Genomic DNA, 144,179 nt, shown 5'->3' with positions numbered 1-144,179 from the left:
AGAGACCAGCAGGCTTTCAGAATAATTTGGGGACAGGACAGCACCAGGAAGAACAGGACACGACTAATTTCTCTCCCATCAGTTGGGGGTCCGGTGATATGCACTTTTCAAAGAGTAAGCAGAGTGATTCATGTACAAAATGTGTCTTCTATATTCCTACAAATATTTAATAGCCTACCGATATTAGATTGATAATATCTAAAAGCTATTTTTTCAACGATCAGTGTTTAACTTTCACCTAAACACGCTGTAAGCACACGTGTGGTAAGGTTTTAGTGGAATAATACAATCTGGACTACCTGAATCAGTATAATCAGTCAAAAATTAGTGGGAATTAAAAATACAAAGTGCTTGGCTCCCTTTGGATGTCTTTAGATGGTAGGACCAGAGGTACTGGACACTGAAATAATATGGGTTTGAGAAGTGGGTTTGCTGAGGTCAGACAGTTTGAAACATCCAACAGGCAACAGCAACCTCTTAACAAAAAATGGTCAGCGTGCAAATTATTTATGTTGCAGCATATTTGCACATTTCTGATTTTCACTAGGCTGTCTTTATAATGGATCAGAGACCGGAGAGACTCTTATGCTCGCCCACAGCTGCAGGGTCAACAACGCACTGCCGACAACAAAGCAGGGAAGGGAAAACAAGCGCCGAGTCCCCAGGTGAGAAAATGAATCAGGCTTTAGAGACATGGGATTGGTGGAACCAGAGACAAGCAGGGAAATATGGGGACATGATTAACAGTTAAGCTCCGGGAAGGGAAAAAGACCTCCGCTCAAGTGGGTTTAAAGAAGAGTAAATGGAGTCTGTGCTCTCCAAAGGTATATCTGTGAGGAAATGCAAAATCCGTTAAGCAGCTGTTTCAGACGGTGTTAACTCCACAGTCTTTAAGGGTGCTGGACCTTTATTTCACAGTTCTAAAGTAACCGCTTTTAGCACATACTTTTCTGATAATTGTTTTAAAATAGAGTTGTTATTTTTCACCCGGTTTTTGTTATGTACATTTCACACATACATTTTTAACAAGATGATTTAGGAGCTGAGTTTTATCATCAGTGAAGTATATTTAATCTGAAATGAAAGTTTATACATTTAAAGCAATTTTCACACATGCACAAAAGAAATGTGGAAATGTTAAGTCTGGACCTTCTTTTTTAAATGTATTTGTCGTCCCCCTGTTTTTATTAAGAGAGAAAATATATTTTAAAAAATAAAGCAGAATCATGTATTCAGTTCTAAAAGCACTTGGAAGGATCTTGGAGAGACATAGCAAATGTTCTTAAATTGAATGCTGGTACAAGCTCGCTCCGATTCTCGAAAACAACCTCATGACAGAATAAATGATAGATTTCAGGTTAGTTTTGTGATTTGTTGCCCTACAAAACCATAAATCTATTTGTGGGATACAGTTTTGTGCTTTGTATATATCAAAATCCCCTTTGCATAAAAATATGAAATAAAAATGTGCTGCATATACGACCCTGTCTCCCTGCTTTATTGACTGCAACGCGTTTATGGATCACTCGAGCACCTGGACTGGAATTAAAAGGCACAAAAACACAAAATAGTTTGCAATGCCTTCAGAAGCCTTTTAGGAATCGTCTGCTACCTCACCGTAATGCATTAAAAACATCACACCATCTTCCAGATTACTACATTATGAATAAGTAGTACATTTTCAGCAAAGGCTGCCGTCATCCATTATTCAAACCACTCCTGATAAAATGTTACCAAATATTATAAAAAATGGGAACTCTGTTCAGGTTCGCAACATAAAAAAAGCACCTTTTAAGGAATTTCTTTCATCTTAGCAGAACACTATGAGTTTCCTAACACTGCAAGCTGTTCCTGGAAAAAGCGAGAGCAATATTTTCTAGTAATGAAAAACAGATATCCATGGAACCAATTGAAATTAAATGTGTTAACTGTCAACGTTTTTAGAGACATCGCTGCTTCCTATTCCGATCCTTTCCGAGGGGTACTCTGCGTATGGAGAAAGTTAAGTCAAATATTCCTGTCTGTAGGTGCAATGTCTGCTCCAGATTACAGAGAGAAAGAGCATGTTATTTTTGCCATCTGAGAGAACATAGGTCAGGGAGACAGTAGGTCATACCTTGACAGCGCTGGAAAAAAATGCACTCTGAAAACATGACGCTCCTTATAAAATGCTTTCTCTGACATTTGAGAGAGTGCGCCCTCCTGACTAGGACTAGCCTTTACTGCTCTGACATTTTGCCAGGGACTTAAATATATCCACAAAATAGACTAAAATGAGATTCACAAATATCACTATTATAGTCTTTTTTTTTTTTTTTTTGCTTCTGCTGCTGCAGGGTAATATATATTAAATAAAGAATAAAGTCTCTCATTCCATCTGGAAACATGAAGGCTTACTAGGAAACACTGAAGCCAAGCAATTGTTTTATGATTTATTTATTTATGTGTTTGTATTCTATTTAAAACTATTGCAAAGACTTTGTTTTCAGTTTATTTACCAGCTTTTTTATACATTATAACCAGAAGCCTTTTCTTTATTAAAGCAAAAAGAAGGCTATTAATAGTAGATGAGTTAAACAGTTTTTTCCTCCATAGTGTGAGAAAGGCTTTTTACTAATGAGTAGACAAAAATACATTCGATTTGATAATTGGTGCCCGTTTTAGGTCAAGTGTTTAGTGCAATAGTTGAAGCAAACTCAAAAAATGTGTAATTAATTTAATTGCATTGCTGTTGGAATGGCAAACTCCATAGATGGTGTGTTTTTGGTTCCTTCGGTAAATCCAAATTGCCTGCGAAAACACTCCTCTGTGTAACGATTTTCTCATTGGGTATCTATCTTTCTTTCTCACCTCTCTCTTTATATGTGTATTACAAAAAGTAATAGATAGCAGCCGAGGTCATTATATAAATACGAACTACTCAAGAGGTCAGGGCAAGTTAAAATGCATGAGGAAAGCTTTATGCACTTCTCCTGGGTTCTTCATAACGCTACGCTTTCTTGTTTATCAAGAGTTCTGGGTTTTAGGGCTTATGCTATCACTGTGCATTTACCTGTCAAGCTGGGCAATGTGTTTATACGCAGATGAAATAAAAGGACTTTAACGGCGCTGTGGGATGTGGATCCTCAAGGCATTCGGCAGGAAAGGAGACTTGTATCTGATGTCTTTCAGAGAGCATGTTTACCAATAAAAGGGAGAGCCTTCCTTTTGAGAAGCATAACTTGACCTTTTCAATATTCCACCCCAGATGGCATCACAAGTCCCTAAACAGCTTTCAAGAAAAGGTTTCGCAGGTCAGCACAGGTGCCAGAAAGTAAAGGTCAGGATCGGCTTTCAGAGCTGTCAGCTTTGTAGGGGGGTCTGTTAAACAAAATTTATGTTATTGTCTCACTTTGGAGCGGTGATTTAATTGCTATCCGCCTTTGTTGTGTCGAAACCGAACAACGTGTTGTTTCTTCAACTCTTCTCATACTCTAAAGGAAAGATGTAGATTAGCGTATAGGGTGGGAGACACTTGCGAGGCACATTTGTTGCCTCATTTCTTAGAAACAGATCAAGACAGAACCTACATCTTATTTGGCAGCCTGACTATTTAACCAAACATTTACTGGTGTTTCATCCTGAATTTTCATGATTTTAAATAAGATGTAGGAACTACTGTTAACCCAAATAATGCTAAGACACAATTCAGTCATTTTCCGTGGGATACACGTTTGAATCTCGCCAAGCAGAGAACATTCACTGCAGTCCATCATGTTGGGAGTTTTGTTTTTATTAATCTCAGTATCTAAGAAAGGCCCCAGTGATTCAACAAAAGGTAGAGCATATGGTAAAGGAAAATTGTGTGCGATGTTTTATGCAATCAGAACTAGTTCCAAAGAGCCACCCTCCATGAAAAGAAATCTATTAATTTCAAATCAAAAGTAAGACAATCGATGGTGCTGGCCCGAAAGATGTGTAAACAGAGGAGGGAGTCTTCTCGCGATGATGCTCGGAGCCTTGAGGCCAGGTCATCCAATGACATTGAAACGGGGGAAATCAAAACCTCATCCAGCCAATTGTCCTATTGATCTCTGGCACGTTGCTGCGGCCTGAAGGTCCTGTCATCACCCCAGTCTGACATCTCTTAGAGATACGGATCACGAGCTTTCCTTGCGGGGGTTGTGTACGCTGCAAATCCGACAGACGAACCTCCCGGCCAGAGACTCCCAGCACCGCAGACAAATGCCATGCCACTGCTGACATACTGACAGACTGGAGTGCGTTTTCCAAGACACTCACATCAAGGTGGTTTAGAGAGAACCCCCCTTGAAATGGTTAACAAAACTGTTTGCTGCATTTTGATACGATAGGAGAAAATCTACTTTATTTTTACTTTATCAAGTTATTTTCGTCATAGCAATGTTGACGCAAGACCAAGCAACCCCTGCGGTGCTCGGCCATGGAGACTCATAGTCACAGCTGCCCAACGCGACTGAAAACTTTGTTCCTTTCTACAACTTGCCAGAAGGAGCTGCGGCACCTTTAAGATACCTGTCACTCAGTGAAACTTCAAGCGGGTTGAAAAGAGGTTTGTTAAAGTCAAGTGCTCTCTCAGCGGGCCGGGGCTGGATCACGGCGTACATGAAATGGAATTCCATTACTGTGTTAAATCACATTTTACCTTTGGTATCTAGGAGGGTCTGCTGAAAAAAACATCAAAGTACTCTACATCAGCTCTTCATCTCTAAGACAGGAGCTTGCCTTCAACACCGCCTCACTCTCGCTCTCCGTCTAAGGCAGCCGAAAGAGCGTTGCGTAGGGCATCCTGGAAAATCCTCCGACGCCACAAAGATGAAACGCTCACTAATCTAAATAGCGGAAGAAAATCATCAATTAAAAAAACTCCAGTACACCCTGAAATTAATTTGAACCCGTGTTTTCAGAGAATGGAGAGATTGGTACATCACCTGAGGCGATTCTACAACATGTCTAACGCAACGTGCATTCATTCTCTCTACAAACATGTATTTTACCTCATTAACTCAAATCTATGTAACATTAATTAATAATAATACTAATGTATGTTGAAATTATTTCTACTCTGTGATTCACACATTATTACTGAATTCCTTAACTAGAATTCCTAATCAGCATTCCCTTAATTGTTGCGATCGTACAGAACAGGGGTCTCCACAGGCAAGCACAACAAACTTATATATATCTAAAGATTGAGATGTGCTATATGAATACATCTAGATTACGTTACTTTAAATGTGACGGACTTGTGCTTTGCTTCATCACCATTTTACCCCAAAAATGTGAACACACCTGCCTATACAAGAGTCACACACCATTTTAACCTAATATCCGCCAATATAGGGGGCAGGTGTCTGGGTGGGTTTGATTATGATGCCCGTGACAACAGTGAATGTGAGTGAGTGAGTGAGTGACATACCCTTTACTGCTAACACCCAGACTTATGGGTCCACAGTGGGCCAAGGAGCCCGTAACCCCGAAATTCTCAAACTGTGATCCATGGACCGCTGGTGGTCTTCATGTACTGCTCAGGTGGTCTCCAGAAAGGTTACACAATTATAGGAAGAGAGCAGCAGCATGTTGCAGTTTAATTAAGGTAGGAATGGTCTTACGGTTACATTTAGGATGTTTTGAATAACTAATATAGATGAATGTGGCACTGCAATTACTGAATCAGAATAGTATTGCATTTAGACCTCCAATTTGGACCAGTTAACTAAGATGGGTGTAGACTGGGATTGGGTGTAGCTTCAGCTGTAGGAAGGTAAGCGTGTGGGTATTGTTAATAGTCATTTGAGGTGTTATGAATGGACAGTTTGACTGTTCTGTGCCTGATAATCTCCCTTCAGATTGAGGTGCTCCATTAATAGAGATGTTAATGAGCTACTGCCCTAACCAGATCTATTTTACCCAACCCAATCAGTTGGGCCACAAGCACCTTGGGGCAAAACTGCAAAGATAGATCCCTGTTTAATGTATCTGCTACGAAGGCACTCGCTTCATGAACAGAGGCTAAGTGATAAAGAAGTTGTCAGGAAAATGTTGAGACTTAATATTTGTCTCCATTGTTGATATGGAAACAGCTCTTGTTTTCAATTGTGAAGCAATTCAAGACACCTTCCTTCTGGATTCAGAATTACAAGGACCAGCAGCATCCATTCTTCATTACTGAATGGCACACAATTTGACAAAGCTATATTCAAATAAAAGTCACTCAGGGAGCGCCTTCCAATGAATCAGATACAAGGCATTGCTGGAACAAAAACAATTTACAGTAAGCAGCAAATGTAATGAGAGCGCAAATCCGATTCGATTCGTCTTACGCTGGAAAACAACAACCAAAACTAAATCCAAACTACTGCACTAAACTCCTAAAAAGATACATAATTGGAAAAAGAACAAAAGAAGAGGAAAGTATGAGCTTAAGTTAAAATGCAACAGATGGCAATAAATGAATCATTAAAGCTGGACATGAAGGGCAGAAAGGAAATTCAATTGATCTCAATTATTTCTTCCTACAAAGCTCCACTGTCAGCCCAAATCAATTGTTCCCTTAGGCAAGACTTATTTTCACTGAAAGACAATGATGTAATTTTTTCTTCTTCCATTCCTCAAATAAATATTACAAACCACTTTGGGGTATCAAGGCAGTCACTTCTCACAGCTTCTTAACTCGTTGTACTCCTGTGAGATAAGCACTCACCTCGAGATGCGTTACCGGGGTGTAAGGGCGTGTTTCGATTCATCGGCAAAGCAGCAGCATCAAAAGGAAATTTGTGCTAAGCCATCTGAGGGGCTCGTTTGATAGAGGCTTCCCACTGAAGCAGTATTTTAAAACAACAAATCAATTCCACACACACACACACACACACACACACACACACACACACACACACACACACACACACACACACACACACACACACACACACACACACACACACACACACACACACATACACTCACACACGCAAGCATACGTGTCTTCGTGTGAATAACCTTTGTCAAAGCCCGGAAAGTAATTGTTCTTAAACCACTGGAGTTAGCGCTCAAGCAAATCATTACATCAATTAAGTGAGGGTTTCACAGCCCTGATCCTAGTGGTCTACTTAACACAACTGGCTTAATTGGACCATTTTAATGTTTCTATGTAAATAAAGGTTTTTATTTAATGACCTATAAAACTCACTGGATTTACTCCTCCAGAACCATCCCAAATTAAGACATCAATTCAGTAACCCAAGAGCTCAGATGAAGCCATTAAACTCCGGCGTCTCAAGTAGCAGGATTGTGAAACCCTCCCACACTAAATCCACAAAAGTCTTTGGATTTACCTTGTGACATTAAAATCGCACCCTTAAAAACCATCCATCAAGCCGGGAACATAAAAGACATTGCCCACGATGTACATGAGACCGGCGCGCTGGTAAAACACAGTGTCACCATTTTGCTTCTGGTTTGCTACTTGGATGTCACTAAACCGATTGTCACCCGGCATTAACACAACATCAATCTGCATTTCATTTAGGATGATCCCAGATTGTCACCACCGATCAAGTGCCACCAGCTAAAACATCTGAGCTCATTAGCCTAATCAGTGTTGACCGTCAAAAATGTAAATATAGCTGCATAATTGCCAGCACAAATACATGTTGATATTAGTAGATTGGAACAGGCACGGTTCAGTCGACTCCCAGCCAGGAAGTGGGGTAAGTGTACAGTGTACTTCAGCGGCAGGATTGGCAAGGAACACTCCCAGAGTTCGCATTACTTAAATCATGCTGGATCATCAAGTTCTGATGGCATGACTGATGGTGACAGTGACACTGTTCACGTACAAGTATAATAGTTAACAGCAAAAGGCTACAGAGGGGCAGCTCTGTGACATGTTTAAATCACCTTGTTATCAGGAATTCTGTCAGGGAAAACAAAGTTGCTAATATAGCTCTGAACCTTGAGAGGCTGAAGGGCTTGTGTGTCCCACCTGAGCTCCTAGTTATTTAAGTCTTTAGACAGTTCAGATACGAGCCTTCTGATAAGAGAATGGCTCTCTATGACTAGTGCTTATTAATAATATAAAGCAAAAAGGAAGTGTATTAAAGATATGTGTTGAAAAGCATTTTAAACTACCGACAACTTGTTGCATTATTCAAAAGTGTATATGGGAAAACATTGTGTCTGGACTAATATTCCAAGTTTTGCACATTGTTACCATCACACATACAGGACCAATAATTATATAATAATTTCTATCTGTGCTCTTAGCATCTCAATTAAATCCAGCCCCACCCCTATCACATGTTCTAGTCACTTCTCTTGGTAGTGGCTCTCTGTGCTCCAGGGATGTCTTGGCTCTACCCAAATGCAAAAGCCTTCATTGTGTCTGTAATTTGGGATTGGTGGGTAGGTTGCAGTTTTGATTTAATCCCAGCCCTGGGCTACCTGATTTGCCCTTGCAGTTCACCTATTAGCTTCAGCCATTCTAATTGTTTAATTAAACTAATTAAACCTTCATACAGGCCCTAAAGAACTTAATTATGTCATTATACCTACTAGAGCTGAAGTGAAATGGCCCTTCAGGAATTCAGTTTGGCACTCCAGGCTAGTTAGAGTTATCGAAGGCACTTTATTTTTAAGACAGTTATTAAGCATGAATTACTCATTAATTGGAATTAAATGGCTCCAGGAAGAAATGCGCTATTAGAAATGCATTGAACATGAATTCCTAAGCAGAACTGAATTACTCACTGTGCCTATGAAAGAAATAGGTTTATTATGTAAAACAAACGTTGAACATGTTTGCCAGGGTAATAGGATATTGCTGGGACTGTAGACTTCACATGTTCATGGATTTAAATTATGACATTTAAATGCAATGCCCTCATTAGACATATCAGATTAACACATAGCAGAGAAATGAAACAAGACTCATAATACATTGTATTAAGACCTGAAGGCCACTGTCTAAAATCCATTGGAGGCACGGAAAAACTCTGAAGTATGTCTAAAATAATGTCTTCTATCAATAAAACTTCTTTAGGTTCGAGTATATACAAGATGCCTCACTTCCCTAAACTGGATCATGCCATTATGCAATCAGAGTCTTAATTCTTAGACAGCTTTACCTCTCTAAATAACATTCAATAATGATTGAACGCTTGGCATTAACTGGGGACTGTATGTCACTTAATGTGATGTAATGGCTTAAATCTAGGGCTTCCACAATCTCCCCAAACGGTTCTGCTACTATTTAAGTATTCAGCAGATGTGTATTAAGCATCACATCTATATTTAAAACTGAGAAAGGTTTCAATAATAAAATTGATTTTATTTTGCACAAGAAAGGTAAAAATCAACGAATGTCTCTCTTTACTGCAGACTGTAAAATCTGCATGCAAATGAGTGTGTCTTCGTAACTGGTGGATCCTTATTAACATGAAAACAATCACATCTAGGGGATTTTAGTAATGTTGCAGTTAGCATGTATTTCTTTTTTTCCATTAAACTTCGATCAGTCACTCTTTGTACCACACCCTTCACACAGCACCAGATTGACAACCTGGGAAGTGAAACCCCAAATGAGAATTTGAAGTAAGCGGATTCTGCCATGAGGCACAATGCCCAACATAATCTCCTGGTTTGTTATGCTAGTTACAGAGTCACATTGGATTTAGTCCAGTATATAAACGGACTATATTTATATAGTCCCCAGTATATACATTTTGTAGTAAATAAAAAATGTAGATTGTAAAGCTGGAAATTATCTCTTTGGTAGGAGTTTTAGTCTCTTTCATCCCTGCTCTTCCCCCACTCTCCTAACTGTATTCTGTATATCTGCAAGCTAGCATTTCATCTGCTGTCATCCAGGCTACTGGAACTGAAACACCGCCTTTGTTTTTCCCCAAACCTCTTCCACCTTCAAGGTTAGATTAGCTACATCTCATCAATTAAACTCTTAAGACTGTGTGGTTCAAGCGATACATATTCCTCCGCACTGAAGCGCAGAGCAAAAAACAAGCCAACAGGCTCACCTCCAGCTCGTTTAACCAATTTCTTGCATTTGCATCCTCATACAAATACGAGTAGGCAAGGGGTTACTCTCATCCTCCAGCACCCCGCTAACGGTTAAATTAAAATCCGGTTTCCCACCCAACTGTAAAGAATAGTGATGTTCGGTGAGTCTGGAGTGGCGATGAGGTCTGGGCAGTAGTGTGGTGCTGATGCAGTGTGTTGCTCTCTCCATACATCAGCCAGACTGCCAGCAACAGATTATTCCCCGGAGAAATGGCTTTCCAATTGGAAACAGCAGCAGCGCAGTCCCCACACAGCGCACGTACAGTATGGAAACCGATTGGAAAGCGTACTCTGAGAAATGACTTGCTCAGCAACCATCTCTCGCCCGCGTAAATGAAAAGAGTACCACCACATCTCTCGGAAAATTCAGAATACGGGCACAAGCCAGATTTCTCCAGAAGGCGGAAGGCTGGCTTGTACTGAGACATAAAAGGAGATTTCGAAAGGAACTCCCAGAGAAACAGGCTCCCAAATATATTTAAAAAAAATCAATATAGCTCTTAAATGACCCCTTACAAGACAGAGGTAATAAAAGGGGAAACAAAAAGCCAGTACTTCAGGTGCAACAACAATATGGGATAATTGTGTTTGTGTGTATATACACGCACACACACACACATAAAACCCAGTGAACACAATTATAATTTCCTTTTCTCCTGGAATGAATCATTTTATCAAGTTTGAAAACAGGTGGGAACACATGACACTAATTTGCAGAACACAATTATTATTGTAAGCCGCAAAGGGGTGACTAAGAGCAAAATAATTATAAGGAATATTAATATCTCAAAAGAAAGAGAAAGGCATTGACAGGTGTGGAGAGGAATAATACACTTCCATTACCCCCCCTCCTCGACTCCAAACCACATGGTCTCTGAAAGCAGCTGCCGCTAAGCGCTGAGGTGGGCAGAGGAACGACTGCTGCGAAAGCCTGTGTGCTAGCAGAGATAATTTCATACTTTTTATGTATACAGTACACACATCTACACACACATGGTGAAATACTCTACCTGGACTCAATGAACTCTGCAGGGGAGTAGAAATATACTGCAGACTACTCAGTCATCCATGTAAAATTATTGTAAATAAACTTCTCCATGATCGCCTGTCCGTCATTTCCTGATGTGAACTCTGTAGGCATCCTGTTATTTATTTATTTATTTATTTATTTATTTATATTCTTCTTTAGATCGCAGCACTGCTCTGAAGAGTCTGGCTGTCTTTCGGACTCCAAAGAAAAGCTAGAGAGATGTCAACACGACATGTGGCAACGACATGGGAAATGAATGAGAGTTTGCGATTTTTCATTCAGCTTTACTCATAATCTTGTGTGGTTGTTATTTGATGCTGTTGATGTTCTTTAAGTGTGTTGCAAGTCCATTGTTTGTGTAAGACCTTCAGACGGCTAGAATTGTGCCTTTCAATACCCAGTAAAAAAAATCTATTGTTGTATAAGAAAATAAGTAGATATTGGCTGGTTTAAAACCAGAAGAAAAGTCCCAAAACTGCACAGCTTCAACAGATATCCGATCACATATTCTGGTCACACTATTTCATTTCTGGAAAAGGCGCACCCAAAAACCATCCCAGCAATGAACCGATCGGCCCACTAATACCCTACTTGCCCAAGTACTCCAGAGAGCAACAGTACACAAACCGCCACAACACACACAAAAAAAACTAAAGGCAGTAAAAGAGCTGCGTTCGATTGTGTTCAGAGGCGCCAGAAAAGCTCATTCCGGCGCCTCGTGAAGCCGAGACGGGGCCCGCGCCACGCTCTGCTTCTTTAATCACCCGATCGATCTCGCTGTTGACAAAGGCTCTTCAGCGTCTCCTCCCCATCACATCTTTACCTGCGATCTCTCAGTGTCTCTCCCTTGATAAGACTCAGAATTGAGACCGTTTAATCTACTGCGGGGGCCCGGATTCAATTTCTGTCCTACTCGCTCGCTCTGTTCCTCCGCTGTTAAAAGGGCAAACAGTCCTCGCTTCACAAAAAAAAAAAACCTTTGCATCCACAAGACCAAATCGCTCCCCCTACCCCCACCCTCCTCTCTCTCCTCTCGCTCAGCCCTGGAATGGAGCTTTCTACTTCCATACTGACATGTCTAGAAATGAACCAGATTAGGACTCCAACTTCACTGAATCAATTTGGTGTGATGGACCGATTGCTTTTAAGACTTCAGGCCCCCAGTCCTTGTCTAAACGGTCAACCAGGCAGCCTGCCTTCCCACCCACTGTCTTTTATGTATGTATGTATTTTTATACCATTGACCACGTGATATCGTGTGACAAACTTTTTTTTTCTGCTCTTACAAATAATATAGTTCTGAAGACAAAGGCAAACTTGGAAGAATACAGATCCTTGTTACTTATGTGAGCAGCTTTGACATATAATACAGATGTGACACAACACCATGCATAAAACAGAGCAGACACAAATAATAACGCACCAATAAGTGTTTACATGGTCTTGTGCACCTTTCAGCACCAGAGGCAGATATGAGGCTATTGTCATGATAAAAAGGCACAATTCTGGTTCTCGTTTCAATATCGTAGGGCTCTGGATATTGATATGCATTCGTTTTCCCTTCACTAAACACAGAAAGGTCATCAGGTGTATACTTACGAGTTGTATACTTATTAGTAATCTTTATACAATGTTTTTCATATGTGATTAAGCTATTCACTGTTTTCCACCCTGTGTGTTTGGTCTTCTTTAAAACATGTTCTAAGTACAGAAGCTTGGTTCTCAAAAAAAATAAATAATAACACTTAGATGTGAGAGGAGAGATTCATCGATTTCATTTTTGAGATCACATGCTGAATACAGTTTCGAGCAAAGCAAGGCACTTTGAAGAACCTTCCTTCTGGAGTATTATGTCCTACGCGAGCCTCTATAATTGCAGATAGCATCTCCAAATGAGAAAGAAAAAGGCAACGCTAATGGAATCCGAGGTTCAGTGTCTGATGTGCTCCGGCTTGAAGACGTTACAGGCATTAGCATGAGACACATCCCTAATCACTTTGTCACGCTGGCGGCTTACTCGTGCCGATTGGTCACGCGATGGCGCCGAGTCGAGGAGATCAAGGCTTGCTTTCTCTGCCCGGTTTAAAGCCTCCTTTACTCGGTGTGCACGTCTGAGCCCGTCACCACAATTGGAAACCCTCAAAAAATTACACACACTCAACATTTGCACGGAGGAGATTAGGTATTTATTAGCCTACAGCCAGTACCTCGTGTGTGGGCATAGCACCATTAAACCGGATGTGCTGTTCTTAATCTGACTTCAGATACCCAAGGGGTGGAAGAAAACAGATCAAACTTTTGTGGGGTTGTTACATAAAAACAAATAAATACTGTGTATGATATTCACAGCAGTGCAGATCAACAGGTTGCCCAACCATCAGTTGATTATAGCGAGGACAAACTGATTGTGCCAAACTGCACTGTCTTCTGGACAACAGACAACAAAATGTCCACAGCACATGTTCCCACACTAGAACCCTGACCCTAACTGTCTGGAGCTTCCAACAGTCCTCGCTTGTGCTGAATAAACTCTAGACCAACATTATCTGACTCTATGTGTCTGTCAGTGTCAGTATAATTCCACAGGGCCGAACAGCGCGGCTCAACAAGTCTTCTGTTGTCGCCGACATCTTCCCTGTTTATTCCCCAGCTCGCTCATTTAAATTCTGAATTATTAAGCAGGGCCCTCCCTACGGTGCGAGCGGCGATCAGTGAGATAGTCTCCCCGAAGGCTCCGCAGAAGAGAGACGAGAAAAGGAGGGAACGAAAAAAAAACAGTCATTTGAGAGATTGCTCCCTGCACAGGGCTTTGCTCTAAACCTAATTAACAGAATTAAACCCAGAGGTGGATACAGTACGTACAGTGTGAAGTCTTTTTTTAAAGACAGACGCCCAAAGCGCTTGTGTCACTGAAGGACGACGCCAGGCTGTAACCTAATTCTCTTTCATCCCAGAATCATATGGAATAGATGTTTAGATTCTTCTTCTCGCTCTTTTTCTTGTGCTGCATCCTAATCAGTTCGTTGCAGCACTATTTATATACGGTAGGAGGAGACTAACAATTATTTAACTAAGAAAAAAGGTTTCCGTGCTTCGCCTGTCTCCTTCGCTGTGCTGCGGTTGTTTACCATATGGTCTATCAAAGGAATAGATTATATAGATAGAACGATGGTTGAATGATTCTCTCTCTCTCTCTTTCAAAAGAGGGCAAAGATGACAACAACAACTGTTACCACTTGCAAGAAAATATGTCGATTGCACAATCAAATTAATTTGCATTGAAGTCAAATCGGGTCTGAATAACTGAATACAGTTAGAGAATGCTCCCTGGACATTTATATAAGGAAAACTGAAATGCGTTGGCATGTGTGTACATACACAAACACGCACACACACACACACAGTGTAGTCAAAAGTATTCTCACTATTTAAAAGAACCCAAAATCACGTTTACAAAGGGCTAGGGATGAGGGTTTAGATTAATGTCTTCAGAAATTGGTATCTTAGGGGCGCAACCTTGCCATGACGAATCAGGGAGTGGAGTAAAACTGTATACCAGGCATTTAATGTACAGATCATAATTAAAGTGGATGTGATTGATGCGGAGACTCACTCGGCACCTGTCTCCTTACTTGACCTCACTCCTGGATGATTTGCTTCCACATTGACCTCTTTTTTCGTTCTTTTTTAATTAACACACCATGAGGCTCAAGCAATCTAATCTTTCTGATATTAAATCTGACTCAACCCTCTTGTTCTAACAAACGTATGTTTACTTGTTTGTTTAAATTTCTTTAAAATAAATTGGATGACTTTCTTTTCTCTAGTCTAGCCAACATTCAGGGTTGAATCTGCTCATAAAAACAGAGAGAAGAGGCTGGTCTCCCAGGTTTGCTCCGGTGAGGTAAACTAATTATGCCGAGGGATGCGGGGCCCGATGTGATTATCTCGCTGTGAACATCCTTCCGTCCTGCCAGCTTCTTGCGAATCCATTACAGGCCATTTAAATATGTATGGGCCGAATTGAAATATTGATACTGTTTTCTTAATATAAGAGAAATTAATGTATGCCTATCAATATTTCAGTCCCTGGAAGGAACGCAGAGAGCTGCCGGATTCGCCTGCTCTGCAAAGAAAGCGAAGACGACGGGGATCTGCGGCTCGTGTGGAATAGATTATAGGTTATAAAGAGGCATGTTTAACGCCAGGCCTGGGCCGCTCCTGTGTGCGATGCAAAAAAGTGGAACAATAGCCAAAGCGGACAAATGCTGCCAACACGACACTATCAGAACGACACCTGGGCCCACGGGGAGTCTGTTCATCTTGTAATCAGAAATCTATATTTTATTTCATACTGGAACATTACAATCCTTGCTGTGGTTTGATGTGAGATTTGCTTTGATTCGTTATTTCAGTTGCAAGCTTAAATCAAAGGCTGTACCAGTCCACAGGCCTTTTCTGATGAGATTTGGTGATGCTACTATCCTTCATAAATAGCAATAGCAAAAGCAAAACTAAAAGTCAATGCTCATGCCTCTATATATCAGTTGCCCTTTACTCGTTATACCTTCATAAGGCTTAATTTAAACAACGACAAAGCATAGTTGTAAACACTACCATCTTCTCTGCTCAAATTAAACTCCCCCTACAAGGGAGGCGAACATTGAACTTAGATGATGAACCCAACACAGGAAACAAAGCAGCGGTAAAATATTGCCCTAGCTGCACATCTCATTCAAATTTGTAAATAATTTAAAACAAATAAAAAAAACAATCTGTCTTCGAACAGATTTGAATTGTTGTGAAATTTGTCAGCAGGTCTAATTCCACTACCTGAGTGTAGATGCAACATCTGCAATTGAGCACACAGTTCATGTTTCCATTACTCAGGTCCTGTCTGGAGTGGCTTTACCTCAAGCCTGTGAAACCAGAATGGACTGCAAATCCCAGAGTCAACTAATGACCCAGTGGGTCTAACTGGCACACTGGATTGTTATCTTTCAAGTCGGAATCACTCTATCATTGGCCGCTGCGCTCGTCACTCAGAACAGGTCCCTTCCCACAGGTTCGTCCTCTTTTGCCAGGAGCTGGGAGTCCCACCCGACCTTGCAACCCTTGGGCAGTGCTTCCGGGGTTGCATTCGCAAACCTATCATTTTCATTACATAAACAAATCTCATGAAGTCTTAGACCCCAGTAATTTCAGTAATTCTGCAGAATATTATGTCAGCATTAATATAATCATATAGCTGACCATGTAATTCCCTCTTTTGTTAATGTGCAATGAATTTCATAATGCAACTAATCAAAATGACGAATGAAAATAGCCTTTGCAATGAAATTAATCATTTTCTATGGACAGGTGTATAATTGTATACAGACCTTAATTATAACATAGTGCTTGTGGTAAACATTTGAATTACAGGCGGGTGACAAATTAAAGGAAAAACCTGAATAAATGAGTGGATAAATGCACAATATAATTAATCAGTTAACATCCTATCATGCTCTGTGGTATGTATACAAATGCTGAGCAGGCCCAGCTGACCTCGATTTTGGATCAATATGGCAAGAGGAAAGGGATCTAAGTGACTGGGAAAGAGAGGTCATTATTGGGGCACGAATGGCAGGAGCTTCAGTCACACAGACCCTCAACTGGCTCGTGTTCTGGACAAGTGGGTGAGTACATGTGTGGTGACACCAAGAGAACAGTACAGGCCTGACTGCTGGACCCTACAGTGAGGGGGTCCGGAGCCTCTGTTATGCTGTGGGTGGCAGCTTCCTGTTATGGTTTGGGTCCACTTGTTCCCTTAGAGGGAAGGGTCACTGCAAATCATTACAGTTATTCTGAGTGATCATCTTTATCCTATGGTGACACATTTCTCTCCTGATAGGAGTGGTCTCTTCCAGGATGACAATGCCCCCATCCACAGGGCACGAGGGGCACTGAATGGTGTGATGAGTATGAAAATGACGTGAATCATATGCTATGGCCTTCGTAGTCACCAGATCTCAACCCAGTTGAACACCTATGGGAGATTCTGGACCGACGTGTTAGACAGCGCTCTCCACCACCATCATCAAAACCCCAAATGAGGGAATATCATTTGGAAGAATAGTGTTCATCCCTCCAGTAGAGTCCAGAGACTCGTAGAATCTGTGCCAAGAGCATTGAAGCTGTTCTCGCGGCTCGTGGTGCCCAACGCCTTACTGAGACACTTTATGTTGGTTTTTCCTTTAATTTGTCACCCGTCTGTATCTAAATACAGAAATACACTCAAACTTCTAGACAAAATGTCGGGATTCCTCAAAAATTCTACCGAGACCCTGTTAAGAGTGGAAAAAGTCGTAAACCGTATGCTTTTAAAATGAATGAATGAATGAAATCCATTTTACTTCATTCGTTCACACAGAACGATCATCCTTTATAGTCACTGCAGTTCCAAAGAAGGATAACAGAACAACTGAACCACTGAACTAATGATCTAAAGATGTGCAGATAACCCGGTGCTGATTTCCATCCCCCACTCATTCAGCTCATCCGCTATCAGAAGAGAGACGTGTCATTGATTGACTACACACACCGACAAAGGCACGGAAACGCAAGATACAAAACGCTACATTGATATGCATACACAGTGTGTAGACGTGCCCTCCACAGGTCAACAACGAGGAATCGCATTGTTTCATAAAGGTTTTACAATTAATCATGTATTGTATGTGGACGCGCTTTTCCTCACTCAAATGATGCTTAATCTTCGCCACGAACACACGCAGAGCCGGGAAAAAAAAATTAATGCAATGCCTTCTCTTCAATCACTTCAATTCCACTGATTTGGCTCCGAACACCTTAAGTCACTGTGTGGCGTCTTCTGACAAAAAGGTAAAACACATTATGGAAAATAATGAGGATCTCGGTTGTCATTCAAATTTAATGCACAAGTGACATTTGCTCATTTAAAAGTACAAGTGTAAGGATGAAATGGCATGAAAATGACTCCCATTTGAACAAATTATCAAGCAATCAATAAAATAAATACTGTAGTGGCTTCTATTCACAGGCACGATCCAAGCATTGTGTTAAACATTTCTCTCTCCCTGTCCGTCTGTGTGTGTGTGTGTACATGTACAGAATTAGCAAGATTGAGATCTTTAATCCTCAATATTCAGTAACACACAACTCAACATCCTGCACAGAAAATGTGATATTAAATATAATAAATAACACACACACACATTTCTACATACATATATACACTTTTTCCCCCTTCTAAAGATCCTCTAAGGAGTGTCGTGGCATCTTATTAAACTGCAAGAAACAACAATCGAATCATGTCTTTAATTCCCTAACTCTATAGAATTTTTCTATTGGTGGCCACAGAGCAAAACACTATATCACCAAGAAGTCCAAAGCCAATTATATTTCAATCCACTGACCCGTGGTGAGCTCAATTTAACCTCGTCTTCGCTGTCAATTATTACTCGGCATCCTCAAGTCTTCAGTCTCGGGAACGGCCTGTCAGCGGGGTCGCTTTGAGTTTCCAAGCCCTGTGAAGCGGGCTCCCCGGGTCTCGTCCCTCGTGCCGGTCTCTGGAGCATTCCCTTTACAACCCAAACCCTGGTCGCAAGTTACACAGAAAAGCCATTATGGTATATTGTAGCTGCACAGAGGAAAAACGGCTTGGAAAAGGTTTAAGTACAGGTTGTGAATAGAGAATAGGAGAGGCGGGGAAGGGGGCAACCTCAAATACTCTATGGTATCAGCTGAGCGTCTGACTATTTATTAATAAATCTGATATCGTTCTCCAGAAAGACACATAGGATGTGAAAACAAATGAGGAAATGGAGATGTAAGTCATGGATATTCTAGTTTTCCAATTAAGCAGCCACTTGAATGTTTAATTGACTATAGCATGTAGCACAATGACAACAGCCAAAACCCCTTTTCCCCCCCAGGAGCACTTTGGAAATAAATATATATATATTGGAAATCAATATATGTATACACACATGGGCCATCAGGGTTCATCAGAAAAGCAAACGACCGTGCCAGTCCTTTCTCTGGAAATGCCCCTGGGAGCTGTTGAATGCCTCTGACCCATACCATAAGTAAACCTTAAATCACATCCTGAAAGGCTTTAGCCCCCATCATGTCCCTGCAGTGAGGAAGCTGCCGATTTCAACCGGAATCACCGATAAATGATGCCGGTGCAAAAAGCCCTGGAATGGTTTCTGGATGCCCCCTCAAGCAGGAATTACTTTTTGCCTTTCTTTCTCCAGCTGCACCGGGAGATGACACACCCAACCGCTAACTTGTCAGAAACCTGGATGTGTGGAGTCGCCTCTTATCGTGATTAAGGACCAGCACCATGTCCCACTGGAGCACTTGCCTCCAGCCTCCCCGCTCCCAGAAGAGAGTGATCATCTCAAGAACATTGGGGAAGATGTTGTAAGCAATCCAGAACTGTTCCCTAGAGTCCTTCCTCTTGGTCTGACTGGAGACCTAACAAAGCATTGAACACGGAGCTAAGCATTTGGATGTATTTCCTTAAAAACGCAAGATTATTGCATATTTGATGTTACACAAAAGTAGATCACACAGACGACGTGTTACTACACAATTCATATTAAAAACAATTACACAATCTGAATGTGAGAGCTTATGGGTGTTTTTGTTGGCTTCCAAATATTCTATATTGCTCGATGCTTCTCCACATTTAATTTAGTTCCCAGCCCTGGTCCTGGAGGACCTCCTACCCTGCTGGTTTTTGTTCCAACCGAGCTCTCAATTACTTCATTGTACCTTAATTGAAGTAATAATTTCCTTAAACTGTAGGGGTTTTAAGTGAATTATAAAATTGTATAAGGACATTATCTTATTAAGGAACTAAGTTTGTATCAGTTACACAACTTTAAAAGGCATGTAAGCAAAGTATTACTTCAATTAAGTGTTCAATTATGTAATTGAGAGCTCAGATGGAAGACAAACCAGCAGGGTAAGGGGGTCCATAAGGACCAGGGATGAGAAACACTAATCTAGAGTGTGGCTTGGGTCAGATGTTTGGTTTTGCAATATTATTAATAAACCAGATTAGGGAGGTAGGACTAAGAACTCTTATTTTTCAGTGGCAAAGACACAGTAACTTGCCCATCTTTGTGCAAAGATTCAGCCTGTTACAACAGAGAATAGTGAATTATCAATTCCATTCAAATTCCCCCCATTTTTCTTTTTTATCAACTTCAGGTTATTTTTTTGAAAGGCAGAATATAATCTATTCGACCAGACAAAAAAAAAAAAAATGAGGTTTAGGATCCAAGAACTCAGCAATAAATTCAAGATCCATTGTCCTGCTTTTAAAAACACAAGTGGAGTCAGTTCTGCTTGAAGGGGTACGGAGAGCCGGGTCTGACCCTGAGAGACGCACTGGCTCAAGAAAGGCTGCAGCGAGAATAATCACGTCTTAGAGCCTAAGCCTCACGTCCTGCTTTAGCTAGTCTGAACTAAGTAATAATTTCTCTTTACTCCTCTGGGAGAAGAAAAGCAGCAGTTTTCCATTTTAGATTGAAAACGGCTGCGTCTGCAGGACTGCACACTGCATTCACACTATGAACAATTAATGTTCGGGCAGAGCAAACTGCAAGAGAACTTGTTCTATTTGGAGAGATTCATTTTGCTCCGGCAGTTATAGATTATGTAATGCGTCCCATAGTACTGCATTTCCCTTTCTTAATATCCCTGATATTAAGTTTCCTGTCTCACCAAATCGCATGTGATTGCTATCATGCTTTGGCAAATTATCCATCTTCTTTTCGCTGATATATTGCTTTTCGTACCAGCTGCACCTACGATTCTTTTAATTTCCTCGGCGTTGATTTAATTTCCATACCTTAAATTGCATTTCCTTGAGGAACAGACAACATTGTTCCAAACAAGAAAACAGGAGTGGAGGAAAGGTAACGTCAAATAAACCAGAACGAATACCCAGGAGAGGCATTGACTGGAAAGCAATTTGGAAACTGAAATATAGCAATCAATGCTCAGAAAATATTACATATAATTAACGTAACATTAAAAAAAAACTGAAGAGGGTAAAACTCTTTGGCTCTGGTGGAATAAATCTGTAGCACCGAGAGGAGGTACAAAAACAGTTCTCCCGAAACAGCTGAACAAACAAAATCAAAACTAGCTGAAAGTCTGAAGCTTCACTGACAATATAACACTTTCTGTTTCCCTTTACCTACAGTTCTTTCTTTTCCCTCAGTTCTGCAATGATCACATTAATAATAGTTGTTTTAACATTCGGTTATATTTTTAAAGTATGTATACACTAACAACTGCTTAACTGACTACTCAGAGTTTTATAGTTACTTACAAGGTGTGAATTTTCACTAAAGATCCTTCTTGGGCCAACAATGAAAGTCTTGAAAACTGACAATTCATAATTTTCAAGCTACAGTTTGCCCTAAAACCAGCCTTTCATTACTGCGGTCTGCACAGTTCAGCTTCTGTGGCGACGGGGTCTCTTATTTCTAAAGGCTGAGGAGTTGGAAAACCTTCACATTTGACTGATTCTGCACCAGATCTCTGACCTCTAAAGCAGAGAGCCAGCACTAGCCTAGGATGCCTGGACAACAGAGAGGGGTGGAAAAAATCAGTCTCTGTATTTGCCTCTCTTCAATTAAAGTATTTTCCAGTGTGCATGCGCTTGGGAGACAATCCCGCACGCTCATTTGGACAGGCGGTGTCCATTTCTAGTTTGCATCCATCAGAAAGACGGAGCTGAGAAGAGAGAGAGAGAGAGAGAGAGAGAGAGAGAGAGAGAGAGAGAGAGAGAGAGAGAGAGAGAAGTTTGCATGTACCAAGAAGTGAATGACTATAAATGAACCAAGTGTTAATGAGCTGTCGACTTCCCTTGATTACTAATGCCTCATTTGTACCGGCATCATCCATCTCAGTTTTTAATTTTCAGAGCTGCACATCCCCATCAACTCTCAGCAAGAACCAAGCTCCTGTCTTTGGTGCTGCATTGTGCTTGCACTTCATTTCCAGGCTTGTCTTGGGGTCCATGCCAAACCCAAAATGCTTTTCTTTGAAGCAGTCAAATCACTTTGAGGAACATTCACGAACTTCACGGGCCTTCGCTGGGTCCTGCTCTTTGTACAGCATTCCTTCTGCATGTGCCTTAGCTAAATTAATATCTTTTGCCTTTGTCAGTGAGAAATAAATGATGAATGGTCTTGGCAGGGTGTCAAAGGAGAACCGCAACTGCGCGACTTGTGAGAGCTCAACTTCTTTTCCTGTGTAACCACACTTTTCATCAGAAAGGCCCTGGCATTCTTCCACATGCATAATTCACCGAGTACACCTGTTTATTGTTTGCACCCAGCTTGTATCTGGCATGCTATGATTATTCATTACAATAGGTTTCCATCCACAATGACAGTATTTATTATGATAAAGAGCAAGCGCAATCTACCCTGTATGTTTTGTGTGCGGCTGATCGGTAATGCCAAAAGTTATTCAGCGCTGCAGATGCGATACAGGAATTCATTTACACATTCAGTCATGCATTGGCCGACTTTCAAGCATTGTCATTCTCCGCCCGAGACATTCACCAGTACCCACGTCGGCATTTGTTTTTGATGGGAAAGCCAGACTCTTAAACTTGTTATAACCGCCCAGACTAGCAGTTGCAGCTTAAACAACCAAAACATTTCAAAGCCATCCCAAGGTAAGCGCAGCTTGGGGAAGGAAAGCCAGAAGTCAGGAAGAGGCGATATGCCGCAGTACTCGCTGAAATATTTTAATCTGGCTACCCAAGCATTAAGTCTTGGAACTGGGCAAGTATGAATACAATGTGCGACTGATGCAGAATGATTTTTGTTCTTGGTCACTGTAATGCCAATAGATAGTATAACATTTGAACAAATAACCCTAACCCTAATCTAAAAAGAATAACAGCACCTAAATGTGTCAAATTTGGAGAATTACACTTATGAGACCATTTGCACTGTAAGTTAATCTATTTGGTCAAGGGAAGCAGAGGAATGCAAAATTAATATTTGTCAGTGTCTGAAAAGCTAAATAAATAGTTGGTTGCCTGAAAGCAGTGGGATGTTTTTCATGAGTGAAAACGGAGGTGTAGTGAGTGGCAGGTAAAAATGCCACGCAGGGCGAGCACGTGTGTTTCTTTCGGCGGCATAATCAAGAACTGATATTTATGCCAATTTACAGGGCCCCGGCAACTCATCAGGAGTGACAGCGCATTGCGGAGCCCCGGCTTTAATGGGTGAGCTGCCACCGCCGTCAGATCATTGGCATAGATAATGTGAACTGAAGCTAGTCATTCCCCGGCTTCGTGGGTAGTAATGCCGACATCTTCACCGCATCGGAGGGGAGACTGGGAGAGATTACGGAATAATTCATTTTAGATTTGCCATTACAGGTCCGCGTCACTTTCAGAGGTGATAATATAGTCCCAGGACTGCAATAGAGCCATCTCCAAATAAAGGAGGAGGTGGGGGGGGCAAAAGGAAGATAGATTCCGATCATTAAAGGTTTCACCGAGCTATCCATTTCTCTTAAGCTGCGCGGTTTCATGGGAAACCAGCCGTGATGCTCCTGACCTGCCCAAATATCCTACTCTGTAACGATCAGCGCGTTTGGCGACAGCTCGGTTGTTGAATCATTACCGCTGTGACAGCCGGCAACACAGTCATTAGCAGAGGGGGCAGGATTGAAGATGGCATGGGATGTGTGGCAAAGCCGGTTCCTGTTTATCGTCTCCGCCTCGTCCCCCGCTTCCGACGTCGGGTTGGCCTAGATTAGAAGCCGTTCCCCGGGTCTGAAATGTGAGGTTATTAGGTCAGCACACAACTAATCATGAGAAGACCCTTTGAGCACAGGCCTATGCGGTCTTATCTCCGTTTTCTTTTTTGTCAGCAAGGCAGAGGAAGCGGGATTAACCAAACGATTCCATAAGCAGAATTTAAGCGGAGGGGGTTTGAAGGTTCCCTTTGTGTCACTTGTGGTTCGCTCTGGCTCAACCGGTGCTTAAGTCTCTGCACCGCATGGAGAGAGCGGCTCATGTAGCTGGAAATAAAGTACGATCTAAAAATATACCGGTACGGATCGTTTTATCATTTATCATTATCGTTTTATCGTTTTATCGGCTTCCGTGGTTAGTGTTGCTTGATGAAACTTTTTTTTGCTGTTCTTTAAGAAACAAGTTATATTTGTTCGTCTCTCATTTATTATTGAATAGAACAAAATGTGTATTAAACTGCCAAAATGCTATCCACAGAGAAATGTCCTTTCAGCTCAGTGACAGATACAGAATAAAATGCATACAATTCACTTTGTAAATGTTTTCTTCCTTGACAGAAATCTAGGATACAAATGGTGGACTTCTATGTGCAGGACTGATTATTGGCACTACTTTACACACAGAGTTGTGGGTGATTGGATCACACTTCCATGCCAGGATGTTGAATCTGATATTTCACTGACCAATTTGAGGGCACAACTCTGCCCAACACAAAGCATTATTTAAAACCAACCTGGAAAGTGGTTCAAGCCCCCACACCTGCCCTCCAATAAAGGAAAGACAGAAAACAATGATCTAATAATTAAATCATTCAATTAAGAGTCCAATTAATACACCTAACGAATAAAACAGCTCAAAGTTACACAAACACGGGGGGGCTACTTAAGATTTAACTGAGGCGCCCAGGTTTCAAATCCCACACGTGGTGACCAGCAGAAGCGGCAAAAAACTAAAAAAATTAAATAAAACAGCAAATAACTCTGCTGGCAGGGAACGTGGATTGTGGGGAGAAATGAAAGTCAAGCTGGGATTTTAAATTCATGAGTCTGGATTGAGAGGTGTAGGGCAAGCATATGTTATAATAAATAAATAAATAAAAACCAAAATAAATTAATAAAATCCATTCCGGTCTGTAGCAGGGCCTGCAGAGCTCCTGGGGGAGAGCCCGTTTGTTGTGCATTCGGCAGAAAGTGACGGGTGCGCAACTCCGACTGGTGAATCCTAACAATCGTATCAACGGGGGCTTACTCTTGACAGATCAACACTGGTGAGAGACACAGACACACAATCTCCCCCAAACAGACACTATTAGCATCTAACCCGCGCCCGTTTAACTCTGGATAAACACATCAGCATGTTTATCGCTCTGCTTAGGCGAACAATACCTCTTCTCACCGTCATCAATCGCAGACACACACTGTTGTGTTTTGACAGAAAAATAGCTCCACTTTGTACTCCAGCTATTAAGTAATTGAGCATATTTCTTTTTCCCCCCGAATCTCATTACTGTGAGTGAAGATTGCAGGTTTCGATTTTCCACTGTCTCCCTGCATTATGCATTCAAGCCGATACTCGAAGCACAATAGTTACAAATTTGTTTTTTTATCACTCTGTAATACTTCCCATTCACACTGAGATATTAAAATATAATCGTCTTAGGTGCCGTGAATGTATAATCAATATTAACATATTTTACTGCTCTGTTTCTATTGAATAATTGATGTCCCACACACTCTTGCTGAGAATGGAATAAGATGTAGAGGTATTAAAATAACTTCTCTGAGATAAAAGAAAATTGATTAAAAAAGGGATCACTAAAATTAAAGAGGAGAAGAAGGCCCCTGAGGGACACGCTTAGCATATAAATGAATGGGAAAAGAGAAACTTCAACAAAAGTTATGGGCTCATTTATTTAACTTCATACTTTGGATTTAGTAAGCAATATTTATTGAAATAATTACACCTCTAATCACTGGCATCTCGCTGTAGCTCTGTGTCTACCAACACATTTTAAACAACCCAAGGTCATTAAAACGGTGTAACTTATTTATGATTTTTAATTAATGAAACAATGATCAAAGCGATCGCACAATGCACACCATGTTTCAAACTGCAAGATGGCAATTAGACTGTTACCTCCAGTGCCACCATCATAAGCAAAGAGCCCCATTCCCGGGCCAGACCGAATAACATGGCTGTGCTCTGCACAAACGTTACAGACAAACGGTCGGCTTCAACCCGGGTTTACCGCCTTTCGGAGCGCCACCCGTTAGTGAACAGCTAACTTGTTGAGTGAGACCCATTCTACAAAGGGAAACATATCAATGATTCAGCCCATTTCCCTTCAATCTGGCATGTGATCCTGCCTGCCGACCTCCCGCCGTCATTAGCTAAATGGGGCACAAGTTCTATAAAACGAGGGGACAACGTGCGAGTGTCAACCGTCAACCCCCGTCTCTGCACATTAAAATCTGGGTTAATCGGTTTGTCGGCCTTCTGTATCGTTTTTAGTTTGGCCGCTGTCAGACACGGACGTGCCACTTCTTGTTCTCCAAAGTGAAGTGCGCACCCATTGTTTCTGAAAGGAGCAGAGATGAGCTCTCCCTCAGATAACACTTCATGCACATAACGGCATTGTGGCGGAGAAAAACACTGCATTCTGGGTAAATCAACAGGTAAACACAAATAATAAAAGTAGCAAACACAGAACATACAAGCCAATCATAATTTGAGTGACACACATTTAGTAACACCACATCTGTCTGACAACGCCTGAACACGCGTTTAATTTAATTTCAGAATCACATGACTGAAGAGTTAATTGAACAATCAAACCACAAACAGACAACTGGATATGTTGCTCGTGTGTCTGAGGCACTGGGCGATATCACCTGCACACATACAACCCAGAGCACCACTGAGAAATCTTTCCACCAGAAGAACAGCTCTCCATTCATCCTCCCGTCTCTCCTTCAGAGCTGCGCCGTCGTTAATAAATGACATTAATTACAACCATTAGGGCATCTTCTCATTTGCCGTGAGTGCCGAGAACAAACAAAACAGGATCGGGGGATCACGGAGGAGGGGGCGGGTCTCCGATGCACAGACGGCGCTGCCTTCCCAGTGACTGATGTCCGTCCTAATTGTTTTCTTTTATTATCCCGGTGCTCTTGAAAGTGCGGTGACATTGAGGCTAGGACTTATCTGTGTGAGGGAAGCTGAAGAAAAGCTGAGTGTCACCATCTCCACACCCCCCCCCCACCTCCCATCATATTCATTCTGGTTCACTTGCTGACAACTGTGACACCTCGTTGTGTTCCCTTAAACAGCATGCCGACCTAGTGAGCCCTAATTTGATTGCTTTCTAATGAAATTGTCCTCAAAAGCCCACCTTTACAGACAGACGTGCTTCAGCTGTCAACCTTGCAAAGTAAGGGCTCCCCGGTTCTTTTTTTGGCTCCGGCCAGCCTCCTCATATTGTGGCACATTTTGTACGTGACTAGAACCGCCGGGCACTTTCAGTTTTCCCTCGGAGATGGGCAGACATTGCGGGCAGAGGAAGGAGGAAATTGCAATGCAAAGTAGTCCTGTTCATGCGTTACTGGCTGTATAATGGATCAGTGGAATATGAGTGTAGAAAAGCCAACCGATAATGAGCCTGTGATTTATGTTTGACACAGTGGGAACTCATAGGAACAGGTTGTGTATCGCACATCCTTTCACAGTTATTGACTATACTTATTTATTATTCTGTATTTGTAATACATTTTTTAAAAGTTGGGGAGTATTTCTAATGCTTTTGTATAGCCACAAATCTGGGACATGCCTACAACTCCGGACTGAGACCAGGAAAGGAGAAGACAACACACACTAATCTTAAAATATGCCATGGCACACTCATCTTTAATTCGGTAAGGAACTTACATTAGGAATTTAAGTTAAATACAAACAAGGAGTTTATTCTTATTTATTTGTTTAATTTCTTTTGTGTGTGACTTTCTCTGTGGCATGCCAGTACATAAGAATATAAAGTTCACAAACGAGAGGAGGCCATTCGCCCCATCGTGCTCGTTTGGTGTCCATTAATAACTGAGTGACCCAAGGATCCTATCTAGTCTATTTTTAAATGTTCCCAAACTTTCAGCTTCTACCACATTGCTGGGGAGTTTGTTCAGATTGTGACGCCTCTCTGTGTGAAGAAGTGTCTCCTGTTTTCTGTCTTGAATGCCTTGAAGCCCAATTTCCATTTGTGTCCTGGGTGCGTGTGTCCCTGCAGATCTGGAAAAGCTCCTCTGGTTTGATGTGGTCGATGCCCTTCATGATTTTGAAGACTTGAATCAAGTCCCCACGTAGTCTCCTCTGTTCCAGGGTGAAAAGGTTCAGGTCCTCAGTCTCTCAGTAGGACATTCCCTTCAGACCTGGAATAAGTCTGGTTGCTCTCCTCTGAACTGCCTCTAGAGCAGCGATATCTTTCTTGAAGTGTGGAGCCCAGAACTGTCCACAGTATCCAGATGAGCTCTAACTAGTGCATTGTACAGTCTGAACATCACTGCCCTTGTTCTCAATTCTACACTTTTGACAATATACCCCAGCATTGTGTTTGCCTTTTTTATTGCTTCCCCACATTGCTTGGACGGAGAAAGTGAGGAGTCCATGTAGACTCCTAGGTCTTTCTCATGCGTTACTTCATCTAGTTCTATTCCTCCCATAGTGTCATTATTGTGGACATTTTTGTTACCTGCATGTAATACCTTGCACTTGTCCACATTGAATTTCATCTGCCAGGTGTCGGCCCACAACTGAATATTATCTAATTCCCTTTGAATAACCTGTGCTGCTGAGATTGTATCTGCTGAGCCACCTATTTTAGTATCATCTGCAAATTTGACAAGTTTGCTAACTATCCCAGAGTCCAGATCATTAATATAGATTAGAAAAAGCACAGGCCCTAGTACTGATCCCTGTGGAACTCCACTAACAACCTCACTCCAGTTAGAAGCAACTCCTCTAATCGACACCCTCTGTTTCCTATACATCATCCAGTTCATAATCCATCTACTTACATTACCCTGAATGCCTACAGCTTCCAATTTGAGGATCAGTCTTTGGTGTGGAACCTTATCAAAAGCTTTTTGAAAATCTAAGTATATCATATCATATGCTTTCACATGATCTACAGTTGCAGTTGCATGTTAAAAAAACTCCAATAAATTAGTAAGACATGATCTTCCTCGTCTAAACCCATGTTGACTACCTCCAAGAATATGGTTTTCATTAAGATGCTCCTCTATTTTCTGTCTAATCATTTTTTCCAACATTTTACAGGTGATGCAGGTGAGACTGATTGGTCTGTAATTTCCTGGCTCAGTTTTGTCCCCTTTCTTGTGGATTGGTATGACATTTGCTGTCTTCCAGTCAGTGGGCACATCCCCTGTTCTAAGTGTCATTTGGAATATTTGAGTTAGTGACCTATGAATAATTTCCCTAATTTCTTTAAGTACTGTTGGAAATATACTTTATACATGCCTGAATAAACACCAACATGCCCTAGCCATCAGTTTATTTTCATACTTTGACCCCCTGACATTATCAGGCCAACATTATCTTTCTTCATAGCACCCAAAAAGGTGGCCAATCAATAGTTTATATCTGTACTTAAGTGTCGCGCTCTCGGAAAGCACGATCAGGTTTCAGTCGGAAAGTCCGCAATCAATTCGTTTTTTCGTTAATTCTTTTAGACGCTGTTTGAAAACATGTTGTGGTCGTAAGCAACCACAGGGCCAAAATGGCAGATCATGTTGCATTCTCAAACAGGGTCAGAACTTGTGGCTTTTAAATACAAGGTCATTTTCCACAATGGAATCAAAAAACAAATACAAAATAACAATAAATTAGATCTAATAATTGAGGATGCAGCTAGTTTACAGAATCCCAAGAACAGCAAAGCAAGACACAGGATGTAGCCGGCCTGAGATTACAGTTCACCACTAGCATTTAGGAGGAAGGCTGTTGCTCTGTCAGCAGTATAAGGTATTTGACCTTCAGAGAGCTTTCCGGCACTAATACATATTATCAGCGCATTTGAAGAAGACGCATTAGTTCAAGTTCTCTGTCGCTGTGAACGCACCGGGTGACAGATGGTCAGAGGGGGAAACCGACACTAAACGCTGCACTAATAGTTATATATGGGTACCATCGTAGCGGTGCTGATCTCTGGAGAATGTTTGCTGCCTCGTCTTTGACTTATACAGTCAACCAGGATCTCAGTGCCTTATTTATCTGGATGGCAGTGTCTTGTTTCAAGGACTTCTGGAGAGCATCATCAAGGCACCGTGCCTTTCCTGTTTTCTTTTCTTTTTTTCCCCCCTCTTTTTTTTTTTTAAGCCACCGTGGCTTGCATCTCAAAATACCAAATTATCTGGCAGGAGAGTGTTTACTGAGGCATAGGATAACAAATAAAAAGTCATTTTGAAGTAATGCAAGTTGCAAAGAGAGAGTAAGATACAGTATCAACAAATAGCTTTAATTTGGGGAGTTCGTATTAATAGAAATGCTTTTTTAAAAGTGGCGTAACGAGTTTATGAAGCCTGAACATTTTTATAAATGCTCCAGGGAGACCAACTTGCCCTTTAAACATAACATACCTAGCAAGGAAGTGGAGGAGCAAAGAACTGTCACATCCCTGCAACAAATTTCCATTCAGAATTATCCATTTGACAGATTTGTGATTCCTACCAATGCCTTTGGCCTTGCACTCCCTGTGAAATATCACCAATATGCCTTTTAGTAAAGAATATGTATGGCAAGCAGTTGTGACATTTAAACCATAATTGCTGATATCAAGAATTCAATTTCTGATAAAGAATACAATTTTTGATATCAAAAATACAATTGTTGATATCAATAATGATCTGCTATTTTTTATATCAACAATTGTATGTTTTATATCAAAACAATTATTTGATACATTTATTTATAATGATCTGAAAATAATGGGGCAGATTGTAAAGGGTTAAGTTACACGTCAACGGATTTTAATTAATATGCATTTTTGATATCAAAAATAAATTTGTTGATATCAAGAATTGGCAGTTAATTCTTGATATCAGCAATTGTATTTTTGATATCAGCAATTGTAGTCTTGATATCAAAAATGCATACTAATTAACATCCGGTAAAGGATTAAATGTCACCACGGCTTGCCATAAATATGCGCCTCATAGCACGTCCACTGTATCAACACATCTAAGCTTTTAAACAACAACAAAAAGACTTCACAACAACAGTGCTGTCTCAAGTTTAATAAAACTACACAAAGTAGACACATTTGCATGCAAACAGCCGACACGGAGCTGCAGTATTTCCCCTCAGGTGTTATAGAGCCGAATGGCATTTGAATCTGGAAATGAACATGGACCATTTTACTTACTTTCAGTTTGAGAATTTAAATTAAAGGCATTAGCAAGTATTAATAGCCTACATTTTATTTTCCTTTCATTGCTCATGTGCAAACAGTAGGTTAATAATGTGACGAGAAATATTTGGGATTGTGACATTTCCTGCAGTATTGCCGTGTAGAAGACATCCTTGGTTTCTTTATTTGGAGACGGATATAATAAGCATTATTTCTGTGACAAAAAAAAAAGATAAACACGGAGCTCCTACTCTTTCCCCTGAGCAATATCTGAACATGATTATTAATTACGGGAAATCAAGAGTGGATATTGAACTTTCGATTTTTGTGAAAGGTAATTGCTCAAACACGAGTGATCATTTGTCAGAATAAACAAAAAGTGTTTCTCAAAGGGTTTCTATTTTTAGGCGCACGACTAACAACAGATCAGGTGATCATCAGATAGAAAGGACGGTTTCCATTAAATAAATGTATTAAAAGACGATCAACAGACTTTAAAATCATATTTCTTTAGGAAACAGCATTCCATCGTTCAAGCTTTGAATATTACATTGTCTACAACCATAAAGTCCCCTGACAGTGGGAAAAAACTGAACAACTATGGGATCAGAGGATGGCAAATTATTCTGAAGTCATATATGGAGTGAAGTAGAGAGCCGGCTTCCCCACTCCGTCCTTCCCTCCGCTTTTGAACAATGCTCAGATGCTTAATTGGATTCCTTGTCTCCGGGTTGGACAGGCTGTCACTTGCACTGAAATGTTTTTGTCATTGCATAATTCTGCTGTCTGCTCCCTCCTTTAATTCATTCCAATTGCAGAAAATATATTATTTTTTCTCCTCTAAATTCATGTTCCTCTGTTCTTCTGCACCTCATGTTAGAGTGAAGAATCTTCGAGGCCTGTCAACATCCGCGAAACAAGTGAGCTGGTGTCAGGTTTTCCGTACGACTGCACAGCCGGAAACCGCAAGCTCTGAGGAGGTACTGTTCAGACGAAATCATAATGATATTAATAATAAAAGCAACAACCACAGAGGGATGGACCACAAATAACCATGACCTGGACAGAAAAGCTCAGCACACCCGTTTCCCAAGGCCCTTCCTATCATTCAAAGCACCTTACACCAAGAATTACTGGAGTCGCAGCGTGAGAGCAACTGCTCAGTCTTCTGCGAGAATATCTGTCCTGTACGGGACAGCTGAGAGACAGACATCAAAACACGAGCACGATCTGTCCGACGGGTCTGTACGCATTTTGGTGGCTGCTTGTTTCTTTCTGACACCTTCAAAATTAAATGTCAGGCTCCGAGACAGACAGGGTGTCGGGGGGCAGAGCTATTGGCACCAGAGAAGCGACACTTGCTCTGTCCACATGTTGCTTTCGCCAAGAACTACTGCAAGACACGCCAGCAGACTCCTCTGGGGAGCGAAGGAGAAGAAAAAACACCAGGAGGTGATAAATAAGTCTCGGTGTAAGGTGGGAATCGAAGAGATTGATCCAGGGGAGTATCTGGCTGATATTCTTGCTCTTCTGTCAAACTACTGCAAGAGAGAGATGGATTCTGTCTGATAGAGGAGTGGATTAATGAAACTGCAATGAAACGACTGCCCCTTCTTGCAGTTTTTTTTTTTTGCCTCTGGCTTTGATTATAGACTACGTGTCTGTCTGCAGATGGGGGTTTTCTCGAGGTACTATTTCACAAAAACAAAAACATCGGGAAGACCTACATGCAATTAAAAAATGCAAGAACAAAATATGAGGATCTGAAAATATATAATTTACATTTTGATAGACAGAGATCTTGCAGGTATTATGACTTTCCTCCTCTTTTGCAGAGGGGGGGGAGGTTTGCATTTGCTAGTCAGTACTTAAATAGAAATCAAATGTATTGTCATCTCCTTTACATACTTCATCTACACGAATAATATGCTTTGTCGTGCTTCTGACATTCCTCGGCGAAATGCAATGTTTGATGATGACTGGAATTCATCTCGCAAACTCATAAAAGTTCCTTCCGAGTGGGTTAGCGGCAATACAACACAAATATTGTTTGCTTATGAAGATCATTTTCTGCACTAGATGAGAGTCTTCATGTCTGAGAAGCAATTCTGAACAGACTTCTCTTGCGAAGCCTGAACGCTACAGGTTAGAGAGAGAGAGAGAGAGAAACGCAAGGGTGGAAATAAGACTTTCATTGCACCACAGATTGAATCATTTATGGTTTGACAGGATTGCCGGGTCTCGTACATAATGCTATGATGAACAGGGACACGCTTTTTATTTTCACTTCACATCTGTCTATGTAAATGTATTCGAAACAAGGTTAAAAACATGCAATATCCAGCACCTGGTGTATCTGGTATACAAGGGCTGGCAGCTAATGAAACCCTAGTCCGCTATGCAAATGAGTGTCCAATTTCCACCTCTGAGGTTAACATTACAGGAATCATAACTTTGACATTGATATACTAAGTAATTTAAAAAAAAAAACAGCCTGTAATTAAAATCCGAGGCCAATCCTGAGCGAGGGGTATTCGAAAGAGCTAATTACTATAATTGGCGAATGCAAACTAGTGCTCAGGGTGGGGGGATTGAATGATTGTTATGTGCAAAAGTGTCTGCCTTGAGATCATTCAGTCAATGTAGTTGCTCAGAGATCTATGGCTCTCTCAGTATCAATTGTACTGTAGCACTCAGCACAGGCCAGCTGAAATCAACATCACGACTCCCATTCGCTTCTCTGGTGCCACTCCAAACTGAACACTTAGCAAAGACAACACAAAACAACATAAAACTAATAAACAACAAATAATAAAAACTAAATCGTATAATAAACGGGAACTAAGACACGGGCAACGGTGGATAGTTTTAGTTTGAGTTGGTGTGTGATTTTTGATATTGCATTAATGGCTAAAAAGCAAAAACTATCCCAACATCAATATCTGGAAGTTAGAGTTTCTCTTAAAGCAGAATATGTAGGGCCAAAGATGATCATAAACACAATGATCAGGAATATTAATACTGATGTTTTTGGACTCCCGGGAACTATGAAAAGATGCACAATGTTAAAAATCTGGTAATCAACCTACACAATCAAACTCCGCAATCAGAAAGCATGGTGACATTAAAGAAAGAACATCCATAATAATTATAACATTATTCAAAGATTATTGCACTATAATCTAATGTGAATGCTCCCCCTGCAGAGTCTTTATTTGACTCCTCTTGAAGAAACTCAGCACCTCATTTATAAGAACATAAGAAAGTGTCCAATCGAGAGGAGTCCATTCACCCCATCGTGCTTGTTTGGTGTCCATTAATAGTGATTAGGATCCTATCCAGTCTATTTTTAAATTTTTGTCTTCAGCCACATCGCTGGGGAGTTTGTTCAGATTGTGACGACTCTCTGTGTAAAGAAGTGTCTCCTGTTTTCTGTCTTGAATGCCTTGAAGCCCAATTTCCATTTGTGTCCCCGGGTGCGTGTGTCCCTGCAGATCTGGAAAAGCTCCTCTGGTTTGATGTGGTCGATGCCCTTCATGATTTTGAAGACTTGAATCAAGTCCCCACGTAGTCTCCTCTGTTCCAGGGTGAAAAGGTTCAGTTCCTCAGTCTCTCAGTAGGAAATTTCCTTCAGACCTGGAATAAGTCTGGATGCTCTCCTCTGAACTGCCTCTAGAGAAGCGATATCTTTCTTGAAGTGTGGAGCCCAGATCTGTCCACAGTATCCAGATGAGCTCTAACTAGTGCATTGTACAGTCTGAACATTACTGCCCTTTGTTCTCAATTCTACACTTTTGACAATATACCCTAGCATCCTGTTTGCCATTTTTATTGCTTCCCCACATTGTTTGGATGGAGAAAGTGAGGAGTCCACATAGACTCCTAGGTCTTTCTCATGCGTTACTTCATCTAGTTCTTTTTCTCCCATAGTGTAATTATAGTGGACATTTTTGTTACCCACATGTAATACCTTGCACTTGTCCACATTGAATTTCATCCCTCCAAGAGTTATACATAAAAGCTGAGTGAGTGTGTGTGTGTTTCTATTAAGACACAGCACTCTGCAAACCTAAGATTTCAATGAGAGAACAACTGTATGTATCGCACAGGGGCTTCTGGTAGAAAGCATGAGAAGCAGAGCTCAGGCACAAGATCCGGTAAAGACGGTAACTGGAGATGCCCAATGGGATGCTGTACGGCTGAGGTCTGTAATACTGTGAAGATGAAAAGTACACCTTTAAGTGATACCAGCCCAATGAATCCATTTGCAGACTTTAACTGAAAATAAACTTAATATCACATGCAATTTAGCACAGGGTGGTAAGTGTCAAAATCTTGTTGTGTTTACGTTTTCCGCTATCATAACGGGGACAAACATAGATATTGAAGGGGTTCGTTTTTCAGGCTTTTGATGCATGAGATCCATTCCTATAATACAGAAAAACAACAACTTTAATTCCCAGCCATTAATGTCACTATTATATTTATCTGGATAATTACATTTGGTGTAGAACATATTATTCAATCTACAGCTAACATTTCCTATAAGACTCTATTTCTATGCTCACTTTGGACTACTCTCACAAGCTATTTTTGGTACTCTGATGTCATCCAAAATCTGAAATGTCTCTGAGTTACCCTCAAGACTGACTGAACCTCCCGTAAGTGAAACAAACTGAAATTGGACCTAACGTGTGTGTGGCTCTCTTACTATATAGGCACATTGAGTAATTCAGTGAAATGTAGAGATTTAAACAAATAAGTCATTCCATAACACCTCACCAAGTAGTCCCCACATGACCACAACAGATTTGATTAATACCATTCTTTTTAGGTAGAATGGTCTTATAAAAAAACAAAATTGCTTCTTACTCCAAATGGTCCCAATTGTGTGCCACACTTTTAGAATGTAGTGTAAAAATGTGTTAATACGTGCCACTTTTGAGTTATTGTCACTGAAAACAGGTACTTGCTTGATTGAAGCGTGTCAGTCAAAGGCTTACAGGAATTCCATATTCAGATTTATAAAGTTCTCTTCCCAACTCAAGCATGAACCAGACAAATCCTTTGTAATTCTGGGATTATCATTTGCAACTACAAAGTGTTAGGTAATGTATATTAAACATATCTCCATGGTTTGGGTAGTTTCTTAATTTGTTAACAGTCTTGGGATACTTTCTTCGCAGCTTCCCTAAATGGTTTGTTCATAATCAATTGTTCAAAGTAGCAGCTTTAAAGAGCGACTGGAGCTTTCTATTTTCTACATAATTGCTGGGGAATGACAGCAGAGATTTTGCATGCCTCTACGGTAGACGACTATGGCTCGAAGCCGCACAAATGAGACGGATACAGAGCGCAATGGCCGGTTAACAAAGCCTTCTGGTCCTGTAAGCGTCTTTCAGCTTAAATGTATGGAAGCTGCGTTTCCTTTCAAGGTAAATGGGGAGCACATGATATTTGTATTCAGGAAGGCAGCGCCCCTCCCTGCGTGGCACTCTCCCCAGTTGCCGCATCACTGTTAATTTCTGCTCGCCGAGGAAATGCCACGGCTGGTATTTAAGGACTCTCCGCGCTCCCTGCCAGCGATTGAAGACGACAGAGGAGGCTCAATTTCAGATTAATGAGGAATAAAATACAAGCGGACAGGAAAGTAATTAACAAGAGCCTGCATCCCCTATTTTTTTAGACATCCCCCCCCCACGCTGTTATCTAATTAAAAATACTGCCCTGGGACCTGCACCTCACACATTTAATTTTCCAAATAAAAAAATAAGGAGGCCCTACTTTGGAATATAGCGATGAAAAAAAAAAACTAGCAGTATGGTTTAGGAGCATATGAAAGTATGGACTGTAATCACAAACACACAAACACAAACATTGCCCAGTGTGTATTTGTCTCGCGTCCAGCTTGTCTATCTCGGTCACAATGTGGGCCGCATCCCTCTTCTGCTCTCCACTGCATCTACATACGGCTGGGGCCCGGACTGAGCACATGGCGACACGAGGAGCGGGCAGAGGTCTGATCGGCAGCGAGCATGCTGGGAACAGCAATGCCCGCTCCATCTGCGTCTGAGCCGAGCTGCCTCCCCGCGCAGGGTCAGGATGGGGACGCCGAGGGAGGGGGCAGGAGTTCAGGACGAGTCCGTGTCTGATGCTGGAAATTTTCTAAATTGAAAACAATCTGAATCAGCCAGAGCCTATAAGCCATGCACTTCTCTGTCAACCAGACAGTCTGTGCGACTATTGAAAGAAACAGACAAGCCTCTGCCAAGCGCTGGATCTCTTTCACTTCGACACAAATATACTAGACGATATAAAGGTCACTTTGTGTTCGGTTGTATAGTTGTATGCGACTTTATTAGAACACTTCAGGATGTCATTGATCGAGATTTGCAATACAAAGAAAGCACATTAAACTCAAGGATTAAAAAAAACTAACTTGAAAGCTCAGATATTTAATGGGAATTTGATGATTGACCCTTCTGTGGCCTTTTCCCTGAGTAAATTAAATACATTCGAAAATGTAAGTAAAATAATTTGCCCAGTCAACAATTTTAAGAGGATTTTCTGCAACAGTGGTTGTAATTCATATGCACAATAAATCAGCCCTGCAGAAGCCATGGGGGGGCTTTATTAAACCTGCAAACTGATGTAGTTCTTCTAAGGGGTTCCCCTACCGTTTCCACTTAACGCGGCTCATTTGTTTGATAGTCTATAAGGCTGCTATCTTTCTCACCTGGGGGGTTGGGATTGTATACATTCTCCACACACAAGATTACCAATCTCTGGTCTGTAGCCAATTTGGGTCTTCAAGGCCCACTGGGTCTTCTGTTTTTCATTCCAATACAGCTTTTAATTACGCGGTAGAACTAATTGTTTTCTTAATTAACATTCTACTCAGGACCTGGTGAGCAGGCAATGATGTAAATGTCATGTTTCCAGTGTTGCCCTCCATCCATGAGGAAGACAGAGATTTTGTGACACCCCCAACTGCATGTGTTTGTTTCTTTCTTTCTTGGGGGGGTTACCATAAATATCTAACCACAGAGCAGGTAAGTGAGGAGTTTCCCTCAACGGGCAGTGTTGGACTGCTTGTGTAGCTATGCTCTTTATAAAACTAAGAATGTGTATGAATATTTTGTAGTCTTAGCCTAGACAAATGTAATGTTAATGTATCTTTCATACTGAATAATGTTTTGCTTGTTAATGTTGTTTTTGTTTTTAATAATTAGACTACATAATGCCATGCCCGTTCCTCATGTGAACGTCTGTTTGGTAGATACAACAGGTATAGGTACCGACTGCCTCTAATGGTCACGAAAGGTTAAACGCTGCACTTGTGAAAAATCATGTGAGTCTTAAATTATACGAGCAGTATTCATAATTATAGTTATATAAATCATTATAACTCAATGCATCCCACTTCTATTCAAATACAAAGTTAGAACAGTTGCGTTTGTGCTGCTGCGTTAAAAAGATGTCATGACACAGCATAAAATAGGTAACACAAAATACAAACAAACTCATCACTCACCGGCAATGACGCAGGAACGTGAGTCCACTGATACTTTGTATTTCTAGTGTAGCCAATAGTTGGCGTTTTAAGTAAATTTCATAATCCAGCTTCCAGCAAATGTGCGCTCCTCCACAGCCATAGCACCAGTGCACAATTCAGACACAGGCCTTTGGTTTGTTTGTTTGTATCCGTTTCAGAGAGGAATACAACGTTTCACATGGCATCAAAACAGCCGGACTAAAACGTGACGCGATGGTGACGTCAGGACACTTACAGGTGGTGTGATTATATTTGTGTATCTGTGACTAGCACATTGCTCAAGGTTCACACTTTTCTTTACTTAGATACATTTAGTTTTAATCATTCTCTGTTGTTTTTTTTCCGCGTATTGCTCTATAATGAGTGAACTCCAAAACGTGTTAATCCCCTTACAACGCGGTGTTGGCTTTCTAGTTGAATGTCTCGGAAGCAAATGCATTACAAGTACTTTGTAAACAGGTTTAAACAACATTTCCCCAAGCAGCCTTTCTCTTTAACTCCAGCCAGCTCGCATACTCCTGTTAAACTCCCTGACCACTCGTTTTTTTTCCTTAACAGTGTTGTCTGCAGGCACGGCATTGTTCTGCACAGGAGACTTGAAATCGGCCTATAAGCGTGCCAACTGTAAATGAGCAGGGCTGTAATTGTAATACTGGCACCACATACCCAAGGTGTAATTTATCAAGGCTTTTGTAAACGGATGGTTTCTGGCTCGCTTATAAAGAATTATGAATTTTGACTTGATAAAGGCTGGCCACCTCTGCGGAATATAGTGTTTCTGATATAACAGAAGCATCTCACCATGAAAGTAGTCTTATTAGCTATCCAAACATTGACCAGATAGTAAGAGAGACTGTTGGACTGGACTGAGACCTGAGGTGTCTTTAAAAACATACATTATTGATATTGCTTTCAGAAGCAGAAGGAACTCCCCATTATGTGCAAGGGAAGGGATAACATTTGCTCACATCTGTAACTATCTATTGCTATGAGTCTCTCGGGCGGAGAACATATAAACCAATCATTTTAGGGACTGCGAGAATTCCCCTTTATGTGCATAAATAAAAAAATGTCTTCCCTAATAGTGTTGTATGCCAGTGTTGAAAGGTAGGCATAGTGGTTTCTAAACTGTCAAACGGTTGTGCATTAGAGTCTCTTCTTACTTCTCAGATACAAAGACTCTCCGCAGCCAGGGCGGATGCAGACGGTTATGACACGTGAATGAATAGTTGTGCCGCGTGAGGGTTACGCCTCAGCTTGGGAGTTCCTGGCTCGAACAAGTGCAAGTGTGAAACATTTCAGTGGAAAGAAAATGGCAGCTGAAAACATTGTTAAAGCGAAGCACCACTGGGAGCCGGTGTCTTGTAGTAAACTCATCGGGGACCGGATTTAATTAAAACACGGTTAAGGCATTCTCGCTGCTGATGGCCTACTTTTAAGAGCACATTAAAACCGGAGATTTTTTAAATAACAATGCTTACTGTTTCAGCTTATGGAGCTGGATATGCGGTATTAACAAGATGCTCATTTGTGCGAGAAGTGACAGTGTGTACGATGTTTTACATTCTTAAAGGGTAAGCAGTGATCCGATGACAAATATAGTGTCCCCGTCACTGTGCATTGCTACACTTGTGTAAGTAACACAAATGTTATTTCCCTTGACAAGTTATTACACATGTGTTATGTAGTCCAGTGTACAAACTCGCAAGATGTCAGACTCCGTTCAGGACAGCAGGGTGGTATCTTTAAGGTCTCTCTGACGTCACTGCTGGAGAAATACTAGCTGCAGACAAAGTGTCTCAAGGGGTGGAGAAAGGAGTTTCCCTGCCCCCCCACCACACATACATACGTACCACGATCCCATTGCCTTCTCTGTGTTGAGGTAAAAAGTAATTACTCTTCAAGCATTTGATTCTTTTTTTTCAGCTTCCAAAAGCTTCTGCAACTGCACAAGACCCCTGTGACGATGACGATGATTATGATAGTAGTGTTTGGGTCATTGTAGTTTTTCAAGTCTGTAACTGATTTTTTTTTTTTTTTTAAAGCTACACTTATTTTGAATGCTCACATCTTCCACTCTGAAGGAGATGAGAACGTTCTAGTGTATTTTAAGTATTTGATTAGAGATTACAAAACGTGTTGCAAGAACAACACAATTGGACTCATTTGTAAAGTCCTCGATTAAAGGATCACTTAAGGAGTATGAACTCTCAAGATGCGTTTTATGAGATGCGTTTATGAGATGCAATGAGGTTAGAGGTCGATATTTATTTCTTAGTTGAGATCTGTGAAGGGATTTTTGTGAAGAAAACACACACAGACACACAACATAAGCCATTCAATTTGGCCAGGTTATTTAAGTCCCGGTTGACCCAAGACCGTATGATATTTTAAAGTAAACATTCAGACTAAATGAAGTGATTTTTCACTATGTCTGAGGGATGGTGTAACCTCTATTATTTCAAGAAACATCAGAAGGGAATCACAACCCATCTAGGAAATTAAGGTATTATAAATCATATGAACTCATCTTAGTGTGTGGTAAACTCACAGTGTTGGAGATAGTTTAATAGAGATAGGTAGTTACGAGGAAATTGCTTTGTAAATTAACTGGCCCCTATGACCCTGCCAAATTCCAGTCATTTCCTGGGTAAGTGCACTGGCTTGGGATGCTTTCAGGAAGTTAAAAGAGATCCACCCAGAATCCTTAAAAGACCGAACCACCAAATGAAAATGACTTTAATAATAAATCATGAAAGAGTGTTATCAAAACCTTTGCATGTTTATATGACACCCTCTACCTGGGACTTATTAACACCAACTCGTAGCTTTGCAGTCTGTACTATTTTCAGAGAGTGGCTGAATTAAAAAAATAGAAAAATGGTGAAAACAAAAACGCCAGTCTTGGATGCCATGCAACTAGCACTGCATAATTCAGCCAGCCCATCAGTCAGTAAGATTCAACAGTAATTTGTCAAAGCTGTGACAAGTCTCTGAAAGACCATTGCATCGTGACTGCATAATTAATCATTAATGTCTCATCCCTTGTTTTCATTACACTGAATTTGTTAAGGGGGGAACCAGGGTGTTGAGTGAATGTTAAGCATGGCGGAGACGGAGCTGCAGTCATTATGTCTGCGCCACGCAAGGCTGCCGCGCACACTCTCTGTTTGCACTGCCAGTGTATCTTGTCTCCGACTCCTGTTTGCCTGCCATTGTTTTTCATGAAGGAATAATGTTTGGGTGCCGACTTATCTCCCCCCCATCGGATTCTGTGTTTGGTATCTATGTCGTGATGTACACACCTAATTATTGCGCCGGGTATTCGGTTTCATCCCAGTGAGCCCAGAGCTGTCTCTCCTCTTCTTCTCCGCTGACCTTTTACATTTGTAAATCTGTATTTCATTAAGTTTTGTTGGCATAATAAAATATTGACAGCATGCCTGAGTGGTTGAAGTTCTACATAATTCAAATAGCAAAAATCTGAGGGGCTTCTTCTCAGAAATGCCTTGTCACAGCATGTATCCTGCACTGCCTTGCCCTTATGCAACATTTCCCTGGTATATTTACCACTGCTGTTCTGCACGTGGATTGACATATGTTATACGGTTATTTACTCGTGGTTATACCATAGTTTTACAGTGCTTTCACCGTGATTTACTAAACTCTACCATGATTAAACTATGGGTTACAATAGTAAATATTCCTTATGAACATTATATTCCCATGATCCAGTGCAGTAAAGTACAGTTACTGCATAATGCATCATTAAAGTCCCATCCGTTAGGAAACCAATCTAAAGTGATGGTAAAACGATGGTAAATCCATATTAAAAGACATGACTAATCAGGCCCAATGCCAAGGTCAGATGCCCCATATCTCCCCTGTGCTGCTGGTGTTATTAAATTAAAATAATAAAATGAGAAACTATTGCAGAGATTAATGCATATATTGATTGTTTAAATAAAAGTAGAAACCACAACATTTTTTTATTGGGCTTAAATCATATGTTTTAATAAAAAGCTGCAAAGTTTGAAGGCTCAACTTTATAAGGCATGACATATACGTAATGTATTCAGAATCCACTGTTCACTGTACTTAGTCCCGCCTTCAAGAAGTAAATTACCCAAACAATCATGCCTAAAGGAAAGTAACCAATCAGACATCAGATAGCTTGTGACAGGTTAGAATCATTTAAAACTAGAAACTAGGAAAAGATAATACTGGAGTTTGGAAACGTTGTTGAAGCAGCGATCAGTTTTCAGCTCTTCATCATGAAACCGTGGAAGTAAAATATACTGTTTTATATATTTGCATAGAATACATACTATAAATAACAACCATACTTGTCGCATTTCCACTGTTTTCGTTGTTCCAATTTACATTTTGATCTTTAACACGTACAGTATAGATTTACACATCACATGATCAAATAATTGAGGCAAGGTGATGCTGTGGTCGAGATCCTGAATGTAACGGCGCTGGATACGATTGTGTGAAGCACATGTCACTGTACTGTGGTAAGTGTCTGCCCCACAGAATGGTCTGCTCCCCCCTCATTTTCATAAGACCCCTGATGCATTGGTCCATAATCTGGGGCTCAGTTTACCTATCAGACTAGGTCAGGTGTTGTCAGTGTAATTGTGACATTTGAAAGTGATGGACAGCCGTGCTTAAGGTTTGACGATCAGCTCTGCACAACATTAAGTAGTAAAGAAATGTACAGCATCAGTGTTGCCCTGACACCCTGTTGCCCCAAACTGGTTTGCAGCAAAAATATCGCCTTAAGGATACAGAAGTCTAGTTTGATCCCGTCATTATACATAATTTAGCCATTTCCACCGCCCCCAGGCCCTGGGCTTTACATGGAAATGTTCACATGTAGACAGTATTTGCGTGAGATAGATTATTCAACATAGCACTACTACAAGGGGGAAAAGTTATTCTGACTGCACACTCCCATTAGCCTGTGGGTATTATCAACAGTGCTTGACCCCTATAGGACATGCACTGCAGCAAATCGGACAAGAAAGGGTCTCTTTAACATAGGGATGTCAGAAAGCAGATTGTGCATGGTTTCTTTTATGTGCAGACTTCTTACAGAATGTCAGAACAAAGCACTGCTTTAAATAACACTTGTTGGTAATGGGATTATTATTTTTTTAAATAAGAACAATGCCACTTTTCTTTATTAAAGCATTACAATATTTCAACATCTATTTTTAATGTGATTCTGGGCCTTGGGGGTTTAATCTCCTGTTTTTATTACTATAAAATCAATATGATTGGTTGTTCCAGCTTTACTAAGGTAATGTTATCAGACTATTTAAACACAGTGTGTTATAAAACGCTTCAGTACTGCTTCAGCTCCACCGCAGTGTTAAGAATAAGATTACTAGGCTAAACTAGAAAAGAAAGAGTCTCCCACTAAATCCATTTTGAAATCCAACAGAAAATATTGAATCACAACAAAAGCAAATTAAATAGGGGTCGATTTGTATTCAGAAAACAGGCTTGGAAACTACAGTACACCTGTCAGTGCCAAGGGAAATGGCTCGTGTGTAACAATGCAAACTGGCAAAGTACTGTAGCTTGTTCTTCGAAGATGTCTCTCGCTCGTCTGAGGAGGAAGGAAACAGACGTGGCACAGAGACAGGATTGAAAGGCAACCAACCATGTGCTAATTTATTCTTGTTCCCTTTAGATGACAAGTATTAAAGTTGTCTGACTTCATTCAAATTTAGGTCAACACGGTAACATTTTATTAGCCTTTGATTCCATTATGCTGCAGCGAAAAAGAAAAAAGGAAGCAAAAACACAAAAGATTAAACACATGTAAGTGTGTTTGAGGACCGCCAGTGTACATCCAGAATACGATGGTTATTCTGCATCACAAAACTCAAAACAAACACAACAACTGCATCTTTCTTTTCATTGTTAAACATTTATATCCCCTCTTCAGTAGGATGCTGGCCACTTCAGATCCCTGGGAGTGCAGATGTGTATATGTGAATTATTCATAGAAATAAATGCGGTAACACTTTAGGGGCTGTACAGTCAAGAGCACATAACCCTAATTGGTATAAAAGTGGAAGAAAAAAAAGTTGGAGAAAGAAAGATCAGTTAAGTATATGGCATCACAGGCATATAACCCTGTATAATCCAACGTCTTAGTCTATACCGCCTAAATAAAATACACACAAATGCTGCGCTCTCTGGTTCGCACGTATCGTGGAAAGACGCACTTCGCTCGTTCCAACCCCTTCCATATTTCCTTATAGGTCTCTGACAACGGCGCTGAAATAAGAGAGACTAAGTCGAAACATATTCATGGCTTAGTATTTGGGCAGGAGTTTAAAAGATATTCCTTGTGTGGGAGTTCCCGTGCCTCTGTTCTCGTGCATGCTTGACATGGACTTTGAAACATAATAGCTAGAGATGCAGAACTTACTGTGCTGGTGTACAAGTGATGCAACTCACATTTCCTTTGACTTCACAGAGCATAGATAACACAATCCCACACCCTGGTATTTATTTATATATATTTAAGTTGATGTGTGTTTATCCGGATAGTCCTGGAGTTGTATAAACTGCTGAAATGAACCACAACCTTGTAAAATAAATCTTTAATTCACAATTAATAGAAGATGTATTGCATTGGCATCTCAGCATTGGGCATTTGGGACACAGGGGGATGAGTTTTTTTGGTTCCCCATTCAAACATAAAGTGCTGCTTCAGTGCTCTTCTGTCATAGCTATCCCAAAGTGTCAGAAATAACGTTTAAATCCAAGTGGTCTAATTAAACCTTGTTTTTCCATTTCATTTGAGTTCCTTTCCCTGTAAATGACTGATCATATGGTTAAAACAGAGTTATTAGTCTTTCCATTATCATATTTAAAATGTAAAAGTAGGAAATAAATAAAAAAATCCAAGGGAGTATTTTGTCACTCACTACTAAGACAACGCAATTATTTTCCTCAAAATGCAGGGCAAAAATATCCCCAGTCAGCTGTCTTGAATGACATTAAAAGGTTCAAGTTACTGGTATTACCGAGCCTACGGAGCAGGCTGCTCATTAAAGTTCGTCACGTACTTCTGAAGACAAGGCGGTTATGCACACAGAGAGGTGGTTTAAAATCATTGCATTCTCTTTTTTGCATTTTTCTTGGTAACATTGGATCCCTTTGTATAGCGATCTGTCAAATCCGGCGTAGCACGGTGCCAAAGAAGATATTGCTTTTGTCAGTCTTTTTTTCCCTGGTATTTGATATTAAATGAGTGATTGAACCAAGAAAACCTCTGAGCACCAAACAATGGCTTAATATCACTTGATCTAATCTGTCCAAGTTCAGTTACATTGAGCCGTCAACCTTAATTGACTCCGTCTTCGTTGTAGACGTGGGGGAATTTATACGGTACGAAACCGGCCCATTTGTATGTATGGGCTGTTTGTTGGCACATTTCCTATTGTCAATAAGTGTTTTGAGGTCTGTCTTTTAATATTCACAGCAACAGCTGGAGGGCTGTGCGGTCAATAAATTACGGGTATTTTCCACCATCGCAGCGCACGAGGATATCGAATCTGATCAAAACCCTGATCACTGCTGAAGTATAATATTTTCAGCCACTAGATTATGATGTACTAATCATTAGCCAGTCTTTGCCTTGTCTTAGAAGCTGATTTAATCCTCTGCCTATGAGTTAAGCATACAAGGGTGTGGGGGGGAGGCCTTTGCAACAGACTGGATATTCGAATTGCTCTTTACTTTTTATTTTCTTCATGCTTCCAGATTCATGCTTGTCCTTGTCTAGCTCGTTTCAGGCAATACCTCCCCCTTTCCTCTCTAATGCATTCAAATGCATTATGTGGCTGAATTGCTTACGATCAGGCAGGTAAACAGGAGGCCATCCGGTGCCCCTAGGTATAATTAAGGATGCTGCTTCCTGGCCTGACTCTTAAACAGAACCCAGTCATTTCACCCAAAGCAATTACAGGGTAAGTGGTAATAGGCAGTGCAGGTGACTCAGTGCTTTAAACAGCCGAGGAGCCCCAACATGATGCACCTGCACTTTTCTTCTGCTGCTTAAGAGCAACTGGTACTTAACTGGTTGAACCCAATTCCATCCCTACAAATTATTTATATGTGCGTCTGTGCACACACTGGAGGTCAGAATTAAAGACCGCCTTCAGATATTATCGGAAGCCTAACGATTCGCTGACTTACTGAAATGTTTATCATCGATTGGAAAAATATACTGTGAGAGTAGATCCGTTTTGCTGGCTTTTGACCTAAATACAATTCTGAATTGTCATAATTAGACAAATTATTTTTAGTTCCTGGGTAGTAAGTGTTATTTCCTAATTGCTTATGCCTCAAAAGTATAAAAAAATGCTATTATTCCCCACAAACCTTGCTTTTGTGACCAGGACTACTTTCTAGCAGGATTCTGGCTACATCAGTCGGTACCATTCATGCCCAGCTCCTTGCCATATATTGTGTGTCTATATTTATTTGCTTTGTTGTGTACTTCTGCATGGTTAGACATGCAGATGATAAGCTCTTCCAGAGGACACAAACGAAGTGCATCAATCCATGCATCTTCCTGTCGTTTTTCATTGATCATTGATGTCATTTTAACCACATGTAACATCAGACCGAATCAAACTCAATGACGGATTTGGTGTGCAAGGTGGGATAGGGAATGGACACACTCGTTTTCTTTCCTCTTTTCATGCACGTCAAAATTGGATGAATCATCGGCTCCAGTGTGCAAATGCCTTTTGTTGTTCCTGCTTAGGCTGAGAAGAAAACCTAATTCGTTAACCACCACGATCCTCCGAGGTTCTGCTCTCTGACCAGAGATGATGAGGGGCAGCGATCGCTTGCTGTAGATTACGAGTAGATGTGATACTTCATCATGCCTCACCCTGCCATTTATCACTTACCGAAAAATGCCAGGTAGGGATGTTCTCCAGCCAAGGGGTCCTGAAGGCCACCATCCATCAAGTCCTATATTTGTAAGCTCTTCCTCATCACAGCTCCCTCAGGAAGTCTCAGATAATTAGAAAAGCTGCTGCCCTCATGCTGACCACACAAAGACCTGCAGACTAGCTGTGTGGAAGATCGTTACATCATCCGGAAACCTGTTCTGTCTCTTGTGACACATCGTGGTGTGCGCCGCTTGCTCTTCCATCAAAGCGTGTTGCTAACCCTGCCTTTGTTTTTACTGGACTGCCACTTATGGTTTTCATTTGATCAAAAACAGGGCATTTGCTTTCACTCCAGACCATTTCACTCTCGTCTCTGTGCCCCATCTGCTCGGAAACATCCCAGAAATCATTTCCATCAATGCTCTTTGAAAACCCCTCTCAAAACCCCAGTCAGGTAGCCTGTGTAGGTCCTTTAGAGACCTCAGAGAGGAAGCCAAAAGTCCCAGCTTTGTGCCCGGCCACTGTCTCTCACAGATGGAAGCACATATTTGCAAACTACTGTCAGCTCCAATAGTGTAAATTGGGGAGGCGTTTGGTTGCTGTTAGCTGCTGTGGGCTTGTTGGTGCATCTCTACAGCAGGTAATTAATAAGTAACATCTGGAAGGGAGACGTCCCTTCTCCATCATTGGTTTTGCATTTGCAATAAATCATTGGTTCTGCATGGACGTTTACTAATTATTCCTCTTTGCTTCCAACAAAATTGTGGCAAATATGGGCCATTGCAAGCGAAAGTACAGTTTTACTCTTGCTATGTTGGTCATTTGCATTTGCCACCACAGCAAAATAGCAAAGACATGATACATTCAGACTTGGGCCTTCAAATGTCAAAAAGGCGGATGGATGCACGCATGGATGGATGGATGGGTAGATCAAATTGTTTTCAAGAGCCCAAGAACATGAATTTCAATTTCAGATATTATCTAAAAAGGTTTGCACTCTATTAACCTGCCTTCAGTCTGAAACAAATGATATTTTCAATGTCAATATGGACAGGCTGAAGGAAACAGGATTTAAAAGAAAAGCCACACTGTATTTCTCGCCAACCGAAAGAAGAAAACAATACAAGGGTGAGGTGGATGTGCTTGAGATTGGGTTTCCTAATCAAGTTTTAATCCTGACTGACTCTCCGCGTCATGGAGCGGTTTATGCCACCAAATTAGGCACCTGTGCATGTGAGGAACTTGTTAAATGAACCTGAATTTCGCTCAGACATTCAGAGCTGTCAAACCTGACAAATAAAGCCACTAACAGGGCATTTATCCTGTCAGAGCGCTGTCAGAGCAAACTTTTCTCCCTTTTGGTGAGAGCCCACACTCGTGACTGCTATGCAGAATCTCTAATTCATCAGCCTCTCCATGAAATAAATCTCTCTGTCTCGTGGTTCAGGCCTGTTTAGATAGCACCCTCGGAGGAGTGATACAGCGTCTCGTGGCTTCCCACCATGTTGCAGATCTGTACGTTCAATCAAATACCTGAGAAATGGAGGATTGGATCTCCGCTCATTAGGGCTCTTTCTCAGTTGCATGAATCACCGCAATACTGTATACTAAAATGACTACTACTATAAATAAAAGGGTATCCCACAATACTGTATAATTTTACAAATGTGGGGTGCATTTGCTTTGGGGTACAGAACAATACAGTGTTTAGTAAATTACTTTATGATTTTGATACACTGTATTCTGATGACAAATACATCCTTTTCATTAGAGTATATGACAAGGACAGGAGAGAAAAAAAATGAACAATTGAATACCAAATGACACAATTTCTTCTACCACTGTAAAGCGTTGTAGTATAAGCAGACATATCAATAACAGTTAAATAAACGAGATCATGCCTTACGCGTGGAAATTGTATTCATTTGTGCCGTGTTTGAGAGAGGAAGGCATTGTTCGGAAGCACATTCATCACTTTCCTTTAAAATAATACTCACCCATCTTTAAAATAACATAGCCTTGGAGTTCCCCCCCCCCCCATCTATGCTTTGATTTAATGTGCCTTTGAGTCAATTCTGCTTGCAATGTGGACAAATGCTATCTGTGTGGATTACATCAAAAGCAAGTTCCACTGTCTGGTCTTATTTAATAAAGCGTGCGTGCATTTGTTCAGAGATACTGTACAGACAGCAGGGCACAGGAATCATGTAGACACACATACGTGCACAGACAGACACACACACACTAGCATACACACACACACACGCACACACATATTATATATAATTAATGCGATGAATTTCAGTATTCCCTGATTTGAATAATTGAACAAATCTGTCATAAAAGCAGACTGAAAAATATTGCCAGACATCATGTAAATTACAATCATAGTTTCTTCAACGGATTCTGAAATTATTTATGGGGCACACAGACATGAATCTATTGGAAATAAAACATGCTGTTAGCTCCTACAACAAAGTACATCAGAGTCAAGAATAAAAAAAAACAGTCTGTGTTCATTAACTGAGCCACTTTCCCAAACTATCTCCTTCCGACCCCTTCCAGAATACGTCCGACTGTGCGTAATTGAAAACTGGTCCGTGCCAGCGATCACAAAGGCACGGTTTCTTTAGATTTTTTTCATTATACTAAAAGACCGGACGTTATGATTAAAGATCTTGCCGCAAGAATTAAATTGAACTATATAAGTCAAATAGTCATATCCATAATTGCTCTGGGTGTATTCCTGACTGGACAGGCCATCAATTATGTGAAAAAGAAAATATCTTCAGGTCGGGTTTCCATTTCCGATTTCCCATTCATGTGCATTGAAAAATAAAATTGAAGTGGTTAATAATCTCTACTCTCTCCCCATTCAAGATTTGTAAGTTATCACTACGCATCACCCAAAAATATGGGTTCAGATTCATCTGGAGAATATGTGAGATATTCATATTTTTTATGGTAACGGATAACTTTGCTGATATTTAGATTTACAGGTACCCTTGTGCTCACATTGTTTTAAATATTCCTTCATGTTTTACAAATACGAGCCTTTGCTCACTTTTCACTCACAGAGAAAGAAACAATACAAAGAAAACCTGTTTAACCTCAAAAGTCTGTACTCAGCACTTCAGGTGTTGAACGAGTAGAAAAAAAAGGCCAAGATCTCATGTTATGTATGCATTGACTGAACACAACATCTGCTCACTGGTGTCACCGTTATTTCAGTATTTAAGTCACCGAAGACCCTTTTGAGTTCAGGCAATATTTTAGGAGGCCAAGTTTCTCTCGGAGGCCTGGCAGCTGGCCATGTAGTCATTACCAACCTTGCCACACAACGCCTACCCACACATTACCTGTCCATTAGCAACAGCCCTGTGCCCAAGAACCTTCTTCCAACACGGACCAGAGAAGGGTGGCTGCAAACCGAGCCAAACAAAGCAAGGCACTTAAAAGGCCATCAAAATGTCATTTTGTGTCTCTTGTTGTTTAATTGTGGCGGCAGAGACATGTCTTCTCCATCCGTTCCTGTATCACCCTGTCCGTAATCACGAACGCTGCACAGGGAAGACTTGCTCAGCTTACACAAAACTCCCCATCGATTGAGCTTAAGAGCGCGGAGGTGATACCTGCCCACCTGGGGAATACCCTGCATCTGTGCTGCTCCCGCTACACAAACGCTGAAAAGAGCCAGGGTCTCTCTCTGCCTCGCAGGCTTGGATTAACACCAGGCAGATGGGAGTGTAATGACCCTTGATAAACACCCAAATAGCTTTCCCTCGGCCGACCACAAAAACAAACAGCTTGGCAGGATTATTTGAAGTGCCTAGAAGAGTCCGCAGTCTCCAATAAAACCCCAAATGCAAACAGGCACATTCCGGAGATGAAGCCATTTTGGAGAAAAATGATTGGGTGCTTAATAACTGTTAATAGCGACTAAGCCTCCCACAGTAAGAAGCACAATAAATATCAGAAAAATGATCATTTCGTTGCCTTACAGAGGAAGTACTTAATGAGCTGTCACAGGCATAATCCCCAGTCTGGCGAGATGCAATGCATAGCTGACACTGTGGACGAGATTCATTCAAGGGCTGTGATGAAAAAAAAAACCACACAAACTCACTGGCGAACTGCTGCAGAGATGTGTCCAGCGTTAACACCGCACACTCGCAACAATAGCACTTGCATGATGTTGCAGTCTTGTGGCACAACTGAGCACCAGCAGAGAGTTCCTGAGGAGAGGGATGTGCTTCACAGCGTATGCTTGCATTTCTTCATCATTACATTAGTTTTTAATGAACCAGGGCCTGAGAGACAGTGCGCAGTCGTCTGGTCCACATGACTCGGGAGATTATTTTTAGACAGAGGAAAGCAGGTGTTTTGTGACCCATTTCACATCAGGTGTATCAGCGGCTCACTCAGATTTATTCATAGAAACCCGAAGATTGCACTTTTCCAAACGACTCTTGTTCTGCAAGAGTCCGGTTTTGCAAGGCACTGTCCCTCGGCTGCATGTTACCCTCAATTTCATATAAAAACATGCTTTTAAGGAGCAGAATTCATATTGCGATGAAGGGTGATTGTGTACAAGCACTTATGATGTGCATAAATCAAAACTATTATATGTCATTGTGTCTATTGAACCTAGGGGTGGGTAGATAATAGTTTTTTGTTTTGGTTTTGGTTTTCTGTTCCATACAAGTAATGGATTGACCCATTGAAGGAGTTATGGGTCAAAATATGAGGTGTATTGATCTGAATTTTAGGGGAGATGGATGAGTATATATTAACAAAGCCGTCAAGTGTTGGTAGTTCACAAACTGTGAGCTGTACAATAATATATTCAATTCTGCTAATGATTCCTGTTCATTTGATTGAAAGTATATGGTTAAATAATTAAGAGAAATACCCAATCAATAGTTATTCTGTCCTTGTTTGGCGTTTTATTTTGCTGTATTTTTATTTTTTCAAATTCAAATCTGTCGTCACCTGAATAAACCCCCCCCTTTCTTGCACTACTCAACCATATACCTTTACAAATATGTATATAAAGTAAACAATATTCCAAGGTAATCTAAAACACCTGTTACTGCAGTGTGATTTGCATGCCTTGGCAGAGAGATTTGCATTGCAAAGGTAAAACGAAAAGGAGGTGAACGTTTGCTTAGGCGTGACGTAAACACGGACAGAAATCCGGGAACTCCACCTCGAAGGTTTAGTTGTGTCTCTTTCAGTTTTCCTCTACAGAACATTATTTCAGTTGAGCGAGCCAGCATGTCCCTCCAACAGATGTTCACTTGTAGGAGAGCACATGTACATCCCCGCTCCTCTCAGTCTGTCCTTTTGAGGGTTAATTAGGCGCGTCTGGAAGACATAAATCAGAGATCCCGGGGGGGCGAGACGACAGATTTGTCTCCTGACCTCTGCCAAGGGAGACGCCTGACAGAACCATCCATCTACCTTGTTGACTACAGCTTGTAGGCTTTGATTAACCTATTCAAATCTTGTCTCCCTGCTCTTGCGAAGACTCCCAGGTCCCCAGCCCCTTTTCCCAGAGGCAATCTCTGAAGCAGATTTCTGAATCACCTCCTTCAAACATCGAGGTCACGGGCAAATGGTCTGCCACTCAGAGGGGGCACAATTGGTTATTTTTGTATTATTTTCAATCCAAAGGGTTCTCTTTTCCACAAAAATCCAACATTCCCCTCTGGAAAGGTTTGAAATTATTGTTGTGCTGAAAGCAATTGCACTCGGCTGAGAGCGGTGACAAAGTGCCAGGGGGCGGATGATCTTTCTTTTTCTTTTTTTGGTGGCACTTCAGTGCTGGGATGATGTGTTGTTCATTAAGGTCAGGCATTTTGGCCACAGGTTATAAACCAAACCTCAGCTGTGCCACCACAGCACACTTGTGACTCACATTCAACTTCTCAAATTAGTCATCCATCTATTCAGTTACTAAAAGAGTGCCATTGTTCATCTGTATCCCACATAAACAACACAGGGTTTCGATGGAAAGCAGTAATTGAACTATGGGCCGGATTAAATCAAAACTTTGTAAGATGCCACTTCTAATCAGAAATGTAACCACTACTATGGATAGATTTGTAGTTTTCTATTAGCGGGTGGGTCAAAGTTTTGATTTAATCCGGCCCTATGTTTGAATTTAAATACACACACACACACATATATATATATATATATATATATATATATATATACACACACACTCACCTAAAGGATTATTAGGAACACCATACTAATACTGTGTTTGATCCCCTTTCGCCTTCAGAACTGCCTTAATTCTACGTGGCATTGATTCAACAAGGTGCTGAAAGCATTCTTTAGCGATGTTGGCCCATATTGATAGGATAGCATCTTGCAGTTGATGGAGATTTGTGGGATGCACATCCAGGGCACAAAGCTCCCGTTCCACCACATCCCAAAGATGCTCTATTGGGTTGAGATCTGGTGACTGTGGGGGGCAGTTTAGTACAGTGAACTCATTGTCATGTTCAAGAAACCAATTTGAAATGATTGGACCTTTGTGACATGGTGCATTATCCTGCTGGAAGTAGCCATCAGAGGATGGGTACATGGTGGTCATAAAGGGATGGACATGGTCAGAAACAATGCTCAGGTAGGCCGTGGCATTTAAACGATGCCCAACTGGCACTAAGGGGCCTAAAGTGTGCCAAGAAAACATCCCCCACACCATTACACCACCACCACCAGCCTGCACAGTGGTAACAAGGCATGATGGATCCATGTTCTCATTCTGTTTACGCCAAATTCTGACTCTACCATCTGAATGCCTCAACAGAAATCGAGACTCATCAGACCAGGCAACATTTTTCCAGTCTTCAACTGTCCAATTTTGGTGAGCTTGTGCAAATTGTAGCCTCTTTTTCCTATTTGTAGTGGAGATGAGTGGTACCCGGTGGGGTCTTCTGCTGTTGTAGCCCATCCGCCTCAAGGTTATACGTGTTGTGGCTTCACAAATGCTTTGCTGCATACCTCGGTTGTAACGAGTGGTTATTTCAGTCAAAGTTGCTCTTCTATCAGCTTGAATCAGTCGGCCCATTCTCCTCTGACCTCTAGCATCAACAAGGCATTTTCGCCTTTTTCACACCATTCTTTGTAAACCCTAGAAATGGTTGTGCGTGAAAATCCCAGTAACTGAGCAGATTGTGAAATACTCAGACCGGCCCGTCTGGCACCAACAACCATGCCACGCTCAAAATTGCTTAAATCACCTTTCTTTCCCATTCAGACATTCAGTTTGGAGTTCAGGAGGTTGTCTTGACCAGGACCACACCCCTAAATGCATTGAAGCAACTGCCATGTGATTGGTTGGTTAGATAATTGCATTAATGAGAAATTGAACAGGTGTTCCTAATAATCCTTTAGGTGAGTGTATATACACACATACACACACAGTGCCTATAGGAAGTATTCACTCAACAATTAGGTTGTGTAAATCAAAGGGAAACCAATCCAAAAAAGTGTGAAAAAGTCTAAGGGGGCTAAAACATCCTATAGACTGTATATATCTATGTATCTATATATTATATATATATAGGACAAAGAATGTTTACATATATATCCCTATGTTAGCAAAACGTTTTCCCAAAGCCATCATTTTTATTATTGTAAAAGTTTTCAAAACACAATTATGAGGCAAAAACTTTCCGTCAACGTCCCCCTTTATAGATAAAACAAATTGAAAACTGAAACTAACTGCCTAACTGAATTAGACTGTAAGTACTCGAGCGGCACATATTATTCTTTAACCAATAGGGGGAAATATATTGAACATAATAGTAGAATATGTCAATATAATTAGATCAAGGTGTGATGTTTCTATAAGTATGTGATTTCAAAACTAAGAAAAAAAAGTCTCCTGGTTCATCCAAGTGTTTTTCAGGATCCAATTGTTTTTCATTACATTCTGTCAGCTTTCATTACTGACTGGGAAAATTTAATTTAACTCCCTGTATCTAACACTTTTGCAAAATAATTCACCACATGGAGGTGTAGCTCAGACTAACCTGGCAGATGGTGAACGTAAACTACCATTTCATCTCTTGCTCACGAGCTCCAGGAGAAAATGGGAAGTCAACAAGATTATCTTTTCCTCCGAGTTTAGGCAGCTCGATACTTCATTTCAGTTTTACTCCATTTGGGATGACTTGTAACATCTATGTGCGTGCCAAATAGAAATGGATAGCTTTCAAAGTCAAATTCCAACATTTTGGAATATTAAAATCCTCTATTGCAGAGGTTCCCAACCCTGGCCCTGGAGCACCCCCTACCCTGCTGGTGTTTGTTCCAACCAAGGTCTCAATTGATTAATTGAACCTTAATTGAAGTAACAATCTGCTTAGATATGACTTGTAATTTGGTAACTTTTTAAAGGTTCTTTAATAAGTTGTTTATACAATCCTATACTTAATTTAAAACCCTACTGTTTAAAATAATGAAAATAAATTATAAGTTCAATTAAGGGTTCAATAAAGCATTTGAGACCTCGGTTGGAACACAAACCAGCAGGGCAGGGGGTCCGCCAGGGCCAGGGTTGGGAACCCCTGCTCTAGATGATTGACCACCCATCTGCAGTCCAAAGCTTGTTGCTCAATTTTACTTCTTAAAGAATTTCAAATTCCTGGTTCTATTAAACCTCCCAGCACTTCTCATTGAAGCAGCGATATTGAATCATTTTCAGATAATAAACCTGATGCAATTTGATGCAAATGAAATTAAACAGAAAAAGCATGTCAAAACTAAGCAGAATTAACACACATATATACAAGTACATTGTTTTACATACTAAGTGTACATTCCTACACCTGAAATCGTATTGGACCAGTAGGGGAGAGATTTTAAACCCACCTTTGTCATCCCTACACTTTTTCCTATATTCCGCAGTACCACAATGCACTACTGTGTACATTAGACATCTGACTGTAAAACCATGCCCTTGTCATCAGCTTGGGTCTTTTGCACTCTCAAGAGCTTAGATATGCAAAGGAGAAAGTTGGGATTTTAATCTTTATATACGACAAACCGGTTCATTTTCATATCTAAAATAAATCAATTTGGAATACCTGCCTCTCCTCGGGGACCCGATATAAGCGCTCAAACACCTCCCTCCCTTTTCAATGAGGGATGGCAGAGTATATTACCTTCTGATTAATCTCCTTTAATTATGCAAATCGACTTAGTTATCTCAAGTGACTTAAAAGTGTTTCAGTATCTATTTATTATCGTGCTTTTGAGAGCGCATTACTTGATGCATCCCGCATTTGGTATTCATGCCATTTTTTAAATTAAAATCCTAGGTGGTCTCTGGTGCATTGTACCCAAACCATTTTCCACCAACAAAATGCAAAATTAGTCATTAGTTTAATGACTTTTTTTCTTCCTTCTCCCCCCGTAAACAAGTCTGCGCGCTGGATGCTTTAGCAATCGACCCCCTTCGTCTGATCTTGCAGAGCATGGCTGGTTAATTGACGCATTCACACGTTTTTGTTTTTTCTTCCTTTGAAAATTAACTTCATTATCAAAGAGCGCCTGTGGCGAGGAGTACTTTTTCAATAAGGATATAGAAATGGATTGTCATTTTCAAGAAGTGTTTAATGCATCCTGGCAGGTTTGGTCTGTCAAAGGCTCAAACGGGGCGTTTTTTGCATGCACTGGAAAGAGTGTTGAAGCAATACCAACGCACAACTCTGGATCTGCGCTTTTCATTGGGAATGCGTTTGAGCGGAAACAACAGTGAAGAGTAACAGGCATGCGAGCATTTTGCAGTTTTTAAGATGCAGATATTCACAAAAAACCTTTATGATTCAATAAGGCGATGTATTGAAGAGCAGTGCACTTTCAGTATGAGGGAAACTGGATTTGGCACGATATGACACTGGCGATATTAGATACTGGATTTGTAAACACTGGGTTGTTTGTGCAGTTGTATTACTGCAACAATAGCAAGCCCACAGCCCATGAAATAACGCTGCATTACTCCCGAAGTAAATCCATTAATACTTAGTACTGTACTGGCAAAACAGTAACACTCACACTTGGATGTTAATTAGAGCAACATTGTGACTTCCTGTGAATGTAATGTTACAAATGCCTGTGCTTAGCCTTCATCTGGAATTATGCAATTAACAATAATTCTCCACCATCTGATTTATATTTTCCGTTGCAAATGTCAACAGCTGAATATTCATGTGTGGAAGAAAAAAAAAGCCCTCGCCTTATTGTGATACTTCCTTTCACCACCAACCTGTTTTCCCACAAAAGGATTAATTGGAGATTTGAATCACAGATTTGTTCAGCACTGGTTTTAATTTCCTATCTCAGCACCCTGGAGTCATTTGGAGATGGAGTTTCCTGTAAGTTATTTATGAGAATCTAGAGACGGTGCATCTGGGAGTCAAGCACCTATAGTTAATATCCACACAGAGACTCTTTGCACACTCAATGACAAATAAACCAACTGAAAGAGGGAGCTAACATGCATGTAGACTGGTGATCGAAATGACGGAAGGACATCTACACCTTAACAACTGGGTCATGCAAAATGATAATATCCATAGGGAGAAATAACAATGGACACATTTGATTCGCACGGTGCAGAGGTGTTCTGATGGCAAGATCTTCTCTGATGTTCTGTGGAAAGGTTAGATATTCATAAGAACATAAGAAAGTTTACAAACGAGAGGAGGCCATTTGACGCATCGTGCTCGTTTGGTGTCCATTAATATCAAAGTGATCCAAGGATCCTATCCAGTCTATTTTTAAATGTTCCCAAACTTTCAGCTTCTACCACATCGCTGGGTAGTTTATTCCAGATTGTGACTACTCACTGTGTAAAGAAGTGTCTCCTGTTTTCCATTTTGAATGCCTTGAAGCCCAATTTCCATTTGTGTCCCCGGTTGCGTGTGTCCCTGCTGATCTGGAAAAGCTCCTCTGGTTTGATGTGGTCGATGCCCTTCATGATTTTGAAGACTTGAATCAAGTCCCCACGTAGTCTCCTCTGTTCCAGGGTGAAAAGGTTCAGTTCCTCAGTCTCTCAGTAGGACATTCCCTTCAGACCTGGAATAAGTCTGGTTGCTCTCCTCTGAACTGCCTCTAAAGCAGCATGAAGAGAACCTCAAAGTATTGTCTACATTGTATTTCTACCACTGGACAAGTTAAAATAATAAAACAAATAGAACCAGGAAGAAGAATAAAAATGTATTCCTCTGGGAAATGCCATACCTCTGTTCACAGGTGTACTCAAACACAGGTGCATAACCAAAGCTGATATAGGTTTATTACAGAGTGCCATCCCCATATAGCTGTACTGGCATCTCCAGGAATTAATCTCCCGTCTTCTCATGCCAAATGTGTAAAATTGGTCTGCTGTTAATCTTGTGTGTTTCACATTAATTCCAGACATGAACCCAACCCTGTGTCAGACGGAGTTAAGGGTTCGGATTAGGGTTGGGATTTAGGTTGGTATAAAACCCTCGGGGTAAATTTAGAATTCCATTATGTTAGTGTTGTCATAGTATTCAGTGAATCAAAATTATAACTGGGGGGTGTAGAAGTCATTTGGACTAACAATAAGAAAGATTCAAAACATGCTTTAGTCTGTAGGTGAATTCATTGTTATCTTAATATGAGATGCAGATTTGGACGTTAAAAAATAACTATTTACAAATAGAAAAACTTAAAATTACGAAAGTTTGGCATTGTTTTTGCATGTACATACATAAGTGTGAATTCTTATCTCTGTCATTCATGTTAATTTGATGTGTGTCTGCCTTCATTGTTGTGTGTGATTTTTATGTGTGTTATTCACCTCATCTTAATCCAGCTCTTCATGTGATTGCAATGACCTGTTTATACCTTGAGAGCAGTTTGTTCCAAAAAACAAAATGAGCAACTAAAAAAGAAAAACAGGAGTGCAATGAATCTATTCGCAGGGCTCGTCTAAGTCATGGTGTGGGTGAACCCCTCTCTCCCAGGTGCGCTGCGCTGGGAATCTGCAATGAATCCATGCTTGTCACTTGAGCCCTGTGGTGGATTTAACAGGTCAAACTCATCTCACAATTCAGATCAGTAGCACCTTGCTTGCAAGCTCAAGCATTGTCTGCAGATCCCTTTCATACATCATACAGTTAAACCACTAGCTGGTTAGTAAATACTTATTTCATTCAATTAACAAGAAAGCCCTGGTGGTACATCAACCAAATTAATTTACAGCTTCCATCCGAGGTGTTATAACTAACCGAAGATGAAGTTGAAATGAAACTGAGTGCATTATGATTTACTTTGAGGGTCTAAACTGTGGTGATTGTGCAATAAAGGGTGTTTGAATTGATCCAGGCTGGGCAGATCAAACAATTAGACAATTCATTGGCAATTAATACTAGCTATACTGAATGGACTCGGCTGTGATTACCTGGTCTAACTACTGGTGGTGTAGTGCTATTGGAAAATGCAATTTAACATATTAACTGGGAACATTTAATATATCGCAGAGGAGAGTATTAGCCTCAGGGAAGCAGTGCTGCTATTAATGCCTTTTTTCATATATATTCCTTTTAAAGGCAAACAAGATGTATCATTACTTTAAAGTATACTTACAAGTACTTGTCGAACTCGTTGAAACAAGACAATTGGTTTATGAACTGCTGTACGACCTTCCAAGGAAGAGAGACCTACCTGCCTTGTCTTTCCTGACATTTCTGTCTCCTACATGTGTCTGTGTAATTGGTATCCAACTGGTTGTGCCGGAGTTATCTGTCTGGTTGTATGGTTTGCGAGGGAGGGAATGAACGTGCATTTGATGAGGATATTAAAAATGATAATGGCAAGAGAAAATAACTATGCATGGAGACTCTATGAAGTGGAGAATGTAGAGTATGTGCCCTTAGTCCCCTCAGATTACAGGAGCGGCACAAACAACAGCGCCGGCCGCCCTAATCCCCCTGCTAAGGAGACGCCCGCGGCGGTGTTTTTGTCCTGCCGGAGATCGAGGCTGCGCGTGTACATTTTCGCGGCGGTTTATTTTTCTTAATCTTTTAATGACATGCACTAACTACGCTTTCAGGATTTCTTAAAAGCCGCAACCATCGAGCGGATTGCATTGGGAGATTAGCCAAATGAGAAAAGCGTCTTAGCGCACCAGTTTAATACATATCATGTGTGCAAATGTTTATGTTTTGGCAAAACACGGAAGAGGAAAGTTCAACGGCTTAACTCCTTCCAGTGCGTCTGAGAAAACGTGTTCATCTCTCCACCTGCTCTCTCTCTCCTTCCCTGTTCTGTTTGGTACATAGGGCTCAGTCATAATAGTGTGACTCAAATGTCACATCAGTTAAAGCATTCAAGAGATTAATGTCATGATTTTATCTTTATTCATATATATGTGTGTGATAACATCAAAACTGTTGCTGGAGTTTGGAAAAGAAGAGCTGTAGATTGTGACAGCTTGACATTTTTTGCAGAGGCCTAATAACTGATTGATTTCTTGATTAAATAATTAGTTAATAAAAAGTCCTGGTGTTACCAAAACTGTATTTTTTTTAATGTTATATACATTGTTTTGTGCATAAAGAAATATACATCTGTATTTTACACCAGTTTCCAAATACCCATATACACCCCAGACACCACTGTCTCAGGACGGAAAAGACTATAGTGTTAATACATTTGTTTATACTAATATAAGATACTTTAGCCCCCAAAATGGTTCATGTACTGAATTTTGTAATGGGTCCCAGTATAATGAATCTTCAGTAGGGGTGGATCACATTGCTTTCTATACAGTGTAAGATTGTGGGAGAGACGTGTAACTGTGGCCAGGGCTTTAATTTTGGATTCAGAGACAAAGTTCAGTCATCGCTCCGGACCACTCTAGATTTTACTGTGTTACAGTAAACTTACCGAAAGAAGTATAAAATATTGTATGTACATTTTTTCTTTTACTTACATATACAGCACTACAGATCTGCGACCTGGAATTCAAGTGACAACACCATTATACATAGAAAGTACATGGATATCATTCGTACAGTATTTCAGGTGTGTAATTCTCTGTTGTGGATTATTCAAGATGTCAGGGAAGAGTTAACAGAGGTAAAGCATTTCTGAGCTCTTTCATCCCTTGCTTGAGGCAAATGGAGCCACATGTGTTTATGTTACTGTCTGACTCATGACAATCAGATAAATTGATACATGACCTTCTGTAAAATGGAATATAACAAGGACATGTAGATAGAAGTAATGATAGATATTCTATATACATTTTTAAGGGGGAATGGTGTTGCATCGACATGGCAGTGAAGAACCATTTGAGCAGGAGAGCATTTTTGTCTCCCTGTACGGTGAAGGTACTGGCCAGATCTGACACCATTCCTATCTCTGCCAGTTGTAGCTGGACTAGAAAAGAAACCGCACTGAGGTCCACGAGCATGCAATTTAGCAGGAAAGTTAACTTCATTGGCAGGTGAGCAACAGAAGTGAACTGGACAACGACAAAGGGGACTTGGGGACTTCGGCCTCTAATGTAGGGCAGCGGTCTCCAACCCTGGTCTACTCCGCAGTCTGTGGCTAAAGATCACGCTAAGCTTGACTAATTAAGTCAATAATTTGTTCAGTTAAGCAACCGAGCGCTTGCATATTTATACAGAGGCATGCTATGCAAAGACAACTTAAATGTCAGAGTTATTTTCTATAACACACTGGTAGCCGGGACCTGTAGCGAACAAGATGCATTATCATATCATTAAAAAAAACTAACCGAATGATGCTTCGTACATGATGACATTGCCAGGGATGGGTGAATAATCAAGGTACACACCACAGCTTTTGGTCTTGCTGATCCCCTCGAGAGAAAACACTGCATCCCAAAATATGACGGTATTTCTTTCCCTTTTTTTCGGATATCCACACAAAATTGTACGTGGCTGTGCTGAAAATATAATTGAACTCGAGTGCCACACAGTTAAGAGAAAGGTTTACTGTTCTCTACAAAGTATGACAAAAACTTTGTAATTAAAATCATTTCTCTTGAGTTTCATGAACGTTTTATTGGAAAATATTTGGTGATGCACTGCATATTCATGAAAAAAGGAACAAACAAAAATGATTTTTCTAAGATGTTACCCATAACATAGTTAAATAGTTACATAAAATAGTTACATTTTAAAAAGATTTAGATTTGCATTCTGTCTGCAATATTGAAGAACCAAAAATATATACGTTTTAAAGACATTAATGGGCCTCATTCAATTAACATAATAATAGTACTTTACTTATCTTGAACCGGATGTGATCTGTAGAGTTTAGAGGACTCACCACAGATGCCGAGTACAGAGTAAATTGTAACCAGGTCATAACATCAACGGCAGGATCATTAAATCTGTAGAAAAAGTCAGTCCAGTTTAAAACAAAGATAGAGGACTAATTCTGAGTATTCTCCAATGCTATTCCCAGTCTCACAATTAAGCGTTCAAACACCCCTACTGTCAAGAGAAACTGTGCTAATTTAGCAGAATAAGACTTATATGTAATATACAAAAATACAAATACAAAGCGTTGACTTTTTGTTGGGCAAATTTGCATCTATGGAGGTAACAAACGCATTACCCTGATTCTCTTAATATCAACAGCTCCACTCATTCGGCTTATTAATGTTTTGTCAGATAAAGGCCTGAATGTGATGAACATTAGGCTGATAGGATCTATGGGAAGGACGCTGTTCGCTGGGTACATTTTCACATTAAGCACCCTGACGGAGCGGATCTCTTTCGAAATGCCATCAAGAGCGCATCTGAGTGCATTTCCTCCCCAATTATTCCGATATCTGCAATGAAGCCTAATTGTAAATTAGCACCGCCGAATCACTTGCAAATGGCATTATGCTAATACCATTACCCTTGCCTTTTAAAAGTCAGGATTTATTCATTTTTATTTATTTATTTTATCCCCCCCCCCTCTCTTTTCTGACAGCCACATAAACAAACCTTTGGGGAATCGCTGTCAGAATGCAAATTATATTATACACATGAAAGCAAGGAAAAAACATATTAAATAATAGAAAAAAAGGCTTCTAAACAATCCAAGCTCTCAGCCACAAAACTGAATTTATTATTAACGGCACACTCTCCCTGTCACAGTAATTAATGGCATGAATACTGTACTGTGCAACCATGGAAAACGCTCCCCAGCTGAGTGCTAACAACCTGTCTGACCTATAGGCAAGATCCTATAGTGAGGTTGGTCACATGACTCTACCAGCGATGGGAAACAGCAGAGATGATCATAAAAGGAACAAGCTATGGTATTATAATGTCCTACTCTGAGAGACTGAGGACCTGAACCTTTTCACCCTGGAACAGAGGAGACTAAGTGGGGACTTGATTCAAGTCTTCAAAATCATGAAAGGCATCGAGCACATCAAAGCAGAGGAGCTTTTCCAGATCAGCAGGGACACACGCACCCGGGGACACAAATGGAAATTGGGCTTCAAGGCATTCAAGTTATTAATGGACACCAAATGAGCACGATGGGGCGAATGGCCTCCTCTCGATTGTAAACTTTCTTATGTTCTTATAAAAAGCTTCCCTTTGACATTTTTAACCTGAAATCAGTGTTGTTATGAAACGGGATACATTGGATTTTTCCTTTTTTTTATTTGAAAGATAATATTGACATAAATGTACTTAACATCAGTTACCAGGCTTTTTAAAAATACATATAGTAGTTGGTGTGTTGGACTTCAGCTGTACTTCATTCTGATCACTTCATCGTAATTTGTGTTTTGATATAAAACAGTTAAACAGGTTTCAAGTTGTCATAATATCCGCTTTACAACGCTCCCTCTGAAAAACTAATATTCAGTCCAGTTGCAGAATTCACTGACGCCAACCAAGAGATGCATTGACCCCATTCCCAAGTCTTACAACAGGATTTGGACTTTTGTTTTTTTTGCATAAAAAAAAAGACTTGTAAAAGGGGAATATAGATTCGCCTTTTTTCCTGGGGATATATATCAGAGCCGGTGGATAAAAACTGGAAAATATGCACTTATGACAAAAAAAGGAACACAATTACATTTGGAGACACTGTACTGGCTGTGAAAAAAAAGTACTGGCATGTATCTGAGATCTAAAGCGAGCCTCTTAACACAGTCGATTGACTCTCAGTCCGGTTCATTTTGCTGTATGATCCTGACGCCCTCGGCCTACATATGACCCGAATGGTATGTCCCCCGTCCTCTTGTAAGAATGCACAAAGAGAAGTAGCTGATATAATAAAGACAAGGTATTGAAGTCGATGGATAATCCTCACTTTCACAAGTTCACGAGTACACAAAACCCTCCCAGTTGAGTTCTTGCGCCCATCGGGCTGGTTCCCAGTAACAGTGCGTCCTGTGAGTGTTTGTCTACACACCCCCACTGACAAGTCCGGTCCAGAAAGGCTGACTGGGTCCTCAAGTGCCCGTCACTCAGCCGGAACGACTGAATTTCCATTCTTCTGATACTATTATATATATAAAATGACGTTCCTTGTCATGGTTTCTGAATGGGGGCCAGACTATCGCGTGACCTGGAAAGCAAAGAAGACACGGGTTAGCGTGAAAATGAAGACAATCCAGCTGGGCGCTTTACAGGGGTGTTTGTTTCGTTTCAGCAAACTGCTTTAGAACCCAAGTCCCAATCCCCACCTCGGGCCAATGAACAATACAATACATACTTCTGTCTGTTTAGTTTAGTTTTTTTGAGGGGTGAATCCAGAGTGAAACCAGAGGACACAGACACCCGTCGACAGCATCTGATATCCCAGCCCTCGTGTGGTATGCTGTAATCTCAACGCTAAGAGAATCACGGCTCCCAGGGTGGAGGCCACCGGTGGAAACATTATAACCTGTTATTAGATCACATTATCGCATTTACAAGCCTCATAATCAACTCACTCCTTTGACACATCAGTACATTGCCCTTCAGTTATCTAAAGCCGACTCCTCTGACAATTGTGTAATACGACCGGCGCGGCGGCTCTATTACCAAATACAGTTTAATCTCCTTCCAGAAGCGGTGTGTGATCTTCTCCCCGGGCGCGCCGCCTCCTCGCTGGCAGCGCTCGAGCTGTCTCTCGGCACGGCGGTCTCGCTTGGCCAGTACAGCGGCTGCTGTGGTCAGTGGGGCTGTTTCTACACACACAGGGCTGTGTGGAAATCCTTGTCATTCACCATGATTATATTTAAACAACCCTCCTACGCCTCAAACCTACTGGACCTTTCCCTGCTTTTTCTGTCTTCTCTTCTTAAGCTATACAATGTCTTTGCTTTTAATTCAAAGTGGGTCTCTTGTATTACTTTTTTCTGTATGAAACAATGCACTAGCTTCGTATATCTGTCATTCTATGGCTGAGGCTGAATCACATTTGTGACCCACCAATCAAGTGCTCCGCAGGTGTCGCTTCAAGGCAGCTGTCAGTTTGCTGGATGTTTCTTTGGTTGACCCAATTGAAAGCTATAAGTACTGAATTAGATAATTTGCAAATAGCATCAGAGTTAAAACTGCCACTTTACTGACAATTACCTTATCAAAACAGAATTTCACCAGACCAGGCATTTATAAAGGTTACACACAGAAATGCAGTTAGGATGCCGGAGTATAATTACCGGCTATAAACATGAACTTGTCGGCATTTAATGAACTCCACAAGCCACCTTGCACAAAAGTGTCACGCTGTTAAATCAGGACAAACTGGATTGCATATCATGCTGGAAAAAGAAAATCTGTCAAATTAAACGTGTGATTCAACAAGGCACTTTTGTCTTTAGAGGTGTAAATAAAACACTGCATAGGACTGAACATTGTTCTCACAGGAACCAATGTGTACATGGATTGCACTTAAATGATGCCTGTACTGCCCCACCACCTACTCTCACTTATTATAGCTTTAATACATAAGTAAGAAGTTAAAAACTGTTTATCCAGGCACTCTACTAAGATGCGTTGATGGAGAACTAAATTAAACATAGCACTGATAGGCAGGGCCCTGAGGAGAAGCGGCACTTTCTATATGGTTATTGTAATGAGCTGCTCTGAATATTCACCACTTTGTGACGGCACAGTCTCCCCCATGTACTTATTAGACACTGAAATAGTGGAGCAATTTAACCTGCTTTCATAATGCATTGCGATGGGCTCCGAGACTCGCTTTTAATAAGGCAGAAGGTACTATCAGTAGGATTTGCTGCCACCAAGGTGCTCAGCTGTGCGCATTGGCAACTATTAGTCTCATTCGTTTAGCAACTGGCAGTGGCTCAACCGCCTTGGCTAGAGTTTACAAAAGACAAAATGGGAAACCATAGTGTCACTGCTAGCAGCAAACGGTGTCGGCAAATCTGGACCAGTGCCCAACCTTTTGTCTTCGAGCGCCATATGTACGAACCTTTAGTTATTGAAGAGAATTTGGTTGTGACGGTTTCGCCAGGTTTGAAACCTTTCTGTGCTGGGACGCTCAGTTTAATCTTGACCTGCCAGGTATATCCTGGGTGGGAAGGAAGGGAAAGCCAAGGCAGATGGCAAGCATCCAATCGTATCAACTCACACCACTGCAGCGTGTGCGGTCACGACCTGGATGCAGGTTTTGGTTTCTTACTTCACCCCCATCTTCCCAACCAGACAAACTGCCATGTTTTAACTCTAGCCCAATCTGTGCATCTTCGTAGACGGTTGTGGATTGTATTGCATTGTTTTGGGGTCGGTACATTGGGGAGACCTAACTGAAGTGTAAACACTGTTACTGCATTTGTGCTGTATTCCTGTCCCAGCCTGCTTTTGATAAAAAAGACTGGAGACCCCTTCTCCCTACTGACTGGCAGGTTATTGCATTATAATCTTAACTCCACAACTTGTTTTGCTCTCTATGCACACACTACAGCAGCACACAGTGACACACTAACACGGTGATTAGTTTGAGCCATCTGAGTGTTCATGCCACTGTTGTGCACATTCCTTGTGCCAACCTTTCCCCTTCTCTAATAATAATACGAAGGCGGAGATTAAGAAATTGATTTTGTACATCAGTAATGTGGCAAGGAGATCATCGACCATATGTCACTTTATCCAGGGGGGGGGGGAAGTGCCATGGGAGAAGATCTAGCATGTGACCATGTGACACGTTGACTAAACCCGTCACATTAGCAGAGCCATAGAGAACCAAAGCCCATCTGTTGAACATGACAAACAGCTGGTAAAAAAGTACATTTAGTAGAGTTTAATAAGAGTAATGCATGAGGGTTCTGTATAGCTTCGATGCAGAAAAGACACATTCTGTGTGCCTAAAATGGAAGCAACCTGCATAGAATAAGAATAAGAGAAAGAGGAGGAATCACAGTCAGAAAGAGAGAGAGAGAAAGAGAAAATGTAAAGAGTAAGAATAATAGAAAGCACTGATTGAGGGTTGGCCTCTTTCACTGAGGAAAATGTCCTCATATGGGAATCCTGGTGTGTTTCTGCACCTGTTGCTGTAGGTGCCCAGCAGCCAAAATCCACCTTGCGGTCCGTGACACTCACTCACAGTCCCCTGTAAGCTGATTTGCGGCGGTAGCAGCTGTTTTCTGCATTTTCGTCGTCATCTCGGTGTTCGGCAAACCACGGCATTACCCCACATTCGGAGGTTAACTCACAAAGTGGGTTCCATTAACAGATTGAAAACAAGTAAGAAAAAACAGAGCACTGAATCAGAAATATGTGCACCGAGTATCAACAGAGCCCTGTCGCATGAAAATGAGCATCCCACTAATTCCTCAATGTAATATAATTGCCCCCAAACATTCCGCGTGAACGGACTGAGAAGCACAAAGCCAGGCTGGCACATCCCAGTGTCTGTGTGCCCGATATTGTGTCACATCCATATTAATATCTGTGTCTGAGTTTGATGATTTTAATACAGAAGGATGTGGTTGCCTGTGTGGAGTATCTGTGTGGATAAACATACACAGTGGAATCATATTTTTTTAACTATAATCAGGTAACATTACCTGCCAATGCCTTGAGGTCATGTAGAATGAGGTTTCGTTTTCAGTCCTGGGTTATTGTAAACCAGAATGACTTTGCTGGTGTGTTTGCAGTTTAGAATTAGGGTTTCAGAGCAAATGTGCAGCCCAGAGGTTTTCACTCTGTTGTGTGAGTTTTGTTTATATTGATGTCTTATCTGTGATACAGGAACAATCTTACAGTAACAATTAAGTTGATTTTAGAGTGATTTTTATTGTATTTTATTCATTAATGTAGATACCTCTAAAATGGGGTGTAGTTTTGCACTGGGTGAAGCTTCGATTTTTTGTGTTGGCTAGGGTTAGGGTTAGGGTTGTGGTTCTGGCTATTGTCAGGGCTAATAATGAGCTAGGTGACTTGAAAATAAAGGCACTATATCTTAAACAACATAAGCATACCTGCCGGAAAGTTCAGATGCTTAGATGTGTAAATGTTTCATGTTCTGGTCCGTGTGTGCTTGTCGTTCTGTTCAGTACTGTTTCAATAAACCGGGATGTTTTGGTACGCTTGATATAAAGTGTCTGTTTTATAGTAGGGGGTCTTTCTTTGCTCTTTAGGGGGTATCTCAGCCAGTAATGGTTTGAGCCAGAAGTCATGTGTCGATGTTGATGTGTTTGTGTAAGGGCACCATCCCAAATACTACCTCTGCACAGAATCCCTTAATGCGTTCAAACAAACGATGGAAACTCATTATGAAGAAACTGCATCAACACAATCTGAGCACTGTGGAAAAAGCATACATTTTTAAGTCGGTCATCATCGGTGGATTTCAGATCATGAAAGCCAGGGCATTAAGTACAGCAACAACAGATGCAGGTCATATACAACACAACACTCACATTTTCACATACGAATACTTAGTATTGAATTCCAAATATTAATATCTATGGAAATGGTGACATGGGGGCTTCACTTCACGTCTACCCCTCTGCATTAGGAGAGCTCAGGAGGCGCAATAGGTCATCTCTCCAAGCGTTCCTGTTGTTCTGACATATCAGCTCTCTCTCTCTCAACTCTGCTGCTACTACTAATGCCCCAGCCCTGGTCTGTCTTTATATTCCTCCACTAGCTTTACACCTCATCACAATCAAAGGAGGACTGAACCGATATCCATGTTTATAAAGGTCTCCAGCAATCCAAGCCATCTGCAACAGAGCACTAATGAGACCAGCATTCCCTACAATGACGTGACCCTTTATGCGTCAGATGTTTTTTCCCAGAATAGTGCAGTAGCTTTTAACTTCTTGTGCACAGGTTACATCACCAGCCATGTACCCCATCTTCAAATGAGAAATGAACGAGCCGTTGTTTCTTCACCTCTCTACATGTGTACCAGCTATTGACGGTTGTTAACAGAGAGGCGTATCTTTTTGTTATCTCCTTGATTCATCGCCCCCCTTAAGCCCAAGTCAGACTGTCGATTTCAATTTACAACCGTGTGCTAATGGAGCCCTAAAAGGGAAATCAATGCCATGGATTAGTGCCCGAGATGCGTGTTGACCTCTGTAACTCATATTAAAGAAAAAATCTTTCATTTCATTTTTTTTAATATATATACACCCCATTATGCAGAGACCAATATTGATCCCCAACAAAAGCACATCTTGGCTTCATCTCCACTTTCGAAAATGCTTCCCCTCAAACTGAAGCCGATGTTTGTGCTGAAGTTTTCCTCAGTGCGTTGAGATGATAAAACTAAAGATATTTCAAAAAAAGATCTCCCATCTGAAGCACTATTGATATTTACAACCAATTCTGAAGCGGCAATGCTGCCTTACATATACAGTACAGTAAAAAAGACGATACCTGTTTATAAATAAGATGGATATGCCTACAGTATTTTATGTACCTCATATCCCATTGTAATTCTATAATCTATAAGCGTAATCATTTTCACTTTGCTTGCGGCTGATGCCTGTGATATATTACATAGTTTAGGAGGAAATTAGATTAGAAAACTTGGCTTAAATCTCATGAGTTTACATTCTTCATGACCGGTTTAAAACTATATCTATATGGAACATATCAACAAACACCTCAGAACTGGTGAGAGGTAATTGCTTCCTTCATTTTAAAACTGAAACGGGGGTCTTCAATATAAAGCTGTAATGTTTAGATGGAGTAAATATTTACCCAAGAGTTTCTATCACTTAATAAAATGGCAGGGGTCCTTAATTTGCTTTTCTCCTCCCCAGAAAGGAAAGATAAAGCCTTGCCATTTGTAACTGCATTCCCAATTACTTAGCACAATCAAAACGATTTGAAAAATACAATAGAAAGGCAAATAACATATCACAGACGGCACTGCCTTTAGCTACAATCACGATCTGCACTTTTCAGAGTTTGACACAAGATCAGTTTTGTTTTTGCCGTGTTTGTGAGCGACCCTGCAACAGCATGTTTTTTGGGGGGGTTTTCGCGTCAGCTCTAGCACAGGCGAGTGTGTCTGTTGGGAACCAAATGAACTACGCAGACCAGGTTAGGAGCTTGTGTGAGCATGTTAACCGAAAAACTGACACCAGATTACATCAACATCTAAAATATCTTGCTCCTCACCCCCACACCTCTGAACCTCTGAAGTGATAGCACGGTGTCAGGCCTGCAAGAACATCTGCCTTTGTAGCCATGGCAATAGTGCGGGAGCGTGGCCCGATCTTAGCGGCCTTCTCCAGCTCCAATTAAACACATAAACACTACTGTGTGGGTCAACTCAGATGACTTCTCCTGTATGGCTAATGCTGCTGCAAGTCAGTACTACAGAACCATGGCAGTCCCTTTCAGCTCACTGTTTTGCTTAGTGTTTTATTTCGCAGCACACATTCGGAAAATCATCCCTAACCTTGTTTTCGAGCCTGGACTGCCTCCTCCGCGCACCGTTCACAGGCCCTTGTGAAGCTGAAATAACTCCGCGGCTCTTTGTTGGAGGCAGGTGACTGACACGACGCCACATGCGAAAATGATTGTGATGCGCCGTGTCATACATTACAGCTGACGTTACGCAACACTGCATAATAAAGCACGGTCTCCAGTCTCTCTGCCCCCCCCCGCCCTCCGCACGCTCTCTCTCACATGGGTGCAGTGAAGAAGAACAGGATCCTTCATTCTGCACTTGCAAACAGGTGAAATCCTTTGAGCGATGCCTTGTAAGGTTTAATTAAAAGCATCAATTATATAACCCTTATTTTCCCATAGAATACGGATGAATACAGAATTATTTTGTGGAACAAATAAATGGAGGTTCTGAAATTATTGAAAATGCCATTCCACTACTACTACTACTCTACTACCACTTCTATGTTCTACTACTGTTATTACTACTACTACTACTACTACTACTACTACTACTACTACTACTACTAATCATAAAAATGAGGAAAAAGAAGATTAGAAATTAATGCATTTTGTACAGCAGTATATATGCTTAGTGTGGGAGCAGAATATATTCCAGGAAGATCAGATTTGCATTGTTTTCTAAGAATAATGATATTTATTTTCAGCAATCTCCCCATAAATACACAAGCAGAATCCTCCACAAATAGGATTAAAGACACTATCCTATTAAGGCAAACAGCACTGCTCTGATGGGATATGGAAGTGGGAATAAAAACATTCCTGGGTTTATATACAACTCTCCCTGGACCCCTCATCCCCACCCCCGTGAATCCTTGACCTCCTCCCCTCTGAAACACAATTCCCAGAATGTGCTGTGCCTTTTTTTAAACACAGACAAGCCTTAATCCTGTCGCTCGAGCGTGCAGCATAATTACGCATTTTCTCCATGTCGGATGCTCACAGAGTTATGCAGTTGATTAAGCACGATACGCCGTCTGCATTCTTAACAAGCACGATCAAACTTTAATTGCACCGGCATTCTGGGGGACGTGGGGGCCGAAGACGTGCAGTGACCCCGGCTCGGTGAGCATGCGTGTGCGAAGGCGTGTGCATACGTGTCTGAAACAAGCGGAGATTCCCCACCACATCCTGTTCCTTCCCCCACCTTTTACGGCAGTCTCAGGGCAAGAGCGCCATGAATTATTAACCCGAAGACAACAAAAAGTCCAACCCCTGCATGATATGAATAATGGAGAACGAACGACTAACAAGCATGTGTTCCTGAAAATAAAATTTTAAATATAAGAAAAAGAGCATGACTGCGATCTTAAAGCCTAGCATGTCACACTGATAAGAGAGAGGTAACCGGCTACCAAAAACGTTTTTTTTTTTGCGAGTACAGTTTCATTCCATTCTGATCAAATATTTACCAACACAGCAAGAGAACTTCTGTTGAATTTTTTGCTTTTATTTTCTGTTCCTTTTGATGTCTAGTCCAAAACTGATTTTTCAAAGGTGGGAAGGAGCCCAAACCCATTTTCTTAGCTCCTCAGAGCAAAGCGCACAAGACAAGTGGGTCACACAGTCATAGACTCACGGCTCTTTCACAGCCATGTGGCACAGACATCTACGGTAATTAATTTGATTTCCTTTTAAGAGATGCATTTGCCTGAGACCCACTTAAAAGGGGGCAAGAAAAAGCTCAAAAATAACCTAGCATCATGGTGGAGATGAAGTAAAATATTTTTCAATAGTGCATATATTTTCTTTTTTTTTGGCATACATAATTTTTTTATTCACATAAAGAAGATGGAACTAAAGCAGAAATCAGAATAATATGCACTGCTGGCATATGATTTTAATCAGTGGGGCTCTGTCCTATACTAGTAACTCTAAAATCAAGTTGCCTACTCCACTGTGGTTAAGTCTACATGTTTTGAAGCTTAGACATAGCAAAGTGTTTAAGCAGTTGGTCAGTTCATTTGACAATTCTAGGACCTTAAGTTATACGAGACCCCAGCCAAATGAAATCACCTCACACATTCGTTTGACAAGATCTTGGACAAAACACTTAAAAACATGGTTTTCACATAGGCAGTAAAGTTCTTATTTTGTCCCATTGTTTTACTTCTGTCTGCCACATGGTTGTGCATGTTAAGTCAAATTGTGAGTTATTGAGAAGGCACCCACCTTGGTCGTCTTGACTTTGTTTCCTGTACTGCAGCTCCAGCCGGTGAGATCCGGCAATACCTTACACTCCTCTCCATCGAGACAAGGATGCATTTGGCACCACCATTTCTGGGCAACTATTGAAGCTGTGGAGCAAAGGGGAAACACCAGGAAATAAGATGAAGAATGACATGTGGAAGCCACTGGAGCCATATACAATTAAAATCAAATATTTGGATGTCTGGTATTTCAAAATGAAAGACATTTTAGTTGGGATTAAGTGATGCTGCATAAATGAAATGTCACGACTGCAGGCGTGACATGGAAAAGAGCAGATGTAGATCGAAGTAAACATTTTGGGGGACCTTCATCCAGCAGGGGATCTAAATAGGCTGATGGTGATGATGAGGGTGACACATTTAAAACTACACATTCTCTGTCGATGAAGGAAAACTTACAACAAGAGCTGCATTCGTGTCATTTGTTTATGACATTAAGCAGTGTTTTAAATAAATAATGAAACATCTTGTAGTGTGTCTACATATAAATAATAAACCTCTTAACTGTCACAAAGATGTGACAGCTGCGATGAGGCACCCACCTGCTTTATTGTGTCACACTAATTTAAATAACATAAATATACTATAAACATGGCCCCGGCGCATCCTTTGAACACTGTCAGTGTTGGGGGCTCATACCAATCAAGTGGATGCGCGGTTTGGCAGGAATGAACGCAGTGCTGGGGATGTGCAAACGCTGAGGTGAAAGAAATTGTGCAGAGCAGGCCGAGATGGACACCTTATTTGACATTTCCGTGCACCAGCGAGGAGGAGGAGGCCGAGCCGGCGCAGTTACAGTAAAGAAAATAAGATAAAAATCAATCGGGCTGTCAAACGGACACAGCTGACATGGTATTAAATGACAAACCACTGCCTCAGTCAGCCAGGATCGCTGCTGTGGGCTTGACTTTGAAATGCACGCAAGACACCAGAATTCACTGGTTCACGTCGAGTCGCACAACGGGTGCATTTGTACGAATGCTAATTATTTTTCTCTTCCACTAAAAATGCAGGAATAGATGTGTAGGCTTCCCTGAATAAATACTCTTTTGAGTCCTTCAGATAGTTGCTGAAAGAAAACAATACCAACCAAAAGAAGGGTCTGATATGGGTGAAACGTTTGGTATAAATGCAACACCAGCAGCTCAATTAAAAAAGTCCTGGGAACTGGGTTCTGAGTTAGTTGAGTTTCAAGGAAATAAATATGATCTGCACTGATATACAGAATGAATAAAAAGATCAGAACAGTAAATCCAGCTGCAGAGGTGCAATAAACACCGCTATAAATTCAAACGTACATCTGTGAGAAGCTGTGTTTACTGTACTCTTTCAAACCCGCCTACTGCCCTGTGAAACTCAATAACATGATGTCTATATGGGCTGTGAGTGTTAAGCGAATAGGAAACATGAGTTTTAAAGGTGGAAAACAAAATGTCTAACAAACTGCAGGGTACATCATTAACCCAATCCGGTGTGTTATATTACAATCAGCTTTTGGGCTTCGGCCTCAGTGGAGTCGTCCAATTATTCAAAGTCACCGATTGCCGGAGGGATTGAAAGACGATCGAACCTACCGTCAACACACGAAGGGGCGGCCCTCGTAGTCCCAGCGACCTGGCCCGGGAAACAGGAGCACTTGACCGTTTGAGATCTTTCCTCTATCTTGTTCTTGTTGCAGCAGCGGTGTGCAGCGATGACTTCACAGGTCCCAGCTTTGACGTGAACTGGAAGGGAAAATAGATTATTCATTGAATCACGGCTGGTGAACTAAGTTACCAATGAGGACCAATTAATGAAGACGTAAAACCATTGGAGCATACACTTTTGGAATTAAAAAACTGTTCAGCAAGTGCCCAACCCAAGTGACCATCAATATCAGTGTGATAAATATGACCTCTGTCACATTCATAACCAATTCATTGACAGATCCAAGAAGTAGCTGAATCATCATGCAGAACACTTAAAATCTATCCATCTCCCAAAAACATTTCTTCTCATTTTAACTTCACATTTCAATTTAACTGCAGTGTGGTCCATTGCTTCAAACCTACTGTTTAATTCAATAGCCTGAAACTATAAATCTTCATTATGCAAAAAGAAGAAACAGCCCTGTTTTGAGGTTTGCTACAAAGCTCCCACCTTCGTTTGTATTCGCTTTCACATTAAAATCCAAACCCTGTGCTGTGTGTGACAACAGATAGGGAACGTAGGCAACCGATGCTTTAAAATCAAGCCCCTGAGATCTAGCAGCAGAAAAACTGTTTTAATTATATATATATTTAAAAAAAAAACACCTTAACAAATTGGTACATGTGTATGTTTAACACCAGATAGATAAGCACTTCTGTGCAAGAGTAGAAAAGCTCTCACATTGTTAGATTAATGAGGGGAGCGAGCTAAGGGGTATGCCATTCAGGCTTCCTCAAATTAAACATTTCAATTCAGCACAGTTCAAAGCAGGCATCGCTCTTTTTTCCTTTGTAAGCTGTGTAGCAACTTTACTTTTTTATAAACCAGGGTGCGTCGCTGGATGAAAAAGGCGAGAGGAGTCCTTGAGAGATCGAAATCTTTCCGTCGGATCTCTTTGAGGAGCCATCTATAGCCGTTTCTGTCGGGCTCCACTCCTGCGTATTTACATAGAAATCGTGGAGATTAATAATTGGGGAGGGGATAATAAAAGCCAAATATTTGGAACCTTAGCGAGAGAACGGATTTGCATGACTAAACTCCAGGTGGATTTGACTGAATGAGACCGGTTTGAAGTGCACTTTATTTGTTGGATCTCTTTATTCGTCGTTATTGAATATTTTGATTGGAACTTTACTGCACTGTAGCAAAAATACTAACTAAATGGAAAAAAAAAATCAAATAGCTTCAGGAATACAAGCTGTGCCTTGTGACGGAATAATAGTCCGTCTTTTGTTGCCACATAATTAGAAGATCTGGGTGGCTTATTGGATTAGTTCCTAGCGTGAACGATTTGGATTGTTTCTTTGGGGGGAAACATCAGGAGCAGAAACCAATATGGGAAACATTTACTTAATTACTTTAATAATCATAAATTCAAGATAAACTATTAATTTATTTTCATTGCTTGCGTGATTTCCAGTCAGAAATAGTATGTAACACAATTCTTCCTAAAAAAAACAACAACAATAAAACCAAACCACAAAACAACAATAGCATATTTTGTTATTGTATAAAAGCACATATTTACATATAATTCTGTAGGGGCTTGATTAGAAATGACCTACGAAGTTTGAGAAATCTCACAAAGTGAACTCTTATTACATCTGTATGGATTTTCAATTTAGAATGTAATTTGCAAATAGATTGAAAAAATACCCCATCTTCCCATTAGAAAGCAATCCACAAACCTCATCTGAGACATTAAAAACATTTTGCTTCAAATCAATAAGGAGGCCTTCAAAGTCTAAAAAAAGCCCAGCCAGCAATTAAGTGAGATTTTGAGACCATAAACCTGGATAATACTGGGACAGGTGGAAGTATTAGCCTTTAACTACTAAAACTTCAGACGAGCAACTATATAGTAATGGTTTTAAAGCTGTTAAAATGTAATGTACTCCAATATGCTTTTTTTTTTCTCATTGACATTTTTGGGGCAACTACTATTATTTTTCTGCAGACGATGTTTTACTTGGCTGTAGCTAAATAAACTTTTGTATTATTATTATTTTCATTTTGATCTATAGCTCAGCTTTGTGGATATAATTATTAAATGTTATTGCACTTTTATACTCCTGTGGTGTCCCGTTTTGTGACGCTACAAAATGATGCATCCACATTTTTATTAACTTAATATTTGTAAACGTAGTATAGAAGTTGCTACAATTGAAGACTTTTAAGGGTAAAATCATTTAATTTCAAGTATTCAGACCCGTCAACTCAACATTTGGTGGAAGCACCTTTGGCAGCAATTATAGCTGCAAGTCTTTTTGTGTAAGTCTTTGCGCTCAGGCTTTGTGCAATTTGTGCCCATTCTTTTTGGCAGACTTGTTCAAGTTCCCTCAAGTTGCTTGGGGATCACTTCAGGACAGCAGTTTTAAGTCTGTCCACAGAGTCCCAATAGGATTCCAAGTCAGGACTTTGACTCGGCCACTGAAGGACATTCGCTTCCTTATTCTTCAGCCACTGAAGAAAGGTGAATTTTGGCCCCAGTTTTAGCAGACTGAAACAGTGTTTTCCTCTAGTATTTGCCTGTATTTTGCTCCATCCATACACAAGTCTAACAAGCTTTCCAGTCCCTGCTGATGAGAAGCATCTCCACAGCATGATGCTGCCACCGCCAGGCTTGACTGTAGGGAATGTGTTGACTGGGAGATGTGCTGTGTTGGGACTGCGCCAAACACAATGCTTGGCATTTAGACCAATTTTGTCCTGCCATTCTTGCAGGATCACTCAGGTGCTTTGTTGCAACTCCATGCAGGCTTTTAGGTGGCTTATTTTTATTAATGGCTTCCTTTTTGCCAGCCTGCCATATAGGCTATTTTTGTGAAGTGTTTTGGATATTGTTGACTGATGCACATTTCTCCCATCTGAGCTATTGAACTCTGTGGCTCTTTCAAGGTTGTCAACAGCCTAATATTGGCAGTATCTGGGTGGTTCAATGCACAACCTATGTCTTGATGATTGAGCAGATTGTGCTCACAGGGATTTTCAGAGACTTCAATATTTTTTTTGTATCATTCTCCTCATCTGTGCATTTCAGTGACTTTATCCCTGACTTGCTTTGAAAGCTCCTTGGTCTTCACGGTTTAGTATTTCTTGAATTTCATTACCTGACCAAGGAACCTCACAGAGACAGGTGTTTTTATTCTAAAATGATGAGAGCTATTATTATTGCACATAGATAGAGGCCATTCAACTAATGTAATATGTATTATTCACAAGGGCTCTGCACATTCCTATAGGAGAGCAACAGTATATCAAGATTTCTTGGCAACACTGCATATAAGCCAGGTTATTGCCAATTTAACAAGATCTAATTAAGAAGATAATTTCATTAAGGGTTCAATTAACCTAAGTAATCAAAGGCTGCTTCATAGTTCCATCTCCAACTGCATTTTTTGGTCTCAGTCAGTGGTCTCCGAGTCTGTCAGACTGGGCAGAATTACATTAACTGTACAGCTGTGACCGGCGTCTTTATCGCAAGCCTTTTCTTTTGTGTCTGCCAACCGAACATGTACATTGTCAGATGCAATTTTAACACAAGTCTATATAGGTATCTATATCTCACATACAGCTTTGGCCTGTGACAGAAAACTGAACCAGCCTTGAGTTTGGTTACCATGAAATCCAGAAATCACAGAGGATCCCGAGACCCAGGCATGAGGAAGTCTTACTAATTTCACTCCATTCCACCAGGCTGCGTCACTGTGTCTCAAGCAGGAGTAACTCATTTTGACCCTAGGAAAAGGTTTTTAATGCCCCGGAGTTCCTAGTTCACTGAAAGACTGGTCCACATTATGTCTTAATGATACCAACAACTCGTAAAAGACATTGGCTCCCCAGCATAGTGAAGCGTTGAAACTGACCCAAAGAGAAAGCAGAACCCTTTTATAACACCAATTCGTCTGACAAGCTTGAGCTGCCATAGTTCTTCAAAAACCATTTACACATTTAACAAACGCTGAAAAACTAAGATCTACGAAGAGAAGGCTTGCAGAGGTTTTAAGATCAATAAGCTCCTAATGGCTGGAAGAAAACAATGAAAACAATTGACCTCTTCCCATTCATAACCCAGATTTCATTCCAAAAAGATTAAATCAATTAATTAACTGCCAGTGGAGTATAAAAATGTATTTCTTAGAAAAAAAGTGCCTACATGAAAGAAAGCAAACAATCAGTTGAATTTCAGTATGTGGAATAGGTTCAATCTTAAAGATCTATATCATAAAGTATACCAATTGCTAATACCACATTATTTTCAAGTCATTTAGCAACAAATATAGAAGAAGTCAAGCAATTTAAAATGTAGTGTCTGCACTATGCCTACAGCAGGGAAATAGGAGGATTCAATAACAGTCATTATATTTGTACAGAATAATGTTTAAATGTTTTTCTTTTTAAGACAATCTATCAACCTTTAGTTTTATTGAAAAGGTAGCTAGATGCCAGGCAAAGATTAATTGCTTTCTTATTAACATTACAAAATCCAGGAGCCGCAAGGGACCTCAGTTGGCTCAGCAGCTGGTCTGCAAGTTTAGCGTTTCTTTCTCATTTAAATGATGGACATCGAATCTAAAATTGCAGAATATGTTCCATTGTCGGTTAACACGGACAAACACTACATCTGAGAGAGAGAGGAAAAAATGCAGAGAAAGCATAAAGGAAACTTCCAAATTGGTATAGGAGTGGGTAATTAAATCCACTTCTTCTATTAAATCTTTACTTCAGGACATTTTGGAGTGGTACAATTAACCCAAACCCATGGATTAAGGATACAGATCTCAAAGTTCTAGTCTGATTTAAGGACACATTTGTTTCTTACTTTCAATAAAATAAAGATACTTCCAAAATATGAAATAGATCTACAAAATCAAATACTCAGCTATACAAGCATTACATATGAACATTAGTGGACTGGTAAACTAGGGAGATGTTCCACTAAGGAATGACAACAAAGGGAAACTGCTAGTAGGAAAGTCCTGAAATGTTTGTACCTCAATGCCAGGAGAATAAGGAACACAATGTTAGACCTGGAAGCCACAGTGTTGGCGTGTGACTATGATGTTGTAGGAGTGACAGAAACATGGCTTACAGAAAATGAAAGGGATGAATACAAGTTAAAAGGATAAATGTTGGAAAACATGATTAGACAGAAAATAGATGAGCATCTTAATGAAAACCATATTCTTGGAGATAGTCAACATGGGTTTAGACGAGGCAGATCATGTCTTACTAATCTATTAGAGTTTTTTGAACATGCAACTGCAGCTGTAGATCATGTGAAAGCATATGATATGATATACTTAGATTTTCAAAAAGCTTTTGATAAGGTTCCACACCAAAGACTCAAATTGGAAGCTGTAGGCATTCAGGGTAATGTAAGTAGATGGATTATGAACTGGTTGATGTATAGGAAACAGAGGGTGTCGATTAGAGGAGTTGCTTCTAACTGGAGTGAGGTTGTTAGTGGAGTTCCACGGGGATCAGTACTAGGGCCTTTGCTTTTTCTAATCTATATTAATGATCTGGACTCTGGGATAGTTAGCAAACTTGTCAAATGTGCAGATGATACTAAAATAGGTGGCTCAGCAGATACAATCTCAGCAGCACAGGTTATTCAAAGGGACTTAGGTAATATTCAGTTGTGGGCCGACACCTGGCAGATGAAATTCAATGTGGACAAGTGCAAGGTATTACATGCAGGTAACAACCATGTCCACTATAGTTAAACTATGGGAGGAATAGAACTAGATGAAGTAACTCATGAGAAAGACCTAGGAGTCTATGTGGACTCCTCACTGTCTCCATCCAAACAATGTGGGGAAGCAATAAAAAAGGCAAACACAATGCCAGGGTATATTGTCAAAAGTGTAGAATTGAGAACAAGGGCAGTAATGTTCAGACTGTACAATGCACTAGTTAGAGCTCATCTGGATACTGTGGACAGTTCTGGGCTCCACACTTCAAGAAAGATATCGCTGCTCTAGAGGCAGTTCAGAAGAGAGCAACCAGACTTATTCCATGTCTGTAGGGAAAGTCCTACTGAGAGACTAGGAACAGAGGAGACTACGTGGGGACTTGATCCAAGTCTTCAAAATCATGAAAGGCATCAACCACATCAAACCAGAGGAGCTTTTCCAGATCAGCAGGGACACACGCACTCGGGGACACAAATGGAAATTGGGCTTCAAGGCATTCAAAATGGAAAACAGGAGACACTTCTTTACACAGTGAGTAGTCACAATTTGGAATAAACTACCCAGCGATGTGGTAGAAGCTGAAAGTTTGGGAACATTTAAAAATAGACTGGATAGGATCCTTGGATCACTTTGATATTAATGGACACCAAACGAGCACGATGCGTCAAATGGCCTCCTCTCGTTTGTAAACTTTCTTATGTTCTTATGAATATCTAACCTTTCCACAGAACATCAGAGAAGATCTTGCCACCAGAACATCTCTGCACCGTGCGAATCAAATGTGTCCATTGTTATTTCTCCCTATGGATATTATCATTTTGCATGACCCAGTTGTTAAGGTGTAGATGTCCTTCCGTCATTTCGATCACCAGTCTACATGCATGTTAGCTCCCTCTTTCAGTTGGTTTATTTGTCATTGAGTGTGCAAAGAGTCTCTGTGTGGATATTAACTATAGGTGCTTGACTCCCAGATGCACCGTCTCTAGACAGAAAACAGGAGACACTTCTTCACACAGAGAGGCGTCACAATCTGTAACAAACTCCCCAGCGATGTGGCTGAAGAGACAATTTGGGAACATTCAAGAACAGACTGGATAGGATCCTTGGATCACTTAGTTATTAATTGACACCAAACGAACACGATGGGGTGAATGGCCTCCTCGCATCTGTAAACTTTCTTATGTTCTTATGTATATCTCATCAGCATCAGCATCAGCTTCTATCGATCCACTGCTGGATGAAGGCTTCACTGGCTAAATGCCTGGAACTCATCCACACCAGCACAGGAGGTAAATCCAGACGAGTGCGGCAGGGAAATGAAATGGGGCATCATGACTGGCCTAATTAGGATGCACAGAAGGCGGGAAGACTCCAGTCCTTCCCAGCCCAGCTAGAATCGCATCAAAGGCCAACACAGGCGCCAGGTTCCTCGCCCAGCACCACAGAGCTCTCCAGGCAGGTTATTAAAGAAGTTACAAGTGTGCGTGCAACTCGCTACCTCCCCACGCCAAGAGGACGCTTCATCTGCAGCCGGGGCCAAATCTCATCAAACGATCTGCTGTCAGCCGCGTGAAACCAGGCGGAGAGTTAAGAGAAAGTGGCAACTGGGGCAGGATGCACAATACACAACATCCCTCTGTTAAAGATGTTAGTCATTAGATTCAGTCAGAATAATTTTCCTGTCCTTCAGATAATGTATAAGTCTTGTACTCCTTCCTTAGTCCAGAAGTTTCCACTATATTTATTTTTGTATAAAGAATATTTAAATACGTTTCTATTTATATTTATTTGCCTTAATACTTACATGCATGAAGATAATTGGACTAAGGAGGTTGTGAAAGGTGCGTAAATCCATGTAATCCATGTATCTTTTGTCCAAAGATTTTAAAGACTTAAAATACACTTCCTGTTGTACAGTTTTTCATAAAGGCAACTCATGTTCAGTGTGGTTGTGTCGGCTCTCTTTTGTGCTTTGTGCTGTGTCATACTTATGTTATCTCCACATCAAGGCTTTAGTTTTTATGACAGTTGTATGCATATCTGAAAATTGCACTTAACATTGCTTCTGAAAGAACAACTGTAGATCGAATTCCTTAACCAGAGCTCTGGGGAAGCAAACTGCACATGCACAATGCTCTACAACACTGTGTTGAAGTATTGTGCTTTGAAGCCTACAAGACACACTTCATTTTCTCCAAATAGCTTTTGAAAAGCCCTTTACAACTGGAGTAGATGGATAATATGTCAAGTAAGAATCAAAGCAGAGAGACAAAACAAAAAACAACAAAATAATATGATGATACGAACAAACAAATCCAAGGAATTCAGGAACACAAACCCAAGACTCACTTGTCAATAGTTGTATTTTCTACATGAATTGTATTTATTTATTTATTATTTTTTACAATTTTTTCTGTTTATGAACATCAAAGCACTACCTTTCCAATTCCCCCAACTCAGAAATTGTTCTAGAATCAGAAACGTTTTGAGAATGACAGGAATTCTTTATGTTCTTTATGTAATATTCAGTGGCATTTGTTTATTATTATTATATCGTTGTTTTATACAGTGTATAAACAGAGAGATGGGAGGTTCATTGTTCACCTCCACTCTCTTCACCAGATTGTGAAGATATGCCCAGTTACTTTGAAAATTAATGCATTAATAATCAAGAGACAAAAGTTTCACAAATAATTAATGAATAATTGATACAACGGCTGAGGGTTTGGCTTTCCTCAGAACACTTGCTTCTGACTCTCCAGGCAGAGGGCATGTTCAATTTAAACCCTCAATAAAAATATAAATGAAGCTCCCCCATTCCCCACTGAGAACGAGACCCAAATGGGCACTCTCGGCCAGACGGTGCAGCAGCAGCAATCACTAAATCACTGGGGTGACGCGCTTTCTGAGAGAGTGGACTATATCGATGGTGATCTCAATACCAGGCGCGCTAATGTTGACTTAAAAAATTTATATGCAGTGATCCTCACTCGCGCTTGTCAAGTTTTATGGACTATTTTATGGACCCTCATTGTTTCCTCCTGATCATAAAAGTGCTGCTTTGTTGCAGGCATTCGGGTGAGCGATGGAGCCGTTTTAAAGAGGGGAAATGTATCTGCTGGGGATCAGTGGTGGCGTTTTACTACTAATTTACTGCAGCGGCCCAGCATTGGTCTGGCTGCATATCATTAAAGAAGTAGTCTTATAGGAAAGCTGGCCCTGGAAAAATTAATACACTTCTGACCCCAAGATTTCTCCGCCAGGCAGCTTGTTGACAGACAAAAACACCATTAAGCTTTGTTGAAACGGACCAATTACAGTATAAGTATCTGCATGTCTTCGGCTGCTGCCTGGTGGTAGATATTACCTAGTTGTGTGGGTGAAAGACAGTGGAGCAACTAGTTAAGACATGCTTCATTTTGACCAAGATTTGCCAATGTGGGTTTTTCACTGACAATTTACTGTAGTAAATTACCACATTCACTCAGTCATAATTAAGAGACAGAAGAACTATGTTTTCAAGGCGTTTGAAATGGAGAAGTTGAAGCATATCAGTACTGAGATGTCTTCAGCCTGTATTAAACCTCAGAAAAGGGTGTTCAGTTAAGTGAATAATGAGTGCAGTTAACTATTAAATGAAAACCATAAGCTCTATGACATGATTAATCACATTTTATGCACCTAGTGTTGTTTTTATTACCAATCTAACCATCTGCTTCACAGGATCGTTTATACGGTGGTTATTTGGTAGTTTATCCGAAGGTAAATGCTGACGAAGTTTTAAGTGTGTTTTTGCATTACAAACAATGGAAGCTGAAATCATAGTGTGGCACGGAGTAATCAAGACTGCCAGCAATAAACAAGTGATGGGATTTAATGCAACCACCAAATTCACATGATAGGAATCTCCTGCTTTCTGCACACAAAGCTCGATCCGTATCAGCGAACACCGCAAATAAACTGCAGCGATGATTGGCCGCTGGCATGCTTACAATGCATGGAGACATTTCTACACTTCAGACTGCCAAAGACACCTTTCCCATTTCCAGCGATGGCAACAGAAAACAAGAGCGAATGAAAACAAAGCATAAGACCAGGAATCTCGCAATTAGCAGGTTTTGCAACAGGGCTGGCTGCTACATCTACAACATTTTCTAACTTTGCACAATATTTCTGTACAAACACTACAATCCCCCAAAAAAACAGTTACAAAATGTTTTCTGATAAAATAATGCATTTTCAGAAAACCATGTATAGGCCTAGCACTTCGCCACAATGTAACATATCAAGCCCAAAGGCAAGGAATTCCAATGAGGCACAGTAGGACCGGATAACAAAATATCTCAAATAAATGAGCACGTCTCTCCTACTACTAGTCCTCTGTGTTTTAAGACATGGCACAGACAGAACCGCTGCGATGTGGTCTGGGAATATGGCTGGTTGAGGTCCACACTAGTTGGTGAAGCGTTTTTCTGCTGTCGGGGTAAAAGTGGATCTGTAGTGGATGTTTCTTTCAACACCTTCCAATAAACTTTTCCACTTGGCAAACAGAGGAGGGTTTTGTATCTGGAATTTCAAAATTTCAGAGTTTCATACGTGAATAAAAAAAAACATAAAAAGTTGACATAAATAGCTGTAAGGAGTATTGCATTGCGGAGCTTTAAGACTTAAATCTCTGCGGAACTGGTTTTAATTAGATTACATTACTCAGCAAGATGGACTCATCTGTCTGGAGCTGTAAACCTGCACAGCTGAAATTAAAATTCAATTTAGGAATGTGCCAATGAAATTAGCATGCGGTAAAAGGTACAGGAGGCTGCCCCAGATGACTCGAGAAATATATATTTTTTTGGTCTTTCTTTTTCTGATTCTGAGAAAAAAAAGAAAACTAAAGCGCTTGTCAGAAAACCCATTCGAGCTGCGGCCGTTCTGTCGTCGCCCGGTCCCATGCCATAATCGAATCTAATCTGATGTTTAGTGTCAAAATGATTTGATATCACGGAAATAAGCCAAAGTATACTTTTTCTGCTGATAGTCTAGTTCTATTATAATATGTCTCTGACTCCATGTAAACTGGCCTTTGAAGTATGTTGTACAGTTCTAGAAAGAGAGACCAAAAAAAAGGTAATGTGGACCGGTTACAGGGAAATTATTGTAAGGAGAGTACAGAGACTTGATTGATTGATTTAATCAACAGAACGACTTCAGACTCAATGTTGATTAATGGAAAGAGGTTAGGTTAGGTAAATGGGTGACTAGGACCAACTACCAAGCCACGTTGTGTGAAGCTGAACCCTTGGGATCAAAAAACATGAAGATGAGATTCTGAATGGGTTGAACGACTCCTTCTCCGTTGTCACCCTTCCCATGTTCAGGATCATCCATTTGCTCGATTTGAAGTGCAACCTGCCGCGAGTGACTTAACCCCCTGACCTCTCAATATCAGATCTGTCAATGTCGCCCATCCTATTTATTTTTTTGTTCTCCTTTGCCGCCCGTCCCAGAGACATCATTTGGGAGGAGGCGAGGGAGAACAGATGGCCGATCGTGACAGTTACAGACATGGGAGACTGTGCAGTTGATGGAATCTGTGTCAGACCCATATATCTCCTGCCGTAGACTGGAGATGATGCCGAGAGTCTCTGCCAGCCCAGTTGTGAGGGGGCTGCTATTGATTGAACAATTATAGTCTCTTGAGAAGTGTTGTGCCCTCATAAGCTAATGGCCGCCTGGTCTCCAAAAGTTATTAAGTCCTGAGGCTGCAGAGAAATTACCTGAGCTGTCTCCCAAACTGCTGCTGCTCTGTCATCATTTGATTCCCATCCAATGGACACACATCACTTGTAAATGGAAGTGGAAGAGAAACATTATTAGGGCCCAGCTGCAAGTGCCTTGGAATAGATTAAGGATGCGTTACCATTTTGTCGTTAAGTCATAGAAGAATATCAATACCTCCTGACAGCTTTTGGTCTCCTGTGTCAAAACGCTGGGTAAATCACAAGCTGTGGTCCCCACGTAGCACCCTCTGTGACTGGCTTTATGATTTTTTCGCCTCCTTTTAGACTTGACAGAGAACAGAAGAAAAACTAATTGGCAAAGGAAACTGTTGCACAGGCAGCCTTGAGCAATAAACACCTTTATTTAAACAGTAAAACTGATTTCTCTCTCTCTCTCTCTCTCTCTCTCTCTCGCTCTCTCTCTTTCTCTCTCTCTCTCTCAAAGTGTACATGAGAGTAAAGGGGACCACTCATTTTAGCATCACACCTTGGAGACTAGCATGTCTCTGGTATTACCACAGTTTGGACAAAAACTGTTTACCAAACAGATCTTCACATAACATGATTTGTGATTTGAAACTCTACAAGTGTTTTCCTGCAATTGAATGTAGGCAAGTTCAGGAAATTAGGCAAATACATGTTAAATAGCATCTGATTACAGTCTAGATAAATTGGTGGAGAGCACTTTTGTATTTCCTCTTATTTGTGCCTATCTTTCCCACTTCAGTCACGATCTCCGATGTTTACAAATATTGTAAGCACAAACACCATCTTAAATCCCAATATACTTCCTCCTTGTCACTTCCTGTCTTTCGATTCCATTCCATTCCTTCCATTCCATTTCCATTCCGGAAAAACAGGGAGTGACAAGAAGGGATCATATCGATGCACTACAGCGCTCGCCTCCACTACGATGAGCTTTGCAGATGTCTTTCAGGGTCTAATTTGTTTTGCAAGAATGCTAAGTGAGCCTGACAAAAAACAATCTGGGTAGAAACAACAGGAAAACGCCGCACAGCTGATATGATAAGTCACTCCACACAGGAGAAACGTATCCATTCGTCCCGACATCCAACATGCCGCACTTTCTTTTCCAATTAACCTTAGCCATTTCCTTCTGTATCCCATATATGGAAGAATAGACAATATGGAAATGTCTAGCGACGGCAGACACGGACACATCAAACACTCATGCAGGAACAAGAACAACAGTTAAAGGGTAAATTAACCAGAGTGCAGTGAAATCAACCAGTCAGTTGGATGTAACTTGAGAACTGTAGGTTGCGGTTAGGATTGCTTTTTTACTGACTTAACCTGAATCGTGTGGGGATTTGTGTTGGCCTAGCTTGAAATGTTGGTGTTGGCAAGGGTTGGGGGTAAGGTTGATGTCTGGCCTTAAAATGAGGCAGGTAAACCAATGAACTAATATAGTAGATTACAGGGAATAATCTCTTAATCACAGCTCACATTTCAGAATAGTTGTGGTAACTTGAGGGGGAAAGAATTGGTACAATGCCACATGAAGCCTTTAGCTGGCTGTACATAACTGTCCTCTGATTACAAACTGTATAGATAGCAGTTATATCATATTGGAATCATATTCATTTAATGCTCTCCTGTAATCTGAGGAACCTCCACTTCTAGGCGACCATGGCAAGGTGTCGTATTAAATGTGCATCCGCCTGGAAACACTTTTCACAAATGGCCGCAGATCAAATCAGATTTGTTGCCTTCTAGCCAGGACCAGAAATTTGAAGGCCATTTGGTGTCAGTTGTACTGTCCTAGATACAATCGCTCCCAACTGTTGCAATGGCATTATCCGTGAGTGCATTTGTTATGGAAATATAAGGTATTAGAAAAGAAGATGGGGGGCGGGAGGTGGGTTTAATGTGCGGAAAGAGGAGAGCAGGGTGCCAGGCTTAATGGTCAAAGCCCATTCCACATCTAAGAGGCTGGGAGATGATAGCATCTTAGTGTCTAAAACCTCTCAAGCATGGCACTGCTGTCATCTTTCTTCATCCTTTTATATTTGCGTGTCATACTATACCGGGAAACGCCTCGGCGCAAGTCTCTCTGAATGCAGATTTGGATTCCGCTCCCTCTCTGAAGAGGGACACACTTCCATGCAGCCTCAATGAAGGATGCCTCCTTTAACAAGGGTACGCTTCACTGACTTAAAATGAGTTTTAATTGGAGGGTTAAGGCGGCCTCTCTGTATAGTCCAATTACCAAGACGCTGTCAGCAGTTTTCTTGCTAATTGTATTCATCAGTGCGAATCATTACGGGGCTCCTCGAAATTAAATGAAAATTAAAACCCAATGTTTCTTTGAATTGCAGGATAGCTGGAGGTAACGTGAAATGCAGAGAGGAATAATGGGGTTACATTTTAACCCTAATTAGTCTCCCAAGCCTGCTCAATGATAGATGAAGATATCAGAGTTAATGGAGGGAGGCAGGCTTTTTCCTTTGCAATGAAAGCTCGTTTTGGAAAGGGACCGAGATGATTGCTGACAATTACATTTTAAACGTCGTAATCAGGGGGAGTACTTAACGTTCACGCGCCGACCGTCCTGCCGTTTGAGATGCTTGACTGGAACCAGGAGAGAGGAGGAAAGGAGAGAGTTTGGAGACACGTCACTACTTTGGAAGATCTTTATGAGGGCTGTCATTCTTGCATACTGGGACTGTTTTGTTATTACTCACATGCAACGGTATGTTATGGAAATTATGCAAACACTGACTTCTTAATGAACATGACATCTCTGTCAGCTGAGTTGTAGGAGAATGTGGGCCAGTTTGAATTTATTTGAGAACCATGGCAGTAATTGTCCAAGGAAAAATCTATTTCTGACAAGTGAAAATAACAATTACTGAGATGATATTCAATAAAAAGGCTTCTCAGGTATTTACAAGGCACCACACAACTCACGATGTTATGCAACTTATGTATGTAAGCGCAGAGTCTGGCCGTATTAACATAAGCAATCTTGACATGCGGTTAATATGCATTGACACAACACCAAGCACAATACTGAGCCAGCGAGAGCAATGGAGTATCTAATATCAAAGCTGTGTGCATTGTTGCAACACATTCATGCAAAAGGCTAATATTTGTGCCATCTGTGCAGCAGAACGACAGTACACTTGTTTTAATATGCCGGGGTGCTTTATTATTCATGTTTGTACAAACTCTCCTGTCTCCTCCATTGCAAACTCTTTCTGACTCCTCTGCTGTGAGTCACAACACAATATCTCCTACTGGCAGACAGATATTTTTTATTTGCAGTCGCCTGATAGCCAGGATTTTAAAAACGCGGACTAAAACTACCCTGAGAGTAATGGAAACAATCTAGCTGATACGGATACTGGCAGAATGAGGGTCAGGAAAGACCCAGTCATTAGAGACAGGGCCAGTTTGGGTTCAGATGTAATAAAATTGGAACTTACTTTCTTTCTCTTTTTATTAAACTGTATTAAGTAAAAATGGCTAAACAGGACTCTGTGGAGGATTTCACATTTTCTGCAGCGGATAACCCTGGGTGAGCATTTAACATAAAAATCAGATTACTTGGATAAAGAGGATTAGTATTTTTGTAGAAGCAGTTATGTTTTATTTAATGTATAATATATAAAGACCAGTAAAAAATAAAATAATAATGAAAAAAAACTTTAAGCATATATTCCATTATTACATAATACCAGAAAGATGTATGGAGCATTTTACCAGTTATTTGTTAACTGCTTTCACTCCTTTACCTGCCTGTGAGTTGGGACTGCCTGAGTACAATGCATTATTCATGTTACTTTTGTAGCCCAAGGGCGGGCAATCTAAACTACATCTAGAGCTATATTTTTAGCCCAGAAAAAGACCTGCCATAAAAACAAACAATACTATTAAGAAGAAATTGCAAAACATATAGAAGTCCTTAATTTACTCAAATTTGACAGCTGAAGTCCTTTCCCGCATAAGTAAAAAGGATGGTTTATTTTACTCTTGATATCTCAGAAGGCCGCTTTGTGTTTTTGATGGCCACCTATGGTCCACAGAGGAAAGCATTTCTCACCACTAGTTTGGACTGATATAAGCAATCCCTGTGAATATCAAAAAATCATGAAAAATCACAAGCACCTGTGTCTATAGGCAATAAAAACACACCATAAAGAAACAATTACCATGCATTTAAAAACATCGAAATTACCCCACATTCACAAGAAGTCTCGTTTCATTATTAAAGTCAACCCCCCACCTCAGACAAGTAACACGTTCACAGTTTTGTAAGACCAATGGTGTGCTAACTCTGAAATGAAGGGATTCATACTTTTTCGAATTCCTGGGAGAAATCGAGAACCTTTTTTCTCTGCAAACAGATCTGGCTGCAAATATTTCAATACAGAATCTATGGAATATGAAGAAGAGGCGACACTCTGAAAACAAAGGAATTGACTGCTGTTTTTGTGTAGCACATTGTGAGGTTTGTGATGAAACACTGCCTGTCAATGAATGCTTTCAAGTCTAATTCATTGATGTGCTTTTAAATACATTCTTGAGGCCAGGGCATCTCTCAAGTCATGCATTCACTATGCACACAAACTAACCAATGATTTTAAATAACATAATATACTGTATACAGCTGGTTACGTGTCATTTTCTTAACTTATTTTGTGAAGTTTCTCACAATGTTGCGCTGAAGGCCATTGTGGTTCACTCCTATTAGCGTTTCTGCAGAACTGTCAGCGGAGCTCATTCATTACATCATATTGTTATGAAAGTAGTTCTGCCATTCCAAAAAACAACTGTGCATGTGTCAGAATGGCCTCTGAGAAAATTATCTAGTTTCAGTCTCCCTGCCAGCTCTCAATGGTACTTAAGCACCCAACGTGCCTGTTAATGAGGTGATGCATTTCTCAAGAGAAAGAGAGTGAAAATTATGAAAGGGACAAGTTAAGGACATTTTGCATAGCAGACGAGAAACAAATAAACAAGCTGGTGAAAAAGGAAAAAGAATAACACAGGTTTTTCATAAAAAAACATAGTGTTCAAGTTACATTTTCGCCTCTTTTTCTTTGTCTTCAAATTTAAGGACATAAGGACATAAGAACATAAGAAGGTGTCCAATCAAGAGGAGGCCATTCACCCCATCGTGATCGTTTGGTGTCCATTAATGACTAAGTGATCCAAGGATCCTATCCAGTCTGTTTTTAAATGTTCCCAAATTGTCTCTTCAGCCACATCGCTGGGAAGTTTGTTCAGATTGTGACGCCTCTCTGTGTGAAGAAGTGTCTCCTGTTTTCTGTCTTGAATGCCTTGAAGCCCAATTTCCATTTGTGTCCCCGAGTGCGTGTGTCCCTGCTGATCTGGAAAAGCTCCTCTGGTTTGATGTGGTTGATGCCTTTCATGATTTTGAAGACTTGGATCAAGTCCCCACATAGTCTCCTCTGTTCCTAGTCTCTCAGTCGGACTTTCCCTTCAGACCTGGAATAAGTCTGGTTGCTCTCCTCTGAACTGCCTCTAGAGCACCGATATCTTTCTTGAAGTGTGGAGCCCAGAACTGTACAGGACAATGGAATTTAAAGTTAGCTTCAATAGACTCAGTCATAGTTCTGTGGTTATTATCAAAGCTTTTAGATTTCCTGAAGACCCCGAAGGAAGATGACTTAACTTCTCATCAGCAATGCCTCAAAGAACCTGAACTTTTTGTTTAACTGAGCTCCTGTTTCACTTCCTGTCTACGGACTTCGATGCAAAGCTAAAAACCCGGAAAATGAAGCGTAGGTACGTTAAAACAAAAACAAAACAAAAAAACTAAGATTAAAAAAGTGGAGTAATACAATGCATCCTAGTACAATGAGGTAAAAAGGAGTGGGCTGTGGAGGAAGGGGAGCTGAGAGGAGTGTAAGGAGAGCGGAGAGTCTTTAGGTAGCCAGGTGATGCTGATGATGATCCTTTGGCATCCTTCAAGAAAACACCTGAATGAGAATTCATTCACCGAGACATTACTAGGAACCAAATGAGCGAGATGAGACAAATGTTCTAAAAAGGAGCAACATCCCGGTAACACGGGTATCTCACAGCGCTGCTGTGCTCGGAGCACAAATATAAATCTTGCAAGGATGCTGCAGGCTACACTACTAGATCCTGCTGTGTTTGTGCCTGATCTGATTTCTGCACAGTGTTCTGTCACATACACAGCATCCCTACGTGGGGGCTGCACTGTCTTAATGTGACAGTGCTCTGTGCGATTCCAGCGGCTACAAATTCAGCCCTGCTTCAGGGGCCGCGGTCTGAAAACAGTAAGACCAGCCCTTTGAGAGGGAACTCATCAAAAAGCGGATGACATTTTGATGGCTCTACATTCCTGGCGGCTGTTATTTCACTCAAGCCTCCGAGACGGCACCTTTTGACACCTGCAGTCGACAGCACCGGTGAAGCCCTTTGTTTTCCCGCCTCTATCTCCATTTCTCATCTTGTCATCCACCTGCTTGCGTAAATGTCAACGTTTCAATGATTGCGGGCTCCTTTTTAGCTTTCTGATATCTGCATCTTTGAATCTCTCGATAATGCCTGACCTGTTCTGTGGAAAAATAGTCGAGAGCCACAAGATAGTCCTGAAATCTTCCTTGATTACAAAAACCTGCCTGGGCTGTGACTTGTCGCAGATTTGATTTAAATAGACACTACACAGAAATTCAACACGGGTCAGCATTCCTAACTAGGATATAAGCCAATCAATCTGACGCAGAACTCTACCATATTAAAATCACACTGAACCCAATGCAAAGTAGAGAAAACAAACAAAAGGTTCAGACTGTTTGTAAGAACAGTAATACAATGTTTATAACATGCATATAACAACATATTAACAAGATGTAAATTACTACCAGGGTATTGAAATGCTATTAATACTCTGTTAATATATTTAATTTCCAAACTGGACACTTTTTTCATAACTTTTCAAAGAATCCAGGAAGAGTAATAGAATAGTTTAATCATTAAATCATCATTAAGTGGCAAAAAAAGTGTAATTCCTCATTGTGCTGAGTAAGAAAGTAAAATGACCAACATTTTAATAATGGTTTGGCATTTAACCTGAGCAGGAACAAGAAAACGACAAGAAAAAAGAAAAAGCTGACACATATGAAAAATAAATTAAAATAAACATTCCCATTGATTCATTTTGTTAATCAATTTTAATTTTCTCAGGCTGATCTGTCCTTTCCTTTTCCCTAGTCATTTGCAATATAGCCACATAAATAATTGTTTCGCAGACAATCAGGAACCAAACAAGAAGAAGAAATGTATATAAAACATTTTTACCACTTTTTGTTTAATGTAAATTTAACACTACAGCCCCACTGAGCAAGGATGGATTTATCCTAAATGAGTTGCAAGTTGCTAATGATTACCACTAATGAATTCAATTAGGAGAAACTGATGAGAGTATCATATTAATAGGATGGAAGAAGCTCTCCATTCTCGCCAATTAACAGGGAAAATTAATCAGTGATGCATCCGTTTTTAAAAGGGCAGAACTTTAATATGGCTCAACCAGCAGGCAATATACAGGTTTAAAAAAAAGAAATGTGCTGGAAACCTTATTGGACATAATTAAATAAATACTTTCTCAAGGTCACATTTGGCATTTAAGCATTTATTAACGGAATTTGAGAAAGGAATACAGTTCTGTCTTATTAAACATGTCAATAAACTTGCGCCCGGAGGTGTGTCTTTCAAATGCGTTGAAGGACTGCGTGTTTTCCCCGTGTGTCTGTGAACGAGGTCACCATCTTCCTGTGCCAGAGTCCAACCTTGATAATACATCATATGAAGCCCCCGTATATGTCGACCTCAAATCTGCTCATGCTTGACCATATACGGGTCCTCCGCTGGAGCGGTCAGGCAGACAGAAGCAGACGCACACAGGACAGCATGGGATTCTTGTCATCTCTTGTCCCAACAGAATAAAAATGCTTGTATTTCTTAGTTCTTTAGGACTGTTTGTTGGACGACCTCATGCATGGTCTTCACTGCAGCTGCTCCTAATAAAATTAAGTTTATTGTCCCCATGTCTCTTTCTCTTTTGGACTCTTCAGTGTGATCCCAATTAGCGCATACGTGTACCGTGTTATGCTAAATGGAAACTTAAATTATTTTGAGAGAGAAAGGAGGATTTAAGGGGAGAGACACGGACTCCTCTGTGATGTTTTGTTGCTCTAGTACAGAGAATAGCTGGACAAATCTGACGGTCACCATTTCTATACGCGTTTAATTTGCAGGAGTTTTCACAAGAGTGCCAACGACTGGAAAACAAATTCAACATTGCTGAGTGTTCAGATGTGTTGGATAATGTTCAAATGAAGAAACCGAGAGAAACACTTTGATGTAAAGGCTTGTGCTTCAGTACGATACAATCTGTGCATCTAAAGAATAATACTTAGAAAAGCAGCAAGTCTTTTATACTGTGACCACACACACACACACACACACACACACGCACACACACACATATATATATATATATATATACACATGCTGCCACATGTTCCAGTACAAGCCATCTGCTACATGATTAACACTGGCAATGGGGCGAACATTAGGGGTTACTCAGGACAGTAAGCAATTGCTGCTAACAGCATTGGAGAGTAGGGCCCACACTGCTTGCATTAATCGGCTTCAGATACATCTGCAATTAAGAAATATTGAATGGGAGGGGGGCTGCAGTTGAAATCAATTTTGCACAGAACCGGACCCAGACGAGTTCTGGAATGCTCAGGAACTCTTCCTGTCTGTTAAACTTCTTTAAAGGACCGGGGCATGGGCACACAAGTCTAAAGTCTCTGAAATCCACAGAAGGATTTTCACAATATGTCCATTTTTAAGGCAGACACATTAGTATTCTACAGAAATCTATTTAGTTTAAAGAAAATTAAAACATATACAAACGAATCGGATTTTATGGTGCTGTAGAGACTGGAGAATTGTGATGTGAGCAGACACTGATCATTCCAGTATTAGCATTAGCAGTTATCCTCTGAATGCATTTTTCACGCTGTATTTATCACCTCTGTCAGAACAGTAAGGTAAACCATGGATTGCAACACTTTTAAAGCTGCATTAACAAAGTAGTAAATTGATGTATTAAACTTTAATTCTGTCTCACTCAGTAAGCCATATGTTTCAGTCGCACACATTTAGAGATGTTGCCGAGTTTATGACCTACAGATCGAGCTCCTTCGAAAGATTCCTGTTAGCAAAAGCCATACGCTGTCACTTCATATCAAATCAACAGCAGTAGATGGCTGAATTCTTATTTTTGGTCACATTCTGAGCTATATTATAATTTTTTTTGCTCTCTAGTCAGAGACAGCAGGTACAGGTTGTCTCTCAGCCGGCAATAATATTTCCATCCACAGGCGGATTGTTACAGATTTTATTTTTGTTTTATTCTGAGTTTGTGTGATCGCACTATTCTGAAGGGCTCTGTCATGTGGAATCAATGTCTGAAATAGCCGTGGAACATCACGGGGAGAGCAGACGCCAGGTTTCGAGCAAGAAAAGGCCAGTTGGCCTGTGGAGGCCTCTTCACTGACTCCCAAAGCAGAACCCAATCTGTTCTTCCAAGGTCCATAGATAATGATTTGACAGCATGGCCCAGTAAAGCAATCCAAACATCTACCACTTCTCTGTGTCCCTTGGATGATTCAGTGCGGACGACGCAGGAGAGCAATGTTCCCTGCCTGTCCCAGGAGAGGCCGATCACGGAGAGATATCATGTGAACTTCTCCGTGTGGCCCCACCGTGAGTGATCGTCCACGGAAAGGCGAAAGGGTCATTCCCAGTCTGTCTGCACTGCAGATTGGTCCCTTTAATTGCTTGTTTTAAAAGTGCCTGCTTGTGACAAATCGCCTTCTAAGATGTTCGCTGCAAGTCAATGAGAGACTACCAGCCTGATTTCTCTGGAGAACAAAGGCAGAGGGAAAAAACTGCAGAAGAGCTCTCTCAGCAGGTTGCGTTGCATTACTGAGCCGTTTCCTGAAGGATCCAAGGGAATCGGCTTCTAAATCACAGCCTCGCCGCCAGCTCTGCACGCCCACTGATCTTCATTTAAAGATGTCCACCTATTCTCACTCTCCTGTCGTCCGTTAATAGTTCCTTTTACTAAGCAGTTGTTGAGGCTACCTTTGTTTGATTGCTTTAATCAAACTTTCTCCCTAAAATCCCTTTGTGTTTCCAGGGTAATGAGATTACATTTGTATAACCCACGCCAGTTAACCACTTGTGACTTAAGCAGGGGTTGCATGAAGTGATTATTTGATTATTCAGACTCTGATCGCCGAGAGAGAAAGATTAGGTAGCGGCTGATTAGGGTGATTCACATCTGTAAACTGTTTGACTGTGGTCCAAATTTCCTCGCTCACCTGATGGTGCAAAGCAAGGCAGCCACGAGTAGTGACACCAGCAAACAAGCAAAGCACACAGGGAGGGATTGTGTTGGGTCTTACACACTAGCAAATAGGATGGTTGTGGTATTTTTAAGTGACTTAAGGTGACTTGATGATGGAAGTAGAATAACTAATTGAAATTCATCACCTATCTTTTCCTAATGAAATACTGGTCTAATTGCTAGCCTTCTTATGTGTATAGCATTTGCACAGGACCACTAATATATAGTGCCACACTTGTTCTGTCATTAATTACCTAAATTGCCGAAAGGGATGAAGTCCTTTTGTTTAAGCAAAATTATGCAGTGAGAGCATCTGCAAAAATATAGACTCAAGAAATTAACCCTCCAAGAAAACACGAATTTCACGGAAAGTAACCACGTCTCTTTCGCTTAGAGCCGTGAAAATACATTAGCGCAAACCCCCTGAAAAGACAATTGGTTTATCACCAGTGCCATTCAACTTCAGACTCTGGGTTTCTTCCCTTTTTCAATTGCTGCATGATTCAAAATAGCAAATACCTTACAGGAAGAAGGCAAACAAAATAAAATAAAAAGTCCACTGAATTGTTGTAACTTCCCTAAACTGCCAAGAATAATAATTTCAGGGCTCCTGTGTTTTAGCTGTTTGATAAGTTTTGTTACTCTTCTCTGAAGTCTCTCTAAAGCTGTAATGGAGGAGAGAAGATCGGTGCTATTAAGGCCAGGTCTCACAGAGAAAGTATCTGACCGAAATATAACCTCTAAGTGACCTGTCTTCACTCTGAGATATGTGCACTATATCATCTAATATAATTGGACAAGCCTCCCTCCACTGATAATAGATGGTACCATAAGTGGTGTACTAGAGTTTGGTTTGTGAAGGAACTATGACAGTGGGAGATCTTATAGTGTGGAAAAGAGATGACAGAGTGCAACTATGTATTGCATTTAATGAAAAGTGCTAAAATTATAAAAATACAAAACATATATCCACAAAAATACAAATAGTTTGCAATAAACATTTTCATATTGCAACCATCAATAACTTTCAGTACTGTATATATATATATATATATATATATATATATATATATATATATACAGCATATTAAATGTTAAATTGTGCAAGCTCACAGAACGCCATGTTCCTGGAAAAATGACAACCTCAGGTGTCGCCACAAGGTCACACAACACGCAGCCAGCATCACCTTACTCCTTTACTGCGGTGCCAACTGGCGGAAGTTCAGTTCATACGGCTTTTCCCCGACCATAACATTTACACTGACACTTAATTTATGTCAGCCTTGTTTACTGCACACTAGGTCAGATGGATTATGGTTGTTCTCAGAGTGGGGGGGGTAAAGCTCTTAAAGATACTCCTACAGTGGATCTCTGTGACGGAGAGACAAGCCGGAAACACTCTCTGAAAGAACACAACTGTAATAAAAACGCTTTGATCCGGGACAACGACAACACTGCTTAGTCAAACACCTCGTTGTCTTCCAACGATGACCCCCGTCCTCTGCTCTGTGGATGAGTTGGTTAGAGGCGAGACCTACCTGAGTGAGTTCTGTGAGACGACGCCAGGCTCAGCCGCCCCCACAGTGTTACCAAACAGAAGGTCAGCAGCAGCAGCCATTTGCACATGCTCTGTAAGTCCCTCTCCCGCATTCTGGAAGGCAAAGCAAGAGTGTGTCAGGATGAGCGTGAAAGATCGATACCACACTTATATGCATATTGTTTATTATTATTCATTCAGCATTATCAAGGCCACTTACTGGGGTTGCAAGAAATTTAATACACAATGTGATTTCTACCAGGAAAACCTATTTAAATACTAGAAATATAATAAATTATATTGTGCAAGTGGGGCGACAGACAGAGATTGAGGAGAGCTGAAATAGACCTTGCTGCTCTAGAGCCCTTGCGATTCAGCGAAGGTTGTGTCTACTTTACAAGCTTGTATCTGCTGATTTGAAATGCGAAACGCTGTAAGAAATGTGTATCTGATAGACTAACCGTTCATGTTACACTTCATTTACTGAACAGTGACACCGCGGTCACCCAGAGATGTTTTTCCATGGAGCGCGTTTTTCCTTGACGCCGCCCATTTGCGCACACATACCAGTCGGCAGCACCGCGTTCCTGGATCTAATCGAAAAGTAGTCCGAGACACGAGTTCAAACACGGCACGTTGCTCTGTTTTATGAGTAACAAAGCCAGGTGGGTTTAGTAGGAACAACACACATATTCTGTCACATCTACAGCTCTGTTGTTTCTTACTGTGGAGATTGTACTTGGCTCAGACTTGGCTGTCTTTGCTCAGAAAAATGTGTTCTGGCTGCCATGCCTAGGACTCCTTGGGCTTGGCACAGGTGTATTTCTCTCACACCCAGAGGCAGACATGACGCCCCACATAAAAAATTCTGTCCGTGTTTCTCCTGGAAAACGCACATCTCCCGCCACGGGCGTACACCACCTGTGCAAACTCGCTTCCCCGAATCCGCCAAAGATGCCAACCACGACTTTGCACGATGTAGCAGCCGAGCTCTCACTGTCACCACACTGTTGTCCCGCACAGATGTCACTACAGTGTTTTTATCAGCAGTGTTTACAGCTCATCTTATTAAGGTACTACCTCCCCGTGCATAGCAAAGCTGTGCCATCCACTGTACAGGAAATGGCACATCATGTGTATTTAATACTCAGTAGAGAACTCTCTTTGCAACAAAAAAGATCTGCTCTTTGAAAAAATGAAGCATCTCGGTTTATGAGAATACCTGGGGGCGACAGAAAGACACAGAAGATGGAAACAATCAATTCAGTGACCACACACTGCACCCCTGGACTATTTTTTATGAAGCAGTGAAGCAGTCACGTTAATGGTGCCGTTTACCTGAACGTAATGTGGGGAGGAGAATCTGTTTGATTTGATCTGCAATGCAAAAGCTGCCTTGATGGTTTGAGGTACAGTTCTGTGCTGAGACGAAAACTCAAACAGGGTTTTCACAAAGGTTTGCAGCGCTATACGGACTCGAGCCACCATTCCCGAGTCGAGCGCTTTATGCTAAAGGAGATTTCACTTGTTATCCGCAACAAAGTGGAGGATGAGAGCGGGAAAACAGGTTTTGGTTTTCATACTGCGCATTGTGGATATAGTGACAACCATGTACCTTGAAGTAAGGGGAAGAAAGCATTATATATATATATATATATATATATATATATATATATATAAATCTACTTGGGGGAGGAAGCTTTCCTGAAAGTGTAACAGGCTTTCATGTCTCTCTAATACTATTTGCTCTTTTAAGGAGCATGTTGAATAATAATCTGTGGTAGCTGAACTGAGGAGAGGGGGAAATAATTGGAGAACTCAAACGATCAAAACTGCCAAATTTCTGTGAAGAGGAAACAAATGGCTCTTTCTCAGGAATAATGAAAACGGAAACAAATGCTACAACAGCGACTCATTCAAGTCTGATGGCAACCAGCCCTAGCCAGCATGTCTTCTAGGATTTGTAAAGATTATTTCCATGGGTAGTGCTTAACTTCTGTAATTGGCAAAGTACTGTAAAACATCCTCATAATGTTCACTGTACCCAAGCCAGCTTTTTAAACCGTACAGCTTGTGTGCAGCAACCAGCTGCTGCGGATGAAACAAAAGAAGCTTCCACGACCGTGGACCTGAGTGCGCTTTCCCTATAAATAGAAAACAATCAGGAGGCCGCCGATTCTGACACAAGGGCTGCGGACCGAGGTCCTCGCTCTGCAGCCGGAGTAATTAGTTTACCCGCCGAAAATAACCGCACCACATTGGGAATCGAAACATCACGAAAGGAGAGAAAACAAAGGAGCAGTAGCGGGTGATGGACTATCGCCCTGCCACCGGGAGACAGGCGCCGATGTCGCCGGGGCACGGTGATGCCGTTCGATCGGTGAGCCTGCGTCTATCGATTTGGATATGAGTCACTGGTTCGGGTAAAAATTAGCGCTGGCTGATATTCGTCTGCTGGGTCTTGCAGACAGGGCCTGAGCACTGCAGTTTGGTGTCTGACTCGTTGCGATTGTCGTTTAAAAATAAAAAGGAAAGGCTGTAAATAACTCGCCCCCTGGCATCCCACCCCTGCTGCCCCACATCTGTCCCCCACCCCCCACTGCTCAGCTCATCTCCTCTCACCAGCTTATTATGTAAAAGATATAAAAGGTTTCCACAAAGCGTTTATACTTGTAAGTGGAAATACAATGAAAGCAAGGGTAAAATAATATAAAATATACACATTCTGGTCCCTAATCCACGGACTTCAGCCATATCGTATAAATATTACTGCGATCTGGGACTTTTGGGGGGCTGTTATGTTAATTGGGGACCTGAGCCAGCAGGTGAAACTGGTTCAAAGGCTAACCCCACATGGGAACATCAGGGGGCCGTGATTGTGGGGGAGAGCCGTGGGGGGCAAGGAGGTATATTGGGGTTCCCCTATTTCCCATGGGGTAGAACTTTTCAGGGTGAGATGAAGTGAAACCTGTTCTGAGAATAAACCTGTCGCGTTAACTTTGTCATTTATAGTTTTGCTCAAGTGTGTGAATCCTGCGGCAAAAGCCTAAATCTCTACAATATGTATAAGTTTCTACATACAGGAGATTTAATTAAAATACAGAACTACCCGAGCCTTAAACTCCTCTGAACCAGCCTTTCAAGCAAGACGTAAGCAGCATCTGCATACGCTGATGTGGAATAAATATTTACTGGTTCATGGTTTAAACAAGTCAGGACAGGGGAAGCTTCAGTGTCCATTAATTAAAGACACAGCTGAGCAGTTTGCACAGGGAAATTTACAACCAAGACGGCCACTGCCGTAATACTACTAGTACTGCAGACTGATATTTTCAAGTAGCATAAACCAAAGGAAAGAAATATTTGCTGATTCTTTTTCTTTTATTGATATTTTTTCATGAACCCAGAAAACAAGACCCCTCCCAGTCACAACTGTTAGCCAGTACTTGAGAGACTAGGTTAACTTCAACAAGGAGACATTTTTTGTATCATTACACAAGCCTCAAGGAGAACTTCAAAGACTTACTTAAATTGAATTTTACTTTTTCAATTCAAGGCAACAGAAAATCAGCCACCTATCTGAGAAGAGCATTTGACTTGGGCTCTTCGTTGTAATGAACTGATTTTATCGCGCATTTAATGTATTTATTGTTACCCACTTGATTGTGGGATGTTCTGTAAAGGCGAAGGTCAGACGTTTAACGGCTTCAATCAGTGAGGAAAGTGAGAATTCAGACCGTTTTTTCTGCAAGTCGTATAATACGCATCTGGGGAAAAAATGAATATGCATGCCGAACATAAAAGAAAAGTGTCGGTCATGCATTTTTCATCTATTTTCTTCTCATTTCCTTCGTTGCAGCCAAAACATTTTGGCCCAATTTCTGTGCGAGACACACTGGAAAATGCTAACCTAATTTAAGGGACTGCTACTACAGCAATACATGCTCAGCTATCTGACTGACTGTACCGGAAAGGGGGTTTCAGATTAAAGCCACATTCTGGGGAAATACCTCACTGACAAGGTGTCACATATCACACAGAACGAACGTAGTGCTGATCAGTTTTATGAAATGGCAGTGGAGGACTGGGCCGTCTCAAATAAGTGATTTCTACCGTAGAATTCACTAGAACGTCCTCTCATAACGGACACACCCCTCAGCTAAAAAAGCCTGTGGCATGCGTGCTGTTGTATTAAACAGTAAGTGTACCGGTTCACTGGGGACAAAATCAAAAAAGTGGCACAGAGCACATAGCATGGCTTCTCCGAGGAATCGTCTCCCCACAAAACAAACTCCCATCGCATAAGGAAGCAGCCCAGCTCTGAAGAGCAGGGACACAGACTGGTACAGTCTCTACATTGTTAATCAACATTTGCACTATTATTATTATTGATCCTGCAAACATTACAATACATTTGAGAAGGCATAGGATTACATTGACGCACATTTTAATGTTGTAGGAATCTCACTATTGTTTATATACCATAAGGAATTGTATCCTTTACTTTATGCGCCCGTATTTGCTTGTGAAGTCAGATACCCGTGCATACTACCCACTCGAGTTGAAATCTGACTGCCAGAGACTGGAATAATAATGGTCTTCCTCTGTCTGTTGAATACTGTGCTCAGGCATAGTTATAATGCAAACAATTGTGCAGTTACACCGAGGCACAAGTCACACCGTCAAAATATGTATTCCGTGAGCTTGGGATATGACAGAACATCACAAAAGAGAGGTAGAAAAGGGAAATGATTTTTCCATCTGTAACTGTCCAGTTCCTAGTGTTTAATTAATCCCATGACATCATATCCCCAGCTCTTACACAGATCCTAATGAATCAGCAAGTGCAGCGTGACAAACTGTCATTTCCCATACACATACCAATCTCTTATATGGAAAGGAAAAGTGCCTCCCTTAATGAGAACTATATTTTATAGGTGAGATTTTGTATATACACACACAACTTTTTTGGGGGGACGCATTATGTCCTTGTTTTCAAAACGGAAAATACACAAAAGCGATAACTTCAAGCATTTTATCTTAATTTGAGTTCAAATATAAAAAAAGGAACAAGTCCGCAAGATGATATGTTTTTTGGCAGCCTTGTCTGCTTCTGTCTCCTAATTAGTCCCTTTGGAAATGCCGTTTTGTTCTTTGCAGATGGTTAGGATTGCCGTGCCAAAGATTTATTTGTTTCTTTCCGCTCGCAATCAGACTTTTTTTACGTCAAAGGTGCCGCGATTGATCCGTAGGTCTAATATTAAATCAGAACACCGCGACATTAAAATAAATGTATCCCGGCCCTCCGCTGGGGGTTTGGTCTTGAACCAGAGAAAAGGAGCCGCAGAGAATGACGCCCTTCGGCCATTTTGATCTAACGCGCTTGTGAAGCCTTGCATAACGTGACATCTGTTATACATGGAGGTGGGGAGCAGCATTGGGGCAACACTAGAGGCTGTTAATGATCTCAGCAAGGTGGGGGGGTGGTCGACCTGAACGAGCGGACGTGCTTGGCATCATCCGCGCACGCCGCCAGCGAGTGTGTTAATGAGCTCCTGAGGTATTTGCAGGCTTGTGTTTACAAACTCAGGCGTTTCCAGGATGCCATTGTCTGAAAAGCAGCTTGGCATGACGTGTTTCGAGATGTAAAGTGAAGAAGATGCAAAGTGAGATTTTAGAGAGAAGGCTCATTCTTGCCCAAAGCACCACAGTAAAATGTGGGTGGACTTACATGTTGGACATACAGCCACAATATGGGCCTCTAATCCCTGTTGGTGACTAGAGCCAAGCTTTTAGAAATGAGAAAATCAATTTAACTTCATACTGCAATTTGGTGGAAGTGTAATATAGGCTGTGTAGGTGTTTCTGTTGTTGTTCGTTTCCTTCTACATTTAGAATCCAGCTTTATTTCCCGCCCTTTGGTATTGAAATTGGAATTGGAGTATAGAAAAGGGGGGAAATGTAAGAGGATTTGGGGTAATCCAGAAAAAAATAGTATCACAAAATGCTGCATTCTGGAGCACAATTGTAAAATGATTTCTAAATATGGGGCTGCATCTGTCTCGACTGGGACACTACCCAGTTGCTCCAATCCGCTGATGTCACGGACTCAGACTCGTAAACAACTCAGATTTGGGCCAAATTGTCCGACTGTTTCCCTTAATCAGTCTGCAGAAATACATTCATTAGACCCACCAACTGAAACCGTCATAAAATTCCTCAACACGTCAGCCAACTTCACTGAGAAAGTGAAGAGAGGAACGCAGACTGAACCTAAGCTCGTGATCCCACTCGCACTTCTGCTTTGCATCTCTTAGATTTGTGGTTTGAGCTGAGAAACCTAAGAGAATTGATCCTGCGCTCTCGTGGAGCAGAATGCATCGGTGATAACATAAACAATGGGATTATGTAAGCCCAGTCAAATGCAAAGAGCTACTACCTTGCCTGGGCGAGTGACCAGCTTTCAAAAACACCTAATACAGCAACTTCAACTGTATATAGTGATGTCCAATGCACTCACATTCAAGATGTCAACTCCAATTCCATTCAGAGGGTGTGTCCTCGAGGTTGCGGTCTGTCTACTGCGACTCACATCTGTTGTAGAAATGTCAACTATGGATGCTGTTGCTGGGGATGTTTGGAGTAAAGGCCTTTCTGCAGCAGCTGCAATTTATACCTGACAGACACATTCCTACACAAATGCAAGCCGACACCCAGAGAGCTAATGTGTTGGGCACGTAGGTTTAAAAACTGTTGAGACAACATATAAGTGTATAAATCTCTATAGAGTTCAGATATTTGCTCTAATACACATTAGTCTGTTGCTGGGTCTGAGTTGTGTTTGTGTACAGCCAATATTTACAACAGGCAAAAGAGATCCAACTGATTCTCTTCTTCAGACAACAGGTGGAGAAAAAGGATGAGAACTGCTTAATTTAGTCTGGGTTACTGCTCCTCTCTCTTTGGCCCAACGACCCCTTCCTCCAAAACAAACCTCACCAGGGACATCCTCACATCTCTAATCCTCACCCTAACCCCAACCTTCACCACACATCTCCGTTGGTGTGCCCACTCTACAGGAGCTTTCGGATGTTTGAAAACTGCAGGAGAGCTTTTAAATAGACGGATCAGGAACCTGCAGCTCAACGGTGTTGCTACATCAACTGAATGGGTGAATCGAAGTCGAAAAACAAACCTGACTGTGCACAGGATTATGGAAGAGAACACACAGCAGTCTCACAATGGTGCGTTGACACCCGATTACATTTTGAACTAAAACCTCAGCAGGATGTGCCCAAGTTTAATAAAGAAAGCAGCAACCGGGCTAGAGTTACAACAAAAATCCCACGCGGATTGGGAATGGAAAGAATGGAAATTGAGACTCATATTATGTAAAACCGTCAAAACTCATAGTTTTCTAGGGTCTTAAAACACGCTGCTTGGTTTGCTTTAAAAATTAGACCAGCCTAAGATTACAAAATAAAAAAAAGAACAAAGATTTATCTGGCATCAATGCATGAATACGGATTAGAAAACTCTGCGCTTGGGAGCACAGCTGTCGTGGGGAGAAGTGTTTTCGCTTTTGGCTCAGAGAAAGGGGCACTTTTATTCCTTTATTATTATTTTTTTGTAGCAGATTAATTGCAACCTTGGGTGAATTTTGCCTGATTAAGCCAATTTGCCAGGAGTGTGATGCCAGTAGCGTGTGTATGTGTATCGGCAGTGGGGGGGTGGTATAATGAAAAAAGCATTAAAAAAAAATCCGCTTTCTTCAGCTTTTCCTCCTTGGTTTGCTAAGGATCATCTGAAAAACATCTGAGCTTCCAAAGCCTGCAGGTCCAAATTAAGCTTGCAATCGGGGTCTGCGGGGAGGGAAGCAGCTCATGCGACTCATGTGTGCCGCTTGGCATCTGATCAATTGGAGGTGGCACCACTGTGCTCCCGGGGGCTCAGAGACAGCTGCGGTAAGTGTTGAGGAGCACCGCTGGTCTGAATTACACAAATGCCAACGAGGATCTCGGCTCCCAAATAACGTTTTGTGCAGTTGTTCCCTGTCAGCTCCACACACAAGTGCTGTTTAGGAGCCAGTCGCTGCACAAAGCAACTCGCAGATGTTGCCCCTTAACATCAACAACCTCCTTCCCATCTTACACCTATCACAAAGCAGCATGCTGTGAGGTGTCAGGCATGTGTGTGTGTGTGTGTGTGTGTGTGCGTGTGTGAGTGTAAATATCGCCGGTCAAATGAACGTCAATGCAGGAATGTGATCTCCTACAATGAGACTCCACTCAGAAATAGTAATCAGTTAAAGACGACAAAAGACAAAAGATTACGGACAGAAAATTTGAGGTTCATCTTCAAGTCTTCAGAATCAAGAAAGACATCGACCACATCAAACCAGAGGAGCTTTGGGGACACAAATGGAAATTGGGCTTCAAGGCATTCAGGACAGAAAACAGGAGACACTTCTTCACACAGAGAGGCGTCACAATCTGAACAAACTCCCCAGTGATGTGGCTGAAGAGATAATTTGGGAACATTCAAAAACAGACTGGATAGGATCCTTGATCACTTAGTTATTAATGGACACCAAACGAGCAGGATGGGGCGAATGGCCTCCTCTCGTCTGTACACTCTCTGATGTTCTTATGTTGACTAACTCTATTGTGGAAGTGATGAATCGGGTCACCAGAGTCAAGTACTGTGGCATCCTCTCATGGCCGGGTTTTAATGTTCTGATATAAATACATAGTTTCTGCTAAAAACATGTCATGTCCTCCGCATTCGCCGAGCTCTCGAATGACTTAACAAGATCGAAACTGGTTAATATCACCGTCAAGAATCCGGATAGCAATTTACCTACTGTAGCGACTGCATCTCCATGAAGGAAACTGCCTTCAATGGATACTGTACACATCGCGGCTTTACCACAGCCGGGAGACTACGGACTCTGCCCACGGCATCCCTGTGTCGGAGTGTGTAGGAGTGAGAAACAACCCATTGTACACGTTTCATTCATCCTCGGCTACAATCGGATTCACACAGTTGGAAAACCCCCGCACAATTCAGCCAATGGAGCCCCCCACCCCCCAACAACGGCCCCCTAACCCCCTCGTCTCGACTTGATCTCCTCCAAACTCCCACACTCAACCCATGACAGAACCAAGCAACGCAATAATACATCCAGCCGAAATAGTTATTTTGACATGCGATGCTTTTGTTGACGTCGGGTGTCATTTTAAAAAGAAAGTGTCTGTTTTCAAAGGTCCGCGCCCCCCCGCCTTCACCCTCGACAACAAAACCTTCGCAGCAAACCCTTTCCCCATGACAACCGCGCCGCACTCCTGTAAAATAACGCACGGAGAAGAGCCTGGCTCCCGACCAAGGTTGAAAACGGCAGTGTTATTTCAATGTCAGCTCCCCATTGTGTGTGAAGCAGTTGGGGACATAAGGCCTGGCAGTGAGAGCAGTGAGAGCAGGCGAGGCTCCGGGGCCAAATATCAAACCTCCTTGAATCTGTCTTAAAAAATCATATTATAGAAGACTCAGCAGGCCGCCTCAATCATTTTCAAACCTTTTTCTTTGGGAGGTTCATGCCTGGCTAGGCTCGCAAGTCCAGCTCACAGTTGCCTGGCACATATGGAGCTTTGCCCAATTAAAAAGCACAGTCCTGCCGTGGAGAAACGAAAGGTTTGTGACACGACGCCACGAGGGGAGATTCGTTATTTGGTAGCTCAGCCTTTGCATATCATATCTGTAAGAGCCACTGCTTTTCCACACTGCTGTATGAAAGCTTGCTTACTCATGCAATTTTCTAATTTCATCCCCTACGATGCAGTCATATTTATATTCCTGATTCCTTTAATAATTCAGTTGTTTCACACAGGCGTCTCTAGGCACGCTCGCAGCGTTCCAGCAGGCAGGTGCCAGCCTTCGAAAGGAACTAGGAAAGCAAACCTCTAAATCACTCAAGATGAATCTTACCAAAATGTTCCCGCTTTGGAGAAAGAGGAGGGGAGCTGAGATCAGTGTAGATTGCAGCGTTGAAACCCAATCAGCTAGAAATAAAGCTTGAATAAAAGTCTGTGCATCTTGCTCATCTGCGTGAGACTAGAAATGTTAACCTGGACAGAAACAAAGGAAGTGATTTGAATGTTTTGTTGCGGTTTTGCGTCAGGAATACTCTCTCTATTTATACACTTTCCACCAACAGAACTCAACACAGGGTGCCATGTGTTGTTCTCAGCCACCGTCTCCTGGAAATCACAGATGTTTTGGTGCCAGTCTGGTGCTTGAAGTTACATAAGCGGCCGGAGACATCTCTCGCCCTCTCCATTTTGCCCTCCTGATTTCCTGACTCTTTGGGAGCACTCTTAAAAAGTGAACCACTGCTCTTGCACCGATCTGACAGCATCTTATTTTCACTCGCTTGGCCCTGTCTCTCCCTGTCCACATGTATTTTTACGGTTTCCGGTGGATACGCAACGGATAGCTGTAATCGATGTTCTGTTTGGATTTTACGAACGCGTGAGCCCAAGCTCACAGAGATAGGCCGTGTTGTTCTGGGAAAACCGAGGTGCCGTGACAAATCCTTCCAAACCAAATACACAGCGTCCCCCAACAGATTGTAACCTGGTGTAGCGGTATTATTACACAGCGTGTCGGCGTACCAGTACATCAGATCCATATACATTTTGTCAACATAGCAATGCTTTTATTGTGCTTTCCTACAAAACAAGACTTTAAGAGAATGCATGAGCAGCACTGACACCGAGATGAACCGTGTGCATGTGAAGCTACAGATGTTCACACAGAAACCGGATATTTTTGTACTCGTATAAATATTGCAGGACTTTGTACAAACAATTCAGATATCCCCAAAATGTACACTTACAACAATGCAAATAACACAGCAACTGACCTGGGATTATAATATTGACTTCATTAATTGACTATTAATTAACACAGCAAGCATGATCTCGTTAATGAATTACTGTACAATAGTCCTTAAGAAAGCACCTATAACCTGTGTGCAGTTAAAGATATAAATTCTGTATAAAGATTGTATATAAGCATGTTTTCTTCAGTTCTTTTTAGTCTCGGTTGTAGATCTTCCTCTCGGTAAACACAAAGTGTCTATTGTTTTACGTGAGAATCGATAGAAACGTCTATAACCATGGGAGTCGTTGCACTTTCTTCCCTCTTCTAAGAACTGGTCTTAACAACGCTGAAAGTCCGAGAAGAAATCCCCAGCTGATCTCTAACTACCCTGAAGTTGCTCAGGCAGGTGCTTTAGCACTTTAGTTCTGGTAATGCAAGAAAAGATAACAATGGACACATTGGCGGCTGAGACGACGCTAATTCCCGGAGAGGTGCGGTCCTGACCCTGAGATTGACGCTATCTGGAGAGAAAGAATGCAACCCTAAAATAAGAAACATGCCCTCTGGTTATTTCCAGGTCAGTAGATGCTTCCAATAACAAAAAAACTGATGTTGAATAAATTATTCAGCGCGTACACACAGGGGCTCTTGTTCCATTTGCTTGTTGTTACTGTTGTGGAGGGGAGAGGTATGTCATTTTTTTTTAAATAACTTCACTTTTGGTCTTTCATTATTGATGCCTCTACTAACCGGGGTGGTTCTGTGAGTCACTGGGGAGTTGGGGGGGCAATAACACATTAGCAACAAGGGAACTTTAATCTGGGTGCATTCAGTCTTGTGTATTTGCCAGTCTAGCATGAACAGCAACAAACAATGGCGAGAGAGCAGCAAAGTATCTTGGAGGAGGAAGGGGCCAAGACAAACACAAAAGCGTGTTTTGGGCAGGTGGCTGGAGGCCAGATATGATCTTATTGCTTCCCCTGGGGCGAAAGCAGACAACGTAAAACTATGACTGGGATTTGATTTAATTGATATACTAACCATGCCACAGGTAGGACATACAATTATCTACATAATTGGGCAATTCAATTACTTTTAAACTTGCAGCAACTTCAGGTGTTTCATTTTATCAATGAATACTTGATTCCTGCGCATCTTGTTGATATAACAGAGTCACGCTTGGAGGTGCGCTAATGCACTTTTCAAAATTGTCTCCAGTGTAGTTGTTGCACCTGAGTAAGTCCTCCTGAAATATATATTTCGCCAGCATCTTCTGTTTAGGTGTAAAGAGTGTTAGGGAAATTTAATAAACTACTTTAGAGATTACAACAACAGCAAAGGTATCTACAACATAGTTCTGAAAGTGAAAAAGGTGTTATCGCCACGTGTCTCTCGGGTTTAATATCAGCATTGCTGTTAAAAGACATTAGAGGCACTCTTAGAGTCGGGTCTGCCCTGGGCAACACGTTAGCTGTATTACTGATGTTTTACTGATGTCGCTCAATCATTTTTTCTACAGCTTGTTACATTAGCATATTTATAAGTCAATCAAAACAGCCCTGCCAGAAGAGTTTTACTAAACCAGCACCAGTCATGAAAAAAGGAAGCAAAACAAGCAGCAAGCTCGAATGAGTCACGACTCAGTCTGCCGTTGACCTTGTCCCGCCCAGAGCGAGGCATCGTGTTGAGCTTTGTCTACGGGGGCTTAGAGGAACCAATCAGAATAGAGTCATCTCACCTGGTACGTGTGCCGGAGCTGCACAATAGCTTCTGTGTTAATATTCTGAGACGCGCCCCGCTTTTGAGTGACTTGAGTAGTTAGTTACGCCTCTTTCCTTTGTGATAGCTTCTGAACAATAATTGGATATTTAATTGGGTGCCTTGACACGTTTGGACTGCCTAACTCTCAAACCCATTTATTGCCCCCAAAAAAATGAAAATCTCTCATTACGAAAAAGCCGCTTTCTGCACCTCTAACTAGGCAATCAAGATGGTGCATTGTGAAGCCATTGGGGCTTTTTGGATAAGCATAGTCATCCAGATGGTGACTTGGTAGATCATTATTTGAGTGCAGAAAAGGGTTAGAACAAATCACACAACACAGGGACCTGCCCTTCAGAGATAATAAAATAACAGAGAAGTGGAGATGAGAGATAATGCTTAATTATAGGATGATAAACAAAATCGTGGACAGCAACGCTTTTTTGAAACACTAGAGACCGAACCCAATTAGGTTTCCTTCTTTTCTTTTCTTTTCATTCTTTTTCTCACAAGGTCTTTTAAGTGAGATTTCAACAGAGCAGAACTGTGACGCGCTGGCGTCCGAACCCACGGGCTGCCAGTCTCTGCTGTGAAATGGGAACTGCCTGTCCTTTGCATCCACAACAGCCACGGCGGAAGCAAAAGAGTCTTTCAATTCAGCCCAAGTCCTCTTAAGCTTTTATTTTTTTATTCCACAGGCCTGCTGCGTTCCCTTTTAGGATCAATTCAAGACCATTTTGTTCTGGCCCGGTCCTTGGTTTACTCCCCGCTGGGGTCGTGATTTCGCAGGCACACGTGGGGCAGTTAATTCTAATTCGACTGTGAACATTTCTCTGGCATTGTGTAGAAAGAAAACTCACACGAGATTCCACGTGGGAATTTGGATAACAGACACAGAGGCTTTTTAAATAGGATGTGAGTTGGGTAAGGCTTCTCAAAGAACTGTAATGAGAAATAAACACAGCTAAACAAACAGTAGAACTTAACTGCACAGTAGAAGGTAGATCAACCTATGTAATATACATTTTGGGGGTTTCAAAGGACTATTTCCACGCATGGAAATAGTCTTAGGCTCCTGACATGGGGGCTTGCATAACAGCTATCTGTCGTCTGCCATCACCGTTCACAAATGCACTTCCTTCCATTTGTTGGTTTTGTCCTGAACAACAACCTGTGCATTCACTTTAATTTGAATCACCACTTTTAGAGGTAATTGAATTGGCGAAGTTAAGTGCAAGTGCTTTTAAGACCGACACGATGAGGCACTTCTATACACAAAGTGTGGGAGCTGATTGACCGTGAAATGTAGTGAAGGCGAAACAACAGTGGCAAATACCCCGATGATGGGAAATGCGGTGAAGGATTACAACACAGTACAATACGCTTGAACAGTAAGCATGTTGTAGCAGAAGCACAAATGAACTCAGAGGTGTCACCTGAACGCTGTGGTGGGCTGCGTCAGGTATCACAGCATGGGTGATAGTAGTAAGTCTGAGTCGATGTGTTTTAGAGAGCGGATCGAAAGCTGACCGTGAGAGAAGAGAGGCAGGGAAAGCTTGGAAGACACCTTGGATTAAGGTATCTGATAAATAACTTAATGATGATCATAAGAGAAGAGAAACAAAAAGATGTGCAACATAAGAACATAAGAAAGTTTACAGACGAGAGGAGGCCATTCAACCCATCGTGCTCGTTTGGTGTCCATTAATAACTGAGTGATCCAAGGATCCTATCCAGTCTGTTTTTAATTGTTCCCAAATTTTCAGCTTCAACCACATCGCTGGGAAGTTTGTTCAGATTGTGACGCCTCTCTGTGTGAAGAAGTGTCTCCTGCTTTCTGTCTTGAATGCCTTTAAGCCCAATTTCCATTTGTGTCCCCGGGTGCGTTGTCCCTGCAGATCTGGAAAAGCTCCTCTGGTTTGATGTGGTCGATGCCCTTCATGATTTTGAAGACTTGGATCAAGTCCCCACATAGTCTCCTCTGTTCCTAGTCTCTCAGTAGGACTTTCCCTTCAGACCTGGAATAAGTCTGGTTGCTCTCCTCTGAACTGCCTCTAGAGCAGCGATATCTTTCTTGAAGTGTGGATCCCAGAACAGTCCACAGTATCCAGATGAGCTCTAACTAGTGCATTGTACAGTCTTGTTCTACATTCTACACTTTTGACAATATACATAGTCTTGGCTAGGACAACTTGGTGCTGTAGGGAGAGATCTGCAGAAGTCCAATCTAGAAGTAACTGAGGCCTGGATGAGAGGCTGAGAAGAGCAGGTTGTGAAGAGACAGCAGGAGCTTGCCAGTGAAGAGACAAGCTTCTTATGGAGATGTGTGTGTGTGTGTGTGTGTGTGTGTGTGTGTGTGTGTGTGTGTGTGTGTGTGTGTAGGGCAGGCTATTGAAAACGCAACGTGTAATATTTTCTCCACAAATGAACGGCACGTGGAGATAACGACCTGTGATCCGGCACCAGCTTTCCAGCACAGCCCAGAAATTGTACCCTCTCTGTGACAAATTGTAAAATTGTTCAATTTATGACAGCCTGCCAACCTACTCGTCTTATTAATCCTTTTGTTGAGGACCTGGAAAGCCGAAAGCATGCAAACGTAACTGTCCAAATACGAGGGGCTGCGTGCGGCATAATAATGAGCTCCAGGATGAGTCCAGCTGAGAAAGAATTATAAATATGATTAAGTAAGAAACACATTTTTAATATAGTTGATTCATGTTGTTGCAGACAGAAAGACCAGTCTGTTTGTGGGGTTATGTTTTTGTTGTTCTTCTCACAGTTGTCTTTTCAACAGTGACCCATTCAAGCAAAATCAAAAATACAGTAAGTGTCACTACTGACACATTTTAAAACATTTAAAGCAGCGGGACTTAAACAAATGATTATGTCTGTTCAGATTGGAGCTGCACCTTCATCACTAACGCAAAACGGCAAGATGATAAAGATAAGAATTAGCCTTCTGACTTTGCGCCACTGATCTTTGAGCAGGAACCTGTAATCTGATATTTTTGGTCAGACCTCTTCCTTATAGAAACGTCTCAAATTGTCCTTCAGCTACGATTTCAAAAGGATAATTCCTACAACGCCGAAAATGCACTGTTCCTGTATCGATTAATAATAACAGCCTCACTTATAAAGCACACACACCAATGGAGATGGAAAATATCACCCGCTGCAAAGCAGTTTCCATTTCAGGACTGACGGATGGATATATTACACAAAACACCAGATAAATACATGAAGCTCAGTGTGTGCAAAGAACAGGCTTTGCTAATCCACAGAACTGACTCTTATAGCAGTCCACACAAAGACAAAACTTCTGATTACTGAGAACAGAAGAAAAAGTGGGAATGTGTTTTTTTTCTCTCCAAGGGGAAAAGCTATTACAAAAACTGCAGTAATCACATTAGCCAGTGACCCTGGACTGCAGCCTACCCAATAAAACTAAACTTTATTAAAGAGGGGTCTCAGTTCCTTGCTTTCAATTAAGGCGCTCTGTGAAGCATGTGCGATTCTCTGAGTACATTTAAACAAAGGGCACGAACGCATTCTTTGCCGCTCCAGCAGTGATATATTAATTGGAAATGGGTTTCTCTTGTACAATCCTCTTCTTCCAAACGCACTCAGTTTTAATATAGTCATTCCTACATGCATATTCCCATATGAAGCAGAAGACTTTCCCGGTATGTAGGTACAGTATGCTAATGTTTAAAAATATCCAGCTCTGTTCATTGCTGGATCATCTGTGAGACTCTGCGTAACGGTGCTCTCTAACCCTTGGTTAAAGTGCTAATGAAACATGTGAGGATGCAGACTCGGACAGAGACTGGTGGCTGTATGGAGAAAGGCAGTGACCCGTGTGTTTGTCGAAGCCGATTGACTGTGGTCATTCAAGCACACTGAGCAGATTGGGGTGATAAGCTACAGGGATGATCATTTGCATACAAGTCTGATCCACTTTGGAGTTTATGAGGTGAAATGGATCAATCTGCTCTCCGATGGGAGGCTTGTTTGCAACTTTGTCATTATTATTTATGCTACATGGAAGATGGGCTGAACGCGTCGCTCTCGTTAGCCATAATAGTTCTTCTCCAAAAGGACTGGTCATTTGAAAACATCGGCCATTTGCTCATGCCTTGAGATATTGGGAAATACTGTGTAGAAGTGACAAAATATCATGCCCGTTCCTGTATTTCTAATTCAGACCTACCCTTGCTTGTTACACCAGCTCTTGTGTTTGATCCAAAACCAGCAAAGAGATGTATAATGCTCTGAGAAATGTTAGAGCACAACTAATGGACTTGGGATTCGGGCTTCCGTTACAATCAATGCACCGCAACCTTAAAATGGACTCGGCTGATTGGGAAGGAGGATGAATGCTTTGTTGGGCGAATTGCAGAAAAAGTCCAGGTCAGCTTTTGCAAAACGAGGAATACTGGCAAAGCATATCAATGCACTTTTTCCTCCCTGTACGCCATCTGAAGGTCATTTGTTTTAAAAACCAGGTGAACTGCGGAGTGTTTTTTTTTTATGTTTTTCACTCCTGCGCTCGTAGTCCCAACGATGACCTGGGTATCATTTAATCAAGTGTGGCCCTGATGTGAGTGTCCACCCAACTCCCTGCCGGTCCTCCTGGGTCTTGCAAAAGTGAAGCGGCCCCTCTAAGTGTTGACTGCTCTGGCCTGTGTCAAGCAAGAAGCTTCTGCCGCCGAAGATGCCTTATCTGGAAAATCTGCTGCAGCGTTGCAAAGCTATCCATTTACCACTAGTGGTTTCTGGGTCTGCAGCAGGAGATTTCATAGAGCTCCCTCGGTCTGTTGGGAGAGAGATGAAACTTTGAATATTCGACACATTCCCCCGTTGTTTTCTTGTGTACGCTTTCGTTCTTTTCCAAAAGTGACTGAATTTTGATTTTACCTCAGCAAAAGAAGATAGATCAGTCGGGCAGCTTGGTGTTCCAGTTGGCGCTGAGCCACAAAGCGACCCCTACATGGAAACTTTCTAAAAAACCTTAATGTGACATTCCTGTGTAGGCAAAGTTTGTGGTCTTCACACTTCATGACTGACATTAAGTCTTGCCTGCCCTCATTAATTCTCGCACATCTTTGATATGTCTTTCTTATTCACCATCCAAGCAGGCCTGTCCTTTATTCCACAAGCGCCCAAGGGCTAACTATAATATCCATTAAGAGCAGGAAGCACAATTTCCTGTTTCGTTAGACACATTTAAATGCCCGACGTGCCCCAATCTCTACGTGCCCCACACCCACTGCCATCAAATGTTAAATCCGAAATGTCGCCAGAAAGCTCCGCATTATCTCAAATTCCTGTAATCACCTTTCTAAAAAAAGGATGCGGATTACTCCTGCCCAGTCATTTATAGGCGTTTGCGTCGTCCTGCTTCTGCCCTTTTAAATATCAACCCCCATAAGCAGTGGGATTAAAAACAAGAAGCAGATCTCGTGGAAACTCACATTATCGGATACCCTCGGCGGACGCAGGAGAGGGGAGAGTATGCAATTCGTCCATTTTACTTTTTCGATTCCAGAACTTGTCAGAAGCCTCGGTCGCCCGGCGGAAGCAGCAGTTTATGAAATATTAAGTTTGACATAACAAGCTTATAACTGCCAAATATGTTACAAACAAAAATTGTGTAATCTTTAATCCTGTGATAATATCTGAATGTTGTGTTTATAATGTTAGGGATACGCAGGCGGTGATGTTTTTACAATCACATCATGATGTTTTGACTGCAGTTTATTCTTTATGACTAGATTTTCCTTTTTAACTATTCTGCACCCGCTAGAATATTCTCCTACATTTCCTGTCAAAAACCTGGCCCTGAAATATGATACCAAATATGCCCAAGGCTCACTAGCAAATATATGAATGTCTGTGAGATCTCAGGAGCTATATGTGTGTGAGTATTAGACCTCTATACCCTGAGTGGACCTAGAGAAAAGCTTTTGTTTCTTATGTCATGCTAACTAGATCTTCTGTTCTTGTACCACCTAGACTGTTTTCGGTTTGAATGCTTATTATGTAATTGCTGTACTTTCCTGCTCCCTACCTGTAAGTGAGCTACAGCTTGCACAAAATCTAATTAGGCTCAAACGTAACACAGAAACACACATCTAAGTTCAAGGAGAAAGGGTAAACCAATTGAAGCATAGCAATGTTTAGATCCAGCAGCTGCACACAGATAAAAGGAGGCACACTTGGCAAGAAGTTAGCTCAAGAGTAAAGAATAGGGCGAAAGATAGAACTGAAACTGGGTGAGATGGTCTGAGAAAAGTCATGGAAGTACCTGACGTAAGAAATCAAATGCGAGATGACGGGGCTGGGCTGCCGTTTTCTATTCCCCTGACTGGAGTGAAAATGCCCTCCGAGCAAGTCAAAGACGCGACTGTGTGGTGGCATGAATACCCAGGACTAGCCGAGGGCTTCGCCATGCTAATGAGGGATCTGCGGATGAAGGTATCAGCACACACCCAGGGGCGATGTGCGCTGCCTCCTCGAATCATCTCCTAGGGACGAAAGGCCACTCACGGGCCTCACACTTCTCCAGGCCGCTTGCTAATGCTTCATTAGGTTTGGCTGAACTAATTAAAAATATCTCCAGTCTTAAGGCGTGTATGAACAGCAGCTACATTTCAATCACTGGACCTTTTTTTTTTATATCATCCACTGTTGAATAAGAATTATGAGACAATAATGCCATAGGTTTCCAAAACACAGCAGACACCACAATCCCTGTATTACCTTGACTGACCTATTAGCCAACATGCCAACTACATTTAAATACGGATCGGAAAACGAAAACAATACATTTGAACGAAAACTGAAAGAGTTCACTCATATTGTGTTTGTCATTTCTGCAGACCTTCATTTTACTCATCAATTAGTCAAGGTTGCAAACAACATACACCCTATGGTACCAGGATGGCTATGGTTGATGTGAGGATAATACAGTAACCATCTCTGCTTCAATATAGATTGGATTTATTAATAAAAAGACTGAGTGTGTAAAATATTCCATCCATGGTGATTTGTCTCTTCTTGTTCTGAACCTGCAGTCTGGTGTGACAACATTGCCGGAACGATTCTCACTTTTCTCCTTGCAGACATATAAAGCAAACATTTGATCTGCTTGAGGTATATGATTTTAAACTGATATGCTTGTTTGAGACAGCTAGAGACTTAGCTCTAATATCTTGATTTAGAACGGTTTCTTATCAATCTCACTGGACGTCTTGCTGAGAGGAAAGAGCTGCGTTCTTTATTTATTCTTTTGTATTTGGAGAGAAATGATAAACAAACCTAACAACAGCAAAAAGATTGTATTCATTTTCTGTCATTTCCCGCCCCCCTCGTATTCCTAGTAAAAACATGAAAACCAGATCTTTCATCCTAAGTCGAGGGAAAGTATTGCCAGTGGGGTATGACTGGCAGACTAGTTTTCAGTCATTTAAGCTCCTTTGTTTTCTAAGAGCAAATTAAAAAGCTTAAATGTGCAAAATACATTTAGAGATTGTTTTTTCAGTGAACCACAGTTATAAAAGAATGATGTTTAACAATATATATATATATATATGAAAAGCTTTATTTTGTTGTTGTTTGTCAAGTCAAATAATAAAAATAACTGCATTGCAAATACAACTCCTTCTGTTCTGGTTTATACCGCATGCTCGCTTGCGTTGTTTCGAACCGCACTAGTGCTTATCCGACTTGTGATCGCAAACTGGTATTCTCCCACAATGCAACAGATTCTGTCTGTTATTCAGGGCCCTGCTTATTCTTGCCTTCAATATAATTTAATCTCCAACATCTTAGAAAATGCTAATATCCGAATGGCCGGCAGCAGAACAATTTAGAACAATCTTTGAAAAGCACGGCTGGCTTATGAATATATAAAACCTGACTTTAAAACTACCGTCAAAGCCAAAAAGAAATTTCGCCCCAAGAGGAATAAAACAATTGCTCGGGTATAAAATTGAAAATGAACAATGGTGCAGCAAGAAAATCTCTCTCGCAGATAGATGTGACGTCCAAGTGAAATTGCATTATCTGATAAAGGCATTGACTTGGGTTGGACTGCTATATTTTTGCTAACAGTGTCTCTGAGTTAGGCAGTCGGGAAGCCAGTATATTTAACACAACCTCCCTCACGAATTCATCAAAAGCTCCCTCCTACATATTTGAACTGTCTTTTCCTGCCATATAAAAACACCACATTGTTTTTGACAAGCTATAAAGTGGGCATTTCAGTGACAGACTGCATACCTGGATTATAATTAAGACTGACTTTAATACATGCCTTGCAGAGCAACACGGAAGGCACGGACACCAGGCCGTGACGAGGGCGCATGCTGCTCTGGTAGATAACCGGCGAATTCCCTTGCCGGAGAGACTGCAGTCTTGGTATATGGTCTCTGATACTCAAATTTCTATTTTACTCTGGCAGTTACTTACTAGACGATCCCATGAGACTCCTCGATTGTGTATTTCTAATTCTCATTTGACTTTAACGGGCTACATCTTCATTTCAGTTAATAAAACCACATTTTACGGCTAAGGTATGACCCTTCGGTGCTGGGGCAGCCGGCCCTAGTCCTGGAGAAATGCAATCTGGCTGGTTTTATGGGTCTCCGTTAAGTCATCAATCTCTAAAGATGTGGAACCATTTCATTTTGTCCAGTTAAGCAGGTAATGTGTTCAGATCGAGTCATTTACGTGTCGTTTGGAATGAAAACCTCGAGCGCGTTTCCTAGAGGCGGCCACTCCTGACTTAATTGAACAAATCACATGCTAAATTGACTCAAGGCTCTGGAAACCGATAATGTAAGGGTGGCCTATAAAACCTGCCGGACCGTGACTGGGATTGGACAATGCTGCTCTTGTGCAGGATTTCCCAATCAACAAATCGTCTAAGCCACTCCATTACCGGATATTAGCACAAATCAACTTTAATTGAGAATTACTCCAGTACGATTATTGAAGAAACTGGTTGTACCACAGCTGATTGGACCAAAGTAGACCAAACATAATTGCATTCTATGCCCCCCTCCGAGCAGCCCTAGCACAAGCAATAGGAAGTGCAAAAAATGAATGAAAACATGAGCTATGGACAAAACCGTGCCTATTTGAAAACCTGGCACCACCTGTAAATATCTGTTGGCGCCAATGTGGATAGAAGTGAATTGACCATCTGCCACCATTAAAGGTAAACATTGGTGCAGGTGGGATGCCACTGTACTGAACAGCTGGAGTGGAACATCTGTATCCCAAGCCTTGCATGGGAGGTGAACGTTACAGAGAGATCTGAGATAGATCCTGAGGTGCCCATGTTGTGAGTGTAGCGGTCTGAGCCTAGTCTTCTGCAGCCGAGGAACAGAGACTCGTACACTTTTAACTCAGCTGCTGGTGAATTCATCACAAGCAAGAGGATGTGACTGGACTCGAACATCAAGGAGACCCATCACTGCTCAGTCGGCCTTGGTCAGGTGTGTGTGTGTGTGTGTGTGTGTGTGTGTGTGTGTGTGTGTGTGTGTGTGTGTGTGTGTGTGTGTGTGTGTGTGTGTGTGTGTGTGTGTGTGTGTGTGTGTGTGTGTGTGTGTGTGTGTGTGTGTGTGTGTGTGTCAAGGGAGAGGGAATGGGGTGGGAGTGCTTTTCTATGGAGGTCATTTATCGACCTCTTATTTGATGCTGTCAGATACAATCTGCATGTTATGACTCTAGAAAGGCATTCCCAGAGAGGGCTGGTGTGCTTTATGCGTACATACGTAAGCTGCAGAAAACTTGCTGGTGAACAATAACCCGGGAGGTTGAAATTAGCATTCCAGGGCAATTAGAGAAAAAGGCGTGGAAGCACTTCGCCAGGGTGCTGTGGCGGTGTGGTCTGTGTGTCATTCTTTCTTTTCCGTTCTCCTTCTTTTGTTGCCACTACTCCCTTATCAGCCCGACAAATTTGAATGAGACAAAAGACAGCTTCCTCCTCCCTTTGTGCAGGCGAGACGTCCCCGCCTCCCCGGCTCCCGCAGACAGCGAGCGAACACTCGGAGCTGCCCCATACAATTAATGAATTGGCAAAGTCCTGCAGAAACGGCTGCCAACCAGAGGAATGTATCTGCACAAAGCTGTACTAACATCTGTCCCTCGCTCCAGGAGGCACTTTTTTTATTCCGTTCTTCCGTTTTTTTGGGACAAAATCTGTTGCTGAGATTAGTCTGTATCTAATTATCTACAGGGTATTGATTGCTAAGGGAAAGCTTGCTGAAAAAATAAGACCAAAAATTCTACTTCTGCCTTGTTGTGTGTAGGGAGAACAAATGTAACAAAAAAAGAAAATATACAATTTTTCCACAGGAAAGTAACTGTAGGGGTAGGGGTTAGGGCTCTGGACTCATAACTGGAAGGTTGTGGGTTCAAATCTCAGGTAGGGCAGTGTTGTTGTACCCTTGAGCAAGGAACTTCACTTAGATTGCTCCAGTAAAATGCCCACCTGTATAAATGGGTACAAATGTAAGTCGCCCTGCATAAGAGTGTCTGCTAAATGACAAATAATGTAAGGTATCTAGGGTCACGGTTAATCCAAATCAAGTTACAAAAATATCTGGCAAAACTTTACAATAATAATTCTTAATTAAAAATAATGTCTAAATCCCACAGAAATTTCCATTATGATGCCTCGTGTTGATCACATGACCTCAAAACCCTCTCACTAACCCTGACCCCAACCTTGTTATACATGTGATTTACTCAGATGAACTACATAGTATTCATACATCTTCACACATCGGTTCATTAAGAGTCTGTGCCCATTTTTGTGAAGTGTGAGACCCACTTTAGATGAATTGCATTAATAAATTCTGCATGATCTGGAAGATATGAATAAAGTATTAACAGAGTGCCAATAACTGGATAGTAAAGGGTCTGTGCTACTGATTAAGTATGTTTTAAACACATGGTTTTTTTCCTCTCTCATATATTAACTCTTTCTAAGTTAATAATTCAGCCTTAACAGCCTGGCTATTATAAATTTATAAACTGCCATTTGTGTGCCTTAAACTAAAGCATTTCTCTATTTTTTCCTGCATTTCTGCTGAGTTCTCCACATTATTTTTCTTGAATACACTGATTTATAGAGTCACCGAAAGGACAGGCTTTTTTGAAGGCAATTTAAGTCTGAATACCAACACAGACCTGCTTTGATATCATACCATTAAGCTGCACATTAAAAAATGACCATTAAAGGTCTATTCAGTACTGTGGCAGTTATGTTTACATATTTTCGGGTGGCCGTGAGGACTGTGTGTAGTTACAGTTGTCGATCTCTAATCAAAAGGGTCTCAGCCAACCCTTGTTCTGTATGAGTACTTTACAGGATTCAAGGTTGTTGTCAAAGCATTGTACTTTACACACACAATTCAGAACCGGAATTGTGAATGAGTCAAAGGATTGCAGATAATGGTTTATCATTCCTCTGTTCAGATGCAACCAGGATGCAATACTTGAACCCTAAAACTTTCCCAGTCTATCATTAGTCATCTCATCTGATCCACAATAAAGCATCGCTGAAGCCACCACTTTTTAAAATGACATCAACTCTGTGCTATTCCCTAAATCATGGTACTATATAGTTTGAACACAGTAGTCTGGGTTTGATATTGTCCTTAAAAGTATGGAAAAATGATCTTTGACAGGAAAGCTACTTCAAAACTGACTGATGTTGGCAAAACAAAATTAAAATATAAATAGACATTGAATTCCACAGGGTCTAGCCATTTGTGACAAGTATAATAATTGTCTGGAGTTAAAAATCCTCATTTTAAAATGTCATACCTCAATAGTTTAAAAGCACACCATGTTAAACTTTGTGAAACACAACATTCAGAGCCGGACACGTATTGTCGAGTAGGAAAGTGATATGTATTCCATGGGCACACAAGCTATAGGAGAAAAGGGATACTCCCATTAAGTTTGGAGGTGCCCATTCTAATGCGGCAGGCTTCTATACGTACTGCATGAGTTAATATAAAAGGTTTGCATCTCAGTGGTAACATCCTTGTATTATACCGAATGAAACAGATTGTTTGATGGTTTGTTGGTATGTTTGGTTGGCAACAATAATGTTTTTCTTGGCACAAATAGGTTATTATGTACTTATTGTGTTTGTTTATTGTTTGTTTGTTTGTGCCTTGTTTAAGATCTCATTTGTGGCAGGGCGATGCAGAATAAGTACAATTGTATATTGCAGATGTAGTTTGTGTATTTTTTTAAATACTACTACTGCTAATAAATAGATATAAAATACTGCCCCTCACAGCGGGATGCGAATGCTGACCAAACAGCTAATGGCGAACTAATGACGTGGTGGTTTGGAGGCACCGAGAGCTGCTCCGCACAATCACTTACTGGCGTCTCCGAGCGGTGAAAGCTATCAGGAGACTCCAGGACTGTGACCACGGGCAAGGGACGCACAACAGAATTGGCCCAGTTGTCAAGCTCCGCTGAGCAATAAATTGAGTTTTCAACACAAAGCCGCTGCCTGGATTATGTTTAATACGGCACCATCCAGTTGCGCCGAAATAAAGAGCAGCGTCGCCACAGCAGCCATGTTTCCAGCTTTACACTAAGTCCCTGCTAATTTACTCGCAGCCCCGTCGATCGTAAAGCCACGGATTGTGTGCGACAGTGTAATTTAATAATTACTATTCACAGTAACGGGGTGATTTTAATTCGGAGATCTGTAAACAACCAACTGTTAATGTTGGTTGAACATAATGAACATGCTATTAGGACTAATTACATATGAATTGTCATCAATCAGCATTGTATTAAGAACTGCTGGTTCAGAACTTAGTAAATGGGCTATTACAAGCCAGAGCTAATGTTTTCATCTAATATCATTTGTGAAGCAGCAGGCTTTGGATTTAGTCCTACGTGTGCATTATTCACATCCCCAGTCATGTTGTTTTCTAAAAATTTAAGCAAGACATGAAGTAGATTTTTTCCCTTCCCCATATTCAAATTGCGTGGAAACTTGTCAAAAAATAAATAGCATGTCTAGATTGGCTTCTTCAACTGGTTTAGGGTATTTTTTCATTAAGACAAAAATGTGAAGGGAGAAAAAAAGAAACTGCATTTATCGAACAGGACATATTCCGTCTGAATATTCAGAGACGTCCCCGAGGGAACAAGAAATACTCTGGGGATTCAACAATGCTGTCGAGTCATCATTTCCTGTGTTTGTTTACGCAGAGAAATGATTTGGTTGTGCTTTGTGGACCTGCCCATGTTTCTTCAAGCTCAAGAAAAGAAAGACAGAAAAAACTCACCAAGGGACTGAACGCAAGCATTATGAAATCATTCACCACGTAATTACACCTTAATCACATCACATTAGAAACACAATGACTTCCAGTTTCACATTGATTGAAAAAAATAAATAAACCATGTCCCAAGTGAATGAGATATTTAACACCCTCGTTACGAAGCACCCTGTCTGAAATGTAGGCCTTTAAAGGTGAAGTTTATACCCGCTATTTATTATTTAAATGTAAAACGTAGGGGGGTACAGATTGTTGTTAAATCATTGGTCACATGTTAAATAGGTCATAATACTAAAGGAAGGTGGTTATAATGTTATATGGGTTTGACTGACAAGTGATACATTCTAGATTGTTTAACTCCTGATTTGCAGGATTATGTTCTTTAATTTGAGCTAAACTTGTAACGTAACTTGGATAAAACATGTTTTGCAGGTTTGTTGTTAATGTTCTGCTCTCGTTGTTTGTGTCTGCACTGGTGGACTCCAGCTGAGCTCACTTCCTGTGGTTGGTTCCAGCTCGTTGGCTTGGGCTTTCCAGGTCCGTGACCCGTATGACTGCAATACGGAGCTGCGGAGAAGTGAAACGCTTCAAAGTCTGCTCGGTTTATTCTGTTCATGTACAACTGAACTCCCTGACGCCCAGGAGAGATTTTGATACAAACAAACAATGCTCCCACTTGAAAGCGATCAGCATCTCGAACTAGAGCAAACGCAGGGCAGCTGCCGCACAACAGCCAAGCCAAGCCGGGGGGGAGTATTTGGAATCGGTACAAAACCCGACTGAGCTTGAAGGACTCCTGGGAGTTCCTGGTACCCGACCCAACTGAACCTCTGGCTAAAGCCCTCTTTAATCTAAATCAGATTCACCCCCTGCCCCCAAACACCACCTGCCCACTTCACCCACAACTACACACAGCATATCCACCTCACACACACTCACACACACACACACACAAAACAACTGGCAGTGGGAAAAGCATAGTAATTTTCCTCATGCTGGGAGTGCAGCTTCTCTTGGATGTTGGAGATTATTAAAGAGGAAATACTTCACCTCCTGTGACTCATCAGCGGGGCATTAGTGATGTTTAAAGAGCAATTTGCATTGGCTCTGGTGTTGTGTTCCTTCAAAGACCACTGAGGGGCCCCCGGAAACCGAGAGCGATTTGCGCGGCAGAATGTGCGAACGCAGATTGTATCGCAGACGAGAGACGGAAACTGATCTCAGAAGTGCCAGCACAGGGCACGGCTAATCTTTAAACCAACACTCCCGGGGACCCATGGGACAAAATTAAGCTGCTTCTGTGTTTTGATTTTTGTTTGGTTGTTGTTTTTGTTATTTTGTATGTATTTATTTTTAGCTCGTGCGTTTTTTTCTAAATCCTGGACCCAAATGTGTTGGCTTGGTGTTACAGATAAGGCACTGAAGATCTACAGATACAGTGTGACAGTACTTTGAGGGTTTTTCTCTGTTATTTTATCTATTGTAAATGACTCCTCATCTCAGAGGCCTTCACTCAGTACATAGTGACCCTACAGTCCAGAGAGCACTGGGTCATATCTGGGATGTGCAATTAGCAAACTGTCACTGGGATTCCCTGAGGGTTGAGGCTGAACTGACTGAGGTTGGATTGGTTCAAAGTCGGCCATCGTCTCTTCAGCTTTCTGCTCAACATTGAGCTCCATGGCTGGCCATGCACCTATTAACTTAAAGTCCTCTATCAGATGTCTTAAAGGAGAAACAGATGGCCTGGCAGTATTTCAAAGCATTTATGTGCGTTTTATCCACATGATGGTTACAATGTGGATACAAGCTTAAAATGGTAGATGATAGAATAGGGCACCATCAAAATGAAATACTTCCCTGTTTTGTTTTTCTCAAATACCAGTTTTAAGAACCAAAGAGACTCCAGGACACCCCGAGGGAATATCGCATTGGCACGGGGAGTAGACGACGTTTTATTGAACCGCATCAGAAACAATGAGTTTCCCGACCTTTCCCAACCCCTCACCCCGAGGTCTTCACTCGCTGTTGCTCACACTTTCGCGGGATATTATGTGGTCACGCCTCGTTGCCACTGATGGAGAACACAGCAGAGTGCTCGAACGCAGTCAGCAGCAAAGAAGGATTTCCATCTTTAATATGACTATTAAACTTAACATATTAGCCAAGAGGTCTGTATCATTATAGGTCTATGGGATTCTACAGATTTACCCCCTTATTTAATTGCTCCCTGCCATGCCACAGTCCACTTCTAAACCCCGGCCAAAACACAGCCTGTGAATCCGGCCCGTATCATAGCTGGGAGTCTGTGGGATCTCCTGAAAAAGACAGCGCCACGATCTCTCTATTACATGTGTTATTGACCCCCTGCAGCCATGCTCAGTGTCTGAAAGCATCCCCATTACTACACAGTGGCTCCATGGTGGCTGATATAGCCTAGTCATTAGGCCACAGTTGTGATGTCTCAAGGGGCAGTATTACTTCATGTTTTAAAGGTCTCCTACCAGAAGACTAAGCATTAAAAGTAATAAATTGCTCTGCCACTTGAGACTCTGGTTATTGAGTGTAATGTCTGTCAGGTATTTCCTTTTTACTCTGTACTGGAGGTTATTTTTGGGGGTGGACTAAAATCACAGCCAAACTATCGCTAAGGTAGTTATATATAGATGTGTAGCTGGGGGGAAAGAAACACCTTGTTCATCTAAGCCTTGTACACAGATAACTTTTTTATTTTGTTGTTGTGTCATGTTTGGTCGAGTTCTTTGTTTAAGCAAGTATCATAGCCTTCCACTTAATGTGCCAAAGTCTTAATGCCACCACTTTAACTGCTCCACTTTGAAACATCACGATGCGAAGCCCACCAGAACGAAAGCATCTCCCTGATATATTGAGTCAATTGCTGAAGGCACTATTACATTACTAGACACCAGAGACTGATATTCCGAGGCCTGCCTGAATAGGGTTAACCCTCGCCATACCAAGGGGAGCAAACGCCAAGACTTTAAACATCAAGGATCTGAAGGCATTGTGTAGGAAATCCAAAAGGGACCAGTCTATTGATTTATTCACCGTTCTGTCTCTTTCTGTTTTATTTGTTTACTCATCACTAACCACTAACATTCATACACTCAGTCATCTCAGAGAGGCTGTGAAACTGGCCTACAACTCTTCAGGTGGTCTGTGGTCTTGGCCAACCCCAAATCTAAGACTAAAAACAGGAAGATCTAATTTCTCTAATCTTCTCAGAGTTGTGATGAAGATGAAGGTGAAAAACAGTGATGAAATCAGACACACCAGTATTTTTATATATAGATACAGAGTTTTCGAATCGGTTTCTGTGGATTTAATGCGATCTGGAAACATAAGCAGATTGACAGACTGTATAAAGCCATGCAAGCTTGACTGTAGGTTGGGTGGACTTGGAGAAAGGCCGGAGGATTCATATCGATCTCTTTAGAGGCATGCTGAGAAGGGCAGGACCTTTGTGTATTCAAAAGACAAAAGACATGTTGGTTCAGATGCAGAGTTTACAATTGTGTTAGAGCTAACAATGGTGGATACATTTGGTGTAATAAAATGGTGTACAGTGTCAGGTTTTTCCATCTATCATTGTAATGCAGTATCAAGCATCAGGGAAAGAATACGTAATAATTAGTTCTCATAGGAAAGCCCAATTATTTTCTTCACACATTCAGCCTTGGCTTGGGTTCTGTGTCTTGATTACATTATGTTGATTGGGGGGTAATCGTGTTACATAATGAAGTGCTTGAGAAGATACAGAGTGTGATGTATTGGAGATCTCAGTAGGTTAAACTAATTTGCAATTTAACTAAATATAAGTTAGGAAACTTTCGTTCCGGTACCGCTGTGAAGGGGTTTCCATGCTGACATGATTAATTGAAAACACACACATTTATTTTCCAGTGGTAGTGTTGAAAAGTGATTAGGCGTAACAGAGAAAATAATAATTCCCAGTGATCTGAAGACAGATTACGTGCAGAATAAATTTAGTTCCAAAGACAGTTATTTTTCAATGGGAAATATGCAAATTAGCATAATAATCACCCACAAATGGAGGACTTGTTCCATTTCCCACCATATTTTTCATCCACGGGGTACAACATATCAGACATATCTCCACGACCACCTACGTGAGTCCCAGCTAGCTGACGCACATGAGTTTGACTTCCTTCCCTGTGCCTGATGTTGAGCTGCAGTGATATGTCACGATCATACTGTGTTTCTCAATGAAAAGGTGACGACTTGGATATCCCCCCACACAGACTCCCACACTTGTTTCTGCTCTCCAGACTCGAGTATCTCTGTTCCAGGATGTGGGATTTCAAAGAATGGCTGATATATATATATATATATATATATATATATATATATATATATATATATATATATATATATAATTCTGTATATACAAATAGAACCCTGTGAATGTGCAGACAGAAGGAATTTAAAGTAGGTGGGTTGTCCTAAGCCAAGCTTTTAATGTCACCCTGTGACCCTGTGTGTATTATTTGAGAGATGCTGTGCATGTTCATTTTAAGTTCCTTCGTCATTTTGTTTGTAATATATTGTGTCCTGAGATGCCATTGAGAATAATATATCAAGAATTAAGGGTAGTGAATATCGACGGCATGCCCAAACACATTTTAAAATCCACCCGTGCTGTGGGAAACGTTGCTGTGTGGTTCTACTCCTGCCGCCATTCCATTTGCAAACCGCCAAAATAAAATGAAAAGAGGTTTCTGGAAGCGAAAGAGGGGGTGTGGGGAGAAGTAAAAGATTCCATTAGGCCAACTGTGAGGCTTACAACATGAATTAATGAGATGGCGAGGCCGCAGGACCGACCAAGACATGCTTTCTGCACTATGTGAGGGAACTGAGTTGAAAACCGATGTGGGATAAATTATTAAATGAGGCGTTTTAAAAGTTCAAACGAATTAGAAACTGGGGGCTTTAAAAGGCAACTGGCAAATGGAGTGCCCTTAAAATATTCCCATAATGTAACTAATTATAGTCAAAAAGTCTCTCCTTTTCGCCATTGGTAGCTGTTCATGCTTCACTAGTCAAGACGTGTCTCGAGACGCATAAAAATCTCTTTGGCAGGGAACATGACGCAGTAGAGAACGAGAAACAGTATACTGACAATTCAGAGGCGCTTACAGCTACAGTGGGTCTCAAAATGGGGGCCCAGGATCCTATGTGGGCCAAGTTAGATGATTCCTCACAACCATCCTGTTGTTTAAACCTTACTCAAGACCCTGGTCTAAGAGATTTTCATGACTCAGCAGTCCTCAGTACAGTACCTACCTCTGCTGGCCACCTGGCTGTACTTCCTCTTCTCTCTCCTTCCTTCTCTCTTTCTTCTCCATGTATTGGAAACATCTTTGACCATCTTCCATTGTATTTTTACCAGTTTATCTGTATCCAGTAACACAGGAATCGCAATGTATGTTCTGTAGAGATAGCAGGTACCTGTGTGTCGCATTGTGTTTGAAGTGTCCCAGACATTACTGATATTTCTGCAGTCCTCGAACATAAACAGATAAATCCTTACCCTAATCATGATTTCCGTGTCCAGTAGATGATTATTGAGAGTGACAGCTCTGTTAAATAGGTAAAACGATTATTTGTTTTCTATATTTTTTGTTTTGGTCTTATTCCTTTTTATTCTGGTCAACCACGGCCAGGATAAGTGTAGCCTACAGCAGACATCTTAGATATTGCCTTTCCACGAACGAGACACATCCAATATTGACCGGCTTCGATAACCAGCCATGTAATTAACCGGCCCCTGTGTAACAATCAGTTCGATGGTGATCTATTGCGGTTGGCCGGGCAGCTTCTACAGCCACGCGTTACAGAGGAGGTCTGCGATTCTCTCTCATTTCAGTCTCTGAACTGATAGATCACTCATTCCTGACTTTGTTCCACCGAAATGCATTTTTAAGACACAGACAAGCTCGTTTTCAGAAATGAATCAATGAGAATAGCAGTCACTAGCAGGCAGTAGGAAACATATTGCTGAGACTCCTGTGCTAAATATGGTTCCAAATAGGCAAAACATTGTCCAGTAATAATTATTCAAACAGCACTTTAAATGTAACTAAATGGCTTTCTTTTTACTTCAGTGATATTCTATCCATTTTCATGTAGACTTTGTTCTACAACCGAATTGCCCATAAAGAACCAAATGAAAAAGTAGAAACACGAGTTCAAGGATCTACAAGAATCGCAGCACTGATGACAAAAGTAATTACAACAGAAGTGGAAGCGCAATCCCAGTTATTCGTGTATGACTTCTCCTGCAAATGGTCATTGCTGTTGTACTTACTGACAACTTAACTACATTTACTCCTCGGGGGCATGCAGATAAGGTTTAAAAGATGTAGAAATTATCATTTAGATTTGTTTGGGTCCTGTTCTTTGGACAGCGTAAGCTACAATGAAGAGTTATGTTTGGTTGTCTCCAGGATACATGACATGAAGGGGAATTAGTTGCTGGAATCAAGTGGAAGAAAATAAATATTAATATTAATTTTCGCCCGCATTTGAAAATCATATTGTCAAGCACAATCTCCAAAGACTTTTGAGAAAGAAATAAAGTTCTTTATCACGATGATTAGAGGTGACGTGCTGTAGCAAACCGCACGCATGACGACTCCGCAAATGTGCTTTTTTTGAGCATCAAGGAAAATCATAAACTGCAATTTTCTAGGCATATTGATATGTTTTAATATTACCTTTCACAATGACCAGTATAGAAGCTCCTCTGTAGTTTTTTAAGGTGCTACATAGTGGTGAGAGAAAGCAGGAGGTAATAATAATATAGTGACCAAAAATAGACAATTAGAGAAAGTGAAAATGGGCTTAATGCAATACTCAGCCAACCTTGTACAGTTTTGAATGAAAGCTCCTTGTATTTTCTCAAATGCTTTCAACTTCACGGCCAAATTAGCAGTTAATTATGAACTGCTAGTAAACAAATCCCCCCGCTTTGGAAAATTAAAGAAATCTACCTTTTCGAACTATTTATACTTGATCGTGGGAGCAAATGAGAAAAACAAAACTAATTTCCCTGGATTTGCTTTGATTCACTGACTGCAGTCACACATTTTGGAAGTTGCCCATTAACAGTCCAGGCTTTGAGGCCTGCAACACTATTGATTGCGTATCGGCTTCATAGTGACCAAAAGGCGGTGAATAATCCCCACTCGGCTCCCTCTGTGCCGAGCGTAACCTCTCAATTAACACTCTCCACGCAGATCAGATTCTCCCCTTTATTACTGGCTGAGCCAAAGGCTGAAATTTAATTGAGGGAAAATGGCAAACTGTGTCTCCCGCCAGATAAGGTATTCACACTGTGCACACCTCAGTGGGTCCACGGTTTTCTGAGAAGTGTGGCCCGCTCAATTTGAATAATCCCAGGAATGACGGGGGGGCTCTCATTACTGGCGCACAACGGCGTGTTGCCAGGACAAAACGCTCTTCGACGGCCCCCGCCGTGCCCGTTCCCCACCGCTCTTTCATCGGAAATGTCACCTTCTTCGCGGCCGTGGAACGGCACGGCGCCCCGCTACACCGGATTAGGTTTCTCCAAGTTTTGGTGCTTGAAAGCACAGGGGATTCACAAATGTCTCCGGGCGAGTCACAAGCGCCGTTTGAGTCAGAACAATTCAGAGGTACCACTTTTGCTTCTTTCTCTTTCACTCAGACGTTCGCATTCACATGTGATTTTCGCATCTTGTCCTAACTGACACTCCCTCTCGATGCATGCTTCGTTAAACCGACATCCAGATTATAAAATGGTGATAATTAAAAGTCCTCATCCTGTCTGTGCTAATGTCACTTTCTTTCTGATCTTTCTCAGGCCATTCTTTGAACCTGTACCCTCAGCCTTTACCCGCAAAGCCATTTACTCTTGCCTTTAGTGTTAATGGGTAAAATTGGTTGTCATTTCATCTCCCTTTCATCTCCTCGGAGATGGTGAAAATGATGCTCTCAAGGCAGTTTTAAATTAAAGTTCACTGTGACGCTGCTATCAGCCAGTGCAGAATATGAATATTAAACTCCAACTTGCGAAGCTGGGGTATTTCAAAGGCTACATTGCAGAGAGTGCTTGAGTGAAATACTTTACACCAAACTAGAAATGCCTTGTTTATAGTAATTTGTGGCTCCTTAAATAACAAAAGAACAAGTGCTTAAAATGAGAAAGCTGTACCATAACAGGATAATTACCAATATTATTACACTTTAATTAAAAATAACAGCAGAGCAGCTCTTTAACTTTCGGTCTTTTAAGGAATGAGTAAGATAACAAGGGTTTCCATCAAACCTTGAATTTATTTAAGTGCCATAATCACAATCGTAAACCTTAATGCATTCAAAGGAAGGCAGTGATTGGCAATTTGTGCAGGAGCTGAGGAGAAAAAACTTTCAATAAAAACTACTGTGCTGCTAGGGCAAAATAAAAACAACAATCTGTATTCGTTTCTTTTCTTGCAGCGCTGACAAATCGCCCCTCCCAAATCCTGCGCTACCCCCCTTCCCCATGCTTTCCAGTGCTCTGAAACTTCTGCTATTACCCTGGCTCACAAAATGCACAGAAAGAAACAGAAAGGCACAGAAAGGGCAGGAGCTGGGAACGAGCGCTCTGCAAAAGCCGATACGCTTAGACAGGCAAAACCAAAAGGGGTCTGGGAAACTGCTGGGGTGCAGACAGAGAGATGCAAATTCAAAAGCCGTGCCAGAGCTGCTCTCTCTCTGTTTCTGTTCTGTCAGCATGGAGAGAGATGGGGGGATTGTTAAAGCTAAGTTTTGGGCTACAGGTTCCTCAGAGAAAATAATAAGACCATGTTGGCGACAAGGGGAAGGCGCTCGGGCAGAGAGTAATCCCCGCGCTGGGGAGAGATCCAGGCTGGGGTACAGGGGTCGGTTATCTATGCATCCGTTATTGGTCACCCTCGTCCTGTTTCTCTCTGATCTTTACACTTGTGTAAGCTGGGGACCCTGTTCAAATCACAGCCAGGTTTTTGCAAAGCAGTATTCAGCCCTGTAGGTCCATTGATCGAAGGCACGCTCAGCTCCTTGAATCCTAACCACTCCCTCGTCCGACAGCACTGCAGTGCAGTAAGCTGGTAGTCTACTCGGGAACGCTCGGGAGGGAGGTTTAAGACTGCAGCTGAATGACAGACAGACAACGTTGTGTAGTTGCGTTTCTGCTGAGGTGGCACACAAACAGACACACACACACACACACACTTGCACATTTCTGCAAATAAAGAACCTCGTATACTTGGTACCGAGCAACAGTTCACAAGAAGGTAATTTTCCTTCACCTTTTTCACTGAAGCAAAACGACAGGTGAGGGGGAGTAGGTACTAGGATTCATATAAGTTGAAACAAATAAAATGTATCTGAAAATACATGCAAATTCATCCAAACGAGTCACAACGGCTTGTGTGTGCATATTCCCTAAGACTGGAAAGTCACGTCTCGCATGCAAAATGTTCCTTCCTACGTTGTGCACATGAGCGAGAGAGAGAGAGAGAGAAATATGTATACAAACATGTATATATATGTTGTGTAAGAAGCAATTATATGTTTTAATAAACTCATATCCTGGGGAGCATTGCTGTGAGCCAAGTGAATTCAGTCAACTTTATTTGCAGAGAGCATTTCATCACAGCGCTTCGTTGCAATGCCATAAAGCAGCGAGAGCGGGCACCTCCAGCCGTGGACCCAGCAGGCAGTCTTCGCAAGTATAGCGCCGAACATCTATCACACCCGTTACACAATCTGCAATGTGCAAACTTGTGTTGATTTCTTACGGAAGAGAGTGTAATACATATCGCTGTCATTAGTTTAATATGCACCTGCTTTCCGGGTGATTGCCATTTTCTCAGTCCTTCTGCATATGGTTTCTGTCTATCCGCTTTATTATTGTCCTTGATCAGTGTAACATTATTTGGAAAGCAACGGCCAATTAGTTTATATATGGATGAATAGAGAGAGAGAGAGAAAGAGAGAGATGACATATCAGATTAACCTGAACATAATATTTCATTGTAAACACTACTGCAAGGACAGATAGAAAAATAGAGATGTATTTATTCATGCCATTTGCATATTTGGTAACTTTGCTCGTTGAATAATCAAATCTGAACATTTGTTTTCCCCACAGCGGCGAAAACCTATTTTTGTGTGGCAGCCAGCAACAAGCACAATGACAATAAAAGCATAACAGGCCCATTCAATTTATTTCTTACCATGACTTTAATTAGTCACAGTGGACCTCATTTATGAAGAATTGTGAACCACAGCATCCCGGGCATCATTTCTTTAACAGATATTTTTTTAAGTAGGACATTTCCTTTCAATCCGTGAAGCTTTAAACTAGGTTATTCACTTAGCACTCACATTTTCTCCCTTCCAGAAAACATTCGAATGGTTTGAACCTCAGCTGAGAAAAATCCATAAAGTTCCATAAATACATTCACTATATAAACACCGACCGGACTGCCTTTTAGTGTGCCAGCACTTTCGGAGGGGGGGATTATGTATGTATGTATGTGAAGTGCATACTAAAAGGATTGCCCCACCCACCCTGAACTAATAAATGCCGAAACATGTTTCCTTCTTCTCCTGTTCTGTCTAAACAAGTAGTGCTTTGCTTACTAGTTTTTAGATCATTTTGCAGATGATCCTGCTTTCTGTCTCTCCTATTCGATACTGAATAAAAGCAAATCAATGGGGCGCAGATGGGCTTCAGAGTGTGCGACACATATTTACTTCCCCACACACACTGCGCCTCAATATACATGTTTCAGATTTATTCTTCTGATATCTTTTCAACAGAAACGAGGAACAACTACTCAGGGATAGGTAATAGAATAACGGGAGGATGCAGCTGAATTTAAACTATTCCTTTCAATATGATTTGGGGCTCTGATCTGATTTAGGGCTTTCTGGTGCAGCCCCCTGTTATTGAATCATGAGTTCAGTAACACCGACAAAGGGGGATCAATCAGAAAACAGAAAATAAGATCATTCCTGTAGGATTCCACGGCAGATTGGCTGCTGAAACAGTTGCAGAAGGTATCCGGCGACAATTTCAAGTCTGAATAATTAGTTTCATGTTCATTGTTATTAATAATCATCTCAGAATTAGAATTAGGAGGATGAGAAGATATTGAGGGAGTAGTACAAGGAGTGGCTGGTAGTAGGATTATAGCTGGAATCCACACAATTCATCACAGATTCAAGAATATCGACAGGTTCGGATATCACCGACATTAAAATAGTATCTTTAAATGCCCGGTTCTTTCCACAGGCTCCCCATTTCAGCACAGACATCCCTGGGTTTCAGACCCACACGCTGCTCCGTGCCGCAGATCGCTTGCTCTGCTGCTCAGTCTTTCCTGTCGAGTCTTTCCTGCACAGCACGGCTACTCTTGAGAGCTGGCTCCCCCTACCAGTTCGCTGGCAGTATCCTTCTGAAAACTACTGCAAAATCCCTCTTCAGGCAGAGCGGACAAACTCCCTCTCTCCCTCTCCCTCACACACACGCACGCACACACACACACACACACACACACACATGCACCGAGCATCTTATCTCCAGCTTTTCCCTTTTTTGTTCCATACTCCAACAATGCCTTTGCTGTCACTTGACATGGATTGCATTTTTGCCAGTTTACCATGTGTAAAATGAAAAGGAGAAACATCCAGTCGTGATATTTTTCAGCGGATACACGTGCTGAAGGGACAGCTCCCTGTTTTTATTCCTCCCGACAGTACAGCTGTGTTAACAGTATACAACCTATACCAGCCTATTCTTTCAATTAAAACTGAAAACTAAAAATATCTGAAGGGTGAAATCAATAATAAGCCACTGGAGAAAAAGCCCCTAAACCCAAAACATTCACCTTCTGTTCACGGCATGAGATCTCTTGCTTTTCATATCTGCCGCACATAGTTTAGGGGTAGCTTGACGTTAAATCGATAGAATGATCATGACACGTTTGATTTAAGGTGTTAAGCTTAGCTCTTACAACGCCAGGGCCATGTTATACTGCAGATCCCCAGTCAAGTGTCAGAGGAAGGGTATTTGTCTAGCAGCCCCCCCTCGCCCGGGACAATACAGCACCCCATCAACGAGTCCATTTACGGCAGCATAAAAGTCACTCTGTTGTCACACCCCGGTAATAGATCAGTTGGCTTGCCTTGATATTCAAACAAAACAGGGGACCATCAATTCTGTGCTGATTTCTCGGGCCTTCTAAAGGGCACGGCGATACGCTAATTAAAGTAAAGACAAGCCAATTTCAATAGAGAGTGAAGCTCACTGGGAATGTGATACGTGGTATTAATTCGGAGTGTCACAAGAAATCTGCCCGTTGTTTAATAAGGCCTACAGGAACGTTTGTAATGCAAAAATGCAAATGTTCAAACAGAGCCCCAGAATAGCACAGTGTTAATGAGGAGAGGGTTTCACACACAGAACCTTGAGGTTAACTAATAAAATGTCTAAAAAAAACACAATGAACATTTGCAAAGAACCCGAGTCATATATCTGCAGAAGCCCGAACAGCCCTGGAAAGATTTAAAATCATTCCCACAAACAAAACTAAAAGAGTGCAGCACTGAAAACATGGGGCCCAGAACATCTCAGAGATTGTTTTTTAAGGTGTACTACTTTTGTCTACTTTTACTCTGAGGAAACAGGAGCCCTATGAGAAAATTGCATCTTGTTGCAGGCCAATATTTTGCAAATACTTAAAATGATGCCCTGCTTGCACAGCAATACTGTGGCAATGGTTTGTTTTGCTGCTTTTTGTTCTGTTTTGTTGTGTTCAGTTTTCTTTGTTCATGCAGAAGAGACTTTCTAAGCAAACATATCTCATTCAGACAGAATATATGTCCATGCTTTCTACTACAGTAACACTACTAATATGATAACGCTCCTAGTTCAAGAATTAATAGACTCCTGCTGAGTTTAAAGATTTAAACTCCTGCCTGACTCTTACCTACTAGCCTGAGGGCTACTGGATCAAATTCACCATGTGCCCCAAAGCCATCGGCGGCCAACCCTACAGCCCCACACTAATATTCACTCTGTCTGAGGAAAAAAACAAATTTGCCGCCCCAATTGAACATCTATTGACATCTCAGTCTACTGGTTATACACTGTCACTCTGTGAATGAACAGCGTTTTTATTAAACCCTCATTAGAGCTCTCAAAGTAGAGGTATAACTTCAGTCTGGGGTGGGGGGGTATTGATCCAGAGGATTATATCCCAGGGAGATGACACCAGGGCTCGCCTGAGCTCAATCTATCGCAGGGAGCGCACATGACAGCTAGGGCCAGCAATATAGGAATATGGGAAATCCCTCAGTGAGCAGCTTTCAAAGCAATTATTGAGAGCTACAGCACTCTGCCGAATGAAAGAGGATGCAATTTAGAGGACAAGGTTAGGTGACACTGCCTGCCCGCCTGGTCACTTAAACTTAAACTAGTCGTGAGGTGCCGTGCTTGATGCTGTTTGACTGTTGGGTGAGGTTCTTGTCTGGGGTTTGTCATCAGACCACATTAAATCCTTGAAGTGCAAAGGTGCGTGTCCATGCAAAGCTTTGTATATTAACAGCAGAATCAAATCTAAATCTGACAGGAAGCCAATGAGATGCAGGCGCTATTGCAGCACAATTGAGAACAAACTGAAGTCTCGATTGATTACTTAGAAATACAAGCAGAAAGGGCACAGCGAGAGTCCACTCTGGGAGAAAGAAAAACATTAAAGTGTGAATAGGTTTTCCGGGCATTTTTCAGGCTTAAAGAACCTCTGCTTAAGCACAACTGATGTCACCAATTCTGAAACGCCCATAATATTGTCCCAATTGGCTCAAATCGAGTTTGTGTGTAGGACATTATGTGTCTTCACCACAGCGTCCAATTCCACAGTCTGTGATTCAAAGGTAACACCGACATTTCAGGGGAAAGTGGAACTAAGGTGTGGACCAAAATAAATCTTTATGTGACCTGTCAATCGACAATTACTATCTCATACCCTAGTGCAGTTTTATAAGTAGCAGAAAGTGGGCCCTGGCAATAAAATAAATCATGCCTGAGTACAAGTCTGTCATTGGCAATTTCAAGTTGACAGTTTGTTTGTTTTTATCTAGACCAAAAATGAAGAAAAGACTGATCCGTAAATTACATCTTTTAGTTCATCCTGTTCTTCAGAATACAAGGGTTTACAGTTGATTACAGGTAGAACTTCACACACAATATACAATTTGTTGTTGTTGTTATTGTTGTGAAAAGCTTCCTAAAGTGATTTATCTAATTATATAATAACCTAGTGTCATATTGTCTGAAATTTAATTAATTAATTAAATACTACTACTACTACTACTACTACTACTACTACTACTAATAATAATAATAATAATAATAATAATAATAATAATAATAATAATAATTTCACTGGGCTAACTTGCTTCAATTTCTTCTCCTTTGTTATTTGATGGAATATACAATGTATCTATAACTATAACCATTGGTCCATCTACAAGTGAAATAATGAATTAAATTGATTCCGTGAACATGTGCTTAATGGTGGTTGGTGGTTGGTATAAGCCTGGACTCTGACGTATTTCTAAACAATGAAATGCGGGGGGTCCCGGCCGGCAGACAGACAGACAGACAGACAGACAGACAGGACGGCAGAGCCCACAGTCAGCAACTGCTGCAAATCACAGCGCCAATAAAACCACAGCATCCATTCACTGAAGTACAGGCAGCTGCCAGGGCCACCCGTGCGCCATCACCGGGCACCGGGCACAGCGCCCCTGAAATGAACAGCACATTCCCCTAACATACGAGTTGCTTGTGTTGGTGGTCTCTGTATTTCACAGCTTCTTTAATCAGTGCAATAGAAACAGACAAGATCCGCAAGACATCCATAAAGAAAACACCAAATAATAATAATAATAATAATAATAATAATAATAATAATAATAATAACTGGTAGTAATAATAATTAGTAGTAGTCGTAATAATAATTGAAGCGAGAAATAACGAGGTGACTTTGTTGTGGTTGTTTTGAAGGTATGTCGTGAATGTGTGTCTAAATAAATAAATCATCTTGCTGTGAAAATTAATTCCGATTCTAACCCATATATGTGTTCAAATTCAAAACGCCGCAGAATGGCTTTCGTTCCTGACGTCGCACTGAGCGGCACAGAGCTCACACAGCTGGGCTCTCAGCCACTGATCTGTACACAGTGCGTATTGTAGCTGCATGTACAGCTTTATTTCTAACACACGCCGATACACAGTGCAGGGCGCTATAATTTGAGTTCACCTTAACACCCCCCACAGAAAGCCTGGGGCACATTATACGCATTAGCCCAGTATAATGCCCGGTTCAATTGACAGGTGTCGATTGCAGATTTACAGATGACTGATTTAGTTCAGACTAATAGCCTAACGAATACGAATAACATAGGAAGTATTGGGATTCTTAGAAAGAAAGAAAGAAAGAAAGAAAAAGAAAGAAAAATCTTCAGACACACTGTTCTTTGATTTGCTAATGAAATGCTTGGGTCAATTTTCTTGCAGCGCATTTCCAAATGCAACGCGCTCACTTCAATGCAATTAGTGAAGTAACTGGTTAAGGCTTTTCCGGACCGCAGAGGCATCTAAACAGAGCCCATCAATAACACGTCCATCACGCATCACCGGGGGTCGAGGTACCTGATCCCCCCGGCCTCCCTGACGCGCAGCTATAATGAACACCTCCACAGGTGCGCCTCCCAGAGCTGCGCAGACGGGCGCAAACCTGCGGGGTCTGGAGGATGCGCAGCTGCGTGCAGCAGTGCGCAGATTAAACAGCACTTCAGACAGGAGTCCGCATGTGTCTGATATTTGCTGCGTACACCTGTGACAGCAAAGTCCTCTATTGTGCATCCAGAGCATGTATTATTTGTGCAACAATCTGAACACACACGGTAAAAGCCTGTCTCACACTTCCCAGATTCAATGAACCCAGAGTCGAGACAAACTGCAATGCATGGGAATAAAATGCCAATCAATTAACAAACAGCAGAAAGATGTGACATAAAAATATCACCCATTACTATATATGTATTGTGCATTGTAGTCAGGTGGACATTATTTAATTATCAATAGACAAATCTATTATTTAGATTAAACTTCGTCGATATGTGAAATGAACATTCCTAAGCCTTTAATATACACATTGGATAAATATATTAGCAAGTTCTATTTGTGTGCTAAAGTGCCAACGAGTGCAGGGAATATAATAATAATAATAATAATAATAATAATAATAATAATAATATATCGATTTTGGGTGTTAATCTACCTGTCTCGAAATGTGCTAAATGGATTTATGTGGGAGAAGAGAAACTTAAAACGAGGCCAGCGATGCTCCTCAATCCAAACAAAAAGGGGGAAAAGGGACATCCCACTGTGCTGATTAATGGAATTAAATGTTATCTATTAATTCATGCAAATATTGTGTGAATACATTTCCATGCTAATAAAGGAACAACAGCTGCAACATGCGCGCTGCACACAGGCTATTATTAATGGCACTTAATCCAATTATCCTCGCCTCTAAACCACATTAAACACAATCTCCACTTTCCCGGTAGGTGAGGTGAAAGATGTCCCACCCAAATGCAGGCGCACGCTAAACTGCCTCCCTGAAGGCTTGAAGGAAACATTTTAACAAGTAGCTACTGCGATTTCAATGTTTCAGATATGTGCTGAGTATGTGGACATACACATTAAATCTACATCTATACAATTCAATACAATAATTCTGCCTAAATAAAAAGTGCACCCCAAAATACCTCTTCTGCATATTCCGCAGTTCATACACCGTCTTTACAGTCATACCTGCCAATTCTGCATATATCAATTAACTTTTTTTAATTGGTTACATGGTTAGCGACGACCCAGGGCACTGCACACACGGAAAACAGCCCGTACAGGTCATCACATAAGGCGCTATATACGTGTGCTCATCTCAAAGCCCCTCTCCGGCCCCCCAGGTGCGACGGCTGCCGACACGTACCTGTTGGTGCGGTCGTTTGGTTTTAATCCAACGAAAATACTTGATTCATTTGCGCCCCACTGTCAAAAATAAAGCGACAAGAAATATAGTTTCCCTTGCATGAAAAAGCTCCTACGATACACATCACCTGAGCAGACGAGTTATGCTTCCCGGATATTAAAGCCCACAAGGTTGCAGAGTCAAAAAACAGGCTTTGAATTCGTGCTGTTTCCACTCCTGCAAACTCCCACTCTGGCCGGGCGCCGGAGAGGGTCTCTCTCCCTCTCTCTCTCTCTGTCTCTCTCCCCTCTCTCTCTCCCTCTCTCCCTCTCTCTCTCCCGCACTTCAGCGCAGACACAGCGAGCTGGGAAACTTCAAGTCAATGAGCCGGGATCATGGTGCTTGCAAATAATGCCCACTGTGCTTGAAGAACTGGCATTCCCATCTGTATTCCCTTTTTTTCCTTCTTCTTTTCTTCCTTTGGAACCCTCCCTGCGCCCGGCGAGGCTGGCTCTGGAGAGGCGGCGGTGGAGAGGTCTGGTCCGATGCTCTGTGGTGGGAACGGGAGGCTGGGTCTGAACCACAGAGATGCTCCACTGCCAACATCTCCCCAGGTCTCCGGGGACGCGCCGCCGAGCCAAGCGCCGCTCTTCGGTGATCTACCGCCACCTAGCGGCCACATCGCGCCATGGCTGCACAAACCGCACAGGGAAGCAATAGGCCAGATACATAAACACACTTTATTAACCCGAATTACTATCAGATTCCTGCTGTTGATACTGTGTTATGTTTTTACGTTTTCTCCTACGATAAACAGACTCAATTTCGATGTGTTTGACAGTGAACTGTAACTACGGTGTGAAAAAGGATCACACTCAGTAAATATGATAGTATTGCTTCAGGTATATATAAACGTCATCCCTGAAGGCAACAGACACCAAAACAATGCAGTGACAATGCAACTTAAATCAGGTTTGACTTTGTATCTAATTTGTGTTCACATGACACAGAACCCAGTCTAGGTCATCGAGCAAGATAATTAATACATATTCCTGCTGGGGAGCAATTTAGCATTTCAAATTGGAATGGATTTGTTTTCCTTATTGCTTTTTACTTTAATGTCCTCTGTTAAAAGATCGAAAGGGAAAAGTGGGGTTGATTATTTAAACAAATGTGTGTGTTAATATTAATGAAGCACCTTTTCATTAGCATTAATTGATTTTATATAGTTGCCAGCCAGCAACTCAAAATTATCTGTCAGTCTCAGGTGGGAGGGGGTTGTGTCTATATTTAGACTGTGCTGGGTGTCCTGGGCTGCATCAGCAGGTGGCACACTTCTTCTGTGTGGTCCAGAAAATCTACGAAATAAGAAACTACAGGTATATCCATGTTCTGACATGAAGGTCACATGACCATATTAGTATAGTTGGTACCATCTCAGCAGAAAAGGTTGGAAGCCTGAAAATGTCTTCCCTTATTTCCTTCTTACCCTCCTTGTCTACACTGCTCTCTGCTTTTGCATTTGTTTTGGCTCTGCCTCTCTGCACAGTCTTCTGGCAGAACCCTTAAGGGGTTATCAGAGAAAACGAAGGCTCTTCTGCGGGTTTCTGAGCACAGTCCTCTTTGATTTTCATTGCCGAAGCTTGACCTGTCGTTCTCCTATGGTGATCGAATGTGTATCAAGCACAATCCAAAAAGCTTTTCATGATGGTCCTCTGCATTCAGTCCTGTCCTCAGATCAACACAACACAGTGATGCAACAGCGAGGATTTGATGATTGTGCTAAAGCCTTCGTATTGCCATGCCATTCATATTTGAATAGCAACGATATGCCAACCAAGAGTAAAACAAGACCAGCAATCCTCTGGACGAGCCACACAAACGTCAGGGCTGCCTTACCCAGTGTTGTGGCCACTACATTTCTTGACTAGGAAATTAGAGTTGTTTTCCTCTCAAAATCCTCCCGTCATTTTCTCT

General features: G+C 41.3%; 1 protein-coding gene across 1 annotated transcript; it reads right to left on the bottom strand.

Moving 5' to 3' along the window:
* Window positions 1–64,825: 64,825 nt before the first annotated feature.
* On the bottom strand, window positions 64,826–142,768 carry tafa3a (TAFA chemokine like family member 3a). Its single transcript, XM_066703428.1, has 5 exons — window positions 142,224–142,768; window positions 99,129–99,241; window positions 75,556–75,705; window positions 73,944–74,068; window positions 64,826–65,457 (listed from the first exon to the last, which is right to left on the bottom strand). Exons 2-5 carry the CDS (start codon window positions 99,238–99,240, stop codon window positions 65,446–65,448), a joined length of 399 nt encoding a protein of 132 aa, XP_066559525.1. The 5' UTR covers window position 99,241; window positions 142,224–142,768; the 3' UTR covers window positions 64,826–65,445.
* Between the last annotated feature and the right edge of the window lie 1,411 nt (window positions 142,769–144,179).

The sequence above is a fragment of the Amia ocellicauda genome, chromosome 5 (genome assembly GCF_036373705.1).
Source record: "Amia ocellicauda isolate fAmiCal2 chromosome 5, fAmiCal2.hap1, whole genome shotgun sequence".
Taxonomy (NCBI): domain Eukaryota; kingdom Metazoa; phylum Chordata; class Actinopteri; order Amiiformes; family Amiidae; genus Amia; species Amia ocellicauda.
This window is presented reverse-complemented; position numbering and strand designations above follow the sequence as displayed.

What these genes read in the sequence shown, in the direction of transcription:
- tafa3a (XM_066703428.1), bottom strand. Translation starts at nt 99,240, where the DNA reads ATGCGGGAGAGGGACTTACAGAGCATGTGCAAATGGCTGCTGCTGCTG. An exon ending in GTCTCACAGAACTCACTCAG is followed by an intron (nt 75,706 to 99,128) that starts GTAGGTCTCGCC and finishes TTTCCCTTCCAG; the next exon opens with TTCACGTCAAAGCTGGGACC. An exon ending in CGCCCCTTCGTGTGTTGACG is followed by an intron (nt 74,069 to 75,555) that starts GTAGGTTCGATC and finishes TTTGCTCCACAG; the next exon opens with CTTCAATAGTTGCCCAGAAA.